This window comes from Ochotona princeps, chromosome 4, assembly GCF_030435755.1.
Source record: "Ochotona princeps isolate mOchPri1 chromosome 4, mOchPri1.hap1, whole genome shotgun sequence".
Lineage (NCBI taxonomy): Eukaryota > Metazoa > Chordata > Mammalia > Lagomorpha > Ochotonidae > Ochotona > Ochotona princeps.
In genome coordinates, this window is record NC_080835.1 from 25190618 (window position 1) to 25334796 (window position 144179).

The 144179-nt window shown below is 41.6% G+C and overlaps 2 protein-coding genes across 2 annotated transcripts; one reads left to right on the forward strand and one right to left on the reverse strand.

Moving 5' to 3' along the window:
- Nucleotides 1–23588: 23588 nt before the first annotated feature.
- Nucleotides 23589–90942, reverse strand: PDHX (pyruvate dehydrogenase complex component X). Its single transcript, XM_058663179.1, has 11 exons — nt 90548–90942; nt 77590–77670; nt 65931–66031; nt 55918–56117; nt 53004–53102; nt 45850–46024; nt 44264–44411; nt 35856–35914; nt 32544–32702; nt 27401–27465; nt 23589–24514 (listed from the first exon to the last, which is right to left on the reverse strand). The coding sequence occupies exons 1-11, from the start codon at nt 90804–90806 to the stop codon at nt 24256–24258; spliced, it is 1605 nt and encodes a 534-aa protein (XP_058519162.1). The 5' UTR covers nt 90807–90942; the 3' UTR covers nt 23589–24255.
- Nucleotides 90943–90983: 41 nt separating this feature from the next.
- APIP (APAF1 interacting protein) lies at nt 90984–119069 on the forward strand. Its single transcript, XM_004585407.3, has 7 exons — nt 90984–91120; nt 104684–104784; nt 113367–113415; nt 114788–114905; nt 115229–115364; nt 118045–118212; nt 118749–119069. The coding sequence occupies exons 1-7, from the start codon at nt 91064–91066 to the stop codon at nt 118846–118848; spliced, it is 729 nt and encodes a 242-aa protein (XP_004585464.2). The 5' UTR covers nt 90984–91063; the 3' UTR covers nt 118849–119069.
- The last annotated feature ends 25110 nt before the right edge of the window (nt 119070–144179 follow it).

The window sequence follows — 144179 nt, forward strand, 5'->3', positions numbered from 1 at the left end:
TTGGTGCTGTGGCTCAGCTGCTGCTTGGGACACACACATCTGCACTGGAGATCCTGTTTTCAAGTACCATCTTTTCTTCCAGCTCTGGCTTCCTGCTAATACTCAATTGGCAAAGTGACTGCTGATGGCTCCAGGACATGTCACCACCGTCTGCGTGGGACTCGACCGAGTTCCCTGCTCCTGCCTTCAGTCTGCTCCATCCCTGGCTATTATAATCCTTTGAGAGTAAAGCCGTGGACTGAAGATCTCTGTGTCTGTATCTCTGAGGTTTCAAAGAAAATGAGGACATAATTTTAAAAAGGGAATTTAAAAATACAACAATTCCAGCTCATAAGCATTAATTGAATTAAAAGAGTGGAGCTATAACCTCATTACATACAAAATTGACAGGATTTTTTTTTCCAGCTGGAATATATTGTTGGCTCATTGCTGTCATTTATTAAGCTGGAAGAAACACGCTGGGGAGAATGTTCTAGGTGGAGGGTGGGAGGGTTCATAGTCACAGACCACAGAAAGCCAAGTGATTCAGTTATTTCCCACGCTTCTTTTTCCTTTGTAGTTAATTAGCAAACATTTCTTCCTCCACCTTATCTCTTGGTTGAGGTCATATCGGCAGTTACCTGCCCTCCAGTTTATGCAAAAACCCACCTGAATAATTAATTCATAATGCAGAAAACCTTATCAACTTGCTTCCATGTCCATTGCCCAACAATGATTAGTCATGAAATATTTCAAACATGCAGAAGAAGTAAACAAAACCACCCAGCTCTCACAGAGGTTAACCCTCTATTGTACATGGTTAATACCATTTTAATGAAGCTTGTCTATCATCATAGCGGAAGTTACAAGAATATTTGGCCATTTGCCATAATGTGCTCTCTGAATACAGAGTTACATGCAAATCTCAGTGTGTTTGCTAAGCGAGATTTTCAGCCTGTCAGCTCCATGGCCATTTTTGTTCCAATGTGGCCCACTCCACAGGGCAGGCTGGAATACTAGGTGCCTTCACTGCACCAGAGCTTTGAAGCCACGTGGATCTGATTCCCACCTCCTGAGCAAGTGTGGACAAGTATCTCTATCTGGTTTCCCATTTATAAAACTGGGGTCATAATCACACTTACTGTTTTATTGTGGTATTGTCAGAAGATGTGAGCAAAGTGTTAGTACCGAGGAAGCTTTTGTGATCATCTGGGTGTCTGCTGTGAGTGCTAAACCACCTTCAGAAGGTACTGAGTCCACATCCAGATGTGGCTGCACTCACCAGGAACTGGTCATCCACTCTTCAGATAACCTGCAGCTCCATATTTCTAGCCTCACTAAGATGTGCCACTTTCACAAGAGGTTGGGCTCAGTCATGGACATGGCTGCACTGCTTTTTATGAACACCCGGCCGTGACTTTTCCCCATGCCTCTAACTCCAGCAACATGAGGGTGGAGAGGCGCTCGGAGTAGCAGTTAAGCTCCTTGGGACACTTGCATCCCATACCAGAGTGCCTCCCTTCCCATCCCAGCTCTGCACTGGATGCCACCTTCACGCTAAGATGCACTATGGAAAGCCGCAGATGATGGTTTAAGTGGTTGGATCCCTGCCACCCATGAGGAAGGCACAGGTTGAGTTCACTGCTCCTGGCTTTGGCCTGGTTGAGTCCTGGCTATTTCAAGCATTTGGGAGAATAACCGAGCAGATGGAGGAGCTCTCTCTACCTCAAATTTGTCTTTAAATGCCATTTTTTATAGCTTTATAGGACCTACATTTATTCAAAGTCAGGCGATCCAAGGAGATGAGGAAGCACCTAGTTCTATGTAACCTGCCTCTGTGAACACGGGTATTGCTTAGCTCTCTATTTCCATGAGCTCTGCTTCTCTTCCTGTCTTTAGAAAAGACATTATTTTTCACTAAAGCAAATTGTTTCTAAAAGCTCACGTTGTGGCTCTCAACAACGGCTGAGCTTCGCATTCGCTTATATGGACGTACACACACATACATATTTTTCTATTTTGTTTAACCACACATGTGTACAGACACACACCTAAGAGATTGTACGTACATGTCTGTAAGGACACAAACACACACATACCCCCACACAAGATGTACTGGGAGCCTCTGGGGCTGGTGGGAGTTGATAAATTGGGGCAGGTTGGGGCACGTGGGATTATTATTCCATGCAAATGTGGCTATAATGGATCCTGGATGAAACTGCAAGAGTTAATTACTGGAATGGTGCTTTGGAACTCAACGGAAAAAATTTTTTAAATTATTTTGCGGGCAAGATGCCACTCTTCCAACTCTTCTGTTGCAAATTATATTTTCCATAGGCTTGAATCCTTCACACAGTCTGTCCATGCATGCCATAAATCCAAACACATGTCTCCAGCTGAACAAAAGCATGAGGACCATCCAAGTGGATTCCACAGGGACGTGTGTGCGCAACACTATGCCAAATTGTGGTAAAACAACCACCCGAAAGCAGCCTACATGAAGAACAACCCAAAAACCCACTAGATTTAACTCAACTTTCTTTAAAAAAAAAAAAAGGACATACTGCATACTTTTGTGAACCGAAGACCACCAAATGTTAGAAATATGCATGAATTTACCAACCCAAAGGTCACTTTCAGTGCCCAGGGCTTCCCAGGTGCTCCTTCCCTCTCCCTCTCCCCCCTTTACTCCCCATCTCCACCTGCTCTCAGGTAACTGTGCATGGAAGTACTCAAAAGCAACAACACATCTAAAGTTGGAGGTCTTTCAAAAACCCATGTTTTCCCTTGTTTACTGCAGTTTCTATGGCAAGAGGGAAACAAAAGGTAACTGTATTGAAAGCAATAGCAATAAAAGGGACTTCTCTTTCAAGTAGGCAAACCTTGCAGAGTAAAAGTTAAACAGTTCTGCGTGGAACTAAGCTAATATACTTTCCCCAGGCAAAGGGGTTGACCCTCTGTGACTGTTGTGTGTAGACACAAACATGAAACCAGGTAGTCACTCTTGAATGGTGCTCCCTTGTGCATTTTCTTTTCAGGTTTCTGTTGCTAAGTTTCTTTTTCAGTGGACTTCCAGAAATCTCGCAGTGTAATGTATGGGGCTTTCCAGGCCACCTATTTCGAAGTGATCCGGAACCAGAGCTGGGTCAGGATGCTGCATGACATTTTTCAGCAAATAGGAATCTGGAATTTGGGCAACTGCAATATTGAGTCCACTCTATCCTTCAGGTCAGAGTCAGCAGGTGCAACTGCATTAGACAGTTGGGTTTTCCACTGTCAGGGGTAGGTCATTTTGAAGATAGATTTTTCTTTCATTGCGTGATCATGGTCCTCACCTTTAGTTACTTGCATAGGAGTGTACTTCCCCCCACTGCACTCTCAGTCCTTAATTTGCCACCTTAGCTTTGCATTCAAAGACTTTGTCCCAGGTCAACTGTTTTTCTTCTCTATAAAGGCTCCAAGCATTACGTCTCTAGTTTCTACAACCAACTACCACAATGTCAAGTATTACCCTGTATTAACATCCAACAATGCCTTGCTGAAAGCAATACAGAATTGGGCATAGGAAGAATGAAAAAAAAAATCAGTAGTATATAATCACTTCTTTTCATTTTTTTAAAAAGGGAGGGAATCCCCCGAGTAGATTTACTCAGACCAAAAACAATGTCTTGGTCTTGGACTTGCCATTGCATTCATCCATGTCGGTAGTTTTTAGTTAAAGTTTTACAGTAGGTAGTTCCCTCTAGCTAAAAACCAAAGGAAAAAAAAGTCCAGTTCTTGAATTGGACTCTCATGCTTTTTCTGTTGATGACTTCCATACCAACCTACCCCTTCAGCTGCCACATCCGGATTAGGAAAAGAGAAGACAGGTCCACTTGGAGTGATCTTGACTTCAAAGGGACAGGAGTCCTAGTTACCGTATTCTTAAGCCTTAGACTTTTTCAAAATGTCAACAGGCCCAATCCTAGAAGAAAATAATACTTAGTTCTCAACCCTTCTGGGCTCAGTGGTATGTGAAGAGTTAACGAGTTGAGAAAATGTGGCATCTTCCAACTTGTTAGAACCTAGGAGACAAAGAGGGAAATGAAGAGACTTTCTGGATATAAGACAATGAAAAAGGGATGGTACATTCTGCAGAGGAAATCTGTTCTGGAGGAACCCCCCTATTCCGGACTCACAAAATCACCTAAGCAGCCAGAGGAACAGTGGCCCACAAGGAAAGCATAACCTTGGCTGCCTGTACAACTTGGGCCAGTGGGCTGATTTCATTCTAAACTTTACTTTTTTTTTTTTTTTTTACTTTTCTTCTTCCTGTGGCAGTTCACACTATGCCCTGTCTCTTCATGTTGAGTTTAAAGTACACTTAGAAGATCTCTGAAGGAGTCAAGAAGCCAGAGAAGGGAAGAGAAGGAAGGGGAAGTAAAGAAGGACCATCGGGCTTATTTGTCGGGCTGATGAGGACAGTCCTGATCTTTATGGAGGGATGTGGGATTCTGTGACAATAGGGAAGACATTACTGTAAAATAAAGGCATCCACTTTATTGCCTGGTTGTCAAAACCAATTGCATGAAGGCATTGCCATATTCAATCTGTAATGGAACCACAAGTCTTTTCCTATCTCTATAGCTTGGCTAGTGAATTTACTTCTTGCTTCCTTCCAGAAGGCCTTAGTCACTATACAGTCACCAGTTACTGCCAAAGCAAAGCTCCATGATCCTCAGATATGGGCACTCTGACCATTCTATCACTTGGCCCTTAGAAATCCTTGTATTTCCTTTTTATTTCACGTATTTAGATGTCAGCATTATATTATCTCTCTTTTTCTAAAGCATTTTTTTTATTGGAAATGCAGGTTTACAGAGAGAAGGAGAGACAGAAAGATCTTTTGTATGCTAATTCATTCCCCAAGTGGCCACAACAGCTGGAGCTGAACCGATCCGAAGCCAGGAGCCAGGAGCTTTTTCCAGGTCTCCCACATGGATACAGGGGCCCAAGGTTTTGGGCCATCCTCCATTGCCTTCCCAAGCCACAATCAGGGAGTTGGATGGGAGGTGGAGCAGCCAGGACACGAACTGGTACCCAAATGGGATCCTGGCGCATGTAAGATAAGGACTTTTGCTGCTAGGCTACCACACCATGCCCTCAGTATCATATTCTTACACTACAAATTCCATCCTGTGTGCCCATTCAGAAAGTCCAGGCAAACAAGACTAGTTAATCCAGGTATGATCAGTTTACTCTATGGAAACTGGATCTGTTCCCTGGCCAGTAACCACTGGCCCCTGAAAAGCTGCCTCAGAGAGCAGGGAGCCCAGTGGCTAGTTTTGGTCCATTTCTTTTGGTTATTCAACTTTGGGACAAGACTTCTGTCTGGACTTGAGTTTTTTCTTCTCTAAAAATGAGACGTTGGCTAGATGGCCAGCCACATCTTCTTCAGCTATCTGTTCTGTGCCTTGCAACTGCAAGGCTAAAGATCTAACAACATCCCAAAGGGGCTTACAAATAAAAGGACTCAAAATTGAAGCACTGTATGTGTATTAGCACATCTAATCCTCTCCACAACGTTATGAGTTACACGCTATAATTATGAGTGCTCTATTTCACTTGAGGCAAAAACATAGAGAGGTTGAGTAACTTGACCTAGGGCACATAACAGTAGTCATAAAACTAAAATAGGTCCTTTTAACCCCCCGCCCCAGACGGAATAAAAGGCAGATCTGAGAACGCAGCTTTCTTGATGTTTGCATGCCTCGCTGAGACAGTGTGAGAAACCAGCGAATCTGCCAGTCAACAGTACTTCCAGAGCACCAAGACCAGAGCAAGAGAGGACCTGCTCCACCACCTGCTGGACTCTCTTGCATTATTTAGTGCACAACATCACCTTAAGGAAGTCAAGCACTTGTAGAACCACTGAAAGATAAAACAATCAATTTGGGGTCCATTACCTACTGTCCTGGTGGGAAATACTCCACCGATACTGATAAAGGGAATACAAAAGGCGAGGCAGACAGTTACTCTCAAACAAGAGACATAAGTTGTTTCCAAGGTCTTCAAAACACAGGCACTCAGAGGTCCAGTTTGCCATGTCACGTTCTCCAGCAGAAGTCTTCTTGGAAGCAACTGACTTTCACCAAGCCTGGCCACAGCTCAGTGAGAGATATATATATACACACACACACACACACACACACACACACACACATATATATATATACACATATACACATATACATATATACACACATATATATATATAATTTTATTATATATATAATTTATATTTATTGGAAAGGCAGTTTTGATTTACAGAGAGAAGGAGAGACAGAGAGAAAGATCTTCCTTCTGCTCATTTCATTTCTGCAACAGCTGGAGCTGAGCTATCATAAGTCACGAGCCAAGATCTTCTTCCGGATCTCCCATGTGGGTACAGGGTCCCAAGGCTTTGGGCCGTCCTCTACTGCTTTCCCAGGCCACAAGCAGGGAGCTGGAAGGGAAGCAGAGCAGCCTGGATATGAACCAGCACCTATATGGGATCTTGGCACATGCAAGGTGAGGACTTTAGCCACTAGGCTAATGCGCTGGGCCCTGGGTAAAATCTTTATAGAGGAAAAGACAACAGGCTTGCTCATGTAAAAAATAATAGATTCATTAAGAATCCCCAAAGCAAACAAGACTCTTGACCAGAACAGTGCTTGCCAGTCTGCTACAGAAAGTTAATGAAGAAACCTGCAATGCTATCTTGATTCTAAGCTTGTGGCACTAGGTCCCAAGGTCCTGAAAGGGGGGCTCTTTTCTGTTAATTTACCAAAAAAAAATTATCATAGGCATTGCTGAATGTCATTTAGCTCTTACCCTTTGGGGTTTTTCCATTATTAATTCTCTTGGCGCAGGGTGGGGCTTAGCTGGGAGCAGCAGCTCTGTTTACATGTACCCTCATGCAACTCAACAGAAGCCCAAGTTAGCACCACCTGTTGGGGGAAACCCACACAACCATGCCCTTAGAGACAGTGTCAGCGCTCACTGATATGGATGGTTGGCAACTGGATACAATTCTACATGTTAAACCTTTCTTTTGTTCTATCAATCAGATGCTTAGGTGGCTCACACTCTTTTACTGAATGAGCCCTTTTCTTCCCCTGAGCTAAAAGCACATCATAAAAAGATGCTTCAGATTTTGCTTGCTACTCTGCCACTGATGTATCTACTGTGCTTTGTTACCCGTCAGAGTTATGAATCATCTGTCCTAATTTCTCAGCTTAGCAAAGCAGGTTCCTTTTGATACAACTCCTCTTTATATAATTTGTTCTAAATCCTGATGCATTCATAGGGCATTATTTCTTACTGAAGATAACACTCCCTTAACGTTTGTTTAACAATCATTTTTCTTTCAGGCTCTTCCTGAGGGCTGGTCTCATTCTGAAGCCTTCTATTCCTACAAATACCTGAGTCACAGGCTGTGAGATTTTTAGGATTCAACAATCAAAGGCAGGGGACATCTCCTCTTTTGCCATTTGTTTCTTTCACGAACCATGTTTTAATGTGAGCGTTAACATTGCATATCTTTAGAAGCAAAGCTCTGAGACGATCTCTTACCACCTCCCCTTCTCATTCACTCATTCATTCGAATTTCCAGTGAGCACTAGCGATCAAGTTCCCAGGCTGGGCACTGGACTGCATGTTGGGAATTCAGAGCTAAGGCATCCAGATGCCTTCTCAGGAAGTGCACAGCATGCTGGGTGAGATAAGAAAGGTCACGATCAAACAAAGCAGCAACTGCCCTTAGGAAAGGCAAGCAAGGCATTCACAGGTGTGCAAAGGAGTGCTGACTCACCCAGGAAGACCCCCAAAAAGTCCAGCAAGAGCTCAGAAGAGGTTATTCTTGGCCTGACCCTGACAGGATAAGTAGCAGTCATTAGGGAGAGTCCAAACAGTGGCTCAGTTGATGCGAGTATAGTTAAGCGGCAAAATTACAGAGGCTAGACAGAGTCCCAGCCAGATCATAAAGGGTTTTGCCATTGGATAAAGAAGTTTGATCATTTCCCTAAAGCAGAGAGGACAGGTCCCACAATTATAATACAGCATGGTGCCAGCTAGGAAACGAGAAAGTTCCTGCCAAGTTCACCAAAGTTATGATTCTGTGTTCCCGTTGACTTCATCTGACATCACTTTGTGGCCCCAGGGTTAGCCTAGCAGCTCAGTGAGAATGGGAGAGGCTGGTTCTGGTCTAGAGTAGTTCATGAAACCCTCTGCTCCTGCAAGGGACATCCTGCAACATTTATTCTAAGCTTTGGTGTGCAGACATCAAAGGATAGCAATCATCCTCGCAGTCTCCCTTAGTAGGATCTCTTCTTGCAAGGCCATGAGATGAATGGTCTGGATGACGGAGAGCAGTGTAAAATGGTGCTTGTAGATAGGAAGATACTGGAATAATGAAGCAGGAACACAAGTCAGCAAGCCCAGCATGGGAATGTTGAATAGAGCGCTAGAAGAGGTGGTGGGGTCTGGTGTGATGGCCCAGTAGCTAAACACTCGCCTTGCATGCACCGGTAGCCCCTATGGATGTTGCTAGGTGTTCCACTGCTCCACTTCCCATCCAGCTCCCTGCTTGAAGCCTGGGAAAGCAATCAAGGATAGCCCAAAACCTTGGGATCCTGGAGCCATGTGGGAGACCCGAAAGAAGCTCCTGGCTTTAGACAGACTCAGTTTTAGCCGTTGCAGCCACTTGGGGAGTGAACCAAAGGATGGATGATCTTTCTCTATCTCTCCTTCTCTCTCTGTATATCTGCATTTCCAATAAAAATATATGAATCTTAAAAGAAACAAGAAGAGATGGAAGATGAAAAAGACATCAAGTACTTGGTGGGGCAGGTGTTGTAGCACAGGAGATTAAACTGCAATGCTAACATCACATATCAGAATACAGGTTCAGGTCCCGGCTGCTCAATTTTTCATCCAGGTGATAATTTGTCTTGGAAAGCAGCAGATGATCTAAGGGCTTGGTTCCCTGTTACCCACATGAAAAACTCAGATGAAGTTCCAGGCTCCTGGATTCCCTCTGGTTCAGCCCAGACTGATGTGGCCATTTGAAGAGTGAACCAGTAGATGGAAGATATCTCTATGTCTTCCTCCTTCTCTGCCTTTCAATTAAAAGAATAACAACAATATCTTCAAAAAGAGAAGATGCACTGATTCCCCCTTCCATGAAAACATTGCTGCCCAGTAAACCACACATTTGCAAGCTGCAGAAGTGAAGCTACAAAGGGTTGTAGCAAATTGTCTTAAGAGTGAATGGGAAGCAGTGGCAAGCGCATAAAATCCACACTTTTTTTAAAAAAAGATTTATTTATTTTTATTGGAAAGGCAGATTTACAGAGAAGGAGACACAGAGAGAAAAATCCTCCATCTGCTGGTCCACTCCCCAAATGGCCACAACGGTTAGAGCTGAGCTGATCCGAAGCCAGGATCCAGGAGCTTCTTCCTTAGGGTCTCTCACTTGGGTGCAGGGTCCCCAGGCTTTGGGTCATCCTCTACTGCTTTCCCAGGCCACAATCAGGGAGTTGGATGGAAGCTGGGACACAAACCAGTGCCCATATGGAATCCCAGGAAGTGCAAAGCAAGGATTTAGCCACTGAGCCCTTGTGCCGGGCCTATAAATTCCATACTTTGTGTTCCCTTTCTTCTTGAGGCCCAACAGCAGCCTGACATGTCAGATTGAACAATCTCCCTTTAAAATCATGCATTCCTGGTACTGAGGTGAGTCTTCAAATGGAAATGTCATGACTTGAACAACCCAAAAACTCCTATTGTAATCATCTCCTATTGTTGCCCTAGCTGTAGTGTAGATCACATGTACAAAAACTCCTCCAAGCAGCACTGAAACAGTCTATCAATTCTTTGGTCATTGACCTTCCTATTTTTTCTTGAAAAATTTCAAGTGGTACTAGCTAATAAGGCAAAGCAGAATTCTGCATGCATATTTTTGGCTTGTTAGATTTCATGAACGCTGGCCTCCCAGCTCTACAACTCATAATCTTTTCTCTCATATCTACATGTTTTATGATGGACTTTCTTCGGACATTATTAAGGTGCTTTAGTGACTTCACTATTGAGGATGTGAGACAAGTGGTCTCAAGATTGCCAGCTTAGTCATCTTGTCTGAACTACTCTGTTGGGCAAAAAAAATGGTTTCGGTACTGAATGTTCACACCACACCTATGAAATAACCAAAACTATTTTATGTCAATGATTTAAAAATCTCAGAAAGTCTTGTGCTGTTACTGTCTTCAACACATCCTTAAGTAACCCCCAAGTGCTGTCTGGGTCACATTTTCTACTTTAAATTTATAAGAAAGAAACTGTATAATGAATATAGAGTTAATGTAATGAGTACATTTGCAAAAATATAGGACATTTCAAGAGATTCGTGGGAGAGTGGAATTAAGAGATGAAGTGCATTTTCCACGCGTGTTCTGAAGACTCCTCAAATGCATTATCGAGAATTTTATAAGCATCATTTAAGATTATTTGAAGGACATTTTTTGAGTAGCTTTCTGTGAATATTCCCACAAAGCAAAAGGCCTTTTGAAAAATAACTGCTTCCTAACTCATATGTTCTGGCTTTAGGATTTCAAACAACACTGGAGCTTCCATTGGTTGGGCAAGCTTCCTTTTTTTTTTTTTTTTTTAAGATTGTATTTTTATTACAGCCAGATATACAGACAGGAGGAGAGACAGAGAGGAAGAACTTCCATCCGATGATTCACTTCCCAAGTGATGGCAACAGCCGAGGCTGCACCAATCCGAAGCCAGGAGCCAGGAACTTCATGCCACCCCGAGGACCAAAAACGTTTTGCCCTTTCACTTCATTAACAATGACACTGAAAATGCGGGGCTACTGAAATGCAAAATTCCCCCTGCTCTCCCCATCCCTGCGCTTGTGGGTGAGGAGCCAACTCTAGCAAAAATTTTCATGGTTCCTTCCTACGAAGTAGCCCACAATGTTTCATATTCAGTTCTGCTTTCTCAGTGGTCTCAGAGCCTACTATAGAACTTGGGTTCATTTCCACATCCGGGCAATAGTAGTGATACCACCTAAGACATCCCATGATAAATTCACAGGAATAAAAAGTGGCTGAAGCTTAAGAACTGAAACACATGAATTCATTCCATTCTCAGTTCCCACCCTCTACCCAAGAAGGTCCCATAAGGACGCAGTGTATGGGCAGAGAACAAGACCAGGCAAAGGAAAGCAATTGTGAACAGGGCTCTTCCCTTGAGCCCTGATGAAGTGAGCCCTTGTAAGCTGGCCCAGTGGAATGCTTCCTATATCTGGCTGCACATCACAATGCCCTGGGGATGTGGCATTTTGTTTTAAACCACAGTCCAGGCCTCACCTCAGATGTCTTTCCAGTTATGGGGTCCTGGATTCCATTATAAAGAAAAACTTGACATATCAACAAGTATCTTTCTGCACTATACCCTCCTTGGTAGGGCAGCAGCACAGCTCCTAGCTAGAGGACAGAAGGCCAGTGGTATGATGGAGCTGCTCCGTTACCTGCTTGTGAGAGCGAGCTGTTCAATTTGCAGCAATTTTATGTGTGTGACTAAATAAATGTTATCAAAGGGAAAGTTCATAAATATGCTCATTCCCAGTTACTAGCAGCTACATTTTTTAAACAAAAATTTATTTATTTGAAAGTCAAAGTTTCAGAGAGAGAGGATAAGTTCATTTTTCTACTTGCTGGTTGAATACTCAAATAGCCACAATGACCGGAGCTGAGCTAGTCCAAAGCCAGCAACCAGGAGCTTCCTCCTAGTTGCCCAGCTGGGTGCAGAGGCCCAAGCATTTGGACCATTTTCTGCTGCTTTGCCAAATGTTTTAGCAGGGAGTTGGATCAGAAATGCAGCAGCCAGGAGCAGAACAGGTGCCCATATGTGATGCCAGTGTCCCAGGCAGTAGTTTTACCCATTATGCTACTATGTTGGCCCCTAGTATCCACATTCTTGAGGGGTTCTTATGGACATTATTTTTTTTCAATTTTTAATTTTTGAGATAACATTTTCAATTGACATTACAGTGAAAGGCTCAACGGTGCTACTAAACTAACACTTTGACAAAAACAATCAAGCAAACAAAAAACACAGTACAGGAGAAAAATAGGCAAGGGCATCTCTATCTATCTATCTATCTATATATCTAAGATTTATTTTAGGCCTGGTGTGATAGCCTAGTGGCTAAACCCTTGCCTTGCATCCACCAGGATCCCATCTGGGCACCAGTTCATATGCCAGCCGCTCCACTTTCCATCCAGCTGCCTGCTTGTGGCCTGGGAAAGCAGTTGAGGATGGCACATAGCCTTGGGATCCTTCTCTCTCTAAATCTGATCTGCCTTTCCAATAAAACAAAACAAAACAAAACAGAACAAAACAAAACGCAGAGAAAGAAACACAGAAAGAACTTCCCTCCATTGGTTGACTCCCCAAGTGGCTACAACAGCTGAAGCTGAGCCAATTCAAAGCGAGGGGCCAAGAACACAGATCTAGCAGCTTCCTCTGGGTATCTATCCCATGCAGTTACAGGATCACAGAGCTCTGAGCCATCTTTCACCACCTCCCAGGCCACAAGCAGGGAGCTGGATGGGAAGTGGAGCAGCCAGGACATGAACCAGTGCCCATATGGGATCCTGACACTTTCAAGGCGAGGATTTAGCCATTGAGCCATCATGCTGGGCCCAAGGGAATTGATTGTTAATGAAAATGCTAAACATGATGCATAGCTTGTGAAGGGTACAGCCTGGTGATAGCACTCCATGGCACTGGGCAGGCCTACTAGGATAACTGAATGCTTCGCCTGTATGGTAACTTTGGGTTTCAGTGGTTCCATGAGTCCTGTCCTTCTTGATTCCTTCCATATGAACCACTCTGAGAAGTCAACTGAGCAAGTTGGCAGTTGGATCCACTGGAATGTGAGGGGCCAGGCCCACTGGTAGGAAGTTATGGCAGTTGGAAGGCAGTTCAGTTAAATCACTCTAAGTTCCAGAGAGCTTATAAACCCCTGACTTCAGCGAAGCAGTGCAGTGACTCCTGGAGTGTAGCCAAGCTTGGCCAATAAAGACTCCTTAGAACCCCACACTTGTGCCCTGTGTAATCTCTCACTCTCAGCAACAGGCTTAGCAACTTTTCTCAACTCTACATTCAGTGACACCACATGGGAAGCCTGAAATCACAGCACTTATGTCTCACAAGTCAGCAAACACTACAATCAGACTTGCTGATTGCCTCGAGGCTTAGAAAAGTCATGAAGAAGATATAAGTAATGCTGAAATGAGAAATCTGTGCTGCTGATACATTGTAACACAGAAGTTAAACATTCTCCTAGTATTCAAAAATGGACTGATTCAGTAAAGAAAATACTTTCTCCAAATGAACGGAATTTTAATAGATGTGTCTTCTTTAACTCTCATCTTCATTCATATAAAGAAAAATACCAACCAGCATTCATGTCAAGGGCCACATTTACTCATCAACTGCAACCAGTTTGGCCATGGAGTTCTGTGTAGTCAGGAAGGTGTTGTGTGAGTCGATTAATTAAAATGGACACTGAAGAGTACTGAATATCCTACTATTACTTCTAAATTGTCCATTTGATTGTTTCAGTAAACTTCATAATAGAATTGCATTTGGTTACGTTTGCATATATATTTCTTCCCTAGAGAGCTGACCTCTTTTAGTTAACACCAAAGAGCGTCCTTCAATGCAGAAAACCGGCATCGGAAGGCCAGAGCTGCTTTCTTTTATATCTGGCCGTTTTCTCTAAGCAAATCCTATTTCTGGTCATCTATATTATTCTTGAATTCTCGACCACATGTCTATTCAATAGCTTATATATTTACCATCAGACATAAATTGTATTTTCTATATTTTTCACTAAACACGCTAGGAGTATTTTCCCATTTTATCAATTTTACTTAAATCTCCTCTTTAACGATAAAAAAAAAAAATCCAGGACTGGCATTGTTATGTAGCAGTTGAATCTGTTACCAGCTAGTTCACGCCTCGGCTGCTTCACTTCTGACTGAGCTCTCTGTTAATGGCGAATACCCTGAGAAGCAGCAGAAGATGCCTCAAATGCGAGGACCCTGCCACCCCTGAGGGAGGCCTGGAAGGAACTCCTGGCTCCTGTTGCAGCCATCTGGGGAGCCAACTGTAGATAGAAAATCTCTGTCTTTCCCTCTCTCTGTAACTTTGCCTTTCAAATAGATAAATAAATGAAAAAGAAAGCCAAAGTCCACCAAATATCTACTGCTATTATGCAAGTGCCATGTGGTGGAACCCTTTGCTGTTATTGTCTAGTAAAAGGGAGCGCAATTGTTCTATTTATGAAACACACATGGTGCACAAAAGCACAACATACAAACAGAACCAGCTCCTTGGCCTCTAAACAAGAGATGAATCATACCCCTTACCACACAATGTTCGCATCACCCATAAAAGGGAAACTGGCTTCAGAACATCTTAGCAAAAAGCCATCGTGCTGAGCTAGTCTTGAAGAAAAACAGTGCTCTTTTTTTTTTAAGATTTATTTATTTTTATTGCAAAGTCAGATGTACAGAGAGGAGAGACAGAGCGGAAGATCTTCCATCCGATGATTCACTCCCCAAGTGACCACAACGGCCAGTGCTGTGCCGATCCGAAGCCAGGAGGCAGGAACTTCCTCTGGGTCTCTCACGTGGGTGCAGGGTCCTAAGGCTTTGGGCCGTCCTCCACTGCTTTCCCAGGCCACAGGCAGGGAGCTGGATGGGAAGTGGGGCGCTGGGATTAGAACCGGCGCCCATATTGGATCCCAGGGCGTTCAAGGAGAGGATTTTAGGCACAGGCCATGGCGCCGGGCCCAACACAGTGCTTTTAATCAGTTTGTTCTTAGAGGAAGGTACAGAACTCCTCCAGTACCTTACAAAAGGTAGGACCACCAGACTGACCTCTGACCCTGGAGAGAGAGGAGGGTTTAGAGCCAGAGAAACTCACCAGCCAAGGTTCCGAGAAGGAGTGGGCCTTGCCTTATCACTTCAGAACTGCCTGTGTTATCCACAGCTAAGTGGGAGGGGGTGACAGGAGATGTTTCAAACACAAGCAAATCCCAGAAACTTGATGGAACAATTTGGGGAAATCATTGACATACTTCTGTCTGCCAGGCTCTAGTTCAACCACAAAACACTTTCTGTGCGTGGCCTTTTTTTTTAAATAAAAAAAAACATTTGATCACTTTCCTGGCAACTTACTATCCCAGAGGGAATCTTAAAAACTTAAGAATATCAAAGTAGTATTTTTCTATTTGAGCCTTAAGAATGAATCCATACCAGCCACTGCCCCTTCATGAATCAGAATGTTGAAAGAGTATATCAGGAATATTAAAACTTACTGGAAACCGAATGTGTTAACTGTAGCCGCAGACTTAAAGGGCACATGGAGATGCTGTTTCCACTAGATCAACACAGTGATGTTACCCCAAATCATGAAAACCTCAGCAGTGTGCTCGGCTCCAGAATGTCTGAATAAATGGGTGTTTTAAAAAGAGGAATCTCAGTGGTGCAGTGCAGTAGGCTAGTGGCTAAAGTCCTCGCCTTGCCTTGCACACGCCAGGATCCCATCTGGGCAGTGGTTCTAATCCTGGCAGCCCTGCTTCCCATCCAGCTCCCTGCTTGTGGCCTGGGAAAGCAGTTGAGGATGGTTCAAAGTCTTGGGACCCTGCACCCACGTGGGAGACCTGGAAGACACTCCGGGCTCAAGGTTTCAGATTGTTGCAGCTCTGTCCACTGTGGTCACTTGGGGAGTGAATCAACAGATGGAAGATCTTCCTCTCTGTCTCTCCTCCTCTCTGTATATCTGACTTCCCAATAAAATATATCTTAAAAAAAAAAAAGAGGACTCTCTTTTGGAGGTCCTGGGGTCAGACTATTTGCCTTGAATTATGTCACTGAAACTTGTGAACTCAAAAAGTTACTTAGATTCTGTGAAATGTCGGCAATACTAATACCTCATTTTACTGGTTGTGGTAAGGATAGAATGAGTTAATAAATAAATATGAAGCCCTCAGAATAAATGTTTGGAATATACATAAGTTAGTTATTGGTATTAGCTTACTATATTGTCATGGTCAGCATACGTAGTTTGAAGAACTTAAGGAGAATTAAGTAACCACGTAACTAGAAAAAATTACAGAAAAGTTTTCAATCTCAAGCAAAATGAATTTTTATTAGCCTGTACTTATTTTACTGGTTTTCCCCCCCACTTGTAGGGCTTCTTATAAAACTATTTCCCTCAATACTTTCAAAATCGACATTATTTGTGAAGAAAAAATTACATTTAAATATTGAATTTTCCTTTTGCCTAATTCATGTCTGTACAACTGCAGCTTACAGGAATAATGACTTCAAGTATTTCTGGAAAAACAAAAGGCTAACACTAGCAAGTTTAAAAGGAAAGCTAGTTCATTGCCAGAGGCAGGAATAGGGCTGGGGCTGCAAAGCACTGGGTTAAGACGCCACCTACAGTGCTGGCATCCCGTATGAGCATTGGTTTGACACCTGGATGCTTTCCTTCCCATCCAGCTCACTGTAAATATGCCTGGGGAAGCAGAAGACTGAGGTACCTGGGCTCCAGCACCCACATGGGAGACACATAAGAAGCTCCTGGATCCAGCCTACCCCAACCCTGGTCACTGAAGCTACTTGCGAAGTAGACCAGCACTTAGCAGACCTCTTTCTTTTCCCTTTGTTGTAACTCTTTCAAATAAATAAAATAAATGTTATTTATTTATTAATAAATAGGTATGCCTGGGACCAGCGTAGTGGTGTAGCAAGCTAATCCTTTCATATTGGTGCTGTATCAAGGCCTGCCTGCTCTACTTAAGATCCAGCTGCTTGCCTATGACTTGAGAAAGCATGGGCCCCTACCCACAACCACGTGGGAGAACTGGCAAGAAGCTCCTAACTCCTAACTTTGGATTGGCTCAGCTCTGGCTATCGCGGCCATTTGGGGAGAAAGCAGCATAAGGGAAAAATCTCATTCTATCTCGTCTCGTCTCTGTAAAGTTTGCCTTTCAAATAAAAATAATTTTTTTTTAAAAAGGAAAAAATCTATCTTTGCATGTATTTTTGTTCTTTTACACTTGTATTAGACCATTGAAAGCACGAAGAAAGTTTCTGGTGTTCACCACAGTATTTTGATTACTATTTAACAAGTTCAGACAGAATACATTCTTAGCACTTTATCAATAATTAACAGATAATTTAATGTGAAAACAAAAGTCCATAAATGGGATAATGTAGTTAGCAACCAATGAAAACTAATTAACTGGGAGTGCTAATAAATGAAACGATACACAGGATCAGTCCATGAATAAAGTCGGCCTCCACATCTCAAGCATTGTTTCTGAATCAACACTAAGAATGCTGTAACTTGACCTTTAGCATTAAAGATACTAGATGCTAAAACCAGAACCTGCTCATTCAGCTGTTCCTGTCATTTTGATCAGTTGGCTGGAGAGCCCAGCTAATTAGATTATTCTCTGATGATTCTGATTCTCAGGAAGTAAATTCAACAGATGGTTCACAGAGGACAAAACAATGGAACCTAAATACCCTTTGCATACACATGACATCTTTAAAAAGTCTGGGGGTGGGGTGGGGAGCAGGAGAAGACAGGAGAAGAGGTTGGCCAGTGAAGTCATTAAAAACCGGTCAACATAGGAAAAGCTGTTCTTCCTAACTTCACTTTTGGAAGCCAGTGATCTGGCAAAGAATATTTTCTTAACAAGGAGCAGGTGCAAAGCTTTCTCTGCCCTATTTGCTTTCCTTCCTACTAAAAACATCTAAGCTCTTTTCAAGAGTGGGCAGACACATGAGGGTGGTGGTTAGGCCACTGCTTGGGACACCCATGTTCCATACTGGAGTGCCCAGTTTGAGTCCTGGACATTCCATTTCCAAAGCAGGTTCCTGCTAACACACTCCTGAGGCAGCAGGTGGTTCCTCAAGAACTTGGCTCCCTGTGGGAGACACAGATGAAATTCTTAGCTCCCAGCTTTGCCCTGCTAGGATTATTTGTGCACATTTGGGTAATAACTCAGTGGAAGAGCTGTCCCTTTCAAACAAAATGAACATTTTTTTTTTTTTAAAGAAAAGCTAATGCAGTGATACGTACAAGTACTCAGTTAAACTGTGGAAAATGACCTGGGTGCTTATATATTTGGTTTTAAATGTATGCCTGTTAAAATCAGAGAAAATAGCAAAGAGATTTGGTTATTAAAGCCAATAATGGAAAAAGTTAGTTCAGACATCACATCCTCTGGGCCCTTCCTCTCCACTCACAACTTCTGTGCATATTTTAATTATAAAGCTTGCTGAATTTCATGTGGGTGCTTAATGAACACTTCTGTGCAATTTATGCTGATTGAGGGTCAGGGCTATATTGGTTTAGACTTCTCAGATGTTCACACTGGTTCAATGAAAACTTTCAAAGGTTTCACTTTGGTTCTACATTTTAACACATGTTTTCACTCAGAAAATTGGTAATTTATTTGAAATAAGGTATCAGTATTCAAAATAGTACCTCTAGCCTGGGTAGATTTCTGCCTACAAAGCAGGTCTCACATAGACTACTCTCCTTTCAAAGCTCTTATCATTTGGCCTTAATCCAAATGACTAGTTTACCTCCCAGCTCCTCAAGTCAGGCTCTTGTCTCAGTGATTAATTTATCGTCACTCAGCTTCAAATTTATATATAAATTTAAATCTATCTATCTATCTATCTATATATCTTTCAAGATATTATTTATTTTACTTGAGTTACAGAAAGGGGGAGGGAGAGATGCAGAATCTTCCATCCACTGCTTCACTCCCCAAATAACTGTAATGGCCAGAGCCAGGCTGGTCCAAAGCTGGAAGCCACAAGTTTCTTTCAGGTCTCCCATGTGGGTGCAGTGGTCCAAGGACCTGAGCCATGCTATGTTCAAGGCAGTTAACGGGTAAATGGATCAGAAGTGGAGCAGCCAAGAGTCAAACTGGCACTCAAATGGGAAGTTGGCACTGTGCCCCTTAAAATTATCCTTCAACACCTTTATATTATGTCTGATGCTAAATTAGGTTTGTTTTTCCCACGCGGGTGCAGGGTTCCAAAGCTTTGGGCTGTCCTTGATTGCTTTCCCAGGCCACAAGTAGGGAGTTGGATGGGAAGTGGGGCTGCTGGGATTAGAACCAGTGCCCATACGGGATCCCGGCACATTCAAAACAAAGACTTTAACCGCTGAGATATCATGCCGGGCCCTAAATTAGGTTTTCTCAGGTGTCTGAGACATACTGCTGGTTGGTCAGAGGATGTGCGATAACCCCCTGGCACTTGGACCATGCTGTATGCTCAGAGTGGTCTGAAGGCCATCTAGCCGTGGTCTCCACAACATAAACACCTTGTTCTGCAGGTCAACAAGCCCTGGGAGCACACTGACACTCTGAGCGTGGCAGCCCACCAGCTGATGAGGTTTACCACATCTGGCTGGGGTTACCCAACAAATTCTCTCATCAGCTACAAAAAGATACGTGCATCAATCTAGAAGCTTGAAGAATAAAGAAGTAAAAACTTGTGGATAAGATTCAAAGCTATTTATTAGAGATAAGATGTTCTTATCCCTATCCCTGGGAGTAAGAAGCCTCATTCTAGGCTTCTACCTTTCTAAGCCTTCCATTCAGAGGTGCAAGTTATTACATTTGCCTTTAGCACTAGGTTGCAGCAGTCCACAGTGAAAACAAAAATCTCTCAGCACTTCTGTATTTGTTACCAGAAGAGCACATGAGGAACCAGAAAGTGCGGATTTAAGAGTGGTAGTTAGTATGTGGGTTAGGGCAGGCCTCTAGTTCCTATGGGGGGAGGAGAGGGGGGACACGCCCTGCACAGGGCCTTGTAGCAGCAGTAGTGTCCCACTGAGGAGACACACCACAGCCTTGTGACCTGGAGCCTGGCACAGCACAGACCCAGTTCAGAGTCCAGCACGGGACTCTGCATTCCACGCAGGAGGTATATCACACCTTACAAACATACACCTTCCATGGAGAATTGAGGAAATCAAATAAAGTGAGTTGTGGGAACAATGGTCCATTTTCCCCCACTTCCTTATATTACAGGTAAGAATATTCAGGGAAACAAAAGAGTTTTGTTTTGTTTTTTGCCAGGAGTACAGTGATTTCACAAAGCTGAAATCAAATTTTAAATAGTATTAATTTAATAAGAGCACAAAGTTGAAAAATAAGTACGTACCAATGACCGATAACTCTATTGGGAAGGATGGTAATTTATTAAGGAATACCCTACAACTTCCTAATAAATACCATTCCTTATCAGAAAGACTCATGAGCCATTGATAAGAAATGTGAAGTATGACTTATGCAATTAAAAATGCAATCTCTTGCAATTATATAATACTTTCTGCTCCATAAAGTAATGCCTTTGATCATTATTAATTCATTTAATCACAGTGGTCTTATTTTTGAAGACTCATCTTTTTATGACAGGAATAACAAAAAATTCAAAAATACATCATTTTAAATGGAAAAAAGGCAAACCACACTTAATAATTTCACCAATAATTCTCCAATTTGGATAAAATCCCAAATTTCTCTTAATTGTACATATTATAGAAGTAAAAGTTTCTTTCCCAGGAAGAAAAAGACTGCTTGCATTTGATAACAGGAAACAGAGAGAAGTGATGGAAACGTGAAAATGAACTTACATGCTCAGAGAAATAAAAAACTGCTGCTAAGGGAAGCTAGTAATCATTTTTCAAAGCCCACTCATCTATTATTTTATGATTTTAATTAAGTGTTGTCTTTAATATTACAAACCTAGGCAATCAAAATCAATGAAGAATTAGAAGAAAATGTTACAGATCACAGGACAACTGAAATGATTTTTAGTGGAAGAATATGACTTTTTCCCTTTAGAAAACATTTGAAATGTTTTCTGCAATGTATCATTTGCTGTATCCTATAGATCAGCAAATGACACTGGTAAATGTGAATCATGGCATGGGGGGATTTTTCTGGATGGGAAACGATAGTGCTATTTGAGGCAACACCCCTCCCCCTCCACAATTCCTAAGATATCACAATGCCATAACTGATTGATCTTCCTCATTTTTCTCCCTTCCTTTTAAAGATACTGACCTGCTGCATAACCTAATCAACTCATTCTTCTACCACAGCACAACTTTCCAGCTGTTTCCTACTGACTGGCTTCCGCTCCCTATTGTGACCTATCTTGCATATTACAGCCAGAATAACCAAAATAGGAATTCTACACTCACTAGTTTTCAAAGAAAAAAATCAATGCACGTTTCCCACTAGCATCATATTTAAATTAATGGCTAATTCTAGGCTGCAACACACTTGGTTCTTTCAACTCTTCACCTCATCTTATAGAGTCATCAAGGCACATGTGTAAGGGGAACAAAACTAAGATGTAAAGGCCATCTTAATTTTTCTCCCACAGGCTCACTATAATTTATTAACTCACAGCACCACCTATCTTTCAACGTAAGATTAGAAAACTTCCTAGAAAAACCTTAAGCAAGATGCCCATATGAGCTGGCCTAAACAATTCAGTGTGAAATTAAGTCCAGTGGAAAGACAAAAGCCATAAAAACAGACATGCGTGTCACTCGGTGCTACCTAGAATCCCTGTAAAACCATACAAACGCCTCACTAATGCTGCCAGCAAAGGAGCCAGCCAGCAGGAGGCTGAGCACTTTGCTCTGCTGTTTCTGTGTGAACTACAAACTGCCACTGGGGCACGGCAGAGCCATTTTACCTAAAATCCCAACGGTCACTGACATTCTCTTGTTCAAGTGTTCACTGGAACGGGTGCTACCTTTTCCTTCCATGTCCTCATGTTATTTTAGTCATGCCACCTGCTTAAATGAGAAAGAGGTGATTAAGTGCAAACTTCCACTTTATACCCTTTCAGTGTGACACTTGCCCAATACAAATAAATTAGTAATGTGCAAGGGGCGGGCTGATGCAGCACACAGCTCAGACCAAGTGTACCACACACGTTTCTCAAATCGGTGTTAGACTTTGATCTCATGCTACAAGAGAGATTTAATTATTTTAAAGGCAGTGTGACACAAAGAAAGGGAGGGAGAGAGAGATTATGTTCTAGCTGCTGGTTTATTTGGACACAACAGCTAGGGCTGGGTCATACTGAAGTCAGCTAGAGCCAGGAACTTAGCCAGGGCAAGTGCTTGGGTCATCCTCTGCTGCCTTTGCAGGTGCATTAGGAGGAAGCACGGGTTAGAAGTGAAGGTACCAGGGCTCAGACTCTGAGCTGGCACTCTGATACAGGCTGTGTGCATTACAAGTGGCATTTTAATCCACTGCACCACAAACCTAATGCTGACAGCATTCTCTTTAGAAACAATAACTTTTTTCTACAAACCTCATCAATCAAGAAATGGTAGACAAAATATTTTTAGCCTAAACGAATAAGCATTTTTCCCGAAAGCTAAGAAGTCAAACCATGAGAAGCACCTAATAGCTTAAAAGTCTGGGTATGTCTAGGATGAATTAACATGTCATAAATCTGTGTAGTGTTTTTCCCATACAGTTGAGTTTGTCGCGGGCTGTGAGAGATTCCAGCGCCTGTTTCACTATATGAGCAGTCCACAGAACACAGAACTCCAAGCTGAGGCTGACTCATGGCTTTCTCTTGCTCTATTCTTCAGATATAAAAATTAGAAAACACTCAACTAAATACAATTACAACTGACCTTGAGAATAGAAAAACACAGAAGTTATTTTTAAAACAGTATTTAGTTATAATTTCCAGTATAACTGTTCATATGACAAAGGTGTTGAAAACTATTACTAAAAAGTAGCTCTAAAACTGAGTAACTAGATGGAGCATTTCTTAGCAGCACTATTTCAGAAGGTTCTTTGGTTAGGCTTCATAGCTCACGTTGTTAGATCTGACACAACCTGGATCAGATGGTCTTTCTTCCAGTGATTCATGTCAACAAACATTGGCATGTATCTTTCTGTGACTGGAGGCTAATTATATTACCATTCATTACCATCTAATTTAAATAAAGTTATTCTACCAGTTAGTGCAGAGTAGTTAAAGACAGAGCGTTCTAACCTGTATAGCAATGAGAGAAGTTGGCATAGTATCAACAGAAGCATTTCCTGCAAGTTCTGCTGATTCTAACTCATCCATTCTTCTGTTTTTACCTTTCTATCAGCCAGTTTTCTAATGTCAGATTAATTTTTTTATTTCCTCCTGTAAAGAATCTCTTTCAAGATGTTTCAGAGAAATTAGTAATCATTCAGGTTACATGTCGTAACATTTCAAATACAATAGAAATTTCTAGGTTTTCTTACACTTTATTGCACAGTACAAACTGGATTAAAAATGCACTGAGAAACAACATGTTGTGCTGAAACCAACACTATCTTAGAATGTTAGTTAGGAGATACCAGAGTTTATCCAAATATATTTCAACTTGGCAAAGAGGTGAGTTTTTCTGTGAAAACTTAGATATATTAGCCGTAGTTTTTTGTTGAATTAAACAACTTCCTTTGTCTCTCTCCTCATTTTTGTTCCTTCTTTTCCTCCTCTTCAGAAGTTCACAGTGTTACAGGGTAGAAAATAAGACTAATTGAAACTACTTTAAAACATATGGCTTTACATACACAAAAGATTCAGTAATGTTGCCACAACCCCTCATTTAATGTAATCCTCATTTGCTATTATTCAGAATAAACTTCTGTACAAGTTAAATTGTTCAAGTACAGCTACCGCAGTGCTTGTTAACAGAAAGGCCCCACTGCTAAAATAATGGGGCTCCCACTGAAGATCACTTTTAACTTCAACACAACTAACAGTTTTACCAATGTTCTCGTTTTATAATGTATTATACATTCTCAAATATCCTGAAATGCTCAAAGCAGCCAAACATAATTTAATTTACAGCTAGTTTAATGTCCCTTTTGTACAGCACCAGAAGTTAAAAATGGATCTCGCTAATGGTCTCTTCTATTACAGTTTCTCATTATTTATTTCTCTAACAATAGGCCCAAATTGTAAACAAAGACAACTTGGGTCAAATGTCTTCACTTTATATAAACACTTATCTCACTTCACACTTTAAATACCTAACTGCTCTCCTGTAGAGCATGTCTCTTAGTAACAGCTATTCCACTGATTGAACCAAAGACCCAGTCCCTATATGTAAGGACTAGGTGAGTCGGATAGGATTCTCTAGGTTTGCTTTAAAACTTTCCAGAAACCTGGTAGCCAGCTCATCATCGACCACTCGGCTGTCACTTGACATTGTGACTGTGATGAGCTGGTGCTGCCGCAGTGTGGTGTTTCCCTCTTCGTCCTCCGTGAGCTTCAGGACAGGCCGGAACCTCCCCACCGCCAGGATGCAGGCCTGCGGAGGGTTGATGACGGCAGTGAACTCATCGATGCCAAACATTCCCAAGTTGGAAATACTGGAAGGAGAAAAAAAGGAAATAAAACCCTGGAGGCAGCCTATCCTTAATCAAAGTAACCCTTCCACAGATTATTTCAAAGACCAAAGAACAGATGTCAGCACACAAACAGAGTACCCCATTTATTCTGTGCTGTCCCAGGCGGACATAGAAATAGAACTGGTATTTACTGATAAATTGGTTGAGCATCTAGAGACTCCATAGAGCACCATACATAAGCCAGTTAAGATGAGTAAGTCACTAGATAAATGGTCAATAAAAAAATCCACTGTGTATCTATTCACAAGTTGCTATGATTAGAAAATGGAGTTTTAGGAACAATAGTGGTAACTGACTCTAAAATTTACCTAGAAATAATAAATAGCTATGAAAGACAATCTTGAAGATTTTTGTCACCAATTATCAAAGTTGGTGTGGTACTGAGCAATGGACAGAATAGGCCAGTGAATAAGAGAACACAGAACAGACCAATACACATACATAGTCACTTTCTCATTACCATGGACAAGGAGATATCTTCACAATGAATGATGTTGGGTCAACTTAAAATTCATACACAGGAGAGAGAAAACCTTAATTTTCACTTTATATCATACACAAAATCCAATTTTCAGTAGGTTATGATCTATACATGAAAGGTAAAGTTATAATACTTCTACAAGATAATTTCTAAGATTGACTCACAAAATTCCTAGCCTAACTGAATATAAAGAAAAAGATGTGTGTTGTGTTGTGACACAGTGAGTGTAGCTACTGCTTGCAATGTTTGCATCTGGTATCAGGGGCAACTGTCCTGGTTACTTTGTTTTGCTGATCCAGTGCCCTGCTAACGTATGTGGGGATATAGCAGGTGATGGTTCCAGTGCCACTCAACTGGCAGGCCTGGATGGTAATTTGGCCTGGCCTGGCCCTGGCTGTTGCAGGCTTTGGGGGGACACCACCAGCAAATGAAGATCAATCTCCCTTGCTCCCTCTGCCAAGCTCTCTTTCAGGTAGACGGACAAAAAAAAAATATTATTACAATTTGGAACTGTTATTCATGCAAGACCACCACCAAGAAAATCCGAAGATAAAACAAAGAATGAGAACATGTAAAAGAGAGGACAGGTCTTAGAAAAGTCTGTGTACCAGAGATGGTCTCACCAAGAAACCATTGAACTTACCAGGACAATAAGATGCTGGACTTTATGCTTGGTAAATGCCTCCAATGAAAGAATGTCAATTGAATTTGAACTACGGAAATGCAACAAGGTGGAGCAATCCGCCGTGGGGGGAGGGTCTGGGGAGGGGTGGGGGGAATCCCAGTGCATAAAAAATGTATCACATCATGCAATGTAATTAATTTTTAAAAAATGAAATGCAATAAAAAAAAGAAAAGTCTGTGTATCTGGAAATACTAAATCCTACAAGTCAGTTTTAAATATGACATAGGCCTTTAACAGGCACTTTCCTCAGTGGAAAATGAATGAAAAATTATCATATCTTATTAATTTCACTTCTCTGATCACAAAGGGTACTACTACACATACCAAGAATGGTTAAGATTATAGCCAAACATTACTAATCTTGGCCAGAAAGTGAAGCAATAGGTAATTTCATGCAGTGTTAATGGAAGTCTAGCACTTTGTAAACATTTTTGAAAACTATTTAGTACTATCTGTTATCCCTTAGGTCCACACAATAAAAATATGCACACATATTCAACATAAGATCTAATAAGAATGTTCACATTGGGGCTAGTGTTATAGCATACCAAGTTAAGCTTCCATCTGTTGTGCTGCCAGCCCATATGGATGTCAGTTTGAGTCCCAGCTGTTCTACTTCCTATCCATCTCCCTGCTAATGTGCCTGGGAAAGCCGCAGATGATGGTCCAAATGCTTGGGCCATGCTCCTTGCACCCATGTGGGAGACCTGGAAGAAGCTCCTGGCTCCTGCTTTTGGACTGGCCTAGCACCAGCTATTGCGGTCAGTTAAGGAGTGAATCAATGGCTGGAAGATCTCTGTCCTTCCTTCTAACTGCCTTCTAAATCAGAATAAATACATCTTAAAAAGGAATGCTCATAGCACCACTACTTGCAATAGTGCCAACCTGGGAAAACAACAAAACTGGCCATCAACAGAGCTCTATGGTGCAGCACTGAGTGCACACCTGCCCCACACAGGACACAGACTCTCAGACGCTGACGCTGAGTCAAAGGAGTACCAACAGCAAACACAGCCACTGCAAAGATCAAAGCACACGTAGGGTGCTCCATCTCCAAATGGTGGCTACCTGTGAGCAGAGGATCAGGGAGGGCAGAGGGAGGCGCTAGGATAGATGAAGTTCTGAATCTCTGAACGCTCACACAGGTTTCTTCTACTTCGTAAAAACTAAGCCACGCTCAATGCACTTTGCTGTATGGGAGTGTGGGAGGATGGGGAGGGCCTTTAAAATGTTCCTGGAAAAGGCGTACTATGGAAATACTATGCATAGATCTTTTCTTTTTTTTTGCACCCTTAGCACCCAGATATACTTTTAATCCTATTTCTTTCACAAACTTTCTAAACAACCCTCATATGTAAGTTATGCTAAAAAATAAGCAACTAAAACAGAGATCACAAGAAGGAATTTACTGAAAAGGCAAAAGCTCACTGTCACCTGTGAGTCATGACAACCCAGTCCTCTAGAAAGACGTGTGCTGCCGCAGGAGCTAATGGGTTCCCGCCAGCATTGCTATGAAGATTGAAGCACACTTCCACACATTCTGTTGTTTGAGTAAAGTGTGTGGTATTTAGATTAAATTTTTAAAATTTTTCAGATAAGTAAATGAAACAGACTGACATGGACTTAATGCCTTATGGTTCTATTTGTTTGATGTTACTGATAACAGGAGATTTAAACTTACCTAAAAGATCCTCCTTGGTATTCTTCAGGTAACAACTTGCCATCCCTGGCCTTCTTGGAGAGTGCCTGAGATAAAGAAACGTTACCCTAGTCAGTCTAATGCATACTGCCCCACGGAATGTAAAAGTGCACACTCTCCTGTCACTCTTGAGGGTAGCAACGATGAAAAGACAAATGACAGAGTGGCATTAAGTAACAAGTTAAATCTTCCTCCCACACTTGCACTTGGAATTAATCATACTTCAGTTAATCTTTAGTTTCAATGCTGTAAAAACAAAGTAAAAGAGGTTGGGCCAGCAAATACAAAAAATACGTATATATATGAATTCATTTATAAGAAAAAGCATAGAAGAAAAGGATGATGCTGTCATTTAAGTAGATGAATAAATCTAGGGCTTACTTAATATCTTAACTGACACAGTGAACATAAATATAGTTACAGTCATAGTTGATTAAGATACAGATGACTTAACTTTGAAAAACTTTCAGAAATCTCAAAAATTTAAAAATGACCGTAACACATTTAATGTGACTACTCTCAGTTAAAACAATTACAGATTTACACTATTTGAATATAGATATTAAGAAAAGTATTTGGATCCGGAGTGAAAAATGAAGAGATAAACTTTGTCTACACTGGATTTTCAAATGTTAACATGCAATGTGTATTATTAAAATACTATGCAAGCAAGCATTTCAAATTTTTTTGCACCACAGTAAATTTATCCTTTAATTTCATTTCCTGTGAACTTTCTGAAGTACCCTTATAGTCTTAGGAATGTCAGAGCACAGGACTAAGATTAGAGCCCAGCAGTGAAGACCGTCTGGGTTTGATCCCCAGCTTCAGTGACAGCTCCCAAGTCCAGGTCCCTGCTCATGCAGATCCTCAGGCAGCAGCGGCAGCTCAGGGAACTGGGTTTCTGTCATCCACAAGAGAGACCTGAGCTGTATTAACGACTCCTGACCCAGCCCTGGCCATTGTGAGCATTTGGGAGGCAGCCAGCAGATCGGACTTTCTCTGTTTCTCTGTATTTCTCCTCCCCCCACCTCAAAAACAAAAACAAACAAAAAACAAACAAAAAAGCACAAATGTATTTTTCCTGCTTTAATCAATATAAATGATTCATATGACTTAAACATACATATATCATGTGAACTTGAAAAAACATGCTTAAGGTAAATGATATCAACATATGTACAGCAACCAGTAGAAATTAATTTTATGAACTAGACTGCAAGTACAAATACTGAAACAAACAAACAAACAAACAAAACCCCAGCCAGACCCTAGTTACACAGCAGGATAGTTGGGTCAAATAACACCAAGAAACGTCTGGAATAGGTAAGTCTGAGGAAGACTGAAATTCTAAGAATCTCTAATTCTCACTGGACTACACTTCTGTAATAATATAGAAGCAAGTGGGAGGGGAAGATGGGAAGGGAGAATGGGGTGGGGAATCTCTGTATCTACAAAGCTGTATCAATGAAAACAGTGACAATTCTAAAAATCCTTAAAACAAATAAAACACTATTTAGAATCAATAAAACTCAAGTCTGCATTGGGTTTTGTTGAAATTTTATAAAGTCTGATGAAATTTCACTGAAAGAAGAGGAGAAAATTTCAAGTAAATCAAAATAAAAAGATGCAAAAGGAAAAAAGCTTAATCTAGCCCAGTGTTTTTATTTTTTGAAATAACAATACTATTATCACTAACAATAAATTGATTATTGAGAGGGGGAAAAAAGATGTCTTGTAGACACAGAACTCCCTTTCCTCATGTGGAGTGATGCAACCAACCCCAGTGCATGTGGCATAACTACTTGGTCTTCAGCCATTCTGGACTACTTTGTTTCCTGAGGTCCAAAAATGCTTCTCAAATAACTTTTCAGGGAAAACTCTACAGTCTGTCAGACAGTATCTGGTCACCATGTCACCACAGTCACAAGATGGTTTCATAACTGAAGACCAGCCAAGCTTAATGCTCTAGGGCATAGCTTCTACAGTGGCTACAATGTACTTGCACTTGACAGGCTGGCTTCAAAGAGGCTCAAAAACTAAAGCATATAAAAGGCTTCTTTTAAAAGAATCATTTTATAAAAGGCTACAATCAAAGTACATAATACACTAGTTGCTATTATTGTTATGGTTATTATGAGTTTAACTGTACACAGGCTTTCATAATTCTTTTAAACGAGAACATATAAATACACATGAAATACCACCATTATTCTAGCTGAAGTAGATTTTCCTTTAGAATTAAAATCACTCCACATTTTACCTGTGGAGTGATTAAATATTAAATATTAAATATCGTAGTAAACTATGCAGTGCAATTTTTGATTTGACGTAGACACAGACGAGGTTCAAACTGTTTACAAACAGCACTCTTTCATTAATGGAAACCTTACTGTCTCCCCTTTGTAGAAGTAGGGGTTAAAGGTCAGCAACATTATAACATAGAAGAGCAAACGTGTTTATTACAGAGCGAAGACCCCAACTGTTTCAGAAACTTAGGATAGTTGCTGGGGCTTTTTGCACAGTAGAAAAAATTCCAGTGCAATCTTGTACGCAGAACTTCAAATCCATGCATGAGTCAGTTCTTAATGTCTGCTAGCTCACAACAGTTAAATGAAATTATCCTTTGTGAAGAATATCTAAAACACACAATGTCTGAGCCGCAGTGAGAAAACAAGAAAAACAATACCACCCACGATTTAAGTTTTCTTAACAAAAAAAGTCATATTTTCATCTGTAAACCAATTTAGCAAGACACATTTTTTAAGAGACCAGAGATACGTCTTTTGTAAGCACTCCTGTGAACTAAAGAGCCACCATGATAAAGAGGTCACACGAGATGCCTGCCTTTCTGGGGAAGCCTTGGTATGCCTCCATGTTCCCTGACTCCTCCTGAACAAAGCACAGATGGTCACACCCATAAAGGCTGTTGGGCTTTGTACCCTGTCAGTCTTAGGACTGCAAGAGAAAGCTGTCCAGCCGAAGTACTTCACACAAACATGTTCACGGTCGGACAAATCAAGTCCCCCTGCCTGGAAACTGAGCAGGCAAAAAGACAGAGGGCTGGTAAAGCAGCAGATGATGAGCAAGAAGGGGGGAGTGATGAAGGGAAGGAGAGTGGAGGAGCAGAGGGGCGGTAAGCGCAGACCTTAGAATCAAACTGCCTGGGAATACAGAGATCCTCACTTCCACAGCTTTTTAGTCCTACCATGTTGGGTCCTCAATTTCTAAAAGGGGAAGCTGAGGTTCCAACGATGGTACTAGGAAAACAGGATGAAATGAAGAACTGATCCCGGTGCCTAGATCCCAAGCAGAACAGACTGTCAATTATAAGCAGCTGATGGGAGAGCGAAGCAGGCCGAGAAGCAGCCCGACGCAGGATGTCTTAGGGGACATGAACAGGATATGCTCAGGGCTGACACAGACCTACATTCCAAGCAATCATGACGGCCTTCCTACCGTGTGAGGCTGCTGGGACTTACAAAAAAGCCTTTAAATAATGATTCATTAAAAACTTAATATATACACACAAACACACACAAAATAGGAAATTCTAACTCTACAGGCCTCTGTAATAATTACTATGTAGTACTTATACGTTACTTCATACTTACACTCACTTGAACTTCTTCACAAATAAATGCAATCTCATGGCTAATGATATTCTTGACAAACAAAAAGCATGTACCACATCACAGTAAATCAATCTCCACTATTCTATTACTTTGACTTCTGAATTACACAAATTAATGCTGCTTTTGAATTAAGAAGAGCAGCTGCATTTTTTTCCATACACACTGTGCAAATTTTTTTCAAAAAGCAGAACAAAAATCCGAAAAATATCAATTTTATCAGGCTCAACCTTAATTATAGTCAACTCAAAAATTCCAAGTAAACCGAGCATTTACGTGTATGCTTTAAAAGCAGTCAATAGCATTCATTACATAGAAGTCTATATGTTCATTTACTACAAGCTCCCAAAGTCATCTTGCTTTGTTTTTTTATTCTCCCTCAGTGCCTGTTCTGTTCCATGTGGTCTTTTGGTGAAACTGAATTTGTTCATATTGCCTTGGGAATAACAAGTACTTCAAGTAGTTTCAATTTCAGAGAAAAAAAATAATTAGAATTTCTTTTATGAAAATAATCATCTTCTGTCCATACATTAGCAATTTTTTAAAACATTTATTTTATTTTATTGGAAAGGCAGATTTACACAGAAAAAGGGAAACAGAGACCGATCTTCAATTGATTCACTACCCAAGTGGCTGCAAATGATTGGAGTTGAACCAAAGCCAGGAGTCAGGAGCATCTTCTGGGTCTCCCACATGGGTGCAGGGCCCCAAGGCTTTGGGTTGTCCTTGACTGCTTTTCCAGGACACAAGCAGGGAGCTGGATGGGAAGTGGAACAAGCTAGGACATGAACCGGTGCTCATAAGATCCCAGCACATGCAACGTGAAGATTTTGCTACTAGGCTACTATGCTGGGCCCCATATATTAGCATTCTCATAGGTCTAGTTTCATCTTTACCTCAATGTTCACTTCTATCTGAAATAGCATCCTTGAGTTGAATTCCAGATGTTGGAAAATATTGTGTGTATCTGTAGCTTGAATAAATCCAGCCTCTAATTTAGCTTTCTCCTGTTTCTGAATTGTTTAATAACAAATTTTATTAAAATTCATCCTTGGACTATAATTTAAAATTCCATATATATAGGCAGGCATTTATCCTCCTGGTTAAGACAGCCACACCCTGCTTCGGAGTAACTGGGTTCAATTCCTGGTTCCTGCTCCAACTACTGAGTTCCTGCTAATACAGACTCCAGAGGCACGAGGTGAGAGCGCAAGCAACTGTTCCTGCCACTCGCATGGGAGACCTGGCTCTAGTTCCTGGCTCCCAGGTGGAGCCCCAGCCCAGCCCTGGACACGGCAGATATCGGAGGACAGAAGTTCACTTACATACACGCCCTCTGTTTTCTCTGTCTTTAATTTCATATACTCAAGTGACACTCTTGAAATAAACCATTTCCCCCAAAAGTCAGGGTGAACAATCACATCAAGATTGATCAGAAAATTCTTATTGAAAAGTATATTCTAACATTTCGAAGTACAGTGTTTTATGTGACACACCTTGACAGAACTGGCAATTTCCTGTATGCCCTTAGCAGCAGCATCTTTTATGATCGGTGTAATTAAACCTTTATCTGTTGCCACAGCCACAGATATGTCAATAGTTGGCAGCTGCTTTGCACCTTCTCCATCCCAGCTTACATTAACATCTGGCATTTGCTAGAAAAAGGGAAAAAAAAACAAAACAAAACATGTAAAGCAGAAGCTTTGCACCAAGGTGGTTATAGGAAAACACTGATTAACACTGTTGCACATTTTATCCAAAGTGAATATTGTCAGATAGAAGGAAACAGATAAATATCCGGCTGGAAAAAAAAATGGTCTGATCTCTTTGTTATTATTTATGTTCTGGACAGTTAATATACCATCTTTCTGAAGCAAGTTTGAGACAATTATGAACATGTATATGTTTTGTTCTATTTATATATCATAATTAAAAAGCCTACATTAAGCATACTTGCTAAACATCCTACCTCACACGATGACAAATACGACCTGCAAGTGGAGAGGGGACCTGCCTTTCCAGCACAGACCGGGGTAGTCTCGGCAGGCCTTTGATAAATGACTTGCCTACTTAAAAGTGATTTCCTAGTCTTGGTAAACAAATGACATATACTATATTTAAGTGTTTGTACACACAAGACACAACCACAATGAGGAAAAAAAAAAGATGAAGAGACTAATGTTGCCAAGTACTACAATGTTGGCTTTCACAGCTCAAACCTGGCTTGCAGCACCTCCCTCATGCATGGGGACCCACAACCTGACTCCCTGTTGCTCAGACTTCCCACTGGCACATTATGTCATTTCTGCTGCAGGAGGACCTTCACCTCATGCTTCAAAGGCCTTTCATCTTACATGACTGGGTCAACCATTCATCCAACAAGCCATGAATAAACACTAAAGTTTTAGTCCTGCAAAGGTTTTAACTTCAGCATAGACAATAGTAAAGTGAGAGAGAGAGAGAGAAAGGAAAAGAAAAATCTCACAAGACCATCTAACAATTAGATTTCAATAGAAAATTATGTAGCAAAAAGTATGGGACACAGTTGAATGTCCTGCGTTCAAAGGCCAATTGAATGACTCTAGTAATAAGTTGAGGAATCTACATGAGATGAATGGTTTTCTGGGAAAACTATTCCCAAAGCAAATTTAAGAAAAATCAGTAAATTACACAAATTAGAAATTACAGGAAAGAAGAAATAGGAAAGTTGCCTAGATCCTCCCCAAACTGTTATATTCAAATGTCTATTGGTGAATTGTACAAAGCTTCAAGAAGTATTATCTTCAGAATCAACTGAAATAAGCATGGAGAAAGGGAAAAAAAAGAATCTAAACTCATTTTGTGAAGTCAATGATTTCAAAAGAAAAAAAATCAAACTAGCACAAAATTTAAAATACAATTACTGCTTCTGATACAAAATTATACAATGACATATTAACAAATAGCTAATAACCACTGAAATTCACTTAGGAGTATAAGAATGATTCATAATTAGATCTATACTATAAACAGTTAAGAGAAAAAAACATACAAACCATTAAACACATGTTGAAGACACGTCTTTAAAGTCCATTATTGTATTTTTTGAGAAAACTAAATTCATAATTAAATATATACTGATTATAGTACCTAAGAAGCAGTGATCTCAGAAAATATTTCCATTGGGATCAGTATTGTAGCACAGTGCATAATGCCACTGTTTGCAACACCAGCATCCTATATGGGTGCTGGCTCATGTCCCAGCTGCTCCAGTTCTATATAGTTCCTTGTTCATGGCCTGGGAAAAGGAGGGGAAGATGGTCCATGTGCTTGGGTCCCTGTCACCCTCATGGGAGACCAGGATGAAGCTCCTGTCTCCTGTTTTCAGTCTGGCCCAGTCATGGATGCTGCAGCCATCTTGGGAATAAACCAGCAGAATGAAGATCTTTCTCTCCCCCCGCCCCTCCTGTTTCTCCCTCTCTTCCTGTAACTCCATCTTACAAGAAAATAAATCTTAAAGGAAAAAAAAAGTCCTCATTACAGAAAGAAGGCAGGAATCTGGGTTTCAAACTAACATTTATGTCCACCTGTTTTCCTGTTGCCTGCACTGGGGTATCTACTGGACTCCAGAAAAAACAGGTTCAAAACCAAACTCCAGATACTCTGCCACAAATCTTTCTCCAAGTTTTTTCCCCATCTTATTACATAGAAAATACTCCTCCCACTGTGTGGGCCTAAAACTTTGCTCTTTTTTTCACATCCTATACCCTATATCCTATACCTAAGCCATCCTCAATTCTGTTGGCTTAATTTTACAATTTAGCCAAAATTTCTACTTCATCCCAATTCCACTGCTTACATTTCAGTCCAAGTAATGGTCACCTTCTCCAGCCTTCTAGGCGAGCACAGTGCTTCTACCCTGGCCTTGCCACAGACAATAGCCCACAGAACAACCAGAACAGCACCTTCTGCTGAAAGCGAAATGAGACGAAGATCCTCCTCTGGCAGAGGCTGTGTGGCAACTGGGTTGACCGCAGTTCGGGATGTCAGTATCTCATATGGAAGTTTCTAGTTAAGTCCTGGTACTCCCTGCTTTCCTTTGTCCACGCTAACGTGCCCAGCTCCTGACAAACACGTGGAAGACTTGGCTCCTGGCTTCAGTCTGCCTCACCACAACTATTGTGACCATTGTTTCGGAAAATGAACTAGTGAATAGGAAGATCTCTCTCTTTTCTGTCACTCAGCTTTGCAAATACATCTCCAAAACAAACAAAACCTTCAAAAGCTTTCTTCTTACTGGTAAAATCCTTACTACTCCCCAGGGTGAACAGGTATCCTGCTTCAGCTCCACTTTTTGTGTGTGTGTGTGTGTGTGAAAAACTTTTTAGCCTTATCTCCACCATCCCCACACTCAGTAATCCTCACCTAGGCACCGTGTACTACCCTCAGTGCTGTCTTTGTGGATACCAGGATTTACTGCTCACACGCAGCCTCTGTCTGGAAAGTTTTGCTTTCACTCCTGGGTTTTTGCAGTTTGTGTCAAAACTGCTGGTTTGCCAGGGTGTGAGATCAGCAGCCCTGGTTATGATATCCCCCTCACCTGCTGTCTTTGTCTCCACCACCTAGAACAGAAGCCCATGGGAAGAGGCTCATGTCACTGTTGTGTCTCTAACGCTTCCATTGGTCACAGCACAAGATGGCAGATCAAGTAACTGCTGAACAAATGGTCTTTATTAGGCTATTATTAGTTTGTGCACCTTAATTGCTTTGGTAAAATCAGTGAGATTAAATCAATGACTATCCTACAATCTATGGGCTTTGTTACTTACTTTAAGAGTAACAGCTGCTGCCTTGATGATAAAATCATTTACTGACACTTTGATGTCATCTGAAAGAAAAAGAAACATGATAATCAGTATGCATAAAACTTTAATATTGACTGTTATCATTTCAAACTTGTAAATTGTGAACTGCAGTGGCAAAGAATGATTTTTTAAAATTACAAGTTTCCTTTGTCTGTTTACTCAACAGTCCTTGGTTAGAAAAACTTGTATCAGATGAGGTCCTCAATAAATGCCAGCCATGAATATAACTTCTGGGCCTTGATTCAGTATTTTTAATAGCACAGGCATCACACACAAGAACCTGAGGGAAACATCACAACAAAGGATTCCTACGTCTCCAAAAAGATTTCTTTGTGGTACCTGCGTCCAGGAAGATTCAAGATGGCTTATTTTTCTCTTTCTTATTTTCTTTGAAAATGCCTTTATTCTGTCTATGTTTTGTAACACATTAACTTCATTAGAAGAGTAGTACATAAAACCATTTTAATAAACACCTGTACATGTCCTCAATTTTTTTAAATTGATGGAATACACAAAAACATTCTTAAACAATGGCATTAAACATGAGCTGTTTTTGAACTTAAGCCAACAGGATACAGGAAATGCCAATGAGGAGGCGATTTTGGCACAGGTCCTGATGCAGTGGATAAAGCAAGGTTCTCTGTCAAGACTGATGTTGTATACGCCTGAACTTCTTTCCAGTAGACGCAATGACTTTAAGTTAAGGCAGTGGATCTCTCTTCTCACGGAGTTCATCCTGACCGAAGCACTTGCTCTATATCTTTGCACAACAGCTTGAAAGTGCTGGGTAATGTAATTCCCACTGACACTTTCTTTGAAGAGCTTTAGAAAAAGATCATAAGATTTACATCTGGTCAACAGTATGTAGCAAGGAACACCCTGTTACGACAGCATCATGGAATTTTTAGAGAATAGCAACTCATTCTGAAGGTATGTGGAGATTTCAGACAGTAATCAGATACGTTACCATAAAACTAAATTCTGTTTGCCTCTCATACTGTTAGTTCCCAAATACCATAGTTCGCCAACTCAGATTTCCAGAAATATAAAACCCTTTTAGGAGTAAAAATAAGTGGACTTCCAGGGCTCAGGGGCTGTTTAGCGATGACCACATAGGTAAGACGTAGTCTGCACAATTCCAAGATGTACAGAGTATTACATGACTTTTGCTTGCCTCTCACAGCTCCCTCAACCTTGTTCTCACTTTGCCTGTTACCTTTAGGTATCCACAGTGAGGTTATCCACAATCATTTACCACTGGTCCTTTCTAAATCTCCACCTACGCCCATAGTCCTCACCTCAAATTCTGTCCTCACTGTACTCCTGGGCTTGCAAGCATCATCAAGGTGATCCCTTTCTTTATTTTGAAATACTTTCATGAACCAGCTCCTTTGCCACCATTAATTGCCTCCAGGTTTTCTTCCACTCTATGCTCATGTGCTGATTTTAAGTCCCTTTCTTCTCATTTCTTTTTTTTTAAAGATTTATTTTTTTTTATTGGAAAGACAGATTTACAGAGAGAAGGAGGGACAGAGAGAAATATCTTCCATCCACTGGTTCATTCCCCAAAAGGCCACAAGTGCAGGAGCTGAGCCTATCAGAAACCAGGAGCCAGACCCGGGGCCTGGCGTGGGAGCCCAGTGGCTAAATTCCTTGACTTGCACATGCCAGGATCCCATACGGAAGCCAGTTCTAATCCCAGCGGCTCCGCATCCCATCCAGCTCCCTGCTTGTGGCCTGGGAAAGCAGTCAAGCACAACCCAAAGCCTTGGGACCATGCACCCACATGGGAAACCTGGAAGAAGCTCCTGGCTCCTGGATTCGGATTGGCACAGCTCTAACCATTGCAGCCACTTGGGGAGTGATCAACAGATGGAAGATCTTCCCCCCTTCTCCTTCTCTCTGTTTATCTGACTTTCCAATTAGAACAAAACAAAACAAAACAAAACAAAACAAAACAAACAACAAGAAACCAAGAGCCAGGAACCAAGAGCTTCTTCTGGGTCTCCATGCATGTAAAGTGCTCCAAGGCTTTGGACTATCTTCTGCTGCTTTTCCAGGTCATAAGCAGGGACGTGGATGGGAAGTAGAGCAAGTGGAGCAGCCAGGACATGAACTGGTGTCCATATGAGATGTGGGTATTGCAGGCAGAGGATTAGCCAGGTGAGTGAGTCCCTTTCAACATCAGTATCTCTCCAGGCAGAACCTTCAGTACACTGGGTCTGATACGATTTACATAACGATGACTCCTCCAAATTCTATGTTTAGTTCTAAAGCATTTGGAGCTTTAGAGTTGTATACCCAACTTCTCATGTGACACTTGTACTTATATAACAACTAGGTATATCAAATCTCACATGTGTAAGGCGTCTTGGAAAGTTCCTTTAACTCTTTATCGTGGAAATTTCAAACATACTAAAAGGAGACATATGTGACAATCTGAATAGGAAACAATTCGTTAAACGAATACCAAAATTTTCCATCTGCATATTATTGTTACAAAACCTCAAGTGTGAAACATGCTAGTGGAATGTTAGAGTTTATAACCCTACCAAGCAAACAGGAGTAGAGGAGCAGGCATGTGGTGCTGGGAGTTAAGTCAATTCTTAAGATACCTAAGAATAGCAGTTTGAGTCCTGGCTGCTACAGTTTGGATCCAGCTTCCCTTGATGCATCCTGGGAAGCAAAACCCGACAGCCTGAGTACTTGAGACCCTACCACTCACATGGGAGACCAGGACGGAGCTCTGAGCCTCTGGTTTTGGCCGGACCCAGCACCCCTGAGAGTGAATGGATAGTAGTAAGATCTCAATCTCAATCGCCTCTCCCTCTTCTTTCCTTTTCTCTTCCTCTTTCTGTTGCCCTACTTTTCAAAGAGATGAAAATAAACAAAATTTAAAAAGAGGAAAGAAAGGAACGAAGGAAAGTGAATAGATAAAGTGAGTTTTTCGAACATTTATAAGAAAACTGCTAACGGTAAGGACATACCAAATCTGGATCTGCCAGACACTAAACTGATCTATGCCCCCACTAAAGAATTACTAGTTCCTGCTTCATGAAAGGAAGGAAAAAAAGGAAAAAGAAAGAAAGAAAGAAAGAAACTACTTTTCTAACTTCTAATTAGCATGACTACAAAAAAGTATGATTTGCAACCCATAAGAGGTGTTTTCATACTTAATTTTTTTTTTCAAAAGTTATTGCTTTCTGGCCAGCTGCGGTGGCCTAGCGGCTAAAATCCTCACCTTGAATGTGCCAGAATCCCATATGGGCACCAGTTCTAATCCTAGCGCCCCACTTCCCATCCAGCTCCCTGCTTGTGACCAGGGAAAGCATTAATGGATGGCCCAGAGCCTTGGGACCCTGCACCTGTGTGGGAGACCTGGAGGAGGTTCCTGGCTCTTGGCTTCGGATTGGCACAGCACTGGCTGTTGTGGTCACTTGGGAAGTGAATCACTGGACAGAAGAACTTTCTCTCTGTCTCTCCTCTCTGTATATCTGACTTTGCAATAAAAATAAATACATCTTTTTAAAAAATGTTATTGCTTTCTATTGGATTAGCTTTACATTTGATTGCTGGAACTTTTAGAAGCTGCCATGGTATTTTTGGGAGAAATGTTGGAAGTCTGTATACAGACGAATTTACTAGCACTGGTTTCTTAGGATACTGAAAGCTACAAAAGAAAAGCTTCTCCTACCCCAACAGAGGAAAAAAAGAAAGAAAATCACACAGCAGAGTAAACTATTAAAAAAAAAAAAAAAAAAAAAAACGTACTTTCGGGCCTGGTGTGGTGGCCTAGCTACTAAAGTCCTCTACTTGAATGTGTCGGGATCCCATACGGATGCCAGTTCTAATCCCAGCGGCTCCACTTCCCATCCAGCTCCCTGCTTGTGGCCTGGGAAAGCAGTCAATCACGCCCCAAAGCCTTGAGACCCTGCACCCGCATGGGAGATCTGGAGGAAGTTCCTGGCTCCTGGCTTCGGATCAGCCCAGCACCGGCCGTTGCAGTCGCTTGGGGAGTGAATCATCGGACGAAAGATCTTCCTCTCTGTCTCTCCTCCTGTTTGTATATCTGACTTGCAATAAAAATAAATAAACCCTTAAAAAAAATTGTACTTTCCTTGAGTCCACTACAGAGTTGAGATCACAAAGCAAGCAGGTGAACTGAATGCCAAAAGGGAGAGAAACCAGTGACAAGGGACTGTGAGTGTGGGAGCTGTGGGGAACAGCGCGTGGGACCATCTGCACAGATGGCGAATGTACGCAGAGGGACGAGAACTGAAAAAGTCATTCAAGCAGAGACACAGAAGGGAAAAACATGCTTTTGAAGATAAAGAATATTTCTGTCAAGCTTTACAGACTAAACAAAGCCAAGAAAAGAATCTGAACGTGAAGCTAGGTCAACTGAATTATCCAAACTGAAACACAAAGAGAAAAAGAAGTGAAAGGAAAAGAACAGGGCAACTAAGCTTTGGATAATTCAAACAGCCTGACACCATCACTGGATCCTAAGCAGAAAACGCACGAAGTAGAAGACACAGGAAATATCGCTGGGACTTTTCCTAAATGAAAGACAAGCCACAAATACAAGAAACCAAGAGAAACCTAAACAGTACAAATACAACAGGGGGAAAACAATCAACCTTTGACTTTGGGAATGTAACAGTCAAACTGAGGGGTAGAGATTTTTCTGATCTTGAAGGTGAAGGGATGCAGGGCCTGGGAGTTGGGAGAAACATCATACAGGCAAGCAAAGACAATGCGTGGTGGCAAAGCCAGGCGTTACAGCAGAGCAGGTTAAGACAAAGAGTGGTGACAAGGCCGGGCATTATAGCACAGCACGATACGCTGCTGTTTGTGATGGCTTCATGGGCCACATCCATGTCAGAGTGCTGATTTAAGTTCTCATTACTTTGTGTCTAAAATACCCTCTGCAAATGTGTTAGGGAGGAAGCAGATGATGGCCCAAATGCTAGGGTTCTTGCCATCCACATGGGAGTCCAGGATGGAGTCCCACAGCTCCGGTGTCACCTTGATGGAGACCTGGATGTTGTTGGCATTTAGGGAGTGAACCAACTGATTGAGGAGTCTGCTTATTTTTGCCATGTTGCCTTGCTTTTTTAAGTAGATGAAAGCAAAAGTAAACATTGAGGAAAATAAAAAAGAGTGTTAACAAACATTTTGTAAGCTATCAGATAACAGAATGGATAATTCATTAATTTAAAATTCTGTACTTGATAGAAATATCTTTCAAAAATCAGTATGATATGCTCATTGGGACAGCAAGCAAAAAGGGAAAATAGTTTCTGATGAGGAAACAGAAAACTCAGAACTTGTGCACAATGATTTTAGAAATGCCTAACATGTTGCAGTCACTGTGGAGAATAGTGGTGGGTCCTAAAAATTACACAATTACCAGATTTTCCAGCTATTCTGCTTCTTGGAATATACCTGGAAGATCTGAAAGCAGGGATACAAGAAATACTTGTGCATCCACGCCCTCGGCACCATTACTCTTCATGGCAGAAAGACGGAAGTGACCCTGGTGCCAGCCACAGATGGGTAGATGCACAAATATGGTTATAACACACACAGCAGGCTAACGTTCAGCCTTAGTAAGAAAAGTCTGACAACCACCAGAATATGCCTGTAACTTGAAGATATACAACACAAAATAAGAAACAATTTCACTCTCCGGAGCTACCCTACTGTGGTGCAATTCACATAAAGAGAGCATAGAATGGTGCTTTCAGGGCTTTGGAGGGAACAGGAAGTTAAGATTTAGCATTTCATGGGTAAGGTTTGGTTTTGTAAGGTGAGAAAAGCTCTGTGGTTGCACACAGACGATTGACACACAAGAATGTGAAAGCACTTAATGTCACTGAGCTAACTACAAATAAACATGGTTAAAATGGGAAATTCAATGCCATTAAAATTCTTTCAAAAATTTCATTGACCTATCTGAATTCACAGTGAGACAGAAAATATCGAGAGAGAGATATCTTTCATAATGGCCAGGCTTGGGCGACGCCAAAGCTTCATCCAGGTCGTCCATGAGGGTGGTAAGCACTCAAGAACCTGGGCAGTCTGCTGCTTCTCCTAGGCCAGTGGCAGAGAACTAGATCTGAGGTGGAATAGCTGGGACAAACATTGTCCACACGGGATGTTGGCATTATAGGTGGCAGCTTTTATGCGCTATGCCACAATGCTCAAATACAATTCAAAATGTTAGGGAAAAAATGAAGCAGACAGTATCAGAATTTACTGCCAATCTACTCCTCAAGGAGGACTTAACATTTTTAGGAAGAATAACAATAGCACACAGCACTTTAGATTTATACAAAAAATTAATATACAAATAGAAGAAATATGAAGACAAAAAAACTACTGTTTTCTGATTCTGAATCTCCTTAAAAGACAGTTACTTTGCTAAAACAAACAAAAAAAATACTAAGCACATTTTCTAGCTTACAAGTTTTAAAAAAACTTGTAAAACATGACAATAATAGCACAAAATAATATAGGTGAGAGGAGCTCAATTGTAAAATACAAAGAAAAACGATCCAAAAGGAGACAAGAAAAAAAAGAAAGGATACAGAGATGAGACAAGTAGAAAAAAAGAATAAAATGGTAAGTTTAAATGCAGCCAGTACATATCAATGGACTAAACACCTAATTCAAAGATAGGGCTTACACAACTGGATTTAAAAAGCAAGAACCTAGGCCCAGTGTGGTAGCCTAGTGGCTGAAATTCTCGCCTTGTACGCCCACATGGGTGCCAGTTCCTGTCCCAGCAGCTCCACTTCCCACCAAGCTCCCTGCTTGTGGTCTGGGAAAGCAGCAGAGGACAGCCCAAAGCCTTGGAACCTTGTACCCCTTGTGGGAGACCCAGAAGAAGCTCCTGGCTCCTGGCTTTGGAAAGGCTCAGCTCTGGCTGTTGCAGCCACTTGGGTAGTGAATCAGCAGATGGAAAATGCTTCTCTCTGTCTCTCCTTCTCTCTATAAATCTGCCTTCCCAATAAGTAAAAACAAATCTTGGAAGAAAAAAAGCAAAAAATAAATGTATGCTGTCTGTAAGAAATCCTTTTAAACTACAAAGACATACTAAAAGTAAAAAGATACAGAAAGACACACAGTAAAATCAGAAGCCAAAAAAGTCTACAGTGCTGAACAAAAAGGAAAAAGCAGTAATCGGTGGATTCAAATCATGAATAACAGAGAAAAGTAATGAAACCAAGTGCCGGTACTTTGAAAAGATCAGTGAAACTGTTAGCCCTCTAGCCAGACTTACCGTGATACGTGAAAGGACAGTTATGTATGTAGTCTGAAGATTAAGATGCTGGTTCAGACAGTTGCAGACCACATTAGAATGCCTGGCTTGGCTCCCAACTTCAGCACCTCACCAGTACAGATCCTGGGAGATAGCTGTGGGGGTTCAAGTAACTGGGTTCCTGTCACCCATGCAAGATCTGAAATGAATTCTTGGTCTCTCCATCTGGACACGGCCAGATGTAGTTGTGGGATTTTGAGGAATGCAACAACAGATGCGAGCTCTCCCTGTCTCTCACAAATCAATGCATGAAATTTTAGACAACAAAAATATAAGAAGTCTCAAATTTCTAATATAAAAAATTAAGGCATCACTTTAGATTACACAGGTGCTAGTAAGAAGGTAACATTATGAACAACTTTATGAGAATAAATTTGGCAATTCATATAAGTAATGTCTTGAAAGACAAACTACCAAAGCTCTTTCAGGAAACACAGATCTAGGGGCAGGCCAGGTTCAGCTAGACCACAGCAACTGCTGGTCTGCCTGAGTGATGGAGCCTAACGCTGGGCTGACCAGGCAGCTCACCCAGTGCTATGTGAACTGGCTGCTGTGGCAAATGGACAGACCCGGACCCCAAACTAACTGGCATACACAGAGTCAACTCTGAGGACTTCTCAGGTGAGGCTTCTTGGGGGACTCCCCAGCTAGACCACTGGACTCAGACCCCAGCCTCAGGAAAAATCCTAAGAAATGTGGTTCAACCTTGCATTATATATTTCAGGACTAGGCCAACTCAGCAGCTGATTCCCTCACAGTGGACAGAATACCTTGCACATGGGGCACATGACAACCAGCTCATCTTGGCCAGCAGAGGACAGGTTGAAATACGTTCCTGGCCAAGTTTTGCACCAAGTGTCTTGGTCTGTGGGTGCACTAAAGTGGAACTGGTCAGACAAGAGATCTTGGAAAGATTTTTTTTCAACCCTGGAGCAATGAAGCCAACAACATCTCAGAAATAGCAAAACTACCTTTCATAAATAAGGGATATTTTGATAATTAAGGTAGCATAAATACTACTTTAAGGAGATTCAACTCCACGTACCTTTGACGAGATCTTGTCTAACTTTTAGAACAGCTCCAAGATCACAGTCAGCAGTAGCATACGCATGAGGTACAGTACTTTTAGATTCAGTTAATCTCTTAGCAATAACTCTTCGAATATTGCTTGCAGGGATTTCAGTGAATGTGCCCTGCAAATAAATAGCAATTGATTTATAAAATTGTAAGAACGAAGAATGAAAAAAACAATCTTGCTAGCTAAAATTGAGTCTTACTAACTTAACCAATCATAACAACTGAAGATGAACATAGGAAAAGTACTATTAAACATTCTTAGCTTAAGGAGAATACAAGAAGTCTGGGCAGTTGCTGGGTTTATGATGCAAATGTAGAAACAAAATGGTGAGACTCATGTTTTAGTTATGAATTTTATGCTAATACATTTAATATGACCAAAAAGAAATCTACCCAATCAGTATGAATTCCCCCATAGGTATGTATGGGTATACATGTGTATACACATGTTTTTACATATATTATATACATACATAATCACACACACAGAGCAAACAAAAGAAACAAAAATACACACACATACCACCTGTAAGCAATCTGTCATAAACATCACTTACTAATTCAAAGCAATCAGTCAGCAGCCCTACTGTAGGTAATTCTAATGAAAGTGGCATCAACAAACACAATCCAACATAACAGATGAGCTGCCAAGTGACTTCTCTTTTGGTTTTCAATTTTTTAAAAAAGTCACATGAATACATAAAGCCTGAATGAAATAACAAAATCTTCCCATAACTCTACTGGGCTCTTCATCCTGGTCCATGAGGTGTTTTGAAAAGCAAACGGAACTTTCCACTACACCTAGTTGCCCCCTGGCCCTTCATTCTACCCCAGGACTGGATTACAATCACCTCAACAGAAAAACCAAAAGTACAACTAATTTCATCTCTGCCAACACTCTCCTAAGAAATCAAACATTGTGTCAATAAGATATTTGAATCAAATAGTTTTAATGCTTTCTATATACAGTAATTAAAAAAAAAAAAAAAAAAAACTTACCTGCCAGAATGGAATAACCTGCTTTTTAAAGAAATGACAATCTGACTACACATAAAGCTTTTGTAAATGTTGTCATGGATCATTAATATACATTAAAAGTCTGTCTCCCATGACACATACAGTTCGCATGAGGTACATGTATTCAATGACATACATTTCTCCGTTGCAGCAGTATAGCTATTTATCTTTTTATCTACTTGCCTATTCAATCTTAATTAAACATTCCTTCTTTATTGAGGAAAGTGAATGACAAGAGACAGGAAAAAAAATGGAATAATTTGAAAACAGGAAATGCTGTTGTTACTCTGCGAGTGTCTGAGAAGCAATGGTTGTTAATCAGCTCAATGATGCAATCTTCATAATTCTTTCTACTGAGACTATCTATTCCCTAAGGAAAAAAATGAAACAGCCACATGAAGGAACGAATATCAACAACACTCTAGCATCATACCCTCAAAAAGAAGGCATCAGAAGAATCACACCATATGCATGACACTGAAGCTGTTAAACTTCTTCCTTTCTCTCCCACTGATCTGAAAATACAAATCTACTTACTGTTGCATTGGGCTGTCCAGGAATTGAGACTGGTGGGATCATGGGCCGGGGATACGAGGGTTCTGCTGTGGCCTGTGGAGGCAGAGGTGCTGCTGGAGTGGCTGAAGGAGCTGGGGCTGGTCTGGAGTCAGGGATCTTACCCATCTGTTTCAACTGGACCAGTTTGAGAGCATCTCTGGAGATTGGGGAATCAGACAATTAGCAACAAGCGACCTTGTAGAAAACTGAAGTGAAAGGTACAGGGAGGATACAGAAACAGATTTGAAATCTATGATGAAAAATAAGTTTGAGCTAGCCAAGTAAATTCTTTTACACAATCCACTGATTCAAAAATTTGTTCAACAGCTACAAATTTGTACATTTCCAAAAAAATGAATAGTAATTTTTTTAAAGTAAATGGGTTATTTTACTGGAAGAGGGGAGTATCATTTGGTAGATGAACTAATAATTAAACCATACCTCATTTTCTACATTTATAAAATTATTCTCACAAAGCATTCAAGCCTTTCATCACAGTAGTACAAGTGAGCCTATTTATCTACAGGAAATCACATAGAATTTAGTTTGTTTAGTATGTTAGTAGCACAGCATAATGTAACAAAATTACCCATAGCTGCAATTAGAACTTCATTCAATTAGATACACCCTGACCTTTGTACCACTCTGTAAAACAAAGGGATCCATGTTTTTGTTTTTTGTTCTTTAAGAATTATTTTATTTTTATTTGAAGAGCAGAGTCACACACAGAAAAAAGGAGAGGGAATGGGAGAGGAAGAAAGAGAGATTGTCCATCTGCTGGCTCACTCCCTAAATGGCTGCAATGGCCAGAGCTGTGCTGATGTGAAATCAACAGCCAGCACTTCTCCCAGGTCTCCCATGTGGGTGCAGGGGCTGATGACATGGGTCATCTTCCGCTGCCTTCCCAGGCCACAGGCAGGGAGCTGGATGGAAAGTGGAGTAGTTGGAACATGAACTGGGCACAGACATGGGATGCCAGCACTGTGCCAGCCCTGACCCTGGAGCCTTGTTTCCAAGACTGCCAAATATGCGGTAGTAAATACACTGAGTCCTCAGTGCGCCAGCATAAGTTACAGAGTCTAAAAAACAATGTGCTTTCTCAAATAAACAGCTTTTCAAGAAAACTTAGTATCTGACCATTAGGAAAATAATTTCTACCATTTAATTTTTAAAATCCTGCTCTACATAATCTGAGAACAAGTTATAGGTAACAAAAATAAATTCTCTTAAAAATTTCTGGGGCTGCATGATGGCTCAACAGACTAAGTCTCCACACTGTGGTGCCAACATCCCATATGGGCACCAGTTTGTGCCCCAGCTATTCCACTTCCCACTTAGGTTCCTGCTTTTGGTCTGGGAAAGCAATGGAAGTTGGCAGGGAAAGCAGTAGAGAATGACCCAAACCTTGGGATCCTGCATCCGTATGGGAGATCCGGAGAGAGCTCTTGGCTTCAGCTCAGCTCAACTCTGGCCACTGAGGCATGTGGGGAGTGAACCAGCAGACAACAAATTTCTGCCTCTCTTTCTCTTTGTAAATCTGTCATTCCAACAAAAACACATTTTAAAAACCTTTGAGGCCTCCTCAGGGTAGGTGCCTGGCACAGCAGTTCAGATGTTGCTTAGGATTTGGTATCCCGTATCACAGTGCTGGGTTTCAGTCCTGTCTCTGCTCCCAATTTCAACATCCTGTTTCCATAGGTATCCTGCGAGGCAGCAGGTGATGGCTTCAGTAGCCGAATCCCTACTACCCACAAAGATCTGAAATTAAATTCCTAGCAGCTAATTTCGGCCTAAGCCAATCCTACTTGCATGGGCATTTGGGGAAACAGCCAGCACACAGGAGATCTCCGTCTACTTCTATGTCATTCAAGTACAACGAAATAAATTAAAATTTCAAATAAGATTTTGTTAATATTTTGCTATCACTTGGTTTTGATATCACCTGAACTGACAAAGAGAAAAAAAACTTAGCATTTACTGAGTATACTGAGCTCACAATCATCCTCTCCAAAAGAAAACGATGTGTTAACATCCACAGCAGCACAGGAAGCAGAACCTGACATGGCCCCAGTTTTCTTGCTGCCAGAGTACATGCCCCACACAATCCTTTAAGAGTGTGGGTCTGTCCATGAATGTGACAGATGACACTTTTATGATTAACTGATAATATGTGACAAAGTTGATGGGGTTTTTGCAGATATAATTAAGATCCAAAATCAGTCAACTTTGAGTTAAAAGGAAAATTATCCTAAAATTATCCTAAGTAGAGCTTTGAATTGAAAGATTCAATTCTGACAAGGAAAATTCAGTTTTAGCCTAATTATGATCCTTATAAACCAAAGTATCATTTTCCACTGTCATGATATGTGTGTGCAAAGAAAATCAGGTTATGAGCCAAATCCTGATTAGACAGAAAAGTCTCAGTATCCGATATGGGCACCATATTGGAAGTCTCATTCACAGAAAAGAATACCTTCTACTGATCTAGAAAAACAGCTTTGACACAAATATAAACCTAACACTACTAGTCCCATTCCTAGTTCCTAAATACCTCTCTAATAAAATCAGTATGTGAGTTTTAAATAAGGTTAGCATCAGAATGGTGAATTCAAAACACATCGATTCCCTTACATATGATTCTCAGTCAAAAGCAAACAAAAATGAACAGGGGGAGAACTACAAAAGTAGACAAATGGGACTGTATCAAACTAAAAAGCTTCTGCACAGCAAGACAACAATCACAGAATAAAAGACAGTATGTACAAACCACACATCTGATAATACCCAGAATACATAAGGAGCCCAAGAGATTCAGCAAAATAATACAATTGAGAAACAAGACAAGAAACATTAAAACAAAAAAGATCAGTGTACCAGCCATCCAGGAACTGGAAAAACAAAACAAAACAACAAAGCAGGAGGAGGATTGGGAGTGGGATGCTTTGTGCTGTCAAAGTATATCAGCACTTGGGGATGAGGAACAGTCATTCGATGAATCCTTACAGACTGGTTGTGGAGAATATCCCAAGGGTGTTATTGAGTAGTTTGATGTTTTGAGACTTTGTTGGCATGTTTGTACCACAGCTAAGAAAATCTTTCTAAGTTCTACTCGGTTAACAATTCAACCTTAGTAGATCCACAGACCTAGACAACTGCTGCAAAATTGGCCAGGAGTGACCCAACCTGTTATGATTTCCATTCACTGATGAGGCACTCAATGTCCTCTTCTGGCCAAGATGAGCTGGTTGTCATGTGCCCCATGTGCACCTGGGTATGCTGTCCACCGCAAAGGAATCAGCAACTGAGGAGGCCCAGTTCTGATACATGTAATCAAGGTCAGAGCACATTTCTTATGATATTCCCTGTGGCTGGGAAACCTCACCTGAGAGGTTTTCAGACTTCACTCTTTTGCGTGCCAGCTTTTGTAGGCTCAGGTTGGGTTCATCACTTGCACCAGAAGCATATACACTGGTGGATGTAACTGCTTGGTCGGTTCTGCCTGCAGCCCAGCCTAGCCTGCCTATATAGGCCCATTCTTCACGGACACCAGTGGGTGCCACAGCCTGGTTGGGGTGACCATGAATAACTCCCACCAGGCCTGCCCCAGCTCCAGTTTTTTACATGTGCCAACATATGCTGTAATATATGTTCACATGCACACCCATGGGTGCTTGCAGATTAGCTTAGCCCAGCCCAGCCCCAGACATAGCCAGCCATATGCTGACCAGTGCTGCCATTTCATCCAGCCTGCCAGCCTGACCTGCCTCTACCTTGACTCTCATGCTCACCAGCTGGACCTGCAGCCTAGCAAGAGAGTGTCCACAGTTCCCCTACCAGGTCTGTTCCCAGCCCCAGATCATGTGCTTGCAGTGGGTACTGCAGTCCAGCCTGACATGACTCCTATCCAGTCCCAGCACTTGCCAGTGGATGCTGCAGCCTAGCAAGGCCAGCCTGCACCCATTCTGGTTCTTGTAAGAACCAGTGATCCCAAGACTTGCACAGCTTCTAAGTGCTGACAATAAGCTACAAATATCACTATTACTCAGAATACTAAATTCATTCCTTGATTTGCTGCTATCCTGCATTACACATTCACTCTTCTATAAAGACTTCTGGATTCTGGTCTTAAATTATGATAAATCCTTTTTATTCCTTACTCATATTCAAATATTCCTTAACTCTTATCTGGATTTCTTACAAGCCTATTAACTTATTTCCTTACCTCAAACCTTTACATGTTCCAGCTTATCTAATGTAAATTTATAAAATTCATCTAAGCTGCAACAATAGCTTTATTTTTCACTGAACCTTCAGTGTCTGATAAAATTGAATATAGTCTATAACTCTCCCTCAGAATTCCAGACAAATCAAGCCTTTCTTGTTATAAAGATAGTTGATTTATTCCCTTTTTATGGAATCTAATCTACCAATCATTCACTGGTAGATTAGAAAAATTCAGATATCAACACTAGATTCTTAAAAGAGGAGCAGTATAGCGATAAAAGCAGATTTCCATGGCTATCAAGATTTTTAATCTATATTCTTTATACTTCAAGTGAAACCTCCAGTTCTTTTAGTATGATCCAGCCTAGGGCGGGTGCTGTGGCGCACAGGGCTATGCTGCTGCTTGGGACAGCCAAATCCTCAATCAGAGTATCTGGAATCAAGTCCTGGCTGCTCCCCTTCGATCCAGCTTCCTAAAAACGCATCCTGGCAGCCAGTGATGATGGCTCAAGTGTGGGGTGCCAGTGAAGAAGGGTCTTCCCAATGGGGAAGAACCAAATGCAGTTCTGACCTCCTGGCTTTGGCACAGCCCAGCTCTACCTGCTATAAGCATTTGGAGAGTGAATGAGCAGATCACAGATCTCTTTCTGTCACACGATCTTCCAAGCAGACAAATATAAACAAACAAACATTGTTTTAAAATTCTAGAGTCTGGGGTGCTGTCTACAATCAGCTCCTGCACAGCTGATTTCCAAATCACAGTGCAGCACAGTGTGAGCTTCACAGGATGTGTGTATTAGAACCACACACACATATATCTGGCTAACAGTACAGGTAAATGAGCCTATCTAAGAAATAACCACTTTTGGTACAAGAAACGCAACAGTAAATCAGTGCTTTCGTGGAGAGTACAAAAGCAGGCGGAGAAAAAAGTCACCTGGTTCAATACTATCACTTAATTTTGTAACTTTTGTTCAATCTCAATTAATAAAAGCTTTAGCCAGTGATATTATTTCTTATAAATGTTAGAAATGGAAGGAGCCTAGTATTTAAAACATTCCAAAGATTGACTATTACTGTTGTGGAAATGAAACACAAATGACTGCGATTCCACGTTAGTTTATAAGATAACCCTAACCTTCGTCTTCCCAAGAGAGTTGGGGCCATCCGTTGCAGCACACTCCAGGAAGATCGGCTAATTCAAACAAATGGAAAGCTAGACTGCGTTCCTAAGCAGGAATGCTCACTACGAAGATGACAGTTTATACTGGGTTTGTTAAAAGGCAACAGAATCCTGTAAAAATACCAAGATTTATTTGCAATTTACTCATGAAGCTAGATTAAATGTTTAAAATTCATTTAGTTGAGTAATTTAAAAAGAATAAATCAAGAAAACTGGTTTATTAAAAATGAAGAGCAAGGAAAAGAAACCTGTGGTACAAACGAGTACAGTGCTAACTCATGGGCAGATGGATGGATGAAGCAGAAAAGCAAATCCAAAGATCCAACTACACACAGAGAACAGTCACATTACCACTGAGTCAAATCCAAATGCGTATTAAACTATTTTTTAAAAGTATCTCCATGTACAGAAACCTATTTCTCAGAGGCCCATTTGAAGGGCAAAGTGGTATAAATGAGGATAAGAGAGAGGAAAAAACAGAATGACAGGTAGAATGACAGATGACCTTCCACTGCCTGGTTCACTTCCCAAATGCTATCAAAACCAGGGCAGGCCGGGCTAGGACCAGGCCAGGCTGAAACAGGGGAGGACACTATTCAGGTCACTCTGAGGGTGGCAGAGGTCCAAGCACTTGAGCCATCATCCACCGCCCTTCTAGGTACATTAGTAGGAAGGCTGACTGGAGGTGAAGCAGCCAGAACTTGAATCAGCACTCTAACATGAGATGCTGACATTCCAAACTGGGCAACAATGTTTTAGAAATTTAAGTTTTAAATTTCAATTTCACTTAAATTTAAATGTTTAAGTTTTAGAAATTTACACGTAATTGTGTATTTCACACAAAATAAAAACTGAAATACAAAATGTCACTGCTCCATTTCCCACATTCATTATCATTTCTAAAGATCTAGCCTTGTTACCAAACTAGAAATGTTCTTCAATAATGGGTCAATCACCCAGAAAGTCCTTCTATATAATTTACAAGAACAGCATGCCTACTTTTAAATCTTACCATTGAATAAGCTCTTTTTCAATTCTTTCAGAAGGAACCACTAAGCTCCCACCTGTGGTACAGAATTCCATATGGGCACTCCTTCACATCCTGGCTGGTCATTTTCCAATCCAGCTCCTGGAAGAGCATCAGAGGATGGCTCAAGTAGTTGGGCCCCTCAACCTAGGTAGGGGATCAGGAGACCAGGAATAAGCTCCTGAGTCATGCCTTCTGATTGGCCCACCTCTGCCCATTGAGCCCATTTGGGGAGTGAATCAGCAGAAGGACAATCCCTCTGTAATTCTGCCTTTCAAATAAAAAATTTAAGAAAAGTAAATCTTTAAAAAAAAAAAAATCTTGGGCCCAGCGCAGTAGCCTAGTGGCTAAAGTCCTCGCCTTGAATGCACCAGGATCCCATATGAGCGCCAATTCTATTCACGGCGGCCTTGCTTCCCATCTAGCTCTCTGCTTACGGCCTGGGAAAGTAGCTAAGGATGGCCCAAAGCCTTGGGACCCTGCATTCACATGGGAGATCCAGAAAAACCTCCTGGCTCCTGGCTTCAGATTGGCTCAACTCCAGCCACTGTGACCACTTGGGGAGTGAATCTATGGACAGAAGAGTTTCCTCTCTGTAAATATGACTTCTCAATAAAAATGAATATATTAAAAAAAAACTTTCAGAAAATGATCATAGCAAACAATAGAATTGGTTAATTTATTTAAGGAGCGAATACCTACTCTTTAGTGAATATTCCCCGAGGCCCAGTCGCTGTGCCCTGGGTAGCTTCCAGTGCGTATTTCTCCAGAATATTGCGGGCAGCTGGACTTAAACGCAACCTAAGAGAACAAAACAGAAAGATTAATGGAAACAACAGTTACTCTTGATTCAAAACTATGTAAATGCCAATAGTTATGCTGATAATCAGAGAACCAGAATTTTGCAATTAAAACAAAGTGACTAGTGATTATCACAGTTAAAATAATCTCTAATTTGGTTTATTTTATTCTCAAAACATTTTAACAGTCTATTTAGCATTTCAAAAGAGCCTTTCAGTAGTAAGTACTAAAGAACTTGACTTTTGAGGAATTACCTTGTACAGGGCTACTCATCACACACACAGAACTAACTAGAATTATTATTCTTTCATATTTTTTCATTGCAGCAAACTACACCAAGTTTCACCATTCTGTGCATTTTTAGGTGTAGAGTTCAGTGGCATTATAAACAACTACTGCTTTGCAGCTACCACCAGAGATACTTTGTCTTCCAAAACTTAAGGTCTGGATTCACCAAGAAATACCTTTCCATGCCTTCCTTTCGCAGCGTCTGGCAACCACGGTTCTGTTCTATGTTTCTCCCAGTTTGACTGCTCTCAGCACTTCACAAGTTCTTTTGTCACTGACTTACTTTATTCAGCATAATTTCTTCCAGGTTCACCCTGGATATAGCACATACCAGAATCCCTCCCTCAGAAGGCTGAATAGCCCACCACTGGCTGTATGCGGAATTTTGCTGATGTGAATAATGTTGAAATGAACATTGATGAATAAATGTTTCAAGTCTCTGCTTTCACATATTTTCAGTATATAACCATAAACTGAATTCCTGGATGACATGGTAAACCTATTTTTAAAATTTTTTGAGGAAATGATGTGCTGTTTTCCACATAGCTGCATCACTTTCCATCAGCAAGACATAAGACTTCTAATTTTTCCACATCCTCACCAGGCCTTGTTATATTTTGGGGGTTTTTGAATAACAGTTACAATAGTAGGTGTGAGGGAGTGTCTCAATGCGGTTCTGACGGGCATTTCCTTAGTGACTGGTGATACTGGGTGTCTGCTCAAGTGTTGGGCACATCTGTTTATCTTCTTGGGAGAAATGCCTGATTAAGTTCTTTACTCAGTTTTAAAATTGTAGTTTGTTTTTTTGCTGCTGAGCCATATTCTTCATATTCTTGAAAGACCTTAGTATTCACATGAAAGAACATTTATATGTCCTTCAGAACAAACAATGGCAATAATGATAATACTGACTTTGTAGACAAGCCAGCTGGGACACACTCAAAGTCACATGAGCACTAAGTTCCTACTCTTCCATCAAGACTTGTAAAGCCAAGCAGCAAACACCGAGAACTGCACTGTCAGTATACAAAAATGAGCAAAACCAGACTACGTCTAGACATTTAAAACTAAATGAATGAACAGGAACACCTTGGTACTTGCTGGATTTCAGGAATGTAGTCCGTGCTGACATAGGGTCAAAGTTATTATATCCTTGGATTCTTTGAGAAAATGGAAATTTTAATTAAAAAAATAAAAATAAAATTAGCTGGTATCCAATCAATTTTAAAGTATTAAATCACTATGTGAGCCAACTATGCAGAGGCATTGGTCAGTCACCTTGTAAGCTACACAGCAGGGCCTGACTCATCCGCCTCTGAGGATGTCTGAGCTCGACAGAAACAGACCACACGCTATTACCTCCACGGGCGGAGCTGATGGGGCACTGGGTACACAATGTTCCCAGGGTCAAGGAACCACAAGAAAAGCAGCAAAGCCTTTGGAGTCACAAATACTTCTCAATGGCAAAGGAGGTTTAAAATCAGTATGTCAACAACACTGAATTTTTGGCTGACAAGAGCAACAGTTAACTAAAGGGGAAAAGGTTGAAAAAACGCAAGGATCTGAATTTGTAAATAAGTTCAAAAGCATTTCTTACTAGATCTTTTCTCTATGAAGAACTTTCTTACAAAAGTCATTGTGCCTAATTTATAGGGACATTAAAATGAAACTATGAAATTTGTCAGAATTTGTGGAACCTGTCAGTTGAAACCACGCAAAGCTCCAGGAAACAATGCAACAAGACAAAACTGAGTTCTAATCTGTTAGAACTCAAATACAGAACAGTCTGAAGAAAAATCAAGTTAGGGCACAGCACAGTGGTATTGCAGCGCTGACATCTCATCCCAGGGGGACAGTTCAGGTCCTGATAGGGCTTCCCTGCTTCTGTTACTGCTTTCTGATAATGCTCCTGGGATGTCTGTGTATTTTGGCCCAAAGGCTTAGCACCAGCCATGTGGGAGACCAGGAGGGGAGTCCAGGCTGATGGCTGTAACCTGGCACAGTCCTGGCTACTGCAGGCTTTGGGAAATGAACTAGTAGATGAAAAATTTCCCTGTTTCTCTGCCTTTCAATAAGTACATTTTAATAAGCAAAACTTTCTTTTAAAAAAGAGATGCATGTTAAAAGGCTAGTCCCCTTTATATCATTGATATATCTGAAACTGGAATTCACGATACACTAGAATTCCATGAATGGGAACCCGATGTGAAGTGTGGTATATGATGTGAAGTGTGCCTTCTGTTCTGGAATTCTAAAATCTTATTCATGCACACTGTGGCAGATTAGGTTGTTTCCCACTGAGTAAGCAAGACTTTCAGGTCACCTAAACCATAGCAAATGTTCATAACTATTGGTTTACTGAATGAACAGGGATAGTAAAAGAATCATTTCTAGGTCTCAGCATCCTAATAAAAAAAAAGACCAATAATTCCCTACTTAATGCAGAAACATGTAATGATTACAATACACTAAAAACTACCACAATAATTTGAAAAACAAATATTATCATCCAAATAAACATACTCACTGCAGGGATCCTGGCGTGTGTTCCCTCTTGACAGGCGTGGAAGTTTGTGGAACTGGGGAGGAGGGAGGCACAGAGGGTTTTGCAGCTGGTGGTGGAGGACCCACATCTTTGGGAATTTCAACATGTTTCCAATCTACTCCTTCTTCAACAATCAAACCAATTAGTGAGCCAAGCCGTATGTTTTTAGTTCCTTCTTCAACCTGTATTTCAAAAAGAAAATACAGGCGGAGAGGCCCATGATCACAAGTGGTTCATTCTTTCGTTGAATAATTCTGCACTGGTTATAAAGATCTCTTAATCTGAGCTAAAGCCGATTCTGAAACAACTTGCCTTCAATCCGCCACCTTCTTCCACTTAAACCTTCCTTCACCAATCTCCCTTGTCCAGTTACCAATGCTACCTCCTTAAAGAAAAGAACTAAGCTAATCATCTTGCCTCTCTTTCTGACAGCCTTCAAATATGTGAGCTGTCAGCACCTCTGACATCTTCTGGATGTCAGTTAAGGCATATTCAGAGAGTGTGCCTGTGGATATATATCTCAGGCACTTGTATTTCCCACAGAGTTCCCAAACCACGGCTTCAGATCTTCAAGCTCACAGGAAGTAAGTTCTCCAAATTAGTCTGACCTACTAAAATTAATTTAAAGCAAAATCTTCTCAATAATCTTGGGTTCTGAAAACAGAATTCTATTATACAGATAGAATCAGTTAATCTGGTTAATGTTAAGCATATTTTAACCTCCACATTTGTATTTAATTCTTTATCTGAATATCTATTTACAAAACCCAAGAAATAAAATCTCACAAGCTTTTCATAAATACATCAAAAACATGGTGGTGGCACAACTAATCAAAAATTTTTTCCAGACATAATGACATTAAAAACCTAAATAAAGCCACAGATGGTTTTAAGCTAAATATATTTAAGCATTTCACCAGCATTAATTTATATAGAAAGGCTGACTCTAATTTACTCATAAAAATCAGTCCCTAGGAAGTCTTCATACAAAGGTATTGTATATTCAGTTCTGGAAGAAAATGTCATTCTGGAAACTCTCTATTATTCTCTTTCAATTACTCCAAAAAGTTCATTATAGATGTAACTAATGAGTAATAGAATAACAGGCTATTGGATATTCACTAATACAATAATTACAAAGAATTAACTCCTACAATGAGTTTGACATTTCAGAATAGCATTAATTTTGATGTTTATTAGTGTGCCTGCTATTCCTACAATAATAAGGCAGATGTTCTTGGGGTCAGAAACTTTTACTAATTGCCGAAGGAGAAGAATAAGAACAAGGCTTTGATGAAGCAAAATATATTTAAGAAGTGGGCATATAAAGATATTGAGTGAATTACAAGCTGTGGAAAATTACTACAAAACTCAAGAAAGTTTTAGCTGCTTAGTTTTTTGTCAGATAATAAAAAGTTTTCCAGTGACTTTTTTTTTCTTATTTCAAGAACATGAGTTAAGATTATTACCAGGCTAATAGATTTTCTTCTTCTAAGAGTTTTATTACCTACATATGAATTGCTAATTCAAAAGTAAGTGAAATGATTAGTTTCCCTTAAAAGAAAAAGGTAGAAAAAGGAAACATTAAGTGACATGAGGTCTACTTGAACAAACTCTTTTAAAGTTCAGAAACAGGACCAATATTCAAGTACAAATGACCATGATTCCAATGAAAAAAATTTTTTTTTTAATTTTGTTTTAAGAGCCAGACAAGGTGGCCTAGTGGCTAAAATCCTCGCCTTGTATGCGCCAGGATCCCATATGGAGACTGGTTCTAATCCTGGCAGCCCCACTACCCATTCAGCTCCCTGCTGTGGCCTGGAAAAGTAGTCAGGATGGCCCAAAGCCTAGGGACCCTGCACCTGCGTGGGAGACCTAGAAGTAGTTCCTGGCTTTGGATTGGCACAGTTGCGGCCTACACTGAAATTGCAGTGGCTTGGGGAGTGCTTCAACGGATGGAAGATCTTCCTCTCTGTCTCCGCTGTTCTCTGCATATCTGACTTTGCAATAATTAATTAATTAATCAATTAAATGTTTTAAAAATTTGTTTCAAAATGTCAACATATTTCTGAAATCTGAGTCAGACATTACACTGATCTGACAGATTTTTCATCTTGTTTAATTTATTATAAATAATAAACAACAATTCCATATATACTGTGCTAGCATGACATTGACAGTTATACAGTAGGCAACAATTGACATTTATTATCTTTATTTTTACTGTATCAAATACCAAATGAAATTTATTTTTCATTATTCACATTTTCCTGCCCATAAAAAATGGTACTATGAAGCATAATATCCAACTACAATACAATAGATAATTTCTAAGGATAGATCTTTACACAAATGGAATACATAACAGAAGCTAACGGGTGCCTCCTGATTCTGTCAGAGTTAGCACCACTGACATTTTCTGCTCTCCCAAGCATATGAGTCTGAGGACCTCTCAAATATCCAAGGCTTTCCCAAGCACCTGGCATCCTCCTGTGTCAATGATGTCTTCACATTAAATGATGGAGTGCTGCACTCAGCCCTGTTAATTAATAGCTCATCAATGCTAAAACACTGAATCTCGAGTCTTTCACAGAATCAGCCTTCCCTGCCAAGTGTGTGAAGGCTTTCTGGGTTTCAATGGTGGCTCTGCTCTTTATGAGTAATATGACCATAATAAAGTTACCTCAAAATGCTGGTTTCCTGATCTGCAAAACAAATAACAATAGTACCTATTTCTCAGTGTTGTTATGAGGAATAAATGAGTTATTATGTAAAGCATTTAAAATAATGCTTGGCATCTAGCAATGTTAAAAATACTATTATTGTTGCTGTGGTGGTTCCCATCCCTTTCCTATCTATATATCTATCAATCTATCTAAAAAAGAGAATAAGAGAGAGAGAGGGAGAGAGAGATTTACTCTTCAAATTGGCACACACAACAGCCAGGGTGAGCCAGGCAACATCCAGGAATCAGGAACTCCATCCAGCTCTCCCATGCAGGTGGCTGGGACTAAAACACTCAGCTTCTGTTCTGCATTGAGCAGTAACAGGGAGTTGGACTGGAAGCAGGGTAGCTGTGACTCAAACAGGATATGGGGTATGGGTGTTCTAGTGGTGGCTTTAACCTGCTGTGCTGTAAGCTCCACCCACTGTTTTCAAGTTACGGGTTTTTAAAACAAAATATTCAAGAAGGATCAAAATTAGACTAGAGAGGAGTTGCCTGGCTAAGGGCTGGAAGCATATGTCCAAAGCCCTGCATGTCCAATACCTGGCAGCACTGGAGTCAACGGCAACATGCAAGAAGTGATCAGACCTCTAAATAACCATTTTTTTTTAAAATTTCCCTTTTTATTTCTTTTTTCTTTTTTTATTATATTTTTCACAATCTTTACATAGTTAGTTACGGTAAAAAGGTTCAAGGGCTATAAGGAAGTGGGTAAGACTATTATTTCCGTATTGTTTCCTTCATGTTTAAAGGGGGATATTAAGGGAGAAGGTCCACCCAGTTTTCCACCCACCCCAGGTCCCGGATGTAGGGCATGCTCCGAGGTTCTTGCTCAAGTGGTTTTGAAGGTTCACCAGTTATGAATTGCTGCCAATCTTGCCACTCCAAGCACGAAGAGGTCTTCGAAGAATCCACTGATTGACATAGTCCAGCATAGAGTCTCCGTTTGCCCAGTATTTCGCTGCCAACATATAGCTGAGGTGGTTGATTGACTTGTTCTGTCTTCTGTCTTTTCTTGGTTAGGGTTCTGAGTCCAGCATTTCGATTGGGGAGATCCCCAAAGAAACCCCATCTGAAGTGTTCTCAGACCAGATTCTTGTATGTACTAGCAAGTACAGGGCTCGGCACAGTCCATTGCCCCAATCAACTAGTGGTTGCAATTGCTGGGTTGATTCTGTCTTCAGCCCCGACTTCCACTGGAACCAATGGGTGTTGCAGTCCAGCCTGGTTCTGCCCAGCACATACTCAGCCCTGGCATAAACCAGTGGGAGCTGCAGCCTAGTTGGAGCGACCCATAATAACCCCACCAGGCCCGCCCCCTACCTTGGTTTGCCAGTATGTGTAGCAGTAGTCCAGTCTGTCCCACACCCCATTCGGCTCTCGTACATGTCAATGGGTATTAAAGCTTAGTTCCATCTAACCAGCTCCACTATGCAACCCACACAGATGCTGTTGGGTGCCTCTGTCTAGCCACCCCAGCCCCTGTCCTAGTTTTCGTGCCCTCCCGTGGGAATGGTAGCCCAAGAGGGAGAAGCCCACTATTTCCCTCCCAGGCCTCTCCACTCCCGGATCATGCACTCTCCAGGTAGTCCTGCGGTTTGACTTGACAGAATTAGCCCCCAGTGCCAGCTTCTGCCAGCTGATGCTGTGGCTAAGCCCAAACAATCCTCACCCACTCTAATTTTGTTTGCACCAGTAGGAATAATCAGCCCAGCCTGGCTTTTCCCTAATCTAGTCCACATGAGGCACACAGGTGTAAATAACCATTTTTGGAAAATACTCACAGAGGCTGGAACCCATCCCTTGGCTGAAGTGTCTCGCATGGGACCCCCGTGCCAGCGATGCACTGATGGGTTGGCATACATCATCAAATACAGTCTACGAAAGCTCTTCTATGTGGGTACCCAGGAATATGAGACGCCAAGTGAAGCCAAAAAATATCTACAGCAGTACAGTCCAACAAAGAAATGCTTTCAGGGGATTCACTCCATTGAAAGCACGAATAAATTGTATGTTTTAATTATAACATTAAAAATAAGGGGTCTGCGGTGAGGCAGAGGGTTAAACTTCCACCTGAAGGCACAGGTTCCAGACCCAACTGCTCCACTTCTGATCCAGCTCCTAGTTAATGTGCCTGGAAAAATAGGGGATGATGACCTGAGTTTTTGGGTCCCTGTGTCCATGTGGGAGACCCAGAAGTTCCTAGCTCATGACTCTGGCTTGGTTCAACTCTGTCACAGCCATTTGGGGAGTGAAACAACAGATGGAAGATCTCCCTTTCTCTCCTTTTACAACTCTGCTTTTTAAATAGACAATTCTTAAAACAATAATAAAATAAGTTCAGCAATGATTTGCATATATTTATTCTTTAAAATCAGTTTCAGAGCTATTTAGTGACTATTAGCAGAATACACACCTTTGTAGCAATGAGCTGGGTCACACTGCTGACTAATTACATCACAGCAGTACAGCTGTCTATCATGGTTTAGACAACTGCATAGCTTTAACATGCTTTTATCCTTTAATATAACCTGTGTTACTCCTCTGTGAATTTATGGTATAAAAAAGCAGGCAAAATAGAATCATTGAAGAGGAAAACAAGGACTAAATTTTAGATTAAGTTGATGAATTGATCTCTATTTCTATAATTAATACAGCTTCTGCAATCATTGAAGAGGAAAACAAGTACTAAATTTTAGATTAAGTTGATGAATTGATCTCTATTTCTATAATTAATACAGCTTCTGCATGGTAATTTTCCAATAACTAAAAGGGAACCTTAAAACTCCCATTAACTGAATAAATAGGAAATAAGTCATAGAATTATTTACATAGATAATAACTGTTCTTTGTAAGTAGCGTTAGCACCAAAAAGTCTCTTCTGGTTCTAATAGAATAAATATTTCATTTTTAGAGTGATATGTAAGATACAAAACTATGAGACAACAAAGAAAATAATGAGACTGTAGAAAATATACAAATACAAGGACTATGGAATTCAATTTCAAAGAAGAGCAAAACTGTCTAATGTTTAGTCCTTTTGAAAATGTGGGCTAAACATTATTGTTTTCACATTGATGGCTTTAGTGGTTTAGTTTTATAGCATCCTTCACCTTTTTTTAAATTGTTTTTGATACAGTTTAGTTAGCACTGGGGTCTCCCTTCCCCCTCCCCCAAGTGCCCGCCCCCCCCCCCCCCCCCCGTTCTCCCCTCCGGTCTCACAACGGGTGTCTTTCATGAATTTTCCCAAGTTCATCATGCTGTCACTGGAGTGCCTCCCAACCATGTAGGAGACTGTCAGTCATTCCATTGTGAATTCATTCTTGTATCCCAGGGCCACAGTGAAGGACTAGATCTTTGTTATTTATGGGCAGTACCAATAACAGTGATAAAAGGGACAATGACCATTATAAATAATCAGTCTCTTATGGATGGTTGATTAGTGAATTACATCAGAAAATCTTATTACAGAAGGTATAAAGTATGAAGTGACACAGAGTAAGATTCACATGTAATATTCCTAGTTATAACATCATATTATCTTATATTAGAGCAAACATATGATATCTGACCTTTTGGGACTGGTTCATTTCCCTTAGCATAATGGTCTCTAGTTTGGCCCATTTGGCCACAAAGTACTGCAATTCATTTTTTTTTAATAGCCAAGTAGTATTCCACAATGTAGAAGAACCAGTTTCTTTATCCAGTCCTCTGCTAATGGGCATTTAGGTGTTTTCCATGTTTTCACAATTGTTGATTCTGCTGCAAAGAACACTGCGGTGCATGTTGCTTTCTCTTGTAGCATACTGTTGCTTTCTCTTCAGCATATTCCTAGCAGTGGTATTGCTGTGTCATATGGTAGCTGGATTTTTAATTGCCTAAGTGTTCTCCATACTGACTTCCATAGTGGTTGCACCAGCTTGCAATCCCACTAGCAGTGGAGTAGGGTTCTTTTTTCCAGCAACCTCACCAGCAGGTATTGTTGGTAGTTTTCTGCATGTGGGCAATTCTTTCTAGCATTAAGTGGAATCTCCATGTTGTTTTTATTTTAATTTCCCTATTGCCAGAGAGCTTGAGCATTTTCTCATGTGTCTATTAGCCATTTGAATTTGTTCCTTTGTAAAGTGTCTGCCCATTTCCTGTGCCCATTTTTTGACTGGTTGGTTTGTTCTGATGTTACTGTTGTTCTGGAGTTCTTTGTATATTCTGGAAATTAGCCCTTTGTCTCTTGGGTAGTGAACAAAGATGTCCCATTCTGTTAGTTGCTTTTTTACTTTGGTGATTGTTTCCTTTGGCTCAATTAAATAATTTTGTCATTTCTTAAAAAGGTTTATTCCATTTTTATTGAAAGTCAGATATATAGAGAGGAAAAGAAACAGAGAGGAAGATCTTCCATACACTGATTTAATCCCCAAGTGACCGCAACGGCCAGAGCACAGACGATTTAAAGGCAGGAGCCAGGAGCCAGGAGCCTTTTCTGGGTCTCCCACATGGTGCAGGGTCCAGCTTTGGGCTATTCTCAACTGCTTTCTCAGGCCACTAGCAGGGAGCTGGGTGGGAAGTGGGGCTGCTGGGATTAAAACCAGTGCCCATATGGGATCCTGGTGCATTCAAGGTGAGGACTTTTAGTCGTAGGCTACCATGCCGGGCCCAACTCTGTCATTTCTTTAAGATGTATTTGAAAGGCAGAATTAGAGAAAGATCAATCTTCCCATATGATGACTTACTCTCCCAATGACTGTAGTGGCCAGAACTGGGCCGAGACAAAGTCAGAACCCAGAAGCTTCATCTGAGTTTCCCACATGGGTGCAGGGGACCATCTTCTGCTGCTTTCCCGAGTACATTAACAGGGAACTAAATGAGAAAAGAAGCCAGGACTTGAACCAGTTTCCATGTGGGAACCTGGCACTGCAGGCAGAGGCTTAATACAATCCATGACAACGCTGGCCCCTGAGATTTTTAAAGTAAAAATATCTTGCACGCATTCCTATAAAAGTCATTATGGGAACTTATTTCCAATGAAAGAAAAAGATGCTAAAGGTAAAGTTGCAACTCTTTTTGCTAATTGTGGTGGCAGTGGGGGTTGAAATGTGTTAGAAAGATGAAATTACAAAAGCATTAGAGATAGACATTTATTTGGCTAGCACTTAAGACACTGCTTGGGACAGCCATAACCCATATCAGAGTTCTTGTGTTTTAAGTCCTGGCTCTACTCCCAATTCTAGCTTCCTGAGAATGCACACTTGGTGATCTAGACAGCAGATGACAGCTCTGGCACATGCATCCCTGCCATGCACGGGTCATCTGGATTGAGTTCCTGTCTCAGCCTTTGCTGCTGCAGGCATGGGGGGGGGATCTCTGTCACTGTCTTTCCAAAAAGTTTAATAATAATAATAAGCTACAAAGACACACAGATTAGTAATGCAACTTTAACATTTTTCTCCAGTCTTCTCCTGAAAAAATTGCAGATACAGCGACATGAATACACTCTTATTCATAGTATCCAAAAAGCACATGAAATAATAATATAGTCACAATGCCCTAAAATAGACATGTTAGCTTTTTGGCCAGGAATAGCTGTGCAATCACAGTTGTTATCCCTCTCCTGTCTGACACTTGATAACCAGATGAACAGGCACTAAGACACACAGACAGGGTTAGCGATTTGAAATGCATTATAAAGCAACTAACTGGAAAACATGATCAATGCTGGAAAACTTTCACAACTAACCAATCATAAACTAGGGCCAAGAACACAGTGTGCCAATAGTAAACGTTGCTGAGTTTCCTAACTATGATAATTGAAGCAATATTTTTACTTATTAAATCACTGCATATATTAGTTAAGGAAATTACTCTTGGTATGACTAATTCTATTTTCCCAGTTATAAAGGTATTAACATTTTAGGTTTTAATTCTCATTTTCTCCAAGAAAGTTAACTTTAGTTATGCCAAGGTGTTCTCAACCTGTTACTTTTATAAATGACTAGTACAGGAAGTCTGACAAGTCAGAATGTCAAAAATAAAACATTTCGTGGCCTAAAAGGGGGCAAGGGAGAAAAAGGAGATTTCCTGTGGGCTGGCATTCCAAATAGTCACCAGTGCAAGTCCCAGCTACATCACTTCCCAACCCTGCTCCCTGCTACTGCAACTAGGAAAGCAGTGGAAGATGATCTAGGCGGTTGGGTCGCTGTACCCATGTGGGAGACACATACAAAGTTCCTGTCTCCTGGCTTCAACCTGGACAAGTCCTAGTAGTTGCTGCGATTTGGGGAATAAACCAGCAGATGGAAGACCTCTCTCTCTGTTTCTCTCTCTCTCTGTAACTCTTTCAAGTAAATAATCTTTAAAAATCTCCTAGAAAAAAATACATAAAAATTCACTATCAGATCCATATCTAAATAAAGTATATCATCCAAGTACAGCCTCTAAATAATACCCAAAGGAAACATGGGCTTGTGGCTGAGAACTAACTGCTCACCAGCAAGATGCCATTAACACAGGTGGAGCTTGCCTGTCCTGATTAAACTGTATAGGCACAAACGATTCCTTTACCTCCTGGCACAACCAACCAACATGAATTACCAGATAAGCAAACTTAAAGACAAGGAGACTAATGGTGACCAAAGAGCTGAGAAACAAGTCCAGTAATGGGAATACCAACCTTTATTGGGTCTTGGTGGGTAACAGATCTTGGAATACACACACCCACACCTACACACTTACAATGTTGCCTACTACACTATGGTGTAGGTACGACCATCATCAGCATCATTTAATAAGGAAAAGAAAGGCTCAGAGGTTAAAGAATTTGCTAATTACAACACAACTAGTAAGTGACCACATTTTAGCAGTATCAGTCAGGCAGCATCGTGACTCCACAGGTCAGTCTTAGCTGGTACTACTCCACACTATGCAATAAACGTTCCAGAAGATGAGAAGCAGCTATGCTGGTTGGTTCCATCACTGAATATACTACATGACCCTAAGTAGCCATGTTTTTTTTTATCAGAGTGGTTTTCAGTTTTTTGTTTCACTCATTTTCACATAAGGTCCAACAGCCCATTTATAAATATGATGCCTTATAGAAAATTCAGAGAATACAGAATAAGAAGCCATTTGTTAGACTTTAACATTTATCATCTGAATTTAAAATGTATTATGTAGTAAATAATGCGCTATAAAGAGGTAAGCAATATATTATAACTTTAGTTCAAGGAGCATTAAAGAAATCATCATCGTGTTGAAAGCAATTAAAATAAAAACTTACCACAATTTTGGCCAAGATGCCATCATCACTCGCATCTAAGGTAACCACCGCTTTGTCAGTCTCAATTTCACATAATGCATCCCCAGCACTCACAGCTTCACCTACAAAACAAGGCTGTATTGGCTTCTGTGGGTTTTCAAAAAATGAATATTAAAATGTATGAACATGTAAAGCATGAATAAACATCGAAATAGTCTGTAGTTATACATGTAATTTGTATTGTGTGTACATCTATATTTGTGCACATGTATAACCGTTGTATTTTTCAAAGTTTATAATACAAAAATATTTGCTATAACAAAAGCTATTATGAGGATTACTAAGTAAATATTAAAATGAAATCAAACTTTATAAACAATGGCAACAAACACATGTTCCTGAGAGCAAATCAACCGGGAACCTCACGTTTCCCTCTCTTCAATACACTCAGACGTTACTCCACAAAAAGAAGTTTAACAATTATTAGCACTGCTAGGCTAACATCTTACAGCAAGTTCAGAAATCCTGTTGGGACCACACAGCACAAATGAATTAAGCATGTGAAGCATAAATAAAAGGCAGCTAAGAAACAACAAGCTCTATGCAACAAAAAAATACGGAAACTCAAAAACGTTACACAAAACCTGAAGCTACAGACCTGTTGGTTTCTAGATCTAGAAATACATCTGGGCTAAGGAGGGGAGAAGGGAGGCAGGATAACGGAACTCAAAACAGCCCGCTGGAGACTGGTTGATTCAAATCAGATACAGTTCTGGAAAGTAAGGCAAAGTTGGAGCTCCTCTACCCATACTATCATGTTGAGAAAATGGTTCATCAATATCTGTTGACTGAAATTCAGGCTTTAAGCAGAAACTGTAAGTATGGGGCAGTGGGGACAAAAACATGGTCACAGTGCCAGGTTAGAGCCAAGCCACTGGCTGGCTCCAAGAATGTACCTATTGAAACTCTCAGTAATGAACAGGAAAACCTTGGGGAGATTGTGTTGGATAGGAGGGAAGCCGCTGAAACACAAACCAAACTAAGACATTCTGCTGCAAAGTAAATTGCAAAACAAAACCTTGAAACATATAAAGAAATCTAATGCTAAGAAAGCAAGCCACAAAATCCATAACTGGAATAGAAATTGATTTCAAAAGAAATTCACTTGCAGTAATCTGCTAGAGATTGTAAAATGTCTTGAGGATGTTCAAAAATGTAAGAATTAAGGTGAAACAGTTCTTAATAAAACTTTTTAAATGGATAGAAATGAATCAAATTTGTACTAGATGGAAAAGAAAACAATGATTAGAAAACTTGGAAGTGAAAAATTTAAGTCAGTGTAATAAAAAACAACAACCAAGTGGACATACTCCAGACTGGACACAGTCACAAAGGGAACCAGCAAACTGCGAGCCCCAAGACCTACCTAAACCTCAACATGGGCAGACAGAAGAAAACACGGGGAAAGCAGTCGGAGATACACACTGAGGTCGCAGTTGTTTGTCTCACAGATTTCCACGAGATGACACCGGGGGGAGTAGGAGGAGAAGCAGTGTACGAGCAGGAGGCAATTGTTGAGCACATCCCAGAGGAGAGACACCCATGTCCACAGCGAGAGAGCTGTGCGCTTACAGCAGAACTAACCAGGACAGCCTGTGGCTTCACCCAGGTGCTGACAGCTCACGGACACATACGTGTACATGAAAATCAACTGCACTTGTACTTTGTGCAAGTCATACTTCAACAAAAAAAAATCAAGTAGGAAAAAAGTATATAGTTATAGAAATATGAATTCACACGACACTGTGGAGAAACTATATAATATCAAGTGATAAAAGCATAATTTTAAAAGCTAACAGGGAAAAAAACAGATTACCTCACTGGAGTGACAGACTGAGAGCACACTTTTCAGCAGCTGCAACAGAGGTCAGAAGACAATCAAGCAACATCTCCAAAAGGCTCGTGAGAAACAACTGTCTACAGTCTTAGAGGCAGTCAGAGCATCACGGAGCCACCCAGGTGTTCTCAGACACACAAAGGCTATGGAATTAACCTACTGATACACTTGAAAAGAGCTTTTACAGGGGGGCAGTACATCCAGAAAAGTGAACACACTGCAATATAGAAACAAGTCTTACACATTGATGTCAACCATTAACTGTTTAAAAGACAATGCTCAAAGGTTTAACAAAGCATAAATTTCAAACTCCATGAAACAGTAAGATACATAAAGAAAATATCTAGATGCTAAGTAAAGCAAGCCAACAACTTTAGTTACCTCAAAGAAAATTTCTGAATAACTAGACTTTATTAGAAAAATTTTACTTAAAACTTCAAGAACAAATATTCACATAACCTAACATTCAAAAGAAGAGAGGAAAAATAGAAAGTAACAAAACTGAGCATCTGATTGAAAGCAGACTAAGAAAAAAATGCACAAAATACAAAGAGAAATGCACAAAAAAGTAGAAATAAGTCCAAACGTATTAGTAATCACAATAAATATAACTAAAGTTACCCATTAAAAGCAGGGATATCAACATGAATACAAAAACAAAACCTGGACAGATGAATTTAAATGAGATTGACTTAACACAAAAGCAGAATAAAAAAACAAAGGATAGAAAAATATGGACCTTCATAAACACACTTCCTCATATGCAACCTAAAGTAGCTGCAATAGCAATATTAACAAGTGAACACAGTAAGAGAGCATGGATAAAACCAGAAACACAAAGCCAGTCACCATGCCCTGAAAGCTCCTGGATACAACCAGCTTACACGCTACAACCCCAGTGGGAACAGTTCAGGTGTTTCAACAAGACAAAAAACTTCTCTTTTGGGTGATATTCACTGCTTACCAAAAGGTGCTATGCCTAACCCCAGAGATACGTTTCTAGTCAACAAAATTTCTAAGAATGTCATGGGCACCAAAGACACACAAGTGGAAAACAACAAAAACATCTTAAGATTTCTGACCTCGAGCTGTAGTTACGTGCAGTGACAAACTGGAAATCGCAGCAGCATGAGGTAAAGTCAGGATGCTTTGGTAGCATTCTGAAAGGTTGCCCAATTCAGCTTTTGGGAGATGAGAGGAAGCTTTTCAGAATAAAACAGCACCTAATCTCAGCCCGAAAAGATGGGGCTCAGACAATCAAAAGGGCAAGGATCTACAGAGAAAGCAACACACCCAACCCTTGGTGGCAAAAAGACGTAACTCTTTGGAGGAACTGGCAACTGTCCAGGAGAGATGAGATGAGAGATTAGGCTACTGTGATAAGTAGGAATGCGTCATGCCAAGAAAGCTATGTATTACATTACATAATCTTACACATTTCTTTACATGACAGATGTTCTAGTAATTAAAACAGACTGTATTTCCAAAGCAAGAAAAATCACTCCTTTTATTTCTGTTATAACCTTGGGAGAAACATTTGAACTAAAAAAAAAATCTAGCAATTTAATACTTGCTAGATGCCTAGGAAATCAATTTTGGCCACAGCAGAACAAAATGATTTCTTCTTTTTTTGTTATTTATTCTAACCCATGTTCAAATTCCAACCACCGTTTAAAAACCACCTACAAATCTAGCTGAGCAAGTTAGCCTGTATGATTTCTCTAAATTCCTACAGTAATCATAATGAATTTGGAAAGAATTATAAACATTATGCTGCTGTTGTAAATTATTTCTTCAAAGTTAGGTTTCCCTCTATTCACTAACCCAGCTTCTTCATCGTGGGGCACAGTCACAGCATTCCACATCCCACTCCCACTCAGGCCAGTGACCAATACACTTCGTAACTCTTAGGTTAAAATGCCTGGGGAAAAAGCTTTTCAATAGTTTCACACACTCTTATTTTCTCATAGGGAATACATCAAACTACCTTTGTATGTTTTTTGTTCCAATGTTTCATTTGTAGCATGTTTCTAATTTTTCAAAAGATATACAGCCAATTTTCCTTTATTTTGAAAACTATAGCTATATCTTTTCACATTACATAGACATATGTTAACTATATGAGCATGTAGAGACACACAACACAGAAAAAAAATCTATTGCTGTGCGGTAAACTTTACCCACAACTGTAAAGCATGGTAGTATTATACAAAGAAGCAATATATGCAATTTATCATAAAACTAAGTGTCTAATCAATAATCAGACATGCAGGTAAGATATTATGTCCACAACGGACGGCTGAGGGCAATTCCTGGCCCGACTCCTGCTTCCTGTTAATGACGGGAGAGGCAGACAAGATGGCTCCATCATCTGGGTCCCCGTCTTCTCTGTGGGAGATGGAGACTGAACTCTGAACTTCCGGCCCTGGCCCCAACCCAGCCCAGTTTGCTGTGGGCATGAGGAGAGTGAAGCAGTGGATAGGAACTCTGTTTCTACATGTCTCTGTCTTTCTCAAATAAATAAATATAAAATCAAAGAAGATGAAGATGGAAATGGAAAAGGAACTTTTGAGACTAAATAATGAGCTATAAAGATCCCAGACTCCTCAGTTTCAGCCACGATCAACAAGGTAGCAATATAGACCAGGCTGCCTGACAGGGCCGTCACACAAGGGATCGCTACTAACTCTGACAGAGCTTAACTCCAAGTTCTGACCCTTATTAGTGATCTTCATCAAGTGATCATTTAGTCTCTCTGGTTCTCAGGAAGAATTTAAATGTATATATAAAAGGATGTCACAGAATTTGAAGTGTTAGGTTAACACTTCACACACATCATTTAACAACATCTTTAGGCAAAAATACAAACAAAATATCAGGTAGGTTGCTAGCAAGCAGGAGGAGTCAGAACTCATTTTTCATTCTATAATTTCAAGCAGATCATTCATTTAACAAACACTCAAGCATAAGGCACTGTACTGAACACTTGGGTATAAAAGCAACAGGAGAAGCCGGTTCTGGCTTTGTAGAGTTTATAGTGTAGTGGACAGGACTGAGTAGCCAGGAAAGAGGTTCATAGACGGCGTGAGGTGACAGGTGGCTTCTTAGCTGTCATTTGATGGCAGCCCTGCAGCGTCCCGGTGTCAGTGATGGAGGTGGAGCGAGCCCGGAGCGAGAGTGCGGGCCCCAGGAGGGGCCAGAGCAGAGGCCCGCCCGGGGGCCGCTCCCCAGCACCGGCGCCAGCATCATCGTCCTGTTCCTGTTCCTTTCTCCCGATGGGCAGCTGCCAGGGCTGAGGACTGGAGCGAGCACACAGAGGCTTCCCTTTCTGTTTTCAAATTCTTGGTACTTACTACAATTTAGCCAAATACAGCCAATGGTGACAACTTCACTTCTTTAGCTAAACGTAATATGGGGCCTTCAAGGAAATAAACTTGTTCCACCAAAAATTAACAATAAACGTCTTAAATTTGAAAGGTTTGTACAGTAGCAGTGAAGGAGAACTAGTTTTTATCTATAAATTCAAATAAGTAACAACTATCTGCACAATGAAGAAAACCACCTCCTTAAAAGTACCTACAGCTAAATGACAATCTTGATTTGAGATAAAAAGAACTCAACTGTTTATTCAACAGATATTTACTAGCTGCCAACATGTGAAAGGTACTGTGGAGACATCATGGTAAAGAGCATGGCAAAATAAGACAGACAGACCTGCTTAAATAGCCCTGACTCTGACTCAAGAGGAGTACAAGCAGCCAATGGTTGCCCTAGCCAACCAGTGCCTACAGCAGAATGAGAATACAGAAAAGGGATGCCTGGTGGTTGCCAACCTTTTTCATTTCATCCCCCAACAGTGTCATATCTGTATGGCCCAACACCTGAGGCACCCTGGCTGCTGGACAAGTGGAGGTCCTATCCTAAAAGCAGAAGACATGGGCAGTGGTCGGAAAGAAGCAGAGTTCACCTCCCATGCACCCCTCTAGCTCTTATATTATCTGCCCAGTGGTTACTGTGCCAGAGGGCTCAACTCAGAATATTTCCATAACCACAGCAAGTTGTATACTGAACCCTATAAACTGTAATTGCACTCACCACTATTAAGGTACTGATATAACACAAATATCAGCCATAGAAGTGAAACGTATGTTAGGATACAATTCAGTGTCCCAGTAATGAACTGTGATGCTGCAGCATAGGTAAACCTCACTGAGGCCCAAGAGGGAAGCCAGTCACCACAGACACATCACAAATGATTCATTTTCTTAGACAAGACCCACAAAAGCCACTTTAGACAGAAAGAAGAGATCAGGGTTGCCTAAGGTAGGGATCAAAGAGGGAAGTGATTATAATAAGGCAGCCATGATCTTTTCAGGGTGACACAAATGCCCTAGTACAGAGTGCGGCCATCTATGATTACACAACCCTGTACATTTATCAGCAGTCATTGAATGGTGCACCTGAAACAGGTCAAAGTTATGGTACACAAATAAAACTGTTTAAATAAACTGTTGTAAAAATAGTTTAGTGAACGAATGTTAGACATCTGTGAAATACTCTTCTCAGATGCTCTCTGCGTTAGCACCACAATCACGCACATGCTCCCATTAGTAATGTAAACCAAAGTCTTTCCTCAAGAGTTCTGCTTGTGAATTTCATACAATAATAGCATTAATTAGCTATAATCTAAAACTGACATAAAACTATTTGAAATTTTTCAAAGTCCTAGTCATGTGACATAAGGAATACTAACCAAGAGCGACTACAGCTGGGGATTGAGCCCAAGGAGAGCAGCCCAGGCAGCCCTAACCATGGGCTGTGGGATCTAACTCAGCCTGCTCCTTCCCATGGTGCTACACAGCCAAGCAGAAAAGCCCAACTATCTCAAGAAATAAAATAAGGTTTTTGCACGTTCCAATATTCTCTTACAAAAGAAGAATTAGAATATCTTCTCCCTTCTTTATTGTTCCAACAGATTTGACCTTCCAGTTGGTGAAAAAATAATCCACTTTGATAAAACTGAAAACATCTAAAGCACATTCAAATAAAAACCTTAAAGTAGAGATGTGCAAAAGCTCAATTCACCTTGTGGGATATTCTGAAACTACAAGTGTTAACTAGGCTTTCAAAGTGGTTTCTCCACTAACTTTGTGATGTATATTTTTGCAACTCATCATTAGAATGAAATTAGGTATTTACTGTAACATTATTTTTGATTTATTACTTCAACAAAGCTGGAAATAGTGTATATGATATTCATATATTGTCTGTTTCTATGATTTAAAAAATAAAATGGCAGCAAGCTATCATAGAATTCCATACACTTCAGATTTCATCCAGCTCCATTAAATTCTCAGGGTAGTTATAGCCAAAAGCAAACTCCAGATGCCAAATCATGCATTTTAGGTCAGTTCTTTCCCACTGCACCTTATTTCCTTTTCTTGAAATATCACCCCTGACATACACATCAATTAGTAAACCTAGTAATTAATTACAGGTTCAGATTTCCAATAAACTTCTTACACAAGTTCAAACTGCTACCTCACAAAAATGATCATATCTGTATCTACCCTCTGCTCAAACATAAACTAAACTAATAATTGGATACAACACTGCTTTATGAAAAATTTTAATCTTCTTAATGTTAAAATATTTTAAAATTCCAACTTTACTATTTTAAATAACAGTAACCGGACATTAATAAATATGAAACAAACAAGCAAACAGTTAACAAGGGAAAAAGGCATACAGAAAGTATTGTTTGTCAAAATATAAATTCATTTTCAATACAAAATCACTGAACCTACTTATCATAAAATATACTAATCACCAGGCATACTTAGTCATACCCATGTTTACAATATAAAGATGCCAATGAAGAGAAGCAAACTGCACCAAATACAATTAAATCAAAAAGATGATGAGCTTAAAACCAAAGCTAGTTATTTACTAAGAACCAAGGTCTGCTCTCAATTCTTTAACGTACTGTCAAACAACATTCTCCCCGCCAGCAGCAGAACAACTTTCAGGGAAAAATACTCAAAGGGCTTAGAATGCATCCTGACTTGGCCCACATGAAAACAGGACACCATCATGAGAGGTATGGAAAGAGAAGGATGAGATCACATGCTTCCTGGCTCTTGATCACATCGCCCACATTGGAACGGCTGTAAAGGCCTGATTATCAAACTGCCAGTGAGCTGGGAGACTGAGAGATAAATGCGGTCCAGGAAAAGCTCTTATCTGCTCACCTACAAATGTGCAAAGTGTGAAGTAATGGCTCAGTAAAATAATCCCTAACAGGCAGTTCATTGCTCAATGACAACACACCCTGTCAAACTGAAGATGGAGACAGCCAAAGTTCTATGCATAATTCATTAGGGAAAGGAAGTCCAAAAAAAGCTTCCAATATATTACATTATTTATAAAGATGGAACATTTTTGGATACGCAGAACTATTTTGAAGGATAGCAGGGGATATGCTCAATTTTGGGTAATCTGGTTTTTTCAATTTTACATATTCTTTTTATTTCTAGATGTTTTAGCTATATTTCTCAAGAGTGACTGAATATTCTGAATAGTGTCTTAGATTTCCAGTTCTTTCTCACGTGTTTAATCACATTAAACAATTTTTGCATCTAATTTCAACAAACTCAAGTTCCTGCCAGTCCAGTCGCTGTTTGATATGCCTTTGGACCTTTGCTCCCAAACCACTGCTTTTATTATGGTCTCTAGTAGGAGGGCTTCTTATGCGGGAATCCCATGCAGCTTAGATTGGACGCCCTGTCCTCCCAGACAATGGCTTCTGCCAGGAATCTGGGAAACTGCCAGCCCAGGTTCAACTGACCTCTGTCTGCGGGTTCCCATGAATGTGAGTATGAACTATAAATCTGCAGCTCAAAGCCTTACAAAGATGGATGTATAGGAGCAGATTCTCAAGGCAGCAAGCCCTCTGATTTCACCGACCTGAAGTCAAACAGATCTTATGGCATTAATTCTGTGTACATGCTGATCACTCCCGGATTCCCCATCTCTAAACCAGACTTCACTCCTAACCCTCAACTCCTATAACCAACTATCCACTGAACTTTTCCTTTCAAATGTTTAATAAGCATCTTAAAAACAGCCATGTATAAATTTGAACCTAATTCCTGACCCCTTTCCTCTTTCTCTACTATCCTCCCTCCCTATACAACTTGCTGTAGTTATTACCCTTCCAGACCCTCAAACATCCCCATCTTTGGCTCCTGAGTCCTTTAAAAACCCCGAGATTTGAAATTTTTTTTGTTTTATTTTTTTTTCTCTAGATTTACTTATTTATTGAAAGGCAGAGTTACAGAAAGAGAGGGAGAGAAAGAGAGAGACTTTCCATCTGCTGGCTCACTGCCCAGATGGGGAAAGCCAAGAACACCAGAACTCCATCTGGATTTCCACATGGGTGGCAGAGGATAAAACACTTGGATTAACTTCCATTTGTTTCCCAGGAGCATTAGCAGGGAGCTGGACAGGAAGTGGAGTTGCTGGAATGGGATCTGGTGCTCCAATAAGGGATGCAGGCAACACAGGCAGCATCTTTCCATCTGTTTTTTTTTTTTTTAAGATTTATTTGTTTTTATTGCAAAGTCAGATATACACAGAAGAGGAGAGAGAGAGAGAGAGAGGAAGATCTCCCGCCTGATAATTCACTCCCCAAGTGACCACAATGGCCAATGCTGCACTGATGCGAAGCCAGGATCCAGGAACTTCCTCCAGGTCTCCATGAGGGTACGGGATCCCAAGCCTTGGGTCGTCTTCGACTGATTTTCCAGGTCACAAGCAGGGAGCAGGATGAGAAGCAGAGCTGCCGGGATTAGAACGGGCACCCATATGGGATCCCGGCACATTCAAGGTGAGGACTTTAGCCGCCAGGCCACCGTGCTGGGCCCACAGGCAGCATCTTAAACCCCTATACAAAAACGCCACTTACCCCCGCTCCCCAGGAGTTCTCAATAGCTTCCCTACATTCACAACTGACAAGAAGTTGCGAGTTAATGTGTCCATTCCCTGCCTCAGACAAGGAAAACTCTTCATTACTTTAGCAGGAATTAGTATTTTGAGAATACAGTCAGATTCCGGGAGTACTCACTACTACTGGCGTGGCCACTGTTTCCAGGTAAAGTCAGAGTAAAGAGAAAATTTGCCATCACAAGCTAGCTTTTATTTGTCTTTCTTTAGACCTCACCAAGTCTGAATTTCCAATAATATCATTACCATTTATTACTTTATCTTATAAACTGTGCATAAAGCCCTCACAACAGCAATATCAACACAAACATGGTATTTTAGCCACTGTACCAATTTAGGACTGCTTTTGGGAGATGCTTTGTCCTTCAGTTACAACCTATTAAAGATACAGTCAAATCTGCCAACATCTGACACAGTCCCTCCCTGTAGGATTATACCAGCATCTCTACCGTTACATTCACCCGCTTCACCTTGCGTAAATTTCCAGATATTTCCCACAGTATAACTTTGCTTTTTAATCATGGCAATTATATATGCAGTTCTAAAGAGGTAAAACAAGATACAGTCAGAAAACTCTAGTGTTTATTCATTGCTACCACAGGGCTGTAGTACTCCATCAATACTTTCATTGTTGTATTAAAAATTTTTGCTTTATCTTTTAAAATTGAGTATGAGTACTGACTTGAAGAATACTACACATTTGTCCTCACTTCTCCCTACTCTTCTTTTTAAAACCTTAATTTTTTCAAGATTTATTTTTATTTGAAAGGCAGTTATACAGAGAAGAAAGAGAGAGGAGAGAAAGAAAGAAAGAGGTCTTCTATCCTTCCAATTCCCAAATGGCTGCAATGGCTGAATGGCCAGGAACCTTGAGTTTCTTCAAAGTCTGCCACATGGGTGTAGGAGTCCAAGGACTTGAACCATCCCCCACTGCTTTCCCAGGCCATGAGCAGGGAGCTGGGTGGCAAGTGGAGCAAGCAGGACATGAGCTGATATTCACATGGCATGTTGGTGCCACAGGCAAGAGACTAGCCTACCCCACCCCATCACACTAACAGTTCCTCTAATCTGCTTTTATTATTGAAGGTTAATCCTTGGCAGCAAAAAATGATACTCTTCAATGAAAAAAATCATGTACTGACCAGCGTTGAGTGTGTTACCACCCTCTGTTATTATAAAAAGTGCTAGCGTTGATGGTCCTGTACGTATATTCTTTGTTATTTCCTCCAGTGTAGCACTAACAGAGACTTAGCAGTAGAGTTGCTGCTTGCAGTCCAGCGTAATGGCTCAACTAGCTACCCCTCTGCCTGTAAGCACCAGTATCCCATATGAATGCCAATTTGAGTCTTAGCTGCTGTTTCATGTTCCAGCTGCTCCACTTTGGGTACAGTTCTCTGCTGAAGGTCTGGGAAAAAACAGTGGCAGATGGCTCAGGAATTTAGGCACTTGTCACCCACATGGGAATCCTACAAGAAGCTCCTGGCTCTGACCTGGCCAACCCTTGCTGTTATGACCACTTGGGGAGTGAACCAGCAGTAACAAGACTGACCACTCTGGGTCTCTCCCTCTGTAATCTGACTTTCAAGTTAGTAAGTAAATCTTGAAAAAAATGATTATAGACCGAATCCAGAAAATCTCCACTACATTTGGGAAATTTATTTTTAAACAGCTTACATTAAATTACAAAGGGACACATATCTGATTCTTCTATGCATCATATAAAAATTAGGAAAAAATTTAAATGATCAAATAACAGCAAATCATAATGTACTTGCTCACCTTCCTTTTTCAGCCATTTTACAATGTTTCCTTCTTCCATTGTAGGAGACAGTGATGGCATTAGTATCTTAATAGGATCAACTGAAATAAAAAAAAATGAGAAAGATCAGCCATACATAAGAATGTACCCCCTGAGGCAACAATATTTGTTCAACTACATTACAATAAAATTCTGAGTAAGAAGATACTCTAAATTCTCAGACTCCCAACCGACAAACTAAGTATCCAGTAAATAGTATAAAGACAATTATTATCAATGTTTTATTAAAAATTTACATTTGATTTCATTCTATTTTAAGAGTTATAGAGAGACAGATGGGCAAGAAAGATCTTCCGCCCATTGGTTCACTTCCCAGAAGGCTACATAGCCAGGACAGAGCCAAGAGCCCTTCTGGATCTCCCACATGGGTGCAGAGGTCTACGGGTCATCCTCCTCTAAGATACTTGTGTACCTGCCACTCACGGGGAAGAACTAGACTGAGCTTCAGATTCCTGGACTTGGCCCTGCCCAGCCATGGCTGCTGTAGGTATGCAAGGGAGTAAACCAGCAGATAGAAGATCTAAGATCCTGCTGCATGTCACAAGTAAACTGAGATCTAAAAAGGGCAGGTCTCTAACCAGAGAAGTCTTTCAATGAAGCCTGATGAGTCATTAGACAACCAAAGAGAAGACATATTTATTTGTCAGTTACACTGCCCAAAGTACAAGGCCACACACCAAGTACAGTTTGAAGAAAGCTTACACTCATCAAATGCCATGTTAATGATGCATATTCCCTGTAGTCTCTCAGACTGACAATCAAACAGACACAGTACAGCAATGTAGCACAGTTATATCTGTAACAAAGAGGGCAGAACAAGGCTTTTTGTTCTGTTTTGTTTGCATTGATGTGTTTGGGTTAAAAGCAACACATTTTAGTACTAATGTTAAATGACAATATTTCCTTTGGGAAACTTAAGTTTGTCATAATTTTCAGCGGCGAGTTGCTATGGTTTCATGATAAAGGTGCTGCCCACCTTCTCAAGGACATGCATTAGGAAGAAAGCTTTAGTCCAGTGTCTAGTCAAAATCCCTGGGGCACATGGCTGCAAGCAAACAGACCTTCTCCATTCTCTGCCCCTTGGTTCTGAAGAAGTTCCAGCTTAAGTGGAACCTGTGTTTTGCTCTTGGTCCTTCCGTAAGTTAGGCATCACAGAGCCACCAGGCCAGCATTTCCAAGGCACAGGGCCACCTCTCTGCTCCCATTACCAGAGCTCCCTGAACAGCAGGCGATGACTCAGATCTGAGTATGTGCTTCGACCACATGCTCTTCATTTCAGCTAAGAAGCTCAGAGTCTGAACTTGGGTTTGCTCTGGTGGCTTCACTGGGGAAGGCCACAGTTCCCAGGCATGTTCTCCAATTCACGGTAACCAGTGGCTCCAAGATCTCCATCTGTCTCTTTTCCACTATTTCAACTGGCACCAAATTCTGAAAAGGCTAGAAAAGAATTATGCCCCTACCCTTACAGTTCCAACAATGATGGATCCTAAACCACACTCCAAATCAGGATGCCCACTTCATCAGTGAGATCACTGTAAGTTGGCTGATGAAGGGATATGACTCTGTCATGGTGGTACTCCACTAGGAAGTGTCACTTACCCTCTGTGTTCTTTACAAACATGTACCATCAATTAACCAACAACTGTTTATTGCCTATTCTACAACCACAGCAAAATAGACATGTCAACTCATGCAGTTAATAAAAAACCCTAATAAATCCCTCCCCTCCATACCTTGGGCATAGACAACTCTTGATTTAAGAACCACACTTACTGCCAATATAAATATTTCAAATACACAAGAGAACAGGCAGTTTTTAGGTACATTATGCATTGGAAACACAAATCATGTTCCCTAAATCCTAATTTACAACTATAACAGTTATTTTAGAAGAGGGCACATAACTCATCCCAATCCTAGCCACTTTGACTCTATAACTGTCACCACAAGTTTCATTTCATTCCCAAGCTAACTTGATTTGAAAACTTTATTAGGATACAGCTTTGAAAAGCCTTTGTATTCTTTTTAAAGTACGCAAGCCCTAATGGATTGAAACAAGCACATTATATCATAAAGTAATGCAAAGTTTTATGCTCTACCTTAATTGTTGCCTATAAACACTGGAACACCAAATGCTTAAGTGAACTAGAGAAGCAGAAGACACGCACCACACAAACACCATAACTTCAGTGTTGTGTCTCCAAACACAAACCATACCAATACTACACACAACTGCAATAAGCTTGGAAAGCATTCAAAGCTTAATATTCATTGTCTTATGATTTGAAAATTTAAAAAGGAGCATTCAAATCTCCAAATTATGCTGTGCTATTATCTTTTCCATTTTCACATGGCTTGATGAACACAATAAAAACATTTATTTGCCTACAGAAGGTATAACCAGCTTAAGTTTCAGCATTTATTGTTTTAAGTTCATAGTGACAAACAGGCTTTACATTATAAAAATAAATCTATCTTCTAAATAGTACCATGGTAAGAGGTCAGCCTCTCAAAAGGCATCACTTATCAAAAACTTCCAATTTGCTCCTTTTATCAAAAAGTCCAAGTCTGGAATTATGCAAAATAATAAACTCATAAAGAATTTATATGCTAAAGAGGGTTCCAGTCACACCCAGCAAAATAAAATCTCAGTGATTCTACATGCAGATTCTATTTTATGACAAATACTAAACTCCTTCAATACAGTTTCTTGTCCATATTTTTACACTTTGGTTCTAGTTGCCATGATACGATTAACATTTACTTTATGCTTCTATCTCCTATTATATTCTTTCACCTAAGGAACCTTCATATTTCCATTATTCCTCACATTAAGGTTACATAATGAAACACATACTTGTACTGTTACTTCCCAAAACTATCACAAGAATCTCAACATTTTTCATATTTTAAAAATAAAAGGAACACATATCATTCCTCACACAGTCACCCTTCATGGATGAATTAGAATTGTTTTTCTGCATAATGACAATGCGGTAAAACAATTCCAGGGCCTGGTGTGGTAGCCTAGCGGCTAAAGCCCCTGCCCTGAATGCTCCGGGATCCCATAAGGGCGCCAGTTATAATCCTGGCAGCCCCACTTCCTATCCAGCTCCCTGCTTGCGGCCTGGGAAAGCAGTCAAGGACGGCCCAAAGTTTTGGGACTCTGCACTTGCAGGGGAGACCTGAAGAGGCTCCCAGTTCCTGGCTTTGGATCGGCCTCAGCTATAGCCATTGTGGCCACTTGGGAGTGAATTATCGGACGGAAGATTTTTCTCTCTGTCTCTCCTCCTCTCTGTTTCCCTGACCTTCCAAGGAAAATAAAATAAATCTTAAAAAAAAAAAATCCAAAGCAGATCATTGCCCTCACTCAGAGATGAAGGTGACAAAAGCCAACGATAACCTGGGCAGTGCTGTCCTTTGGGACAGCTCGTGACTGACAACACTGGCTTATTCTAGAGAAGGTGTATAATACTTCTGGATTGCTCTCACCAATATATCCTCAGACTTGCATGTCATGGGAAATCATCAAAACATAAGTATTAATTCACTATTTACAACAGATAACGTCATTCTGGTATATGCTCTTTGTATTACAACAGTACGCCTCCTACTCAAATGTGTTTCTCCAACAGAGAAGGAACTGTACAATCATCCTATCGCTCTGAGTGACAGGGCTGCACACAGCGAAGCTCTGCCTTTGGTGGCGGCTGTGAAAGCTATGAAGGTGGCGGGACCCTTTCTAGACTCCCTGGAATGCGACCCTGACCTACTCCTAACATGACTTCAGTGCCCTCAGATGTCAGTTACAGCTTCCCTCTTCTTTCCTGCCAGCAGCTTCGTTCTCCTGTCAGACTAAGAGCACTTTCAAATAGCCTCTTCCTTACGTGAACTGGGAACAACCAAGCATAAAAACAAAATGTGGTTGTACTTACCTAGTTTTTCACGGTATTTTAATTAGAACTAAAAAAAAAAAAAAAAAAAAAACACTCAAAATTCAATAAGAATTAGTCCTTTTATAGTCATTTTAGTAGTTTGCTCCTTTTTGTAAGGTTAGCAAGTTACATAAAAAAAAAAAAAAGATTTGCAGAATTCCCAAACTCTTTCCTGAAATTGCTTCACTACTTTATATTCCTACCAGTAGTATATACCAGGGTTATGATTTCTATAACATTGTCAGCAACATTTCTTAGTTTCTGTCTTTTCGATTACACTAATTTTAGTGGATGTAAGTGGTATCTTATTTTGCTTTTATTTTATAAACTTTTTAGTTAATTATAATATTGAGCATATTTTGTTTTGTTTTGTTTATCATCTATTTTCATATATTCTTTAGGAAAATCTATTCTGATAATAAATACTAGGACATTCAAGGATGTTATACTTCTACTAAAGAACTTTAAGAACTTATATTCTGGATATTAGTGCCTTATCACATAAATATTATTTGAAAATGTTTTCTCCCAGGCTGTGGCTTCCCTTTTCATTTATAAGGGCAAGTATTTTAATGTTGATGAAGTATAATGTACAGAATTTTGTTATGGTTTGTCCTTTGCTAATAAACAAAAGAAAAACTAAAAAAAAAATCTAATTGGCTTGTTTAAAACTCCCAGAGTAGTACAGCTAGAAGGTTTTTTTTAAAGCATACTAATTTTTAAAGTATAGCCTACAAATCACCTAGAACTGGCTTCACCTTTCCAGGCCTCAGAAGACTGACACAGTAAATATTTTTGCAGAGTACACTGCCGTAGTGGCTATGGGCGCACACTGCCAACGGCAGCGTCTCAAAGCCTGTGTTTCTTCAAACCTGCTCTTCAATTCTTCTGCTCGGCACTATTGCCTTTCATTTCAAACATAGTGCATAAATCCCATTCCCATCTACTGTCTTCTACAGCATTTCTTTTATCCTAAGAACAAAACCCTCTGGAAGCTTTAAATTGATGATTTCCACAAGAATTCTTAAATGTCTCTGGATCAAAAATAAGATCAACACAAGCAAATCTCAAGACGCAAATGTAGAACAAACTCTTCTGTGGCTAAAATGAAGCAGATCTAAGCTCCATTACTCCAACTAAAGTAATTAAGGAAATTTAGCAATTTACGTATGGCACAGCCCATGCGTCATGCTCTAGCCCATTTACAGGCTGATAATGCCGGCACACAGAATCGAGAAGTATCAACAGACCAAATGAAATCAACTACCCATTATGTTCTCAGTGTGGCTCCCCATCCCTAGCTAAGAAAACTGCTTATTTGATCACTTCTCTTTCCAATTCAGGGCTCACCAAATAAAAGGGACCTCCCCAACTGCTGTTTAAATAAAATAATTCTGCCATTTGCAGGCTGCATACAATAAAGAAAAAAAAGAAGTACAGTTCGTGTGATAATCAGCATCGGGACACAGAACAGTGTCAACACTGTAGCTGTGAACAAAGGCAGCTATGGAAGTTTTATCTATATTGGTAGGCGTGGTTAACATACGTCAGATTTGTTCAAATACTTGTGTTGGAGGGGTACTGTGTAAAAATAGGTTGAGAATGCCAGTGGATCACAACAAGAAGTGATACACAACACTTTTACGAAACAGCATTTTGCTAACAAACAAAACAGTATGCACACCATCATCCAGTTTCCACCCACTCAATTTGTACACAAAGACTGAATGGACATACTCCAGAAGGAGACACAAGTACTTAGCTCCAGTGATACTACACATGTTCCCAATCTGTTTCTTATCATCTTAATAACTTCCTTCCAGTAAACACAAACCAACAAGGGCATAAAGAGAAGAGGAACAAAGGCACAGAATGATGGAAAACTGAGTAAGAAGACCTAGACAGAATCTTCTAAGCCATGGAGGTAGTTCCAGGCTCCAGGCCCCAGGTTCCAGGCTTAGACCAGCTACTGCTGCAACCATTTAGGAAGTGACAATAGCAGATGAAAGATCTCTCTTTGTCTCACCTTCTCTCTTTCAAAAAACCAAAAGAAACCAACAAAAAGGAAGGAAGGAAGACAGGGAAAAAGGAGGGAAAAAGACAGAATCACTTGTTTCCTGCCTGAACTCTCATAATACGAAGAGAAGTCCAGAAAATGCAGAAAATGAAATCAAAAGTTTTGGAGCCAAAAGAATTTGAAATCCATGAAAGTTACATAATGCACGTTTTCCCTGACCCTCGGGAGGATAGTACTTAAATAAGGAGAAAGATTTCAAACTGTAGTAAAGTCACTTCGTCCAAAGGACCAGAAGGAATTAAAGAGGCAGAAACGAGGTTGCCCAGGGAGAGGTGAAAGTCCAAGGAACCTGGATGTGCACGTACCTGCAACCCACAGCCACAGTGGAATCTGCTTCTCCAAAAGCACTGCCTTTGCTCTGGTTTCTGATGTGAATGCAGCCACCAGCCTCTACTGACAGATCCAACTCCTCCATTAAAACAGCTTTCTCGTTTCAGACTGTTAGGTACCAGATTGGTACCGAGTAAATACTAGTTACAATGTACTGTCTACCAAAAAAAATCAACATGCACTTCATTTTGTCTAGAGTCTGTGCATTATTTCGCACACTTACATCTAATATAACATAGCACATGGGAAAAAATTATTTACGCAAAAGCTAGAGTGCCGGAAACAGAGAGATCTACTTACCAGACAGTTAACCCCCAAATGGCCACAACAACTGGGGCTGCGCCAACCCAAAGCCAGGAGACTGTAAATCCATCTGGGTTTTGCACGTGGGTGGCAGAGGCCATCCATGCCTACCTTTTCAAGAGCAGTAACAGGGAGCTGCATCAGAAGCACAGCAGGAAGGCCTAGAACAGGCACTCTGATACAGGATACCAGGGTTACAGGCAGCGGCTTAACCTGCGGTACCACAATGATGGACGCCCACGGCACATTTCAAAGCAAGCTAGCTGCACATGGAGGATAGCTGTAAAATGTTATTTCCTCTGAGTGAATCAAACACTTGAGAGGTTTCAGCTTGTTATCCTGGCATTTTTGGCGTTAAACAATATTAAAACTCCACGTGAATCTCAACTTCATTCGCAGCAATAAGCGCAAAGGCAAAAAGAAATTACAACTCCATTAATAGTCTAGCAAAAAAAAAAAAAAAAGAATACACACATGTGCCCAACTTCCTTCTTGCTCACATATGCCCACTGGTGTTATGCTGCAGATTCTCTTTGGGACATGTGTTCAAGCTCAGTGACTGTCACTGAGCCCCTTGATAAGTTAAAGTCAATTTATCATACCAACTAAATTCATGCCTTCGGAAAACGCGCATGATTTAATTTCATTCTGGTCAACATAACGTGAGAAAATTTTACGATGGTAGCCTCAAGACGTTCCCTCATTTGGCAAAAGACAGATCTGAGAGGGAAGACCCTCCTTTCCTCCACTAGACAGTATCATGTGCACAGTTCCAAAGTAATCATCTACTAACTCACCAAGCTTGAGCAAACTGTTACACCTCTCCTCATTTTTGTTTCCGCTCTTTCATAAAATGACTAACACTTGCAAGGTTCTTGAGATTAAAAAAAAAAAAAAGGCATATGAAGAACTAAAAGAACTCTGGGCAATCAGTAGGTGCTTAGTATTTGGTGACTGTCTCTAATGTCCCACTTTCATAGAGAGAATGCAATGCTTTAAAGCAAAGCACTCATGTACAAAGCTTTCTTTCGAACAATACAAATTTCCTCAGTCTCTCTCTCTCTACTAAGATCTCAATTAGCCACTTCCTATTTTGCTTTGCTTAGGTGATGATATATTTTACTTAGTCATTACTTAATCTAGAAACACTAAAGAATTATAATAGGGCCAGCGCTGTGCTACAGTGGACTAAGCCACTAGCTGCAATAGCAGCAACACACTGGTTCAAGTCCAGACTGCTCCACTTCCTGTCCAGCTCCCTGCTCGTGTGCCTGGAAAGCAGTGGAAGATGGCCCAAGTATGTGGGTTCCCACCATTCGTGGGGAGACTGGGTTGGGGATCTGGGCTTCTGTTTTAGCCCCATCCCCAGATGTGTCACCCAGTTAGTGAGTGAGCCAGCAAATCCAAGACTTCTTTATCTAGACAGTTTCTCCCATCTTTGCTACTATGTTCAAAAGAAAGAGTCTTTTTAAAAAGGATCAGTAGGGCCCGTCGGCATGGCCTAGCGGCTAAAGTCCTCACCTTGAACGCCCTGGGATCCCATATGGGCGCCGGTTCTAATCCCGGCAGCTCCACTTCCCATTCAGCTTCCTGCTTGTGGCCTGGGAAAGCAGTTGAGGACGGCCCAATGCCTTGGGATCTGGCAGCCGCGTGGGAAACCCAGAGGTTCCTGGTTCCCGGCATCGGATCGGCGCGCACTGGCCGTTGCGGCTCACTTGGGGAGTGAATCATTGGACGGAAGATCTTCCTCTCTGTCTCTACTCCTCTCTGTATATCTGACTGTAATAAAATGAATAAATCTTTTAAAAAAAAAGGATCAGTATACTAGTCTTCCAATTTGATTTGATCACAGATTGTCATATCAAAAATCATGAATTGCCAACTCACACTTTATTCTTAAAGCAAATGTCTAGACCACAGTCTGTGAAAGAATCAGCCGTGTGTGTTATTTAGCACAACAGCCGTATGCGGGCTCAGTCAACCTATACATGGAATTTGCGAATGCGTTGGAAAAATGATTGTGAGCACCTGACCTGAACTGAAAAAGCACGGAACAAAGAAGGCCATGGGGCCAGTGCAGTGACTTAGCAGCCTGCAGCGCCTGAAAGCTATATGGGCATCGGTTTGTGTCCTAGCTGTTCCACTTCCAATCTGATTCCTTGTTCATGGTCTGGGAAAACAGCGGAGGACAGCCTAAGGCACTGGGCCCCTGCACTCATTTGAGAGGCCTGGACGAAGTTCGTGGCTCCCAGCTTCAGATCAGCTCAGCTCTGGACCCTGCAGACATTTGGGGAGTCAGGGAAGTCAAACAGAGGATGGAAGATCTCTCCCCCACTCCAACTCTTTCAAGTAAAAAAGCCTTTAACATAATTTTTTTAAAAGATTTATTTATTTTTATTGCAAAGTCAGACATACACAGAGAAAGAAGGACAGAGAGGAAGACCTTCCATCCAATCATTCACTCCCCAAGTGACCTCAACCTCCAGAGCTGGGCCGATCCAAAGCCAGGAGCCAGGAACTTCCTCCAGGTTTCCCATGCCAGTGCAGTATCCCAAGGCTTTGGCCCATCCTCGACTGCTTTCCCAGGCCACAAGCAGGGAGCTGGATGGGAAGCGGGGCCACTGGGATTAGAACTAGCGCCCATATGGGATCTTGGTGCGTTCAAGGCGAGGACTTTAGCCGCTAGGCTACCGTGCTGGGCCCTAACATAATTTTTAAAGACCTGATTCAGCATTAAGATAAGGCAAGTTCGTATTATAGAGAAATGGAAACCGTAACTCATTGCGTTACCAAGCCTACAGAAAGAAGACAGATTCAAGCGTTTATGATGCAGTCACTTAAGCCACTACCTGGAATGCCTGCATTCCACGTCGGAGAGCAGACAAACACATGACCAACCAACCTGAAAGGCCAGGGCACTAACTGTATCCCAAGACAAACCAAACTGCTTTCTTAGTGCTGCTGTCACAAATCAACACATATTCTTTATCTCCCCAGAGACAGAAGTCCAAAATGGATTTCCCAGACTGAAATAACAGCGTTAGCAGGGGCTGCATTCTCCTCTCAAGGCTGGACAGAATCTGCTGCTTTGCCATTTCTGACTTGTAAAGGCTTCTCAGATTCCTTGGCTCACAGCTCTTCATCTTCAGCACTGGCTGCTCCAGTCTGCACCATCGTGTATCTCGATACTCCCTCCTCCCTCGTTCCCTTCCCTTACTGAGACCTACACGGTTACATGGCACTCACGAACAACCCAGGCTACTCTCCCCCATCTCCAGAACAGTCAATTAACAACCTTAACTTCACTGTTGGTCTTAGTTCCCTCTTGCCTTGAACAACATATTCACCAGCTCTGCTATTAGAATGAAGACCTCTGAGAAGGGTGTTAAAGCTAAGAAACTATTTCAACTATGGTAGACTATGAAAAATAAGTACATTTATGAAGCTCTTTCTCTTAGTGAACCGTGAGAAACATCATCAGACTCGCTTCATGATAAAGGTGTCTGTTGGCAGCATTTTTAGCATCCTTGACAAGAGCCATTTGCTTAGTACTTCTGGAATGTTTTATTTATTTCCCTTCACAACCTTTAAAGGCAAACCATTATTTGCCTTTAATTGGACAGAAATAATAAAATTCAGAGTCTCCCAAAGCCACCTAACTAGAATACTAGTGAACTAAGACTGTCTGTAATTTGTACCTGTGTATGCCTGACGCTCCCTAACCTGTTTCATACCTTGAACTGTTGATTGAGTAGGTAGATACTATCATTCACCACTTGGCTGGTGTTACTCGAATGAAGGAAGAAGCACCATCTCAGTGCCAGGCACAAGGGAGCCTACCTGGGAAGCAGTTGACCTACAGAACAGAACTGGTTCTCGGTGTTCTGTCACAAGGCCAACCGAATCACACATAGCTTCTGACCTTACAATCCTATAATCTTTGTAGGCCTTATCCTTAAAATGTTTATAGTCAGCTGGAGGAAGTGAACAGTAGAGGTGTTTTATCAGTGTGCACAGGAAACGTTTAAGTTGACAAGGAAACAGTATATGTGAAGCCATCCTCAAGGAAACGGGGAGAGCCCTTAGCCAGATGTGTTATTTATAATGCGCACAGCATCTGTAAGTAGTTTTCCAATCCACTTTGGGCAGTTAACTTTGAAGAATTTATATTGCTGTCCTTTCAGAGTAGGTTGTAGGAATCTAATTAACTAATACATTAATTAAAATAGTAAGGTATTAACTTAGTTTTCAAACTGTCCCTGAGAAATAACAGGCTGAATTGAAAATGACATAAATAGAAAAGTCCATGAGGTTCCTATAATGTAATCATAGACCACTTGTTACTGATGTTAAATAAATACAGTCAGTGAGTTGTAAAAGGACTCTAGGTTGCAAGCTGGGAGTCAGCTCCAGCTGTTGTGACCACTTGGGATTGAATCAGCACACAGAAGATCTTCCTCTTTGTCTCTCCTCATCTCTATATATCTGACTTTCCAATAAAAACAAAATAAATCTTTAAAAACCAAAAAGATGCCAGCTTCCTTTTTATGCATTTCCTGTAGGCATCTGTGGTCCTTCTCCTTTCTTTTAGTTCCTTCTTCCTAAAGACATCTGTTGCTTATTTGAAAGGCAGAGTGATGGAAAGAAGCAGAGAGAGAGAGAGAGAGAGAGAGACAAACATCTTCCATTTGTTGGTTCACACCCAAAAAGGCTGCAACAACTGGAGATGGGCCAGGCTGAAGCAAGGAGCCTGGAATTTCATCTGGATTTCCCATGTGGATGGCAAACATCTCAGCCATCATCTGTCAGCCTCCTTCAAGGTACATCAGCACGAAAGCTGGGCCAGAGCTGGAGCAGCCAGGACTCAAATCTGCTAATCTTGGAATACAGGACCTTCCCCCTCCCAGACAACGTCCAAACACAGCCAAGTTGTTCATGGTGTCTGTCCAGGGGATGAGGACTGAGTAATTGTTAAAACTCCTTAAATAAAGACTTTCCAAATGAGTTTCTGAAAGCAGAAGTCATTAAACGGGGGCTAAGAAAACCTCCGAATCTGCATGACGTTTTTCTATGTAACCTCACAAGCCTCTTGCTATGTAGAGAAGAGCTACACCATTCAGATACACTCAAAAGCATTTTTAACAAAGCTATGAACACTCTTCCTAGACTATTTTCACTTATAATTTCCATTACTATTCTATCAATTTCTAAGGCAGAGGGCCTCAAGGTCAATCCTACCAGAATTCACATAAGGTTGGTTATAAAAATACAGATGCCTGACTTCTACCTGAGAGAATCTGTAGGAGCTATAGAAAAATTCAATTTTTAACAAACTGGGAGACGGAGCAGAGAATTGTGTACACACTGTCAAGGAACCACTGCTCCAAGGAATATTTTAGAAATCATCTGACTGAAAATATTTCCATCCCATAATCTCCAGCAGCCCTAAAGCACTCACCTTGCTCTGTGACTTCTCACAAAGCTCTTTTTCCCTGATCCACAGGCTGCACATAATGTGCAGGCTATGCCTTCTGCAGCCATTTTTTTTAGATTAAATTTTATTCTGTGGAGTGCCAAGAGTGATGACTGACATATATATTCTCCACCCCACTCTTATGTCTACTGCCTACTGCTGTCCCCGTGCAAGTAAGAGCTAGGCACAGTAAGACATGTTACACAGTGTATCTGCATTGTACAAGCCATTTTACATCGTGTACTAGCTGCACTGTATGTCAACTGCATCAATCAACATCCCCACCAAACAGCAATTCTCTACAGCAAATGCAGTCCCTTCTAAACTCCACTCTTTCAAGGCTTAGCCTGAAATACTATATCGGACTTGTGTCTGTGATGCTGTGTTTACAAATCGGGATTTTTGAACGAATCATCTCGTGGCGTATCCCGAGTGGCCTCCAAGAGCTTACAGCTCCTGATAAGAGCCGAGCCTGGCAATGACTCTTCAGCTCACCAGCTTCTCCCGGGCCCAAGTGTCCAACCACTGTAAAGCCACTTGAGATATGACTGAGCAGAAGCTTCAAACAGGCCTCACAGACCCCAGGCAAGGTCGAACCAGAGGACGGATTCAAGCTCTCCAGGGTCCCTCTTCGGACCTCCACGGCATGCATCAGGCCAAGCCAGCGGACCCATCCACGAGGCAAGGACAGGGCAGGAGGGGTGGCAATGCGGGCACCTCCACACCCACACGCAGGACTACGACAGCAGAATGCCCCTGACCCTCCGAGGCAGAGAAACTGACAGCTCCCCGGCACTCACCCCGCAGCCACCGCGTGCCGTGAAACCATCTCCAATTAGTTTCGCGGCCGACAGACCACCTAGCAGGCCCCTTAACCAACGCCGAGCTCCGCCGGCCGCCGAAGCCCAGCAGGCATCGTAGCAGCGCCGGGTCACTACCCAGCCTCCAGGAGGCTGCCATCTTGCCGGCCTTCTCCCGGGCTGCCCGCGGCACAGCCTGCTCGCCCAGCGTCCAGGCCCTCCTTGGTCCCGCCTTCGATCTAGCTGTCCACGCCCCCATGCATCCAGCCGGACCTATCAGAGCTCGTGGGGCGCGGAGGTTTCCGGGGACCGCCTCCAGCCCCGTGGGCCACGCCCCCCGGCCGAGCCGCCTCGCCGCCGTCACTCAGCCCGCGAGGTCCTCCCGGGTTCCGCCCCCCGGGCTGCCCTCAGCGCTGCCTGATGGCACCCGTGACCTCGCTGCAGTAGCCAGGCGGAACCCCGAGAGCGCGCGGCGCCCTGCAAAGACTGGAGACAGCAGGATCCGCGGCCCGAGCCATGGCCGGCTGCCTCGCTCCGGAGGGAGGCTGTTGCTCCCGGCGAGGCGGCGCGCAGGTAGGGGCGTGGCCACCGCTGCCCACTCGTAGGGAGAGGCGACTCTCGGCGGGGCTCGGGAGCGCGCAGGGCTGTCGGGCGCATGGCGCAAGGTGGGGGGCTCGGGAGCGTGGACGTCGGGAGCGCGCAGGGCGTCGGGCTCCCGGGCTGGGTGCGGGAGCGTGCGTGGGTTTCAGCTGCAGGGCGCCGTGGGGCTGAAGGGCAGGAGCGTGGGCGGAGCGGGGCTTGTCCCAGGCCTGGCCTCCGGCGGCAGGATCCGCTACCAGGGCGCCAGCAGACTACCTAGCGAGGGTTCTGCTTCTCTGCTACCCCCGCCGTTGGGCGCCTTGGGGGTGGTGGCCAAGCTGCAGAGGTGCCCTGGAAGCCGGCCTTTTGCCTGCGTGCTCCGAGGACCAGTGGGGAACGTGCTGCCTGGGGTTCAGAGCAGAGCTAGACGAATGCACAGGTTGAGTACAAGCTGCAGTCAAACCCTGCCTCACAGGCAGATCAGGCCCCACTCCCCGCCAGAATTGCCCGCTTTCTCAGGGTTGAAGGCCCCACTTAGAAAGTTATCACACGAAGGATTGCTAAATGTGTTGGGTGTTACTTGAACAAGTAAACTTTTCCAGATTATCCAAGCTAACTGTGAGGAAAGTGCTGGGTGAGGAGGTTAGACAGCAGGAAGAGGGAGAAGATGTTGGTCACTGGATGGATAAGTGGAGATGGTTTTTAAGCAGGTGTGTATGAGGAAAGAAAAAGCAACCCATTAGTGAGTTCATTGTTCCAATGACTTAATGAGATTGTTGCTGAATATATGCATGTATGCCGGCCCCCAGCGTAAGTCTTACTGAAATGCCAGCATCAAAGACAGCCTGCGTGGAAGAGCCTTACAGTAGAGTCAGATCTCAGTCTGTTCATGAGCCACAGACAGTTCGGCAGACAGGGTCTGGGTCCCATTCGTGTTCATGGAAGATTTGAACAAATGATTCAAAATCTGGACCCATTTCTGCTTTTCTTCCGACTTAATGGGATACAGCGGTGCTGTTTCCTTCTTCCTTTGTGGGTCCCGGATTGAGCTGACTGGTGAGCCCCACCCCTACCCGGGGCACACACTAGCCAGCTTGGCTCTTCTTCCGCTGCTCACACTGGATTCCCATCAACACGGGAGGACACTGGACCCCGTGACATTTGTGTCTGCTTGGATCTACCCGAATACACTCAGTCAGAACAGCAGTAAGGGAAGGGTTGAGATGCTGTAACATTTTAATGGAGTATTAGGCACTTTGCAGGCAGTAGAAATTGGTCTTTGGCTTAAGAAGGGAAATCTTCAGTTGTCAGTCATGAACGAAGTACACATTTTGTGTTTTCTACATGACAGGCATCATGGATTTTCACATAGTGCAGGCCACAACTGATTAAAAGCATTCTTTTTTATTAAATTTTATTTTTGATGATCTTTACATAGTTGATTAAGGTGGGAAGAGTCGAGGGCTGGAGGAAAGTGGTGAGACCATTGTTTCCACATTCTCTTTGTCCTTCCTGGATCTGGGGGAAGGGAGGAGATAAGAACAGAAGCCAGCCTCCCACCCGCCTCCATACCCTGGGATGGGAGACAGCCACCCGATACCATCCCAGGGTGCTCGATGTGGCGCATGCTGCGAGGGTCCCACTCAAATGGTTTTGGTACTTCAACAGTTCTGAATTGCTATTGATCTCACCATTTTAAGGACAATGGAATCTCTCCAGAATCTTTACTAGCTGACATAGTCTGTCTTAGAGTCTCCATTTGCCCAGATAGTCATTGCTGATGCTTGGCTAGCGTGGTTGATCGAGTTGTTCTGTCCTACATCTTCTGTTATGATACCAGGTGTCCTCTGCAGGCTCCAATATACTGCCATATCTTCCATATGCACCTGGATATACTGTCCACGGCTCCATCTAAGCCACTGAGGAGGCTCAGCTCTGACACATGCACTCCACGAACAGATCATGGAGCCTGTAATTTCTTGCATGGTTGGAGCTCTGAGTCCAGCAGTTCAGTTGGGGGATCTCCATAGAAACTTCATCTGAGGTAATCCTAGACCTGATTCTTGTGTGTATCTGTCAATACAAGGTCCAGCACAGTCCATTGCCCAAATCAGCCTATGCACACACTGGTAATTGCAATTGCTGGGTCAGTTCTGTCTCCAGCCCTGTCTCCTACGTAAACCAATGCGTGTTGCAGCCCAGTCTGATTCTGTCCACATCACACTCGGCCTTCAGGTAAACAGCGACAGCTGCAGCCTAGTTAGTGCAACCCCCAAAAACCCCCATTAGACCCGCCCCCTGTCCTATTGCCATGCTTGCCAGTATGTACATCAGACTGGTTCAGTCTGTTGCACATTTCTTTAAGCTCTCATATGTGTCAATGGGCATTGAATCCTAGTTCAACCCAACCAGCCCCCACTATCCAATCCACACTGGTGCCACCAGGTGCCACTAGGTGCCACTCTGTCTAGTCATGCCTGCCCCAGTCCTGGTCTCATGCTCACCAGTAGGAGTGGCAACCCAAGAGGGAGGTGCCCACAGTCTCCCTAATAGACCCACTTCCACCCCTAGATCCTGTACTCTCCAGGTGGTTCTGCAGTTCAGCTTAACAAAATTTGCCGCTAGTGCCAGCACCTGCCAGCTGATGCTGCAGCAAAGTCCAACCAACCATCACCCACTGTGGTTTATGCATGCACCACTGAATACAGTCAGCCCAGCCTGGCTTTTCCGCTAACCCAGGTCACATGCAGGCCAATAGGTATTGTAGCCCTGCCCAGCCTGGTCTGTCCCCAGTCCCAGCTCTCATACTCACCAGTGGGAATAGTGGCCCAGCAGAGCAGCCCTTTGCAACCCCTCCCCCCAGGTGTTATGTGTGCTGGTTGGGGGCACTGCTGCCGAGTTGTCTCAGCCCACCTCACCTCAGCATTTGTCAGTGGGTGCTATAACCTTGCCCACACCCAGTTCTAACTCATACTGATATGGACTACAGCCTAGTCCAGCCCAGCCAGCCTCCAGTCTCAGCCCCAATGCGAACTAGCTGGTATTACAACCTGGCCCAGCTTATCAGATAACCCCATTCTGGTTCTCAGATCTGCCAGCAGGTGATATGAACTGGCCCAGCTTGGCCCACCCCAGAACTGCACCAAATGTATGCCAGTGGGTACTATAACCTAGCCTGGTCTGGGCTGCTTCTAGCCTTGGTTCTTGCACTCACCTGGAGAGACTGCATCCTGACAGGAGTTCCCCAAGCCCCTCCATCAGAACCTCTTCCAATGCCAGGTCTTGCACGCACTGGTGAGTCAATGGCCCAACCCAATTTAGTCCATCTCCTGTTCTGGCAGGAACAGTGGCCTTTCCTGACTGGCCCTCACCCATTCCAGCTCTTACTGTTAGGTGCTACAGCCCAGCCAAACCTGATCTACACCCAGACACAGCTCACACATGGCTCAGCAGGGGCAGAGACCTAGTCCTGCCCATCTGACACCCATCCTGGTTCTCATAAGCACCAGTGGGTGCTGGAGTCTAGCCCAGTCCGGCCCACCCCAGACCCAGTCCACATCTGTGCGGAGGGACACTTCAGCCATGTCCAGACCAGATTGCAGCCCCCCACTCTGGCCCTCATGCTTACTGTGGTCACACCATCCACCACCCAGTCTCTTAACTCCCCAACCGGGCTTGTTCCCAACCACAGATCTTGTGCTTGTCAGTGGTTACTGTGATGCAGTTTGGCATCACCTGTCTTGGTCTTTGCCTTTGGATGCTGCAGCCTGGCCTGACTTGGCTGGCCCCCAGTTCCCATTCTAGCTGGCAGGTGCTGTAGCCTGGCCCTGCTCAGTCTACTCTCATCCCTGGCTCATGCAAACTTGTAGTGTGATAGCCTAACCTGGCATGACCTGTACTCCAACCTGGCTCCTGCACTTGCCAGTGGGCTAAGGTTTGCTCTGCCCTGCCCAGTATGCCCCTTTCCAAAACCAACCCACGTTTGCCAAGGGGTGGAACTACCTTGCCCTGCCTGCCCAACACCACACCTGAACCATGTGCTCATCAGTAGGAACTATGGCCCACTAGGGGAATTTCCCAAGTTCTCCCACCAGGCCCACTCCTAGATCTAGATTTCATGCATGCCAGTGGGTACTAGGCCCTTACCCAGCATAACCTGCCGCCTCTGTCCTGGCCTTTGTATGAACTGGTAAATGTTGCAGCCCAGCCTGCCCCACACCCTGTTTTGACATGTGCATGTGGGTGCTGCAGCCTGGACCTGCCCAGCCTGTTTCTAGTCCCAGTACCCATGAGTGTAATCAGGTTCCATGATCATGCCTAGCTCAGCCTATCACTATCTCAATTCTTGAACTAACCAGTTGGACTTGTAGTTCCATAGGGTTTGACCCATATATCCGCTACAGAATCTACTCCAGTACCTGGTTCTCTCACATGCTGGTTAGTGTCATGGCCCAGCCTAACATTACACATCCCTTATTCCGACACTTACTGTCAGGTACTGTGATCTAGCCCTGCCAGACAGTCCCACAGCCTTAGCTTTCGTGTGGGCTGGTGTGTGATGGTCAACAGTGTTTCCTGCTAACACGCCCAGCTCAGGTCTCCCATGTGAGCTGATACATAAAGGTCTTCAGGCCTCTGCCCTCTACATCAGGTCTCAGTCCCCGCACTTACCTACAAGTATAGTGGCCTTGTCATTGGGAGTCCCTCTATAGTCATTCCTCACCTGCAATGCTCCCTCGGAAGTCCTACCTACTCCATATTCCCTTGTCCCCTTTTCTAATCAATCCACAAACCTTCTACCCAGGAGTGCATGGGTTCTCCAGCCCAGTCTTTGGAAGCCCAATAGGTGGTGTGCTGGTCTGGAGCTCTGCCCTCATAGCAAACTCTTGGCACATGTGCTAGCCTGGTGCCATACCCCACCACGCACCCAAGATCCAGGCCCAGCCCACCAGCACCCCAGGGCAGTGTGCTGATCTGAGGCACTCCCCTCTCCTCATCTCACCTTGCCCAGGACAAATTACATGTGAAAACACCAGGTTCACTCCACCACCTAGAGATGAGCTCCCAGGTCCCCACATGCCCCTCCAGTGCTATATCCCTAGCCCTCCCCACTCAAGCCCACATCCTAAGATCCCCGCAGGCTGCCACCGCCCCCTGAATAGCTCAGCACAGAAATGACAGCTAAAAACATTCTGTGTAGTAGGAGACACAAAGAGGTACAACAATGAAGACAGTAGTACTATGACATACTACACTGATGAGAAAGTGCTGGATCTTCAAGGGCACAAACTATAATGGATGAAGGAATGCCTCTGGAGAAAATGAAGATGTCAGCTAACACCTGGAGGGGGTCATAACCACATGAAATGAGAAGGAAGGGCTTTCCAAGTAGGGGGAATGGCATGTGTAGAGTCTTAGAGACACAGCGTAGTGCGGTCTCATTTCAGTAGGACATAAAGTAGGGGAAAAGGACTTGGGAAGAGATAAGGCTAAAGACCTATATGCCCTTATAGGCCAACTTTAGAGTACATGTTAGTTTCCTAAGGGCAGTGAGAAAGATGGTGGGTAAAAGCCTACGGTGCTGGTGAGAGGTGAAAGTTAGAGGCTGGAAGACAAACTAGAAAGCTGTGGCAAGGGATGGTACTGAGTTGAACAAGGGATATAGGCAGTAAAAGCAAAACAGTTTAGTTGTTGACATTTGTGAGGATAGCAGGATCCAAGAATGACTTCTAAATCTGTAATGGAGTCTTTGGGGGACTTGGCAGTCCCCAAGAAAGAACACAGGAAGAAGAAGCAGTTTGCAGAGAGCCTTGCATGCAGCTCAGGGCATGGTGCTGCAAGCTGTGTAGTTGCATTTACAACTCTCAAACTCAGGACGAAGAGCTTCATTGAGGTTGTGCAAAATAGACCAAGCAGCCTACAGGGCCAATGCTGACTTAGGTACCTGGGTTTCAGTTCTAGCTCTACTCCTAATTCCAGTGCCCTGCTAATGTGCACTCTGGGAAGCAACAGGTGATGGCTCCTGCTACTTAGGTGGAAGATCTGGACTGATTTCTTGGCTCCTGGCTTTAACCTGGCCCAGCCTCACCTATTACGCTGTTATGGGCATTTGGGAAGTGGACTAGCAGATTAACAGATGAAATAGATATTCCCTCTCTCACTCACTGTCTCTGTATATGTGTGTATACATGCACAGGAGGTTTAAATACATTTTTAAAAATTTGATTTTAAAAAATAAAAACAATATTTGAACAAGATTTGACCCCCCAAAACCTTCCTTCTTAAAGCTGTATGTTTATTGTTTCTCCTCTGGCAGACAACCACTTCTTGACCCACATTCTGCTACTTACTGTCCACTGTAGGCCTTTCAGTGATATTATTTAATCATCCTGTGCTCTAATTTTCCCAAGTGATTTATGTTTCGTTGTCATTCTTCTAGTACTCAAAATTATTCTGGCACTACATGTATTATGTTCAGGTCAAGCTCAGCTCAGAGCAGTAATTTCGAAATGGATCATGGTTCTGAAATCAAATACCGTGTGATTTACTTTAGGCTCTTGCACTGGATTTTTCCAACATCAACAAAAATCAAGGAGTATTTCCCTAAAAGGGAAAGCGTCTACTTTGTATTGCAAACTGTGTATTGCAAAGTTCAGACTTAGAGAGACAGTCACGAATAAGACACTATTCCTGGAGAGACTTGGGTGCTTGTTAAAGCAAGCCAGTGATAGAAATTCTGTAGACCAATAATAGACAGAACAGGCAGTGGAGATGTGGGCAGGAGAGGATTAATTCTAAATAGCATGAAGTTCCAGTTACTTCAGAGAGTTTATGGGAAAATTAAATGAACAGTTAAGTTTATCTTGATAAAGAAGAATTTTGAAATTATATTTCAGAGTATTTACAAGTAGAGGAGAAGAAGGCAGTTTCAAAACAAGAGTTTGTGTATGAAAATGTCGCATTTTAGAGGAACCCAGATGTTGAAATGGAGATCAAAATTAAGATACAACAGCTAGCATTTGTCCTGTCCTGAGAGCTAACATTACACTTAACTCTGTTTTTTTTGCTATGGATCCATTGTCCAGTTCTGCTTTTTAATTTTTTTTAAGGTTTATTTTAAAGTCAGAAAGAGAGAGATGCTCAATGCATTGGTTCATTCCCCAGATGTCTGCAGTGGCCAGCGCTGGGCCAGGGCAGAGCCAGGAGCTTACTCCAGTCTCCCACACGGGTGCCAGGGGCCCATACGCTGGGGTCATCTTCCGCTGCTCTCTCACGCTATTCAGAAGTGAAGCAGCCAGGACATGAACCTGCAGCCCTTGGGGTGCTGGTGTCACAGCAGCAGCTTTGCTAGCTACACCAAGATGTGACTCACTGCTCTGCTTTTTTTTTTTTTTTTTCTTTTTTTAAAGGAAGCTAAAACTAGGGTTCTCTCTGAAATCTCATTATTGTAAAAATTTGGCTTGGATTCTAAGCACTGTGACATCGTAGGTCCTAGCCTTAGGTGATTAGGTGATACTCAAGATAGAAATTTGCAGCCTCTTATGTGGGACTTTTCTTAGTGTGGGAAATCTGATCACAATTCAACTGTTTATAGGCAAAGCAGTGTGGCAGGTGTGTCTATGCTAAACATATTCCCTATCCTTAGTGGTTATGCTTGGCTGGGAAGAAGAAACAGATAGGCTCACTGGCTTGCTTTCTTCCTTCCTTTCAAGATTCATTTATTACAGAGAGAAAGTAAGAGAGAGAGAGAGAGAGAGATTGAGAGATTGAGAGATCTTAGCCAGTTGCTCACTCCTCCAAATGTCCTCTGTGGCCACAGCTGAGCCAGTCTAAACCTAGGAGCCAGGAGCTTCCACGTGGTCTCTCACATGGACTTGGTCCATCCTCTGCTGCTTTCCCAGGCCAGTAACAGGAAGCTGGATTAGGAGCAGAGTAACAGACACAAAGCAATACTCGTACAAATCACCCTACAATGCCACCATTTTGCTTTGTTGATCATTTCCTTTGCTTTACAGAGGCTTTTCAGTTTGAAGTAGTCCTCATTTGTTTATTTTGGCTTTGACTGCCTGTGCTTTTGGTGACTTTTCCAAGAAGTTTTTACCAATGCCTATATCTTGTAGAGTGTTTCCTGTGTTTTCCTCTAATACTTTTGATGGTTTCTGAGTGTAGTTTTAGGTTCTTGATCAATTTGGAGCTGATTTTTGTATAAGGCAAGAGTGGGAGGTCATGTTTCTTGTTTCTGCAGGTTGTTATTGTCCAGGCAGCATTTGTTGAGACCAAACTTTTTGCCTGGATTATTTTCAGTACTCTTGTCAAAGATTAGCTGACTCTACATGTGTGGGCTCACTTCTGGGGTTTCTGTTCTGTTCCATTGATCTTCTCTGTTTCTGTATTCGTACCAGTCTATTTTGATTACCACTTCCTGGTAGTACGTCTTGAGGTCTGGAATTAAAATTCCTCCAGCTTTATTTTTATTCTTCAGGATTGCTTTGGCTATCGAATGCTTTCTCTGCATCTACTGAGATGATTGTGTGGTTTTTATTCTTCAGTTTGTTGATACAGTCTATCACATTCATTGATTTGCATATGTTAAACCATCCCAACATGCTAGGATGCTGGTCCAGGTGAATGATCTGTCTGTTGTGTTGTTGAATTTGTTGGCTAATATTTTGTTGAAGTTTTTTGCTTCTATATTCATCAGGGATATTGGTCTGTGGTTCTTTTTCTCTATTGTGTGTCTATCTGGGTTTGGTATTAAGGTCATACTGGCTACAAGAAACAGTTTGGAAAGATTGACTTCGTTGCTATTGTTTTGAATAGCCTTGAAGGCATGGGGTAAATTATTTGAAACCTTTGGTTAAATTCAACAATAAAGCCATCCATCCAGTCCGGAGCTTTTCTCTCAAGAGAGTTCATTATTGATTCAATCTATGTCCTGGTTATAGGCATGTTTAGGTCTTTAGTTATCTCATGATTCAATTGAGGTAAATTGTATGGTATGTAACCAGAAATTATCCATTTCTTTTAGGTCTTCCAATTTGTTGGTATATTTACTTGTAATAGTTTCTGATTATTTTATGTATGTCCAAGATATCTGTTGTTATATCTCCTTTTTGTCTCTGATTCTGTTGATTTATATCTTCTCCCCTCTATTTTTTTTTTTATTAGTTGGGCTGGGGGGGGTCTATTTTGTTGATTTTCTTAAAAAAAAAAGCAGCTCTTTGATTTGTTGATCCTACATATTTTGATCTCTATTTGGTTTATTTCCTCTCTTATTTTGATTTTTTTCTGTCATTCTTGAGATTATTTTGCTGTTGTGTTGATGCCTTTGTTCATTTCAAGCAATTTTTTAAATTTCTTCTTTGATTTCTTCTGTAACACATTGTTCATTTAGCAGCACGTTGTTCATTTTCCGAGTATTCTTATGTCTTCTGGAGTATGTTGACTTATTGGTCTCCATGTTTATGATGATCAGAGAAGATACATGGTATGATTTCGATTTTTATTTTAATTTGCTGATGCTGGTTTTGTGGTCTATAATGTGATTAATCCTGAAGAAAGTTCCATGTACTGATGAACAAAGTATATTCTGTGTTTGTAGGATGAAAGGTTCTGTAGACATCAAAGAAGTCCATTTGTTCTCTTGTCTGGGTGAGCTGAGTTTCTGTCTTGTATGTCTACCCATTGAGCTCAGTGCGGTCTTAAGGTCTCCCACTATTATTGTATTAGAGTCTATTTCTCCCTTTAAATCCATTAATATTTGTTTCACATACTAGGTGCCCTCACATTTGGTGAGTATACATTTATTATTGTAATTTCCTTTTGCTGAATGGATCTCTTCATCATTATGTGGTGCCCTTCTTCTCTTTCAATGCTTTTAATACCTAAGTCTATAGTATCTAGTATTAGAATGGCTATATCAGCCCATTTTTCCTTTCCATTAGCCTGTAATATCCTTTTCCACCCTTTCACTTTCAGTTTCCATGTATCTTTGTTGGTGAAATGTGTCTCCTATAGGTAACAGATAAATGAGTCCTATGTGTGTGTAAGTTTTTTTTTTTTAATCCAGTCTGATAATCTATGTGTTTTGATTGTTGAGTTTAAGCCATTTACATTTAGGGTTATTATCAGCAGGAAATGATTTGGTCCAATTGTTTTAGCATTGGGTTTCTCATTGCTTGATTTAGGTTTCTTTTATGGTTTATTGATGTGTTCTCTATGTTTGCCTCCAGTTTTTAGGTGTTCTTTTTCTCTGTAGCACATCTTCAAGCAACATTTGTTCGGAAGGTCTGGTAGAGGCAAAACGTCTTTCAGTTTTGTTTGCTTTGGAAGTATTTTATTTCATTTTCAAATACAAAGGAAAATTTTGCTGAATATGTTATTGTGGGCTGGCTATTTTTTTTTCTTTTCTTTTTTTTTTTTAGGATCTGAAATACACCACATGGGTAACCCAGATGGTGTCCCAGGCCTCCAGATTTGAGGACTGCTCCAGCTATTAAGAGCATTTTGGGGCAATAAGCAGTAGAGTGAAACAATTCTGTTTCTCTGCCTTTGAAATAAACTAAAATAAGTAATAAATAAAAGCATATTGAAGAAAAAACAGTTCAGTCATTCTAGGAAACTTTTCTCTAACTTCTGTTCTCTTGTACTAGCAGCTTCTGTTCTCAGTTCCCGGGGCCATCTTGTTTTATGGTATTTTGCTTTGTCATTTGCTAACTTCTTTATTAGATGGTGAGCTCCAGGGTAAGGATTTTATCTCACGCATAATTGTTTCTTCAGGACTTATCACAGTATTTAGCACAATTTTGGCAGTAAGTAGGTAACTTAGTAATAATCAAAATTATGCCCTTAAAGCAACTAGAAATCTGGTTGTATATAAACTAATAATTGAAATGTCAATGTAGAAGTCACAGGATGGGGTTCAGAACTCGCATTCTTTTTTTTTTTTCTCTTTTAACATATTGGTTACTCAATACCATGTCAACTAATTCCATAACGTTATAAATTGTTACTGATGTTATGTCAGGGCTTTTAATTGATCGGGATGATACTCTGCCGGCTCTACCTTCAGACCAGAGATGGTCTCCCCAAGAAACCGTTGAACTTATCTGGACAATAAGATGCTGGACTTTATGCTTGGTAGATGCTTGCAATGAAAGAATCTCAACTGACTTTGAATTGTGGTTATGCAACAAGGTGGAGGAAAAGAGAATTGAAACATGAAAAAAAGCAACTAGAACAAAATCCTAGAAATATAAAGAATCAAATCAAAATCCTCTTAGATATTGATGTTTCTGATATATACAAAATGCTCTTATGTGTATTTATCCCTCACTGTGAAAGCTCTACTATAAATGATGATAATGGATCTTTAGATACATATTTCAAAATTGATACTTTTTTTAAAAAAAGATTTATTTTATTTATTTGAAAGGCAGAGTTAAGAGAATAGAAAAGGGAGAGTTCTTCCACCCACCTGTTCATTCTCCAGATGACTGCAATGGCTGAGGCTGAACTAGGCTGAAACCAGGAGCCAGGAGGTTCGTCTGAGTCTCCCATATGGGTGCGGGGGCCCAGTGACTTGGGCTGCCTTCTGCTGCTTTCTCAGGTGCATTAACAGGGGGCTGGAGCCGAAGTGGACCAGCTGGGACACAAATTAGCACCCATACAGGAAGCCAGCATTGTACCACATTACTGGCCCCCAAAATTGTTATTCTTGAAAGCAAGATCTGACAGTAGCAAACAGGTTATTATTGACATTCAGAGGAAAGCTATATATTAACGTTTCCATATCAGTCTTTGTTAAAATGTCTGTGTCTTACTCTGAACAGTTGAAGTGACTGTATTTTCTCCACGTGTGTTTCTCTCGGTGCCTGCAGTTGTGATTGTGTGGGTCTGCACAATTGAATGGAAATTATTAGCAGCAGCTGCCTTATCATTGTTATTGCTGCAGCATGAAGCTGGCTAATTGCTGTAATACTTCGTATTGGAAAAGACAGAAAGGAAAGGAGAGGCCCATGATAACAGTCCATTTCCCATAATGTTTGCAATTTGCTGTGCGAATCGATGGTTTTAAGGATCAGAAAATTGCAGGAGTCGTCCCATTAGCACTATCATAGTGTGTAATTGAAGCATCATTTATATCCCTAAAAAAGGAAATGACAAATGATTCAGGGCTTTGATAATTTTAGCTGAGGACGGGTGTAAGACATATTAACATGGTCATTATTATTAATGTAACTCAAGAATTTTGTAACCTTTTAAAATGGAATGGAAAGTGACATTGGCCATGTCACACAGTGTCCTGGGTATTTCCCATCCATTGCATCCAGTTTTAATCCTCACAATGGTCTCATGCTGTGGATGAGCAAACTGAGGCCCAAAGTTCTACAAGCAACAAATGGTCTGATTCCTAAGCCTGTGTTGAATCAGAAATTTTTAGAAATTCTTGGTTTTGCGTGTTCCTAATTTTATACTTTGGAGATGACTATCAATCATCTTTCACAATGCTTACCAAAAATGAAATATACATGGAGAGCATTGGCAGTATATTTTGGAAAATACATTGATTACAGCTACCTAGTGAAGTGGCCAAGAACCCAGTCTATAAAGCAGTCATCCCCTTTGAACTTAAGACGGTCTTGCTCCTGACCCAGAGTGAGAATCAGTGCAAGCATGCTTCTGGGCTGCTTTCCTCCTCAGAGCATCTGCCACTTGCTCATCCTCACCTGCAGGCAGAAGCCCCTGGGAACCTCAGGTGTATGTGGAAGTTTCTGTTAAATTTGCCCATTTTGAGAAGATCTTGTGGTTACTGCAGTGTATACTCACATGCTCCTCTGGACACACATCTTCATAGAAAAGGGGGAAACAAGTGATTGCAATCTCATACATAATATGTGTATGTATACATACATACGTGTATATGTATGTATCTATATGCAGCCTGCCCTCCTCCTTCCAAGTCATATCCACCAACCACGGATCAAAAATAATTGGAGGGGAAAGATTGCGTCTGTGCTGCACATACTTTTTTTTTCTTAATATCAGGATTCCTTAAACAGTGGAATGATTTTTTTTTTGAAACATTAACATTAGCTAGTTAAAAATAATCCAGAAGTGATTTAAAGGATGTGAGAAGATAAATGGAGTTTAGTCCAAAGATTTCATCATTTTTCTACAACGACGGGCCCCGAGCACCCACACATTTGCTATCCCCCGGGGACCTGGGGACTGGTCTTCCTCAGATACCCAGGGCTGACTGTTCTGCATGTGTGCCCCCTCCTTGTCCTGCAGCTGGCCCTGTCGCGTTGGGTTAGATGAGTGGCTGTATACTGAATCACTCCAGGTTGCCAAGTAATGCGGTGGATCCACTTTCCAAACATTAAAAACAAGAATCGATTGTAGTAGATTTCTCCACCACTTCTGTCTGTGCCTTTTCTGTGTGATGGTTCCTTTTACTTCCTTCAGCTGACATATTAGAAATGCCAGCTGGAATGCTTCATCATGCATTATCATTTTAACTGTGTCTATTTTAACTGTCATTACCTTCTTTTTCAGGACAAGGAGCATCCAAGATACCTGATCCCAGAGCTTTGCAAACAGTTTTACCATTTGGGCTGGGTTACTGGGACTGGAGGAGGAATTAGCTTGAAGCATGGGTGAGTTTCTGGCTGATTTTAGTTCTGGGAATTCTCCAGGTAAGCAAAACATGGGGAGCCTCATGTGTTCTGTCCAGAGAGCTACAAGTCAATCTTACATGATACTAGATGTATTTAGTGTAAGAATAGAATACACATGTGGGTACTTGCATAAAGGAATACCACTTGTATGCAGAAGTTGCAGATATAATAACTATACTTTCAAGAACCACACTCTAATCAGAATACTCCATTCCCATTTTTAAAAAAAGTTAAAATTTAGACAGAGAGACTTTCTATCTGCTGATTCCATCAGATGTCCCCAGTGACCAGTGCTGGGCCAGGCCAAAGCTAGGAGCCAGGAGATTCAGACAGGTCTCCCAATAGGTGGTAGGTTCCCAATCACGTGGGGCATCTTCTGCTGCTTCCCAGGCCTTAGACTCGATCAGTCATCTGTGTGAGATGCCATGTCGAGATGGCAGCTTTACACACTATACTACAATACCAGTCCCTTGTTCCCACCGTTAGAATAGCAAAGCTAAATTTATGTACTGCCAAGTTTGTTTTTATGTCTAATTTTAAATGATCCACTGTAGGTAGACAAGATTTGTTTATAAGATCAAATGTGTATTTTGAAGTCACTTAAATACAGATTGCTGTTAGTAATGCCAACATTTATGTTTTATTGAATCATTAGAAAGGCAGTGTGCCTCTCTAAGCACATGCATTATTACTGATGGACACGTTACATTTGATGTGTAGTCCTCAGAGGGTAGGAGGAAACAGAAGAAATGAGTAGCACTTAATTGTTAATTACATTTATCTAGCATCTTTCTTCTAAGAAAAGTAACTAGCAATGAAAATAGAGGTTATGGAATCTCACTTGCTTAAGGATTTCTGAAATAGGATTAATGTGTTTGTTCTTGAAGTGTTTTAGGAATATTATTTGCTAGAGGCTGAGTATTAAACTGAGTGATGCTGATTTATTTATGTCTTTATCATAATTTACTTTGTTTAACATAATTGAGTTACTAAATGTGCATATGCTATTGAACATACAAGAGTGCAGTCAGGCTCCCAGGGAAGCTGTGTTACACAGTAAAGCATCAAGTACAAGATATAATCTGAACATTTTCAACAAAAGGATTTAATGACAATCCACAAGGTGCCATTGTGATCTCATCTACCACAGATTAACAAGTAACTCATGAAACACATCAGTTGGACAATGCAAAATAACAGGAGGAGCCTTGGCCAACTAACACAGTTGTGGGAATAAGGATGCACTCAGAGGCTACCAAGACCGTGTTCCCAGTGGGACCTGCCCATCCATCTGAGCGTCCTCTCACCGTCACCCCAGTTGCTGATGGGTCGATTCAGCATCGCACAGAAGCTCTCTCACTGGTCTCTTCACAGCAAACCCTATGATAACATTTATTCTTGTTTTACTTAATCCATTTATAAGTGGGTTCATGCTAATTGGAGTTCCGATAGTATTATTTATAATAGATAATATTTATATATACCGAAGTAGTTTGTATATGTTCAAAGTGAAGAATTGTAACAACTGTAATTAAAACATTTCTAATTGGCCCTTCTAAAAACAGGAAAGTGAAAAACTGCAGAATGTAGAACGTAGGGGAATTTTGTCATCAAAAAAACATGGGGTACTGTATTCTTTCTAGCAGATTTTCCCAAGCCATGCACTATGATTGTGTGTGATCGCCACAAGCCACTCATTGGTATTTCCCTGAAAGTGACTGGTAGCACTGCAACCACCTTACAGAAAATTGCATCTCTGCAACACCTCCTTGGTTAGGTTCATAATGGGTGAGGAGCTCCTCCTGGAGGTCACAGTTGGAATTAACCAATTTTATGTCTTGTCCAGAATGTTGATTAAATTCCTTGGTCGTGGAGTAAAATGGGCATTTTGTAGTAAAATGTTGATTCTTTTTAAAAATTATTATTTTATTTTGATAAACTTTATATAGTTAATTAGGTCACAAAGGATCAAGGACTACAGGAAAGTGGGTAAGACCATTGTTTCCACATTTTTTTTTAATCTGGGGTAAGGGGAGAGATAAAGGGAGAAGCCCCACACAGCCTCCCACCCATCTCAGAGTCCCTAATGTGGGCATGCTCCAAGGGCACTGCTCAAGTGGTTTTAAGAGTTCGGCAGTTCTGAATTGTTGCCAATCTCACCATTCCAAGCACGATGAAATCTCTCCAGAATCCACTGGCTGACAGAGTCCACCTTAGAGTCTCCATTTGCCCAGATTTTCACTGCCAACACATGGATGGGCTAGATGATTGATTTGTTCTGTCCTCCATCCTCTGCTGTGGTACTAGGTGTCCTCTGCAGGTTCTGATGGACTGCCATACCCTCCATGTGCACCTAGATACGCTGTCCACTGCTCTGTCTGAGCCTCTGAGGAGGCTCAGCTTTGACACTTGCACTCCATGGTCAGACCATAGAACCTGTACTTCTCTTCATGGTTGGGATCTGAGATCAATAGTTCAGTTGGAGGGATCCCCAAAGAAACTTTGTCTGAGGTGATCCCAGATCTGATTCTTGTGCATGTCTGCCAATACAAGGTCTGGCGCAGTCCATCATCCCAATCAGCTTATGCATATGCTGGTGGTTGCAATTGCTGGGTCAGTTCTGCCTCTAGCCCTGTCTTCCACATGAACAAATGGGTGTTGCAGTCCAGCCTGATTCTGCCCACCTCACACTTGGCCCTCATGCAAACCAGTGGGAACTGCAGCCTAGTTGGAGCCCGCCCCCTGCTCTGGTTCCCGTGCTTGCCAGTATGTACAGCAGACTGGTCCAGTCTGTCCCACATCCCATTCAGCTCTCATACGTGTCAATGGACATTGAAGCCTATTTTAACCCAACCAGGCCCACTATCCAACCCACACACATGCTGGTGGGTGCCATTCTGTCTAGCCATGCCTGTCCCACTCCCAGTTTTCATGCTTTCCAGTGGGAGTGGTAACCCAAGAGGGAGGTGCCCACTCTTTCCCTTCTGGGCCCACTCCCACCCCCATATCATGCACTCTCCAGGTGGTTCTGTAGTTTAACTTGACAGAATTAGCCTCCCCATGCCAGCCTCTGCCAGTTGGTGATGTGGCAGAGCCCAACCAACCCACACCCACTCTGATTTATGCTTGCTCCAGTAGGAACAGTCAGCCCAGCCTGGCTTTTCCCTGATCTGGCTCACATGAGGCCCACAGGTGTTGTAGCACTGCCTGCTCTGGTCAGCCCTCATCCCAACTCACGCTCTCCAGTGGAAGTAGCTGTCTAGCAGGGGAGCCTTCCACATTCCCACTACCAGCTTGCCCCTTCCCTGCTGGTTCTCACGTGTGCTGGTTGGGTGCTATGGCCCAGTCTGGCATGGCTCACCTTGCCTCGGCATTTGCTAGTGGGTGCTGTAGCCTGACCCAGCCTGACCCACCCACAATACCAGCTTACACTGGTGGGGGTTACTACCTAGCCCAGCCCAGCCAGCACCCAGTCCCAGCCCTCAGGTATATTGGCATGCGTTGCAACTGAACCTAGCCCAACCCACACTCTATTATGGTTCAGATTTTGCCAGCGGATGATGTGAACTGGTTCAACCTGGTTCACCCCAGACCTGTGCCAAATGTATGCTGGTGGGTACTGTTCCCTGGCCTACTCTGGGCTGCTCGCTATTGTGGTTCTAGTGCTCACCTTCAGGGATTGTGTCCTGACAGAGAAGTTTCCCACACTCCTCCACCTCTTACAGTGTCAGATCTCGCGCACACTGGTAGGTCCATGGGCCAGCCCTACTTAGTCTACTTCCTGTCCTGGCAGGAACAGTGGCCTTTCCTGACCAGCCTTCAACCCATTTTGATTCTTACTGTTGGATGTCTCATCCTAGCCAAGGCTGGTCCACACGCAGACACAGCTCACACATGGCTCAGTAGGTGTAGAGACCTAGCCCTGCCCCTTCTACACCTACCCTGGTCTTCCAGAGCACCAGATGGTGCTGGAGTCCAGCCCAGCTTGGTGTGCCCAGCCCCAGTCCACACTTGTGCCAAGGGACACTACAGCCATATCCAGACCAGAATGCAGCCCCCACACTCACCAGTGTGAACCCCAACTTAGCCAGGGTGTCCTCTTAGCTCCGCAACTGGGCCTGTTCCCAACCATAGATTATGCCTGTGCCAGTGATTGCTCTGACCCAGCTTGGCATAGCCCCTCACTTGTCTTGGCCTTTGTCTTAAATGCTGTGGCTTAGTATCCCTGGCTCCTGCAGACCAGTAGGTGTAGGAACCTAGCTCGGCATGACCTATGCTCCATCCTGATTTCTATTTTTGCTTGTGAGCTGAGGTTTGCTTGGTCATGCCCAATCTTCCCCCTTCCATACTCAACCCACACATTAGCCAATAGTTGGAGCTATTTTGCCCAGCTTGCCTGACCCCCAGGCCTGGACCATGTGATCATCAATGAGAGTTATGACCCACTAGAGGAGTTTCCCAGACCCACTCCCAGACCCAGATCTCATTAATGCCAGCAGGTATTAGGCCCTTGCCTGGCATAGTCTGCCCTTCCATGTTGGCCTTGTATAAGCTGGTGAACATTGCGAACTGGCTGGCTCCGCACCCTGTTTTAGGATGTACATGCGAGTGCTGCAGCCTGGACCTACCTGCCCAGACTGTTATTGTTCTGTACCCGTGAGTGATGGCAGGTTCAGTGGTAACACCTAGCTCAACCCATCACCATCCCAACTCTTGAGCTAACCATGACGGGACTTGTATTTCCACAGGGTTGAGCCCATACATCACCCACAGAATTTACCCCCGGGCTTGGTTCTCTCTCGTGCTGGTTAGTGGCATGGCTCTGCTTAATGTGACCTGTACCGTGTTCCAACATTCTGTCAGGTACTAGGATCTAGCTCTGCTAGACAGGCCCTCAGCCCTAGTTTTCACATGGACCAGCATGTAGTGGTCTGCATTGTTCAATGATAACAAGTCCTACACAGGACTCACATGTAGGCTGGTATATCAGTCTGACCCATACAGATTGTCCAGACTCTCCCCTCCAAACCAGGTCCCAGTACCCTCACTTACCTTCAAGTAAAGTGACCCTGCCATTGGGAGTCCTTCAGAATTGACTCCTCACCAACACACAGTAGCCTCATTCATGGATGTACCAAGGCAGCAGTTCCACACCCCCAGAATCCCAGAACTCACCACCAGGTGGCCAGCAGTCTGAGCCTGGTGTCAATTGGTGCGCTGGGCATTCAAACCCCAGGACTTGCTTACCCCATGACAGCAGTGGCTGTGACCAGGGCTCCAAACATTGGGTCTGATCTGGCTTGCGTACTCCCAACAGCTGCCAGGCTGCTGGAAGCTCCCACCACCCAGGCCCTGAACTCCCCTAGGTTCCTCCGCCACACAATGGTGGCAATGGGTGGAGCCAAGGCCTGGCTTTGTTCCCAAGAGATCTCCCAGCGTACCCACCAGGAAGGGAGAAGCCTCTTGGGCCCAGGCAAGCCCAGAACTCGCTTACCCCATGGCAGTGGTGGCTGTGACCAGGACCCCAAGCAATGAGTCCAACTTGGCTTGGGTACTCCCAGCAGCTGCCAGGCTGCTGGAAGCTCCCACCACCCAGGCCCTGAGGTTGAACTCCAAAATGTTGTTTGTTGTGCTTAACACTTAGATTATCTCAGATGCCCACTTTGTTAACTTGGTCAGAAGCATAATCCTCATTTTATTGGTCAAAGTTTTCTTTCTTTGAGGCTTGAGGTAAATTAGGAATGAAATGCATACCTAAGTGGTACTATTACCAGAATAAGAGTGACAGTAAGCTCCTCGGGAATGTAAGTTTATTTACTGATTCCAAGTTTGGATGATACCATTTTGCCTTAGGCTCTGGCAGTGAGGTAGCAAAAGATCTATGTAGAAACAAGTTTAGCCACTCATTAGAGTTAAGTCAAGGGCTCAGGAAAATACCAAACACCCAAGGCAGTTCCAGGCTGCTCAGCAGCTGTTGTGTTTAGGTGGAGTCCCTACTGCCGTTATGTGGCATTCCTTCTTTTCCCAGGATAATATTGATATATGTTAGAGTCACTGCTCCTGTAGATGAGATAAACTGAACAAATTAAGATGTAAGTATTCTTTCAATGTTTGCTTATTCTCATTGGCTTGAAACAGCAACAAAGTGGAGTGGAACGTGGGGGCAAGACAGAAGCAGAAAGGTCTTGCATTCATTCGTTCATTTTCCACACACGTGCGATAGCCGGTGCTGACCAGGCCAGCACCAGGAGCCCAGAACTGTATCCCGTGTGGGGCAGGAGCCCAAGCCCTTGAGCCGTCACCTGCCTCCCAGGATGTGTTAGCAGGAAGCCAGATGAGATGCGACTCAGCCAAGCACTCCAAAATGGAATGTAGGTGTCTCAAGCAGTGGCTCAACCCATTGCGTGGTTTTGTTTTTTAATTACGAGAAAGTAGATAAAAAGAGAAGTAACTGATCCTGGTACACTGTGAACTCTTAGACTTTGGCTGTTGCTGCTACACAGTGAAAGACCAGGGAATTTAGAAAAATAAATTCCAAGATGTAATACTTTGAAATTCAAACTACTTTTTGTTTATGGCTTATAGAACCAACTTAATGCTATAATTCAGCCTTCAGCATATTTCCCTCCTAAAATCAAAGCTCTGTCATCTCTGGTTTTTATCTGGTATTTCTGTTTTTATAGGTGTAAATGTAGGGGTTTTTTCCTAAGAACTATTTAGCTAATCTTTTTATTATCCAAAGTTGATCAAAGTCTGAATTTATTTCCATTTTTGCAGGGCAGTCAAGAAAACAGACTTAACATGTCAGCTCACTTAAATAAGCTGAATAAATACCCTGGATTTTGCCACTTTGTGGATGGATTTTATCCATCCAGCAGTTTTGAAGTGTTATGCGATTCAGTTCGCAGTACAGCATAAGTTTCTCCCCACACAAGAGGATGCTAGAGTTTCTTCCATGTTAACACGGGACGCAAGGTTGGGTCACTGGTTTTAGTGAGCGGCCCTTTGACGCAGCGTGCTCCGTCCCCCATGCCACGGCTCCAGAGGAGGGTCCTGCCGTGCTGTGTCCTAAAGCCGAGTAAAGCACCAGTGCATGGAAGCTAGCACTGGCCTGCAGCTCTTGTGCCCTGGACTTCATTCATAATGGCAAGCATTTGTCTTCCAGACTTTACCAGTGAAGCCTGAAAGAAACTTTCCTGTCACCTTATATATGTGTGTGTGTTCTTAGTTCTAAGAGTGTTGGTCAGCCTAGCTTTTACAATCCAAGCCGTCAGCCACGTTTTCACCGGGAAGTATCTGGCAATGTGTTCAGTGTCTCTGTGTGTGTGCCTTTGGAAGATGGCGCATGTGGATGCCCTCATTTCTTTACGGAACTTATGTGAGTTTGTGGCAGCTCATTAATACTCCAGCAGCAGTTGGGCCCATCAAAAACCAAAGCAGTATTGTTGAGAGTGCAGAGAAGTTAAAGAAAATTGTGAAATTACTTGCAATAAAATTCAACAGTGCCTCATGTTAACTGATGGGGAATGGCAACTCTCTAAGCACAAATCTAGTAATAAAGAGATTTATGCACATTGTCTTTTTTCTGTCTTTAACTTTCTGCCATTGTTTTAGCTTGATTATTCAATATTGTCCCAAATACATGTGTTTTTGCATTAGGAAACATGTGGTCCTGTCCCAAAAGTTGTTTGGTATAAATGCTGTGATTAGCAGACTGTCCAGCAGGGGTCGCTCAACTTCATGGTTTGTAAGGAACAAGTCAAATAATGCAACTTTCTTGACTTCTCCTGTTGAGCTTGTTTTCCCTTGGTTGTAGTTCGCCTACAACAGAATAAACTGCTGACCTGTGTCTTAAGATATGAAAATTTTCAGCTTTTTGTTTCTTGTAACTAGACAAAGGCCTAGTTATCATTGATTTTTGCTTGCCGCTGTGCCACCACTCAGTTCTGGTCATTGCGGCCATGTGGGGAGTGAATAAACGGACGGAAGATCTTCCTCTTTGTCTCTCCTCCTCTCTGTTAGTCTGTCTTTCCACTTAAAATAAATAAATCTTAAGGCTATTTTTTATTTACTTTTATCTTTTTTATTTATTTTTAATTGGAAAGGCAGCGAAGAAGGAGAACCAGAAAAATATTTCATCCGCTGGTTCACTCCCCAAATGGCCGCAATGGCCAGAGCTGAGCCCATCTGAAGCCAGCAGCCTAGAGCTTCTTCCAGGTCTCCCATGTGAGTATAGATCTCAAGGCTTTGGACCGTCTTCCCCTGCTTTCCCAGATCACAAGCAGAAGCCTGGATGGGAAATGGAGCAGCTGGGACTTGAACTGGCGGCCTTGTGGAATGCTGGTGCTGTAAGGTGGAGGATTAGCCCATTGAGCCATCACACCAGCCCCAGTAGCAGCATTTCTTCCTGTGCTGCTTAAATCTTCAGCCAAGTGAGGCAGCTGTTGGTATGGCTTGATTTATAAGAAGCTTAGAGAATGGTCTGTAAGGATACATTTTTCTGTATTCCAAAGTAGAAAATTAAGTCAGTAAACACAGGTTTCTCTGTTTTGCATTGCCAGCAATGAGATCTACATCGCTCCTTCAGGCGTGCAGAAGGAACGCATTCAGGTGTGTGAAGTGATCCTTCCTAAAAATGCCTGTTCTTCTCTGCTTCACTGTTGCTTCATGAAACGCAATTACGCTTAAAGCAATGTGATGTTTTAAAGGGTGATTCTTTTGTGATGATTCAAATAACTAACGAAGCATTTGTTGAGCAGCAATTAAATGTCTTTTTAAGGTGGTGCATATCCTTCCTGCCCCCCGTGTGTATTTTGGGATCTCATTCGGCCCGTAGGGTGAGAAAGTGGGTAGCCCAGCCTCCACTGGACGTGAGAAAGGCTTGTAACTTTGTAGCTGGAAGATTTGTCAGGCTAATGAGAGATCATTGGTCTGAGCCAACCAAACTGATTGAAATTTCGTGACAGCAAAAACGATTCCAACTTGAAATTATGAAACTTGGTTTTGAAGTCCTGAGAAGTTCTATTCTGAACTAATGCTGGAATCATACCCCCAGTCTAATGCCCGTGAGCATGCACTGCAGCTCCTCGCCCCTGCGGCAGAGGGAAAACTGCCGCTGCCCAACATCTGGAGCCCTCAGCTTGTGATGTGTAATAAACCCTGGCAAATGAGAGCTTATATGTCAAAGATACACACACATCACTATGAAATATCCGTGAATCAATGTAATTCCTTAAACTTGCAGAATAACATGCATTTCTGGGATTAACCTTTTAGGGTGCCCATTAAGATAAGAATGTCTTACTCTGAAGTCTTCCTCTTATTTTATGAAGTTCTAGTATCCACCTGAGAATCTTAATTTCTCCATACATTCTCTGGGAGGGGCCTTCCATCATGAACAGTGCGTGTTATAAAAAACAAATATGCCAATTTCAATTTTTTTTTGCACCCAAGTAAAGTTAATTTTTCACTCTAATTTTCCATGAACATTGTGGAGCCATGTAAGACAATTGTGAAATTGCAGGGCAAAAGTTGAAAAGCTAAATTAATAAACTGATGGCAGCATCACTGCATTGGTATGTTAATTTTCCATGTTAACTTTTCTTTAAATTTTAAAGGACTGTGACTTTTTAAGACATGAATGTTTTGAGTAATAGAAACTTTTTTTTTTATTTTTTGAGAGGAAAAGCTATAATTTCAACTATTTGAAATATAAATCATACATATATAAAAATAATTAGTGTTACACACACAAGTTCTAAAAGTTCATGGAAGATATGAGTTATGAAAAAATTATACAGGGATTTCAAGATTTTCTGCACCAAAAATAAATATGGAAAATAAATATGGAAAAACATGAGATTTTGAAGCATATGCACAGAGTATGTATGTGTATGTACATGCGCATGTGCACACGCTCCAGAAAAGGGATATTTCTGATTGGTACTTCATAACCCTTCTTTTCCTCTCCTCCCATGGATAGCCTGAAGACATGTTTGTTTGTGATATAAATGAACAAGACATCAGTGGACCCCCACCATCCAAGAAACTAAGGAAAAGCCAGTGTACGCCTCTTTTCATGAATGCTTACACAATGAGAGGTAAGCGGAATACACTTCAGACAGATGAAATGCTGGGAGACTAGGCCCCCCTCAACAACCGTTATGACTTACATTAATGTTTCTCGGGTACTTAAACTGTAGAACTTGAAATGTGTTAGCTCATTCAGTTTTCCCATCAGCCTATGACAAATTCCATTTTCTTTTCCGTTCACTGCCAGCTTATTTCATGTTACAGCGAATAAACCCACAACTATAAATGAATATATATGTAAAGTGTACGCATACGTATCTGTGCCTCTGTAGAGTTTTTTAAGGTTTGATTTTGTCTCCATTGGCACATGACTTTCTTCTTCCCCCTTCAGGAGCAGGTGCGGTGATTCACACCCACTCGAAAGCTGCCGTCATGGCCACCCTCTTGTTTCCGGGCCGGGAGTTTAAAATTACACACCAAGAGATGATCAAAGGAATAAGGAAATGTACCTCAGGAGGATATTATAGGTACCATGTGTGCGTGTGTGTGCGTGTGTGTGTGAAGTAGTTTGAGCAGTAGGCATTGAGCCTAGTCATTGACGTGGGTTAGGTAGCCCATGTCACATCTAAGCACCTGGATTTGCCGCCCAGCTCCAGCTGCCTATTCTAACTTCCTGCTTTTGTCAGTCCTGGCAGGCTAAAGCATTGATCTCTGCCACCCACCTGGGAGACCTGGATTGAGCTTTTGGCTCCCAGGTTCAGCTCAGTCTCCCACAAGAGCCATTCCAGACACTTAAAATTCAGGGAGTGAACCAACAGATAGGCTCTCGCTTTCTCTCACTGTGTGTGTGCGTGTGCGTGTTTCTGTCTCTCCCTCTCCAGTAAGTAATTTGAAAAGCATTTTCCCTTCTTTTTAACTAACAGGATTACAGTCATTTTGAGCATGTAATGAAATGCTGGAAGATTTATGTTAAATAGTGTCCCAGTTAATATGGTTATTCCGAATCTGTTTTCAGTCTCAAAAATCAGATGTCTTCCCTCCTCCCAGCCTCCAACCCAGCCATAGTAAATTCTTAACAACATGAATAACAAAGTATTTATTAAAGTAGAACAGAAGTACTTGGGATGAGAAGCATGTGTACAGATGGCAAGGTTCTGCTGCTGTACCAAGGCTCCTGAGGGGCACCGCCCCTCAGCCTCACATGGTCCTAGCGGGTTCAGGCCAATAGTCACTTCATATTTCACCATGAGTTAATTCAGTATGTGGAGAATGTTTGCATATTCATAAATGCTTTCTAATCAATTTAGTTAAACAGATATCTGTGCTTTTGCAGTTTGGGGGTTGAAGGTGGCACTGATAGTAAATATCAAACAGTGACTCTATAAGTTTATATCTACCACCCCCACACACAAAAAAAGGTAGGAATTATTCAAAAATCTAGAACATCTTGTAGCATGAAAAAACATGCTGTTTGTGCTTGTGTCCAAGCTAAGCCTCACCTCTGACTTTTATGAGCCTTCTTATCCATGAGCTTTCATCCTTCTTAATTTCCAGAATGGCCGTATTTTGCGTTGCCTCGCTTAGGGGAAAACAGTGCCAGTGTTACTAAAATATTCTCAAGAGCAATGTTAAATTGTTGGTGCATGTAGTAAAAAGTGCGTGTTCCAACTAGTGTGCTGAGAAGTAATACGACGAGGTTTCAGTTAATATTTATTGTGTGCTTTAGAGCATTCCTCAGCCCTGTGAAACACATCTTCACAAAAGTTAGATCTTGAAATTCTGAAATGCGTACTTCCAAAAAAAATTACAGCCTACGTTGCCTTTTCCAAAACCAGGGCTTGAGGGATCTATTAGTTTCCTAAGCAACTGATTGCTGAGATCAAGAAATAAAATTCAGATGGAAGAATAAAATGTTCGAAGTCCATCTTTAGAAAAAAAGGAGAAAAGGAGACTCCCTCTAAGTACTTAATTCTAGGGAAGTAAGCATATGCAAATGTAACCATCCTCCTTTCCGGAGGCAACATGTTTGTGACAGTAAAAGAACACTGTTTGATGGTCAAGGGACTGTGTTGCCTGTGCGTCTCACGAACTTGTCAGGAGCAGTATTCTGTCTGAAAATAGGCAGATTGATACTCATTGAATTTGCTGTAGGACTATTTTGTGCCTGGAAATATTTCAGTACATGCTAAAGGGAAAAAAATAAGTTTGAGGTTGTCCTATCCAGTATAAGGAAAAGATGGAAGACCAGCAACTCATTCCTTTCATATTTAAGGTTAGTTTATAATTGCCTCTGTTTTACTTAAATGAAAAGCTGGGCAAGTCCATACTGTTAATGATAATAGTTGGCCATGTTATTTATTACATAACACCTACTTAGTGTAATACCTGCCTCAAAGTAATAATTTCAGTAGTTCAGATATAGTTTGTTGCTGTTGTTATTGTTGTTAGGTTTAGGCACCGTAGAGATAGTGAAAGGTCAGAGAAATTTATACAAAAAGGAAAACCCTGAGTTTCTGTTGGTTATAAATGCCTCAGGGATAGAATTAATTTTACCAGTAATTAAATCATTGCTTGCTTCAATATCTTTCCGTTCCGATTCCATTCCAGTTATTTACTGAGACCAAAATGGAAATCAATAAAGAACAAATACTGCGGATGTGAAAATGTATGGTCTTCTAGAAGTTCTTTTCTGCTCTCCTGTGCCACACGCCACCCATGCATTTTTGACTTGCCTATCTGAGACACTTTGACGTCCTGCAGGGCTGAAATACAGTAATTTTGTCTCACTGGGGAATTCCTACTTAATATATAGTTCAATTCTTAATCCTTTCCATGCTTCTGTTTCTGATATTTATTGTTTCCCATCTCCTGTGTGTGTGTGTGTTTTTTTTAATAACTTGATTGTCTCTGCTTCAAGGAAATACTTGTTCAGTCTTGACAGTTTCTTTGTTAGCTTTTGGTACACTGTACAGATTTCTGCCACTTATACTTAGGATTAAAACAATGCCTGCCAAATTTCCAGTGTGTATTTGATAGAGGTGTTTATGCAAGATGCATGGAATAACATGCAGCATCTTGTTCATAATGTGGAATGGCTCACCACTAGATACAAAAAGAGTGTCTACCTGGTTATTTGAAACAGTTACAGATTATATATGTGTGAATACTTGCACTTGTTTTAATGGGGAAAATGCCTGTGTCTTGCAGATATGATGATACGTTAGTGGTACCCATTATTGAAAATACCCCGGAGGAGAAAGACCTCAAAGAACGCATGGCTCAAGCTATGAACGAGTACCCAGACTCCTGTGCAGTGCTCGTCAGACGCCATGGGGTGTATGTGTGGGGAGAAACATGGGAGAAGGCTAAAACCATGTAAGTGTCCATCAGGAGGCTGGGGACTGGTCGCCCCACTGTCAGTGTGAAGGGGAATGAAATATGTTCTGTGATTTCTCAATGAAGTGTGATTTATGTGTGTGTGATTGGCTTGAATTTCAGTAGTTTACTCTTTCCGAATGTTTCACTTTTATTGCACAATCACTCAGTCTGAAGTATCCATTGAAGGGCTGTTATTTGGCAAGGTTCTGTGTGCTTCAATACAAAGTGTGAGCAGACATTGAATAAATAAGATTCATTCGGCAAAGTGGCATATAGTGGAAATTGTGAATTCACACAAGTAGTGTACTTTGAACCCTCTTTTATCTCAAGAGTATCTAATGTTATATGAATCTTTTCTTCATTTTGAAAGTGTAAATGGCAAAACAAGAAACATTTGGCCTGAGATTGGAGGGGAAAAGGTGCAGGTACCAGACATAAAGCAGGGCTCAGTGGGGGGAGAGGGGAACTGGGGTGGCTTCCTAGTGGAGCCTCTGAATAAACACCTTCAGTGCTTCGTGATTCTGCCTTTGCAGGTGTGAGTGCTATGATTACTTGTTTGATATTGCCGTGTCAATGAAGAAAGCAGGACTCGATCCTACACAGGTCCCGGCTGAAGAAAACGGAATTAAATAATCCAGGTGGAAGCTTCCTAGTATACAGAGATGAGAGTAAACTTAATTATTACATAATAAGAAGACTATTTTTTAAACAAATTGAAATTTTCAACATTATTATGAGTTTCTCGCTGAATTATACACATGTCACCCAAAATCTCTTTTGACACCAAATGGTGTTTTCTCCTATTCTTGTACTTTTAAGTGTCAGGACAGTAAAATAAAAATTTTATAATCAGTGTTGTCTATGTCTGTTTTTAAATCCGTAGCAGCAGAATAGTTACATTCAAGCTAGCCTTTTGCAGATATATCTCAGAGAACTCCTGTCAATCTTTAAATCTGCTGGGGAGAATAGGTTCATGGAAAAAATTCCACTGAATTATGGAATGAGTTTTCTTTGTTCTAATATTAGTACATGAAATTTGTGTGTAACATTTAGCCAGATGTATTCCTCAGTGTTAAAACAGTTTTAAACATTTCCCCTGTAAGCTTTCATGTTTTCCCGTATAGGTTAAACATCCAAAAATCCAAAGCCCAGAATATGCCAAAGTTCAAAACGTTTTGAGCTGAGACAAGCGTTTTTGTGGTAGAGTGGAGTAAGCCACTGCCTGTGACACCAACATTCTTCGTGAGCTTCACCTCTCAGCTAGCTCCCTGCCAATCACCTGGGAAAGTAGTAGAAGATAGCCCGAAGATGCAGCCAATGTGGGAGACTGGAATGGAATTCCAGGCTTCTGGGATCAACCTGTCCGACTCCTGACTGTTGTGCCATTTGGGAGTGAACCGGCAGATGGGAAATCTGTCTTTCTCTCTGTCTCTCCCTCCCTCCCTCTCTGTAATTCTGCCTTTAAAGTAATTTATTTAAAATAAATAAAAACATATCTTTAGAAAATGAAAAAAAAAATGTTTTGAGCACCAATAGGACACTACCTAATGTCATGTGACAGGCAGTACTCAAAATGAAGGAGCATGAAAAATATTGCGTGAAGTTATCTTCAAGCTAAAGTATATGTGAAACATATACCCCTCGTCCATTCATTGTTCCACCCTGCTGGACAACTGTCTGTATCTTCTCCAATTTCAAATGCCTCCTTGCTCACTCACTTGGGTGATGGCCTTGACTGCTATTCTCAAAAAAACAAGCAAACAAAAAAAAATAAATAGAAGCCATCAAAAGAGAGCATCACAAGCCTGCCACCTGCTAGCAAGCACTGTGCAGAATAGGTGAGTTCCCAGTGCCGCCCTGCGAGACCATCCTCCATCTGCCGTGGCTCTCCACTCTGCTGTGATTAAGGCATCTTCTAACAGACTCTTCACCCCTCCCACATCACCAGTTTCCTTCCTTCTGCTAGATGTTTCCCTGCAGGACATCCAGATGGGCTGTTCTGTCTCCCATTTCCACTGTCTCAAATCCACCTTCTTTCTGGATACTGCCTGCTTTCTCTGCCTTCATCTTCAGGGTTTCCCCGAAGAGCTGCTGTGTTTCCTCTAATTCCTGTTTGTCCACACTCTTGAATTCACTCCATCAGATTTTCATCCATACCACTCACACAACTCAACTAGAACCATAGCAAAGCCTGTAAAGAGGACCACAAAGCTAACTGCAGTAGTAAGTTCTCTATTTACATCTCAGCTTTTCAGGGTTTGGCATAGTTGATCACCCCCCTGGGCCGTTACACTCTTCCCACTCACTGACCACCTTTCCTGGACTCACACTGTTTCTCTCCAGCTCTGCAGAGTTTGCAGTGTCCTCTGCAGCATCTTCCCTTGACTTCTTGTCTTGCCTCACTTGCTGATGGATCTCCAGTTTCATGAATTAAACACGAATTGCACTCGGGCAATGTGTAGATTTACACCTGCAGCTATAATATGTTTTGTGGTCTCCAAACATTCGTTCTGCCTTTTTGGTAGCTCCACAGGAATGCTCAGTACATATATTAAGCTTAATAGCTCCAGCATGAAATTTCCAATTTCCTGAAGTCTTTGTGATCTCAGTTGATGCTAATTCTGCCTTTTCAGTTACACAAGCTGATAATCTTGGTGTCATGATTGATGTTTTCTTGCCAGTGCTGTAGGCAATTACTCAGAAACTTTCATCAGCTTTGCATCAAGAGTTGTCTCCTATTCAGTATTCCTTTAGCACCTGCCTTCCTTCCCACTCATTGTGTCCAATCCCAGTACCCCATTATCAACAGTAGCCTGCACAAACCCACTTAAGATAGAGGTCAGCCACAGCTCAAGACCTGGCTTCCTGGCTCAGGACCACAGCTCCAGACTGTCTTTTCCACTTTTGCCCTGCTTTATTGAGCTACCCTCCTCACATCCTTTATTCTTACCACTCTTAGGAGTCTTGAGTTTGTCCAGGCGCTTTGTACATTTTCTTCCCTCTTTAAATGCTCTTCCAAATGTCTTACTTGCTCTTCTCACTCATGTCTTCACATGTCCCCGGACCACATCCTATTTTAAATCATAACCTGTTTAGATCTCTCTTTCTCTGCTTTAGTTTTCTGAAAAATGCTTCTACCCAGCTAATTCATTATCATTTAATTGTTCTGTTTTTTTCCAGCCACTGCCATCTGAAACTCTAATGACAGGGATTTTCTTACTTTGTTCAGAGAATCCCTCCTGCCTTGAGCAGCGTTTGCTACATAGTTGATCTCAACAAATGCTTGTTGAAATGAAGGACTACCTTTTAGCCGAAATGAAGAATCCATTCTCTATTTTACTTGACTATTCAGTAGCCTGACTAGTGGTTACTCTTCCTGGAAATGTTTCCTCCTTGCTTTCTTGGCTCTAGACTCATGCAATTTTCTGCTCACTTCTTTGGTCACTCCTGAGAGTCTTTTCTTGAATATTTCAGCTGTGTCAAACTTCTAAATGTTGAAAGGCTTCAGGACTCTTTGTCTTTAACTGTGATCACCATCTGTTCTGTTTAGCAAAAAACAGCAAATCTCCAGTGTCATAGCTTTAAATATTAGCTCTGATGGTGAGTCACTGTTTTTCTGTCTACCTACCCCTGTCTTGCACATTCCAGACCTTTAGCAAAGCACGTCTTCAACATCACTCCGTGTACATCCATGAAGTATCATTAAAGTACCCTTGCTGAAACAACACTATGGATTTTTCTTCTCTGTAAGTCATAACCTCACCTACTTCACTCACCCCACAACATTTTCTGGATGCTTATGCCAAAAAGACACACTCGGCAGTGTTCACTATATCCAATGAAAATACCTGCTACACATAAGGACGCAATAAAGATTTGTTCTACAAATTCTTGGTGGAGGTGTCCTTGCCAGAGGAAAATAATGTGGGTCACTTCACTTAGCATCATTTTTAAAAATTAAACTAATGGGCCCAGCATGGTAGCCTAGTGGCTAAAGTTCTTGCCTTGCATGTGCCCAGGATCCCATATGGGTGCCAGTTTGTATCCCGGCTGCTCCATTTCTCTTTCAGCCCCCACTTGTAAACTGGGAAAGCAGAAAAGGATGGTTCAAAACCTTGGTACCCTAAACCCATGTGGGAGATCCAGAAGAAGCTCCTGCTTCCTGGCTTCAGATCAGCTCAGCTTTAGCTGTTGTGGCCACTTGGGGAGTGAACCAGCAGAAGGAATATCTTTCTCTCTGTCTCTCTTTCTGTAAATCTGACTTTCCAATAAAAATAAATTAAACTAATGAATGACATGCAATTTGTGAAAGAAGGAACTTAGGTGAAGCTCAGATAGAAATAATAAATATGTAGAATGTCAAAGAAAATATCTAAGTTTCCTAACACGTTGCATGTCACACACTAGGTAAGCACTAGAAGTAAAACTTGCTTTCCCAAGAACTTCTCAGCTACTGCCCCCCAAGCTAAGTGTCTTTCAGGTAGATCATTTAGGTTTTCCTGCTGCTGCTGCATATCTTAAACGTCAGGTTTCTTCATCCCTGAGAAGACATAAAGGAATGCAAAACCTGGTTTTAAGATGGGGAGCAGCCTATGTAAGGATGTCTGTATGTCCTAATATTCTATGAAGAATATGATCCCTCCCATGTGATTGCTAGAAGGTTAGGTCCAAAGGTGAATCCAGATGTAGTCAGGGAGAGTTCATTCTCAGGGATTGGTGCTAAGGGCTTCAGTGGATCTAGAGGGGGCGACAGGCATTCTTCACATGCCCTGTGACAGTCCTGTCATTTATTTCCACTTCTCTAAGGAGGAAAGGTGAATTACAAAGGCAGGATTAAACTAGTAAGAGTTATAGATCAAGCACATTTTTTTTAACTCACTAAGTACGGGACCTGTCATGAGCTCTCAGACTGAATAGGGGATTAACAGTCTGTCATTTGTTTCTTCAAAGTTCTGGTGCCATAGGAGTCTTTCTGGGACATACTTCAAAAATATTGTCATTTCCCCTAGAAATGTCCCAGTCAGGCAAAATGAAATTCTTCAACAGCATTTCACCTTGATTTTCAGTGTTTGCATTAGACTGTCTCATCAACAGTTTTAGTCAAGGTGGGCAAAGAGGGGATTAATAGTATTGATACCACTTTTCTAAAGGCAATTAGAGTCTTCCCACTAAGCTTCACCAAAGCAAGAATTCAAGAGAAAGAGCCTTGAGTTTTTGTTTCACGGATCTATAATTTGTAAGCACTGAATCACCAAGTTTTGGATGATGATCACTGAAATGGTATTATTTTATGGTTTCAGTTACAGATACAAATATGCTCTTAATAGCATATTTGGCTTCTAATACAGGTGTTAGGGACATAGGGCTGTAACATAATCTTTTAAATTATTTATTTGAGGGGCAGAGTCAGATGAAGGAGATGGAGGCAGAGTTCCCATCTGCTGGTTTACTCTCTAAATGCCGTAATAGCTGGAGTCGAGCCAGGGCCAGAAAGAGAAGCTGGGAGGGTGAACCAGTTCTCCCATGTGGTGGAGCCCAATTTCATCAGCCATCACCACTGCCTGCCATGGTCCGGATACACCAGAGCTAAGAAGTGTAGCTGGTACTCTGATATGGTGTGGCAAATATCTTAACTGCTAGGCTGCACGCCTGCTCCCAGAATTTCTGCTAAGTTCACAAAGAAGTGCCTTGGTTTTATAGACCTACTATTTCCCAAAATTTCTTTGGAAACCATTTCTTTAAGATGCTTTGAGTTCTTATTTATTGTTCAGTTATATGACTAAGTTTTGTTCTTCTAATAAGTACCTTTCACCCTGTCTACTTGTTATTCATTGTTATTGCATTATTATTGCAATAGCATTAAAATGCAATCAAATATTTTTTCTTGTGATACACTGTAGAGTTTCATCTTAAGATTAAAAGGTGAGGAAACTGAAAACCTTTAATAATCAAAATACTGTAAAAATGCTTGAAGTCATACATAAAGCACAGTACTGTTTATATGATTTGTGGATTTAATCTGGATTTGGTCAGTTGTGTTTAGTGTTGTTGTGTTGGTGCTCAATCAATCATATGTTCTTTTTTGAGGATGCTGATCAAGACATCTCCAGCCATCATATATGACTTGAACAGGGTGTTTTAAAGTCATTCACAAATTTTTCCATTGATGTCCCAAATATCCATCATTGGCTTTACATTTAATTGCATTACTGTTTTTAAAAATATATTTATGTTATTTTTATTTGAAAGACAGAAGTACAAAGAGAAGGACCAATAAAGAGCCCTTCCATCTAACGTTCATTGCCCAAGTGATCACAACAGCCAGAGTTGAGCCAATCCAAAGCCAGAAATCAGGAGCCAAGAGCTATTTCCAGGTCTCCCAAGTATTCGAAGCATCCTCTGTTGCTTTCCCAGGCTACTAATAGGGAGCTGGACTGGAAATGGAGCTAGTGGGATACGAATCAACACCCACATGGGATGCTGGCCCCACAGGCAGAAGCTTATCATACTATGCTGCCGTAGCATCTTTCCCATATTCCTTGTTTTTACTATAAGCAAAGGAGATACTGCCCTGGAATGCAGACACTTCAGGTGGACTTTAAAATTATTGAATGGAATTGGAATTTATGAGATAGCAAGATCTGTTTCCTCCTCTATGGTTTTTTTCCCCTACTAGTATTTTTTTCCCATGCTCGAAATAGGAAACATGGTATATACTTTTGTGATTTTATTCCCATTTAGGCTTGCATCACTTTATGAAAAGTGAGAGAAAAGCAAAATACCCTAGACTTAGGAAATACAATGTGTCCGATAAGGAATACACTCTAAAGCCCTCAGTTGTGTTTGTGTCAAATGTTAGCCTTTCAAAGACCTAGATAAGGCAAATTTTGTTTGACATAAATGATGTAAGGATACTTCCAGGGGATTACAACAAGCAAGAGAATGGAAATAGATGCCATCAGGGCACTAAATGCTCTTGCCCAAGACTGAGGGGAAACAATGTATCCCTGACATGATACTGCAAATCCTACAAATCAACATCCTCTTTCCCAAGAATCCTGTACTTGCCATGGCATGATACATATCGGAAAGTTAAGCTTATCATGGTGAAATTAATGACTATGCCATTACAGTAACTAGGGAACAAATAGTTGGGATAATTATAAGGGGGATATAATGAGGTATGAGGAGGGTTGATCCCACGTGCTTTCAAATCTGCATTGTAGAAAAATAAATATGTTGAGTGAATGACCTTTGGCCTTCCAGTATCTCTTAAGCAGATGGGAATAAGGAGTAAAATGAAGTTCCACAGTGAGAGAATGGAGCTTGAAAAATATGAATGTCATATCACCTTTTATTATGAGGCATCATTGGTCTTCGTGGTTAAGGGAATAGTGTTCATAAAGTCTTAAATATCTGGAACAGATTGGAGAGGGGAATATTACTAAATAAATATTACTAAATAAATCAGTAATAATAAATAAATAAGTCAGTAAAATCTCAAAGGAAGGAGTTTAGGGGAATGGGATTATAAACTCTTGCTGAACCCACAAAACTTATCTGATATCTCTTTATTAAATGTCTTTAACTTTTAATGAGTTTCCCTATTAGCCAACTATGAATCACTCTATATGTTAACTCTATTTAATAATGATTGCATAAAATCATAGAATTTAGCCAGCGCTTTCACTCTTTAGTCATCTCCCCAATAGTGTTGGGATTTCAGTGCCATCCCCACCTGCCAAATGATACAAGCTTCTGTGGAGCCAAGGTAATGTTCAGGTGTATTTCTGAGATGCTGTGCCCACTCACCATTCAACATGGCTAACTTGCTCAGGATCCATGAACGGTAGAGTCAAATGTTTTCACATGGTCTGGACTCTAAATTCTGTGGCATTGGCCTAACCTAGATAAACAAATTCTCCACAAAATATATCTGATTTGTGCATTTTTCATTTGTTCAAGACAATATTCACAGTGAACACTTTCAGTTCAATTTGTGTGAAGTTATTCCCAATACAAATTTCAAACATAATTTTTTTGACATTTTAATAAAACGGCATACAAATTGAACAATAGTCACTGAAATGATTAGCATCACAATGTTACATCATTATCAATGAAGCAATTCTTTCTCTATGTCCTATCATTTTTAAGAAAGAATGTAAAGTGAGATGGCTACACATTTCTGCTGTTTCCACTCTGCCCTTGAAGCTCTTCATCGATATGAGAATCCCAAAAAACTCTACCTCGCATAGCTTAGAAATGTGTTGACTCTGTTTTTTTTTGATTTATTTATTTTTATTGGAAAGGTGGATATACAGAGAGGAGGAGAGACAGAGAGGAAGATCTTCCGTCTGATGGTTTACTCCCCAAGTGACACAATGGCTAGAGCTGAGCCATTCCGAAGTGAGGAGCCGGGAGCTCTTCCAGGTCTCCCATGCGGGTGCACGGTCCCAAAGCATTGGGCCATCCTCAACTGCTTTCCCAGGCCACAAGCAGGGAGCTGGATGGAATGCAGGGCCACGGGATTAGAACCAGCAACCGAAGGAATCAGGATGGCAGAATAGGGTAAGGACACATTTAAACGGATGGAAGAACATTTAATTAGGATGAAGCAGAGAGGACATATTCCAGGAAATATGAGAGGACAGAACAACAGCAGAGGGGTACCTGGAGACTGACAGACACAGGAAAGCAGCTGACACAGCGGTGTGGAGTTGCAGTGACTGATACTCCAGCAGCATTCAGCAAAAGGCGATTTGAACTCCACCAGCAACCAGGTGGGAAAGGACTTTCACTGGGAGCTTGGGAGGTAAACCCAAAGAACCCTCTGTCCTGCTGATCCGTTTGATTTGACCAGGAGCAGAGACAGAGCAGCAGATCCCAGATGGGAAGTGCGAGAACAGAGTAGATGTCACAGCCCAGTCAACCCCCTAGAGCTGAATTGGGTGCCATTTTGTGTAAGGAGGCAAAGGCAAGGGAAAGAACTGAGCATACGCCAAGCTTTCAGTGAACACATTTCTGACTCAGTGAACTGCATCAACGTGGCATTCTACAGGTTCTACCCAAGGCAGGTCTGGGTAACCCTCAGACCTGACAGCCAGCAGATCAAGAACTCTACTAGTGGTACATCAGGCGCCATTTTGTACACTGTGGCAATAGTTTTGGGATTGCAGGGGACAACAGTGAACTGTGCATGTGCTGAGCTCGTGAGAACTCACTGAGTTCAGTGGATTGCACTGGTCCCGTAAGGAAAATAATACTGACTGTAGCATCGTATGGGTCAAAATAAGTCCGTGTGGCACCCAGAACTAACATTCAATGGGGTCCTGCAAGATCAGTGCCACCAACAACCTAACTATATAGGACACCTGGTGTCTCTCTAATCCTGGGACCTGCTCCAACTGGAAATGGGAGAAAGGTTGCAGAGACAATGGTGCAGCCTCAGCATGGTATCACAGGAGGTGGAGAGTGGTAAGTCAGGAGCTGGGGCTGTGCAGACCACGGTGCAAATCTAACATAAGAATCCAGACCTGGAAATCACTGGAAGTTGTGGCACAAGTTGCTACAAACAAAGAGCTGTGTACCAACTGCAATAAGTAAAATTGCATTGTAGACCTGTGGGTGACACAGCTTAGAAACCTGTTCTAAGGTGAAGACTCTGCTAACCAGAAGTACAATAACCAAGAGCAAAAGAAGAGGCAAAAGCACAATGAATATTACTGAAAACTCACCTGCAAGGAGCAAAACCCTTTGCCAACCTCAGAGTTAACTGAAGAAGATATCGAGAAAATGGGGGATACAGAATTCAGACAACTCATTTTAAAACTTCTGATAAAAAATGAGAAACACATACAAGAGCTCAAAGAATTTAAGGAACCAGTAAAGCAAATCAAGGCTGATATATCAGAAATTAAGAACACAGTAGAGCAAATTAAAAATACAATGGACAGTCTCCAAAATAGAATGAAGCAAACAGAAGAAAGAATCTCAGAATTGGAAGGTATTTCCTGTCATCAGGGAGAAGCAAACAAAAAGCTGGAAGCAGAGCTGGGTCAGGCCAAAAAAAGTACTCAAGAATTGAAAGACACTATTAAGAGGCCAAATATAAGAGTTATGGGAGTCCTAGAAGGTGCAGAAAGAGAAGCTGAGTTTGCAAATGTATTTAATGAAATAATCAAGGAAAATTTCCCTAATTTGGAGAAAGAATTGGGAAACAAGATCCAGGAGGGGCACAGAACTCCCAACAGGCTTGATCAAAAGCAATCTTGACCAAGGCACATGATAATCAAGCTCTCTTCAATCGAACATAAGGAAAAGATCCTTACATGTGCATGTGAAAAAAATCAATTGACATATAAAGGAATGCCAATTAAGCTCACAGGAGATCTCTCACATGAAACTACAGGCAAGAAGAGAATGGAGTGACATATTCCAGATTCTAAAAGAAAAAATTTTCAGCCTAGGATAACATATCCTGCAAAGCTTTCTTTTGTCTTTGAAAATGAAATCAAATTCTTCCACAGTCAAGAAAAGTTAAAAGAATTTGTCTCTTCCAAACCTGCCCTACAAAGGATACTTCAAGATGTTCTCTTGACAGAAAAGAAGAATAGCACCAAACCAAACCAAAGGCAAATGGGAAGAACATCCCAGTAAAATGACAACAGAAGACTAAACCAAGGAACAACCCATTCCTAAAATGACAGGACCAAAGTACCATCCATACGTATTAAACTCTGAATGTAAATGGCTTAAGCTCAATCAAACATCATATATTAGTAGACTGGATTAAAAGACAAAGCAACTATATTTATTGTCTAGAAGAGACACATTTCACCAACAAAAATCAGCAGGAACTATATCGCATGGGTTTTGTTGTTTTCTGTTAGTTTCATCTCTTCAAAACACTTTCTTCTGATTAAATCATTCAATGACTAGTAGATCATACAGTAGCATCATTTTCTTCAAGAAGGTTCTTGATTTTCATTTCTTCAGCTACACGTTAGTCATTTAGTAGCATGTTATTTAACTTCATGGTGGTGTTGATTTCTTTTTTCTTCCTGATTTTTATTTTGTTTTGTGGCTTTTCATTTAAGGGGATGTAGAGTAGCTGTGTAATGGAGCCTATCATATCTAGTAACATGTTATTTAACTTCATGGCATTGTAAATTTCTGTTTTTCTTTCTATTGCTGATTTTGTATTATGACGTTTCATTTAAGGGGATATACAGTAGCTGTGAACTAGAGACTAACATCCAGATGTGAGGATACAATGTAGTATGCATTTCTACTTCCAGACACAGATGGACTTATAATGAAACTATTCACTATATCTTGACAATAGGATGCTGGACTCTCTGCCATTGTCCATGCCAGCAATGATTGACATATGACTGTGTATGAAGAACTATATTTTAGTACTGATATAGAGGAACTAGGGGGAGGAGAATTGGAGAGATTGGATAAGGGACATGCTAGGAGCCTATGGAATTGTATCATAAAATGATAATAATAATAATGCAATGTAAAAATAAATAAATAAATAAATAAATAAATAAATAAATAAATAAATAAATAAAAAGAACCGGCTACCATATGGGATCCCGGCGCATGCAAGGCGAGGACCTTTACCACTATACTATCGCACCAGGCCCAAAATGTGTTGACTCTGTTTTAAACTTGAAAAGGGTTAACACCTAAATGGCATTTCCAAACGCACTTTCAAAGCCATTTACTGGATATCAGCTAAAACCTAGGCCCCTTAAATCTCCTGTTTTTTTTTTTTTTTAGCAATTACCATATTTAATTTAGTTTTTTAGGCATCTCTACTAATTTTGTCACACAATAGAATGAATTCATTCATTCTGATGAACATTCACCAATGTCATATTGGCAATCTCTGTATGCCTTTCATAAAAATACACAGAAAGACCTCTTTCCTCTGTTTTCCTGAATTGTAGAACCTGGCATGATTTTCTTGCTTCCTTTTTATTTATCCAGAAAGCAAAGTTGAACTCTTTTTACAAGGTATTGCTTTCTTTTCCAAGTCAAGAATGACTTTATAAACACACACACCATGCTGCTTTGTGAGAGCTGGTATTTTAAAGGGTATCATTGTTGCCTAAGGGGTAACTTCACAAGAATTACCAGTTCAGCATTTACAATGATTCTGACACATCAAATTCCTAAGTGTCTTTTTTTTTTTAGTTAGAAGCCTTAATTGTTTCTAGCTGTCAGACTTAAATCATTCATTGCCATTCACATATTCTTCAGAAATCTTTTCTAATTATTTAAAAAGTAAATGCTCCCCTAAATATACAATGTGAAATAAAAACTTCTCTATAAATACATATGTTCATTATCACCAATAATATTTCTCAATGCATTCACATCCTGGAATTGAGGTTTTGCCTCATTTCTTCTGCTTACTCATTTTTAATTTCAGAAGTTTCATTTATTGCCTTTTTAATTTATTGTATGCCTTGCCTTTTTAAAATTTCTCTTTCTTGACTTCTTTAATCATGCAACATTTGTTTCATTCTTCAGTTTTTAGACTTACGTGTAACTTCTCTCCTGGCAATGACTCATCTTTTCTCAGACTATGTTATCATTTTAAAACATTTTTTGCAGTGACTTTGAGCAGAATCACTTTCATTTTTTGGTTGGCATTTCCAGTCTTTGATCTCCCAATTTTAGCTAATCCTCTATATTCTGGACTTCGTCAGTACTCAGGGGTTGGTATTGGAGATGTTACTGGCTTCTACCCACTTTCACCCCTTTACTGGAGCACCTCTGCCCTAGCTCATGTTCCATGAGGTTCTGGAATCATGGTGTCAAGCAGTCCCAGTGTCCTGCCTGCTCCTGAGCCACGGGGATAATCATGTGACAGGCCCAGCCAGTCCTAGCACACCTTTCCTGTGCCCACTAATATAGGTCCAAGCGTTGGGTTCCTCACTCTGGGAGGGCTCTCGGGGCCCATCTTCCTGTCACTTAGAGAGAGCCTAACTGTGTTTGAAGAGAGTGAAACCAACCCACAGACAGAAGCTTCCTGAGGCAAAGCCAGGATACAGAAACAGAGTGTTTTAGCTACGTGTTTTAGCAGGCTTCGCATGGTAAACTTTGAGTCTTCTGAGTTAGAAGTGATCGGCAAATTTATTTTTATCATATTTTGAGATGATTTTTTTTTCATAAGAGAGCTCTAACAATAACTAATAATCAAATGCTATGAAATTGTATAAAATTAAAGATTAACTCACATTTATAATGATGAGACCATGCAAAATAGAATATGAAAATCATATAGATTCATTCATATTGTTTCTCAGCACACTGTCTTAACCAAACTTGAAACACAAAACTTCCTCTAATTATTGAGAAAGCTTTAGAAACATACGTAAAGACTGAAAATCTGAGGAAGTGTAAAAAGGTTGATTGACTCGCTTCGTTTTCACTCTGGTAAGCTGTTTAGGATGGGTGTGATTAAGACATTAAGAAGGCATTTTCATCTATACATTTATATCAAATAACGAGTTAATTAAGAAAGCCATGATCTGATTCATAGATTTAAAAAAAATTTTTGAAAGATTTGCATCAGCTGTAGGCAGCTGTCTAGATTGCCATGTATCTAGACAAGTGTTACACTTCTGGGACAAAAGTAGCCAATAACTGGCAGCCATTCTGGGCCTAGTTAATGCCAAATTTATTTTAAATATACCAGTATGGCAGCATAGTTGCTTATTCCTTTTTTTTTTTTTAAGTGACAGACCAGGCCACTGGACTTGCAGGTAAAGGAGAGAGCTGAGACCCAGTGGTTTGGAAGAGGGAACTTGGAGGACCTTTCTGAGTCAGACCAAAGCACTCACCCACATGGGATAACTGGGCTGGGCTAGTTAGCACTAACTACCACCCACTGGCACATATGTAAGTTAGGGCTGGGGGCCTGCCTGGAAGGGTATAGTACTCACCAGTGAGTGTCTGAGCAGATGGGGTCAGGCTGGGCAGGGCTAGGCTGCAGTACCCACCTATGAAAGTTGGGATTGGCAGATGGCTGGGCTAAGCCAGACTGTGACGTCCAATGACTGGGGCCAAGATGGGGTGTAGGCCATGCCAGCCTGGGTTGGAGGAGCCACCAACATGAGCAAGATCTGTGGCTGGGAGCAGGCCTGGTAAGGAAGCTAACGGGATGTTCCTTCTGGGCTGTGGTTCCCACTGATGAGCATGAGGGCCAGGAATGGCAGTGAATCTGGCTAAACATGGCTACATCATCCCTCAGAACATTTGTGGGCTGAGTCTTGGGGTGTGCCAGACTAGGGTAGGCTCCAACACCCACTGGCACTCACAAGAGCCAGAGTAGGTGTGGGATGGGTTGGGCTAGGTCAAAGCAGCCACTGATCCACAGGAGAGCTGGGTCTGGGGGTTGGATCATGTGTGGGCTGGTCTGGCAAGGCTGTAACACTTGTTGGTGAATGTCAGGACTGCAGATGGACTAAGTCAAGCTGAGCCAAACACCCACTGGTGTGCATGAGATTCGTGACTGGGAGCTGGTGTGACAGGGGAGCTTGGGAACTCCCTCGTTAAGATTCAACCCAAGCTGGTGAGTGCAAGAACCAAAGATGTGGGCAGTTCAGGCCACGTCAATCTATAGTGCCTCTCAGCATACATGTGGGTCACATGTGGGGACAGGCTGGGTTACACCAACCTGTAAAATCTGCTGGCAGTTGCAAGAGTCAGGAGAGGGTGTAGCTCAGGCTGGGTTGGGATACAATACCCAACAGTTCACATTAGGGTTGGGACTGGGGCTTGGCCAGGCTAGGCTAAGCTGTAGCACCCACAGCATGAGCTGGGACTGGGGACAGGCTGGGTAGAGTTAGGCTGAAGCACCTGCTAGCAAATGCCAAGGCAATACAGGCCATGCCAGACTGGGAAACAGCACCCAGGTCAGAAGAAAACCTGGTGGAGAGTGGGGGTACTGTGAGGGTTCCCCTGTTGGGCCACTGCTCCCATTGGTGTGCATAAGAGCTGGGACTGGGGGAGGACTGGGCTTGGCATGGCTGCAACAAGAGTTGGCCTGCAGGCAAGCTGGGTTTGAGGAACGGCATTCACCGGTGCACACAAGAGCTAGGATAAGTGCTGACTGACCAGGTTTTGCCACAGCATCCACTGGCAAGTGCTGGGACAGAGTGCAAGTTGCGTCAGACCGGACCTCAGTACCTCCTGGAAAGTGTAAGATCCAGGGCTGAAAGTGGTTTTAGTAGAGAAACTGAGCACTCTGATGCTGGGCTGCAGCTCCCACGGGAGTGCATGAGAGCCAAGGCTGGGGGCAGATCAAGCTGCATAAGGTGGCAGCACCCTTCAGTATACGTGTGGAGTGGGTTGTGGGTTAGTTGCGATAAGCTAAACTGCAACACCCATAGCTGTATACCAGAGCCCAATTGGAATGTGACACAAACCTAGCTAGTCTGCTGAACATACTGGCATACAGAGGAACTGGGGCTGGGGGAAGGCCTGGTGGGGATTATTGGGGATTATCCCAACTAGTCTGCAGTTCCTGCTAGTGTATATAAGGGTCAGACCTGTAGCAGGCTCGTTTGAGCTTGGCTGCACCACCCATTCAATTGCATAGGAACTGAGGCTGAGGATGGAACTCCTCAGACAACTGTAATCACACCAATGTGTGCATAGGTTGATGTGGGTGATAGATTGAACTGCACCGTGTACTAGCTAGCAAATGCAAGAGCTAGTCTAGGATTATTCCAGGTGAGAATTTTTTAGGGCATTCCTCAACTGGACCACTGGACTCCAGGTGCCAGGGAAGATGATAAGATTTGTGGTCCGACCTTAGACCACATGCATGTGCTGAAACTGGGCCTCCTTGATTGCTGATGCCTGTGCAGTGAATGCCATGCTCAGGTGCATATGGGAGACAAGACAGCCAGCTCCTTTGTGCCTGTGGAGGATGTCCAGTGCCATGTCAAAAGATAGAGCAGAGAACAGATTGGGCAAATTTCCTGGTTGAACTTTGGGAGCAGGTTTCTGGGTGAGTGGAGGCACTAGGGTAGATTGTGTCAGCCAATTGACCTTGGAAGAATTTTTTCAACCTCAGAACAATGAAACCAACAGAACTATGAAAATCACTCAAACAATACCCTTGGAAAATTCTCCCCTTCAGGATTTCTAAGATGACATCAAGTGGGCATTCCCCATCTTCAGGTACTTATGTAGTTTGGCCCCCTCCCCTCCCCTTCCTCTTTTCCCCACCCCAGAAATAGGAGAAAATCAAAGAGAAGGCAAATTTGTCTCACCCACATTCCCGCATGCCTCAACCCTCCCCACGATAATCAGTGGTCCTCATGGACATGAATCCTTTTCAACTGCATAAACAACATCAAAAATGAAATAGAATCTTTTTTTTAATGTAAGATGAAAAGGGAAAAAATAAGAGTTTTGTTTACTTATGAAAGAGAGACAGAGAGAGAGAGAGAGAGAGAGAGAGAGAGAGAGAGAGAAAGAGAGATATCTTCCATCTGGTGGTTCACTCCCTGAGTGACCATAAGGGCCCAGACTGGTCCAGGACAATGTCAGAAGCCCAACACTGTCTCTGAGTCTCCCAAATGATTGGCACAGACCCAAATACTTAGTCATCTTCTGCTGTTTTCTCAGGAGCACTAGCAGGAAGTTGGATTGAAAGAAGAGTTGCCAGGTCTCAAATCAGCACTGGTATGTGATGACAGTGTCACAAGTAGCGGCTTTCTCTACTGTGCCACAATGCCAGTCTCTGGATAATATTTTTAATGTGATGAAATAGAATTTTTTAGAATCATATATCCTCTAATACCTCACAGTCCTAGGGAATTATAAGGATTCGGGGCTCAGATTTGGATCAGAGCTAACATTCATCACTGACTACCTGGGTAAATATGTATTTTACCTCTCTGAGACTCTAATGGCTCATCCATAAAAAAGGAGATGGCAAGCATCACTTCTCAGAGTTGCCACATGCCTAATCCTTAATGAGCAAAAGAATGACCTTTCAGTCACTTGGCAAAACACAGTGCAAGACTCAGAACTCCACATCTCACATGCCCCACTTACCAGCCCAGTGCTCCTGGTCAGGTTAATTCACTTCGTTGCACATTCCAGTCTGTAAAATGGACACGATGATTAGCATGTGGTGTGTTAAGTACAGTTAATAACACATAGAATACTATACGAATTTCAGTTAGGGCTTAATAAGAGTGGGTCATCCTTATTATCAAATAGTAACAAGGCCTTTATATACACAGATACTTCAAGAGCTCATGGAAATGGTGTTAAAAGATAAATTAATTTCAGTGCAACAGTTTTGGAATCCCTGTGTGATTTTTCCATAATATACATTTTTGAAGACCTCCTTAAGCGAATGTATTGTATGGTCTTCTTGCACCAAAACAATTTGCCTCTTTATGTGATTTCCCACCTTTTTGAAGTGCCCTTGTATTACAGTATGCATCATAATTAAAAATGTAAACATTTGAAAGGAAATCACTATCAAGGGCATTATTCAAAACATCAGAAAAAATGATGTAGCTACCAGCTCATGTAAATGCAAATTCATTACTAAACATTTGGGCTGTTATTTTTTTTAATCCTTCTGGAACAATCCAAAGGAATCAGAAAGTTATTGCCTTTGGAAGTCCTGTTCACTGGTGGCTGGCATCCGCTCTGCGCCAACAGTCAAAGTTTTGTGTCTCTTAGCAGAAGGGCAGTTGGTAACCAGAGGGGTTTTAGGCTCCCGAGGAGTGTTTGCCTAGAAGTGAGGTCATGATTCAGGGGTTTGACTGTCAAGCAGTGCTGACAAAGATGTACTGTTTTCCTGACAGGACAGAATCACGTTACTGCACACATAAGTGCCTCACACCTGGGTAAGATGAAATTACATGAGTTTAATCCTCAGAAACCAGCTTAACAAGAAGTCATTTAAACGTTTAGCATAGGAGTTGTCTCCTGGCAGAGAAAATATGGCAAAGCAACTGGGCAGTTTTCACTAATTAGAAGGACCTGGTATTGTCCATTGAAATAATCTTTGATCCTTAACTGTCTTTATTAATTACACGTTGAGAGGGCTAACCATGGTTCCTTGACATGGGTCCTTATGACATCCCCCTTGTCTTTATTGGTCAAGGGAATCAGCCCATTAGGAATATTACATAAGCAAAGTCAACTAAAGCAGATTGAGACCAGATACTTTTTATATTATACATTTATATGTATATATACATATACACGCACATATATACATATGTTTTAAAAACTAAGCTTCTTTCTACTTAGGATCAAAGAAGATTACCTACATATCACCAGAAAATGTCAGTAAACTCCAGAGTTGTAACCAGAACTGAGGCCAGACAGGAGTTTCACAACATTTCCTGCTGAGTGAAGGAGCCAGAAAGCCGGGGGTGGGGGTGGGGGCAGGAAAGTTATGCAAACAAAATCTTCCTAGGAATTGTGCTGCACTCTCCTCCCCAGATATGTTCTCTGTCACCTGCGGTTCCTGCAGGGAGCCAGCGGACCTGCCTCCATAAAGGCACCTGGGAAAAAACAGCAGCCCACTGCACCGTCTTCTGCTTCCACAGCCATTGCATATTGTGGCCAAGTCCTTCATTCTTCTCCTGCCCCTCAAAAAGCTAGCATAGTCTGCAAATGTATGTAAACTCGAGACCGTGAAATACATATCAAATACAGAAAAGCGTAATAGGAGGGACAACCAGCAGTTCATTATTTTGTTTTTAATTCTTTAAACAGTTTATGTATTCATTTGAAAGGCAGAGTTACGGAAAGAGAGGGAGGGAGGGAGAGAGAGAGAGGTATCTTCTATCTACTGGTTTCCTCCCCGGATGGTCACAACAGTCAGAGCTGAGTCAGGCTGAAATCAGGACCCAGGAACTTCTTCTGGTCTCCTATGTGGGTGGCAGGGGCCCAAGTACTTGGGCTTGCGTCCTCTGTTTTCCCAGGCGTATTGGCAGGGAATTGGATCAGATTTGGAGCAGCCGAGATTTGAACAGGATGGTGGTATCACAGGTGCTATGCCACGCACCAGCCCTGAAAACAAAACATTGTTAAAAAATGTATTCTGAAAGAAAAGAAACATTAAAATACATAATTCCTGGCCCAAAAAGAAGAACAAAAACAAAATATTCTACAATCAGACTAGTCCTTTCTCTTCACTTTCACTCCATAGAATAAGTGTTATCTGTTTCTTAGATTGTACATAGAATTACTTAGTGTATTCTTAACCCTGTATGTATGTATTTCCTTAAACACACATGCACATATATATGATAACACACCTACCCCATGGTTCTGTTTCTTGTATTTTTCACTGTATGTTGGAGAGTGTGCCATGTATAAGGCAGACTTGTTATTCTTAAACACAACAAAAAGTTCCATGTTACAGATGCACCATAGCAGGCTTAACCGATACCTTAATGAAGCACAACAGGTTTTTCCATAAATTTTACTATGACAAATTTGTATGTGTAACATCATATTATATTTGAATTTACCTGCAGAAAAAACTACCAGGAGGGAGATTTTCAGGTTAAAACACACCCACACATTTTTTAATTCTTTATTTTGTGACATAGTTTAATAGATATTGGGGTTTCCCTTCACATCCCCCAAATCTTGCTCTCCTCTCCAGTCTTTTAATAGGTGTCTTTTGAGTACCCTCAGAAGTTCATCATACTGCCACTGAGGTGTCTCCCAACGATGTAGGGACTTATCTTTCATTTTGCTGAGACCTTCCTTGTATTGCAAGTGCGGGGATATACTTCTCTCTGTTTCTGCTTATGAACATATTTATTTCCACTGCGCCTCCACTATACCTCCCCTTAGGTAAAATAACCTTGGGGATGAGAGGGAATAAAAGAAAAAAAATTAAATAAAATGAAATAGTGAGTCTTCATTTCCACGGTGTTGTTGAACTCGTAACAGGGATATCAATGTGCCACTAGGGTGATACAAAACAGTGTCCAATATCTTTCTGCAGAAATTAATGTTAGTGTATGACCCATGTGGTTCAAATGGGAGTACAGTACGGACTAGATCATCGTTACCCAGGGGTAGTAGTAACAGTGATAAGAGGGATAATGACAATCTCAGGTGATCATATGCATTCAATCTCTCATGAATCATTGATTAAGAAGTTACATCACAAGATCTTATTGTGTGTAATACAGACAGCTTGGAAGTGTGATAACACAAATGCTTAACTTGGATGGAAATTGTCTAATTACCCTCTGAGAGCTTATGCTAGTCTGCCCTCTTCCATCACTGTTTCCCCAAACCTTAAACAGGGCACTGTTACCAAACTTCTTGATTGTCACCAAATCAACAATTACAATGACATTTTACACTCTTTTGTAGCTGTTTTCTTATAAGCAAGCAAAGCACATTGATAAACATTTAATTACCTCTTTTAAAAACTCCTTATTTGAAAGGCATAGACACACACACACACACACACACATACATAGAATGAGTGTGACAGAGATTGATTCTCTATCTGCCACTTCACTCCCTGCAACGGCTAGGACTTGGAGCAGGCTGAAGCCAGGAACTAGAAGCCTCCTTTGGGCGTACTGTTAGGTGTAGGAACTCAAGGACTTGAGCCATATTCCACTGCTTTTGCCAGATGCATTATGCATTATGAGGGAGCTGGATTGTAAGTGAAGCAGCAGGGACTTGAGCCCCATACTCACAATGGATGCTGGTATCACAGGCAGCAACTTTACCCATGACACCACAATGACAGCCTGTGTTGACCTTTTTGGCTTTTCTTTTTTTGACTTGTAGACACATTTAGTACATCAAGAAAAAAAAATTATGCTGTGCAGGGCCAGCCAATACTTTGTCTCCTTTGCTGCTGAATATATCAGGTGTTTCTTCCATCTTTTTGAAGCAGTGGAACAGAGAGGGGACAATTAGCACTTAACTGACCAAAGTCAGCACAAAGCAAACTCAAACTCTTTACAGCGATCAACACAGAGTGTTTCCCCTGGGTCATTTTCAAGTCCCATCTTTTTTTGTCTTCCCTGAGCAGATTAAATCTAGTCATATGAACTGCTTGTATCCTCAGAATGCGTCCTGTTTTTTGTTTTGCCCATGCAAATGGCACACAGAGTATGACATGGGCTACTCAGTCTTCCTACTTGGAATGCCAGTCTTCCTCTTGTCTTCCAAATGCATCTGCCGGGGCTGATTTCCATTTCAAACAAAGCAACTCAAATATCACCTCTTTTAGGAAATCTCTCTGCCTGTCCCATCTGACATGTGTCCATGGAGTCGCATACGTGGTCTATGAGCTTCCTGCACTGATCATGTGGGTCAATCCTTACCCAGGAACCAATGGCATGGGTTCTGGAGCCAGACCATCTGATTTCAGATCCTGCTCTGGTTTGTTGTGAAACTGATCTTTAACAAATTCTTTGCACATCGATGTTCTAATCTTAAAAAGGATTTTATAGAAGGACCTCCCATGACTTCTCTGAGAGTCAATCAGGTGAATGTTAGTGAAACTGTTAGAAAAAACTTGTGTTGAGCATCATACCCAAGGCACAGAAAACACCCGTGAAATAAAAATAATAAAACATTAAGTCCAGTGCCAGTCTAAGCAACAGAGAATAAATCTCTAGAAGGTATTTCTGTTAAAATGTGTTCTTTTTTCTGGTTATCTTGTTTCCAAGAATATGAGTGTGTTCCAAGGAAGGGACTATATATCGTGCTTCACCAAATTTTGTAGCCCAAGAACTCAACCGACAGTGGTTTTATTGAACGAATAAAGGTTTCCTTATCAAAACTCTCTTTTTGGATGAAGTATGACATACATGCATTTAATTTCATCTATTTAAAAATGGATTTAAGAAAGGCCTTAACATAAAAAATGTAGACATGTAACACAGTAAATCCAAATCTATGTTTGATTAATAAAGAATTAGTCAAGGAAACCAGCAGAGTAGAACAAATAGAAGTTTTTGTGGGAGTTTCCTTTAAAAATTTTAAAGCAAAAGAAGATTTTATTGTAAAGATAAGGAAAACATCACTGAAAGGAGAGGACCCACACCTGAGACCATAGGAATTCCTGAGTCCTACACGCCTCCATCCCTAGCTTATCAAAGACATTCAAGCGTTTCCACATCAAACATCACTTGGGGCTCAAAACACCACAGATTTTCTAGTTTGGTTTTTGAAATGATGGTTGTATTAGTAATTCCTTTGAGGTACAATTGGTTATGATTTCTCAACAAGCATTGGATTAATCAATGAGAAATGTTAAGAAAATTAAATCAGTTTTTAACTATGCTGAGGTGTTTATCCATATTGAAATTATTTATTCATTATTTATTTTTAAATATTTATTTATTGTGAAAGAGTTACAGAGAGAGAAGAAAAAAAAAAACAGAAGATTTTACGTCACTTCCCAAATGGTACCAATAGCTGGCACTGAGCCAGGCCAAAGCAGAAGCCAGGAGCTTCAACTCTCCCACATAGGTGCAAGGACCCAAACACTTGGGCCATCTTCTGCTGCTCTTCCCAGGCCATTAACAGGGAGCAGATTGGAAGTGGAGCAGCTGGGACACAAGCCAGCATCCCTATGGGATGCTTACGAGGTAGACGGTGGTTTTACCCACTGCACCAAATTGCTGGCCCCAATATTGAATTTAATAATTGGTAAAATGACATATAATTTTTAAAAAAGATTTTTAATTGAAAGTCAGAGTTATAGAATAAAGGGAGAGATAGAAAGAGAGACATTTTAGATCAACTATTTCATGGCCCAGATGGTTGCACGGCTGGGCTAGGCTGAAGCAAGGAACCAAGAACTTTTTCCAGGTTTCTGACATAGATGGAAGAGGCCCAAACACTTGGGGCCTCTTTTACCCTTTTCCCAGGTCATTAGCAGAGAACTGAATTGAAAGTGGAGCAGCTGGGAGACAAAGCAGGGCCCAAATGAGATGTTAGCAATGCCAGCCTCTATTTAACAGCATTTGCAGTGATGTCCTTCCATATTTGATTGATACCATGACATTCAGTGAAACCAAAACTCTTCTTTTCTGCCTTAGAACTTTCAGGCATTTTTCATGAGCTCTTGAACTGTCCCTTGGCCCTAGCCTAGGCCTCATGCTTACAGTGCTTCATGGGTAAAGCAATGCTGAGTGCCCAAAGGCCTAGGGGCGAGTACAATCAAGTCTTCTGCTGTATGGGGCAAGTTTCTTTTCTCTTTTGAAGTCATGTATCTATGCGAAGGATTAGTTGCATGAATATATCTTCAGGGAGCCAGCTGTTCTTGCAAGTAAAAGCTCATTGCAACCAGAACAAGTAAACCCAGTTAGACTGGAGCTGGGTAGGGGGATATTTGCCTTTTCCCATTACCTATCAGGTGATGAGAACACGTTCATTCGTCTCAATATCAGACACAAAATATGAAATATCATTTTTCCAATGCACAGCCAGTTCTCAGACCTTTTCCAAAGAGCAAATGTCCCAAACTCTTTGGGGAAGTTTGCTTTTTCACTTCACAATCTCCCTCGTGACAAATATTGCATATTGTAAACGTGCGTATGGGAAGAAAGGTCTCATTTTTGAATTAACCGGAGAAACTAAAAATCAACTTACGCTAAAAGGATCATTGAACCTGAACCTAGGGGTAGCAAAATAATACCGAGATGTAATATCAAAATGAACATGGATACCAGCTTTCAGTAAGCAGTTATGTGAACAGTCCCATTATTAAGGAATAAGGGCCAGAGTCTGGCTCAATTCTAGGGGACAACATTCAGTTGTATTCTACAGTCAGGCATAGCCCTGAAAGCGATGGCCACACGTCTCTTATTTCCTGGGGAATGAGCAAGATAGTCCATGAGAGAAGACAGAACCATCCTGCTAAGTTGCATGTGAGCTGACAGTTCAGCACTGCCAGTGACTTCATGCTCAAATCTTGCTACACTAAAGATTTGCATAATCCAGCACTGGTGAGGTTTGAGGGTAAAACCAGAATTCCACACCTGAAGCCAAAGCAAACCTTCAGAGACTGGAAACTGGGAACGCTGCCTTTTTTCAAATGTAATCTAGTTTCTCTTTCCCAATAGCGTTTAAAGGACAAACATGTTCTGTTCTGCAGCCCTGGAACTCAAGATTCGTTGTTAAGCCATTACCTGTGAGGATTTTATAAGGGTTATTGAAAGTTTAGTTTACAGTAAAGGGAGAGTAATTTACACAATAAAATACAATTCTCTGCGTACTTGCTTACCTCACCTATTGGGAGTTTGTCTCAGTTCTCCGGTCAAAGTTTTTAGTTAGGACCATAAGTTCAGGAATGATACTACTATGAAAAGCTTTCAAACCCCTTGGAATGAAGGCTCTTGACTACACTTAAAGAGCAACTTACCAAAACCCAAGAATGGCGTTTCACAATCTGAGTGGGTGTACTGCAGCTAACGCATGTGCAAATAAAGGAGCGGTGAGTACTTAGCAGCTCCTTCCAGAAGGGGGCCTGGAAGGCTCAACTGTCAGCAAAGAAGGGAACTTCAGCCCTGTGACACAGTGTGACACTGTGGAAGTCAGGTCTGGGACACATGTGGGTCAATACAGGCACACACACCATCACCGCAAAACCTGATTAAAACCACTCAAGAATTACAGAGGAGAAAGGATTGGTACTGCATCTGGGCCTTGCCTTATGCTGGCTCATACCAGGATAAAGCCAAAGAGATCAGAATGATGATGGAGCAAAACCACCCAGGCCAATCACACAGAGGAAACCAGGGACCTTGAAAGAGGAAAAAGAATATTTGTACTAACAGAGTATCCATAACAATAACTCAAAAGTCAGGAGCTAGCACCTGCCCACACTTAATCAAAACAAATGAACTCATATGCAGGTAAATACCTCCCATCTTCCAAGACTTTCAGGGTATGATGCTTCCTGGGCTTTCACATACAGCCCTACTACTTTTTACTCAAGCCTATGTGTTGATGTGAGATGCCCAAGATTGCGCCAATGCCCTTCATGACAGTTTTGCTATTAAGGCTTTGCTTTTGTCTTACGGTGCTGCCAAATTCCCAAAGGGAATCAGATTGGCATTGTCTTCCCAATGCACATCAAAACCTCATAGATCTCAAGGAGTCTTTGTGAAATCAGGTCTTCTCCTTCTTCTTATGTCTTGTATCTCTGGGAAGGGTCATCGAGGAATCCTCAGGGATTAGACTGGTGCCTCTGAGCGTAGATGCCTGACACAATGTGGTTCTTTTCTCTACCTCATTCTTTCCCCGTATTTCACTTCCCCTTTCCCAACCCCTAGCCTCCTTCAACCCATTCTGTTTCAATGTACTCAAATAATCTACTTATTCATGAGCCCCCAGGAGGCCATATACCAACCCTGTTGATGAAGTCTTTCTGTTCTGGTGGTTAAAGCTGTGCAGTCAGTCCTGGATCTGAATACAGGCTCTACCACTTCTCACTGTATTCTTGAGCAAGTGACCTCACCTCTTTGTGGCTTGGTATCCTCAATTACAAAGTAGAGATAATAAAAGGACTTAGGTCATTGGGCTGTGGCTAGAATTCCACGAGATCGCTTATTCATTTCTTCTTTGTATAATTACTTTATTGAAGACATATAAGGTTCTAAGTATTGTTCTAGGTATTAGAGACACTGTAGAATAAAATATATGAAGCTTCTGTCAACACGGAACTTAAATGCTAGTTGGGGAGACAGATATTAAGCAGGAAAATAATATAATGCATGGGATGTTCATAAAGTTCATGGAAAATTAGTGTTATAAACAAAATGTGTGGCTTTAAGAATATTTTGCATAAAAAATAAATAAAAAATACTTTGCATAAGAAAAAATTTATATTTTAATTCCATATTTGTGCAAACTTCTAAAAAAGTTATTCTTTCTCATCAACATGGAAGGCAGAGAGA

Bases quoted from the DNA above. Each gene is read 5' to 3' on its own strand.
- PDHX (XM_058663179.1), bottom strand. From the start codon at position 90,806: ATGGGGGCGTGGACAGCTAGATCGAAGGCGGGACCAAGGAGGGCCTGG. The intron at 56,118-65,930 runs GTAAGTTTTTAT...TTTGAAATACAG, and splicing joins GCATCTTGGCCAAAATTGTG to GTTGAAGAAGGAACTAAAAA. The intron at 53,103-55,917 runs GTGAGTATGTTT...TTGTTCTCTTAG, and splicing joins CACACGCCAGGATCCCTGCA to GTTGCGTTTAAGTCCAGCTG.
- APIP (XM_004585407.3), top strand. From the start codon at position 91,064: ATGGCCGGCTGCCTCGCTCCGGAGGGAGGCTGTTGCTCCCGGCGAGGC. The intron at 115,365-118,044 runs GTACCATGTGTG...TGTGTCTTGCAG, and splicing joins ACCTCAGGAGGATATTATAG to ATATGATGATACGTTAGTGG. The intron at 118,213-118,748 runs GTAAGTGTCCAT...CTGCCTTTGCAG, and splicing joins TGGGAGAAGGCTAAAACCAT to GTGTGAGTGCTATGATTACT.